The sequence below is a fragment of the Aristolochia californica genome, unplaced genomic scaffold (assembly GCF_029961685.1).
Source record: "Aristolochia californica isolate CCGP_79_NKW_82.1479 unplaced genomic scaffold, dmAriCali1.0.hap1 SCAF_9, whole genome shotgun sequence".
NCBI classification, from domain to species: Eukaryota; Viridiplantae; Streptophyta; class Magnoliopsida; order Piperales; family Aristolochiaceae; genus Aristolochia; species Aristolochia californica.
The window spans coordinates 22,757,949-22,902,127 of record NW_027182290.1 but is presented as its reverse complement, the minus strand read 5'-3'; the positions used below and the strand labels follow the sequence as shown (position 1 = coordinate 22,902,127).

At 37.7% G+C, this 144,179-nt stretch overlaps 6 protein-coding genes and 1 non-coding gene across 9 annotated transcripts; 3 read left to right on the top strand and 4 right to left on the bottom strand.

Moving 5' to 3' along the window:
• Positions 1 to 51,466: 51,466 nt before the first annotated feature.
• LOC137941053 (L-Ala-D/L-amino acid epimerase) lies at positions 51,467 to 55,838 on the bottom strand. 3 transcript variants are annotated; one of them, XM_068786288.1, is made up of 7 exons: positions 55,242 to 55,836; positions 53,236 to 53,346; positions 52,927 to 53,143; positions 52,293 to 52,626; positions 52,152 to 52,213; positions 51,956 to 52,028; positions 51,467 to 51,782 (listed from the first exon to the last, which is right to left on the bottom strand). In XM_068786288.1, coding segments are annotated over exons 1-7 (1,251 nt in total). In that variant the 5' UTR covers positions 55,695 to 55,836; the 3' UTR covers positions 51,467 to 51,781. The 3 variants fall into 3 exon arrangements, with proteins under 3 accessions (XP_068642389.1, XP_068642391.1, XP_068642390.1); XM_068786290.1 differs by lacking the exon at positions 53,236 to 53,346; XM_068786289.1 differs by lacking the exon at positions 51,467 to 51,782 and having other exon boundaries at positions 51,955 to 52,028; positions 55,242 to 55,838.
• An 8,602-nt stretch (positions 55,839 to 64,440) lies between these two features.
• LOC137942212 (reticulon-like protein B9) lies at positions 64,441 to 65,712 on the top strand. Its single transcript, XM_068787915.1, has 5 exons — positions 64,441 to 64,563; positions 64,689 to 64,869; positions 64,977 to 65,118; positions 65,206 to 65,275; positions 65,364 to 65,712. The coding sequence occupies exons 1-5, from the start codon at positions 64,458 to 64,460 to the stop codon at positions 65,531 to 65,533; spliced, it is 669 nt and encodes a 222-aa protein (XP_068644016.1). The 5' UTR covers positions 64,441 to 64,457; the 3' UTR covers positions 65,534 to 65,712.
• Positions 65,713 to 73,358: 7,646 nt separating this feature from the next.
• TRNAL-CAG (transfer RNA leucine (anticodon CAG)) lies at positions 73,359 to 73,439 on the bottom strand. Its single transcript has one exon. It is a non-coding gene; the product is annotated as a tRNA-Leu (tRNA).
• Positions 73,440 to 73,693: 254 nt separating this feature from the next.
• LOC137941152 (uncharacterized) lies at positions 73,694 to 90,188 on the top strand. Its single transcript, XM_068786442.1, has 11 exons — positions 73,694 to 73,788; positions 75,204 to 75,288; positions 77,500 to 77,569; positions 78,456 to 78,516; positions 78,587 to 78,640; positions 80,068 to 80,224; positions 80,315 to 80,411; positions 80,716 to 80,825; positions 89,134 to 89,240; positions 89,568 to 89,678; positions 89,751 to 90,188. Exons 1-11 carry the CDS (start codon positions 73,768 to 73,770, stop codon positions 89,865 to 89,867), a joined length of 990 nt encoding a protein of 329 aa, XP_068642543.1. The 5' UTR covers positions 73,694 to 73,767; the 3' UTR covers positions 89,868 to 90,188.
• A 5,930-nt stretch (positions 90,189 to 96,118) lies between these two features.
• LOC137941203 (uncharacterized) lies at positions 96,119 to 104,808 on the top strand. Its single transcript, XM_068786518.1, has 4 exons — positions 96,119 to 96,483; positions 96,570 to 96,965; positions 103,429 to 103,852; positions 104,255 to 104,808. Exons 1-4 carry the CDS (start codon positions 96,264 to 96,266, stop codon positions 104,442 to 104,444), a joined length of 1,230 nt encoding a protein of 409 aa, XP_068642619.1. The 5' UTR covers positions 96,119 to 96,263; the 3' UTR covers positions 104,445 to 104,808.
• A 13,778-nt stretch (positions 104,809 to 118,586) lies between these two features.
• LOC137941204 (receptor protein kinase-like protein ZAR1) lies at positions 118,587 to 122,094 on the bottom strand. The gene is made up of 2 exons (XM_068786519.1): positions 120,240 to 122,094; positions 118,587 to 119,687 (listed from the first exon to the last, which is right to left on the bottom strand). The coding sequence occupies exons 1-2, from the start codon at positions 121,744 to 121,746 to the stop codon at positions 119,038 to 119,040; spliced, it is 2,157 nt and encodes a 718-aa protein (XP_068642620.1). The 5' UTR covers positions 121,747 to 122,094; the 3' UTR covers positions 118,587 to 119,037.
• An 11,069-nt stretch (positions 122,095 to 133,163) lies between these two features.
• On the bottom strand, positions 133,164 to 136,189 carry LOC137941874 (protein PLASTID MOVEMENT IMPAIRED 2-like). The gene is made up of 3 exons (XM_068787483.1): positions 136,125 to 136,189; positions 135,379 to 135,544; positions 133,164 to 135,270 (listed from the first exon to the last, which is right to left on the bottom strand). Exons 2-3 carry the CDS (start codon positions 135,511 to 135,513, stop codon positions 133,477 to 133,479), a joined length of 1,929 nt encoding a protein of 642 aa, XP_068643584.1. The 5' UTR covers positions 135,514 to 135,544; positions 136,125 to 136,189; the 3' UTR covers positions 133,164 to 133,476.
• Between the last annotated feature and the right edge of the window lie 7,990 nt (positions 136,190 to 144,179).

The window sequence follows — 144,179 nt, the reverse complement described above, 5'->3', positions numbered from 1 at the left end:
GACCTAGCTAAGAGGAGGATACCTTGGGATATTTGCACAAACATCATTAAAGGAAGGTCTAGTAGATGAGGTTAATAGCTGAGTTTTTGGAACATCCAAATAGGATTGTAAATTGGGAAGGCATATGGTTGACAAAAAGTTTTCTCTTTGTTTTTCTTGAATGAAAAAATCAGATGAGTATGGTTGAGCTATTGTCCATTCTTGAAGCAAGCCTCATAATCTAGCAAAATATCCATGGAAATTGCTCTCATGTTTTGTGTTGCACATGTCTTGAAAAATGTCATAAACCTTTTGAAGACAATCAGAAGTTGAGTATAGTTGACAACAAGTGTACCAAATATCCTTGGCTGCGTTTAAGTAAATAAAGTTGTTTGCCACAACTTCTTCCATACTATTGGTCATCCAACTTATTATTACTGTATATTTCTTATGTCACTTGTGATAGGAGCCTAATCTTCATGCTTAGTTGCTGATTTGAAAGGCCAGCAAGGTCCCTAGTGATCAAGAATCCTTTGGCGGATTGTGACCAAGACACATAATTGCTCAAACCCTTGAGAGGAATTATAGTGATTTTCAAGGGATCATGTTTGCTAAAATCAGCATATGAATAAGAAGATGATGAATTACTTGAGTTGTGGAGCCTAATCAATGCCCCACGCTGAGTTGGTACACGGATCGACCTTCGCAGTAAGGTCACCGTAGGGGTGCCGCTATTAGGGTTTCACCATCACTGAGAAGGAGCTGGAGTTGTAGCCCGAGTGAGGTTAGAGAAAACACTTGTGAGTGTGCGTGATTTATCTTGTAAACTATTTCATCTTAATAGTAGATTAATGCAACGGCGAAAGATAGAATTTAGTCTCACCTTGAGGTGAACCTGTATAAATTTTGTTATTTTTTATGTTTGTTTTTGTCCTTTCTTTCGCAATTATTATTATTATTATTGTTCTTGTTAGTTTGGAATTAAGGCGTCTAATTCCTAACAGTTTAGACCAGATTTTAACACTTGAATTTTGGGCTTACACAGAGTGATAATTACTAAAATAATAATCATTACAAATTGATTCAAAATGACTATAATGACTCAATTAATGGCTGAACATATGAGAATCGAAAAATACATGAATAGGATGACTTCTCAATACTTGAATTCAATATTTTTCTAACCATGCATAACCATTGGGAGAAATCAGGCAAATAAGTTATTGAGACAAAGGATATTATTTAAGTATGAAAGACTCTAAATTAATGCCTTATGCAATAACCAGGCAACAATAGACATAACTATGCATAACCATGCATGGGCTTGCATGAGTAAACAAACATATGATAGCCAAAAAATCTTAGATTTTGAAACCTTCAATTCCAGTAATTAAAACACACACTTAATGCTGGAAAAAAAGATATTTTGGCCACGATCACACTGCATATTAAATCTTGAATAAAAAATAAATATGAAACAATAATCTCCTAAACATAGCCCTCAAACCCTAAGGGGTTTTAATGAGATGAAAGGCCAACACACTTCTCATCAAGAGGAGATTTTTAAGGGATTTTGAAGGACTTTTAGAAATCAATAATATGAATTTTTGGCATTAAATTTTTGGACAAACATATCAGCAATATATAACAACTTAATCAAAAAATCGTTTTCAGCCATGCATGAGCCAAAAAGAACTTCATTTCTCAAGGAAGATAACAAGGGATTCAAAACCAAATTTGGACAAACTAAGGGCGGGGGGGGGGGGGGGGGGGGGGGGGGGGTGGTTAGTCAACTTGTTGCAGGAGATGAACTTCACCCGCATTACTCAGTTCATCTCCTGAAGTCGTAAGTGGAGTGCCAGACTTCAAGTCTTCTCGATGACTAAGATGAATCGGAATATCATCTCCACGTTATAATTTATGGAATCTGGTTTCCGACCCTTTTTGCCAATCATCCAGATGAAGTAAACGTCGGGGTTCAAACCCTCAACGTGTTTTTTTCCTCTCTCTCTCCCCACACCCCCCTCTCTCGCTCTCTTCTCATTTTCATTTTTTTCTCCCTCTCTCCCGCACCCCCTCTCTCGTCTCCCTGTGACCTCAACGTCTCTGCTCCCTTTCTTCTCTCGGACTCGCTCTCCAACATCCGTCTCTCAGTCTTCTCCTCTTCATTTTGTTCGCCCTCTCTTCCGCACCCCCTCTCTCGTCTCTGTACCTCCCTCTCTTCTCTCGGACTCGCTCTCCGACCTCCGTCTCTCAATCTTCTCCTCTTCATTTTGTTCGCCCTCTCTTCCGCACCCCCTCTCTCGTCTCCGTGCCTCCCTCTCTTCTCTTAGACTCGCTCTCCGGTCTCCCTCTCTCTTATCCCTCTTGGCCTCCCTTTCTTCTCTCTCTCTTCTCCCTCTCTTCTCCCTTTTGGCCTCCCGCTCCCTTCTCTCTCTCGCTTTTCTCTTTTCCCCCAAAATACCTTCCGATTTAGTTCGATTGCCCCCATTACAATTTTGATTTTCTTCGCTTTTGACATTTGGGCATTGATTACTTAAGTTCCACTTCGATTAGGCATCGATTTCCCCATTCAACTTCGATTTCACCCTTCGGCTTCGGTTTTCCCCAAATTTCAGAAGGTATGACTAAACCTTAATTTTTTTCCATTAAATTAGTGTTTTATTTGATTTAATTTTAGTTTCAGTGCCTAATTTGGGGTTATTTGTGCATAATTGTGGGATTTAGTGTTACGGTTTAGGGTCTAAATTCTTGATTTGGGTTAGGTTTTACTTTTGGGGTTTGTTGCTCGGTATTTCAGGCACCTGGAATTAGGGTTTAGTGTTTATGGTTAAGGATTTAAGGTATTTTTAGGGATTAGGGTTTTTAAAGTTTAGGGTTTAGAGTTTAGTAGGTTTTGGGGGTTTTGCTTTTTAAGGTCTAGGATTTTTTGGGTTTAGGGTCTGAAATTAGGGTGTAGGGTTTAGGGTTAAGGGCTTTAAGGTTTACGGGGTCTAGGGTTTAGGGTATTAAGTTATGGAATTATTGTTTAGGGTTTAGAGTTTAGTAGGTGATAGGGTTTTGAGTTTAGGGTCTGGAATTAGGGTTTGATGGTTTAGGGTTAAGGTTTTATTAGGGATTTTTTAGTCCAATTCAAATAAGGCTGAGTCGCCTACACTAGCGTCCATTAGCCAACGAAACCCGACGTCCATCACTAATGAGGTATATTTCATAGTGATTGCAAAGTCATATGGGGCACCACCAGGGGTGTTCGGTGAAGTTGGACTTGATGTGTGTGTTTTTGCATTGTTTAGTGCATATCCAGTAATGAAAATAGTTTGATTAATTTTGAAATATTTTAGAATGTTGTTGAGAATTTTTGAAGTGCTATGGAATATTTTTGCCATGTGGTGAGGAGATTCAGTTGTTATACATATCCACCACATGGTATTCTCTTTTTTATGGTTTGTGTTTCTTTGACGGGTAAAGGTTGTCTGATAAAGTTTTTTCCATGATGACCATCTCGAATTTAGATTATAAAAGGATGTAAGAAAAAAACTAACTGCTCGACCATATGACATTTGGACCTTTGAAGATGACAGCAAAATGCTCGATCTCTTGGTCAAGCTGGTCAATATAGGGAACAAGTTGCCTAATGGGGTTTGGAAGCATGGCGTATATATGGATTGTGTTAATAAGTTCAATGAAGACGCTGTCAATAAAAAACTATTGAGCAGTTGAAGAATCAAACAAGATCATGGAAGAAAACATACTAAACAGTAACGAGCTGTATCAACACTAGTGGGTTCGGTTGGGATGCAACCACACAACAAGTTACTGCATGTAATTCTATATGGTTTGACTACATAAAGGTCAATAAATCATGATATACTAAAAAATATTTTTTATGTTTTTCGCGTTAGTATAACTCTAGTCCAAGACGTCTAAAGGATGTTTTATTCTTGTAGGAGCATAGAGATGCTGAGAAATAGCCAAGTAACAAGCTTTCGGGGGCAACGTGCATTAGAATCCACAAGAGCCACACAGTTTCGAGATGCCATAGCCACTTCCATGTGGAATGATAAATGATGGTTGTATCTTATTGCTTTTGAACATGTTTCGTTTATATGTACTAAATTTGTAACTTGATGATTTAAATATTAAAGGCATGTACTCGTTATTTGAATAATCTTTCTTTTAGTTTATTAATAAAGTTGTATATATATTTATTTAATATTTTTTAAAATTTGTATTACTATATTAAACTTGAGATTTAAGTGTGGCAAATAAAATATAGTTAAAGTATGCATTTGATTCATTAATTATTTTTAATTTTGTCAAAACTTATTATTAATTAATAAAATGTAAAAAATATATCTTATGTTATTCATATAATACTTTTTTATTTATTAATCATATTTATTTTTTATTTACTCTATTGTATTAGTGATTTAATAGTGGTAATTAAAATATTGTTAACTCAAACACTTGGTTTAATTAACTCATTTTTATAATTAATAAAATTAATGGTTTTGAAATTGAATACAAAAATATTATTAATTAATAATAGCAAAAAATATATAGTGTGTTAAAGTTAGCATTTGATATATTTTTCCTGTTTAAGCATGACTTTTTTATGTTAACAAATACCATATATTATCAATAAATTAATAACTAATTGTATTATATTCATTTAAGTTTTTTTAAAGTTATTTATTTATTTTTTATGATTAATAATGTGCACAGTTAATTGGCTCACATAATTACTGTATTAATGTACAATAAATAGTAATCATTAACTAATATAATATATAATTTGATTAATTAGTATATTAATTAATTTATTTATACATTAAATTAGTTATTCGTATAGTAATAATGTTTATTTTACCTAATTTAATGTTTAAGTATTATATTTTAATTAAATATACTATTTCAAGTTACTAATTCTCTTATTTTCCACATTTTTCTCATTTGGGGGCACTAACACTGGAAACTGTTTTCCAGTGGACATGAACTCGTCCACACTAACACCCATTTCGAAGATGAAGTTCATGTAGATGATTGAAATTAAGATGAAGATGAAGATGAACTTCAAATGTCATGTTTGCTGACTAACCCCCCCCCCCCCTAAAGATGATTCTAGATGAATTAGAACATGAATTAAATATCATAAACACTTTTATGAGATTTAAACCTTGCTGGAACTAAAAGAACAACACCTTTCCTCCTTCAAAAAATAACAGTTTGCATCTTCCATTAGTTAAAAAACATCTCTTTATACACTTTAAACACTCTTGAGAAGATTTTGATTGACAACCCTAGGATCCCTGCTTTGATACCATGTTAGATTCTAGGGTTGCATGCGTAGAAGGCTTAGGGTTTGAGAGAAGTGAGTGGAAGAAGAAGAAAAATGAAGATAAAGAGAGCAAGAGAGAGGAGAGCGCAAGTGAAACTCAAAGAGGGTTGAGAAAAGAGAGAAAGGAGCACAACCCATTGAGCCTTCCCCCTTGTTCCTTATTTATTGATGTGAGGGTGTAAACCCTAATACATGAAAGAAAAGGAGGACCATAGATTTTACACATAATTACACCACTATGCCACTCTCTCACTTAATTACATATATTGCCATTATTTCCTTCAACAAGGCGATTGTCATCATGCAAATAAGAGTTCATTTCCATAGGGATGTCTATAGGTTTTGCACCCCATAATCCATGTTCACACAACATATCACCACATATTTTCTATGAGATAAAATTATAACCCTTTTCCTTGTAGCCACTTATATTCTCAAAAAATATTCAAGTGTATTAAGCTCCTTAGTTTAATTTTTTTTTTTTTGTGAGATGATTTTCCACATCCTTGATACCTTCAACATCATTCCTGTAAACACAATATCATGAACATAAGCCACTAAATACTTGTTGGATTTAGGATCCCATGAAAAGGTTCTCGAACAAAGTGGTGAGAGAGGAGAGGAAGAAAGAAGTAAAGAGGAAAAACTAGAGAGAGATGAAGGTTGAGAGAGCTTGGAAGAAGGGAGAAAGGCTAGGAATGAATTTGAGAGAAGAGGGGAAGACTTAATGATCCACCCCTTACCTTAAACCTCTATTTATAGTTTATGAGAGAGTGTTACAATGACTACAATGCCCTTAGGGCTACAAACTTTCAAAAGGAAAAGAAATAAGTAGGCTTACATCATCTTACATAATTAAACCCTTGTGTCCTCCTTATGGGAAGAGCACTTAATTACCCTTTGTGCCACCTCCTCGACGTAGGCAAGGATATTACCTTGATGCCACTTGAGGTGTCTTCCAATACTCCCCCTCAAACTGGTGGGGAGAAAATATCGTAGATATCCCAACTTGCTACATATAGTGGTTAAGATCTTGAATATGACTGGTTTAGTAAGAATATTTTCTACCTACCCTTGTGATGAAACATGATTGAAAAATAAGAAGATACCAACTTGGAATTTCTCTTGCATAAAATGATAGTCTACCTCAATGTATTTTGTCCTCTCATGGAAGACAGGATTTGAAGCAATATGAAAGGCCGCTTGATTGTCACAATATAATTCCATAGGAGTATCCACAGCTCAACTCCCCATCATCCTTGTGTCCTCTAGTAGATCTAAGACTTACTTTCTTTGAGATAAAATAATCTCATCCTTGGACTGGAATACCTCAATTTCCATATAATATTTTAGAAGTCCAAGATCTTTTGTTTTAAATTCTTGGCATATCTTTTCTTTGACTTCTTTTATGTTGTCTGCATCACTACCAATTAAGGCGATATCATCCACATAAACTGTTAGTAATACTTTTTCCTTTAAGGTATTCTTGATAAAGATAGAATGATCTATTGAGCACTGGCTGAATCCAAATCGTCACATTGCTTGACTAAATTTGTCAAACCAAACCCGAGGAGACTGTTTAATCCCATATAGAGATTCTCTCAATTTGCTTATAGACTCACCCTCAACCACAAAACTAGATGATTGATGTATATATATCTCATCTTTTATGTCTTCATTAAAAAAAAACATTCTTGACATCCAATTAAAATATTGGCGAAGAGGAATTAGTAGCTAGTGATAATAAGATGTACCGAGTTTAATTTAGCCACTAGGGAAAATGTTTCCTCATAATCCACTCCATAATACTGAGTGTATCCTTTGGCAATGAACCGGGCTCTAAGGGGAGCAACAGAACCATTTGGAATGTGTTTGATAGTAAACACCCATTTATAGCCCATGAGTTTCTTGCTGGAAGGAAGATGAACAAGGGTCCAAGTCTAATTTTCATATAAGGCATGCATTTCTTCTTCCATGGCAACCTTCCATCCAGGATGTCTTAAAGCCTCCTGATAGGACTATGGAATAGAGATGGAAAAAATAGATGCAAGAAACTGAGAACTGTTAGACGGTTGATGAACCGTCACCACATGTGACCTGTCGTCGTTTGGTGTTTCCTCTTCCTAGGTGGTCGTCGGTTGTAATTGGCAATAGTTACAACCTTATAGTTTCCCATTGGTTTGGTGGTCTCCTTTAATGGAGAGGAGGCTATAAGAGGGGGTCTGGTCTAGCATAGGCATGCCTGGACGTTGCCATCGACGAGCCTCTGCAATAGACGAGTCAACACCATTCACTCTATTCACCACACAGCGTTGCCGAAAATTGTCACCATGTCAGGATGTCCATTCATGAGTTTCATTTATGTTTAAATTGAAAAATTCATGATATGAAGATCTTACATATGGTATCAGAGCTGCCTTCTCTGACATGGTTTCATTTTCGAGGAGAGCAACGGTCTGTGCGTACCCTGTGAGCGTCCATGTTGTGAAGCCAACCGGCGGCCAACGTCCGACAATGGAAGCCGATCCCCCCTCATCCCCCCGTGCGCATGGCTGGAGGTTGAAGACGACCTCCAACAAGCAGAAATAAAAAAATTGAAACTTAGGTTAAGTTATTTCATTTGAATAACGAATCGACTCAGATGGGTTGAGTCAACTCGGACCGGTTGAGCGGGCTCGAACTAGTTGAGACGATTTGGATGGGTTGAAGCGACTCGGACATTTAGGGTCGACTCGGACGTGTTGTCGGCTCGCCCGTTCCAATTCGCTGTGTCAAGTCGCCTGAGAGAGGACTAAGCCAACTCGGTTGTCAAAATCATTTTTTTTACCAACGGGGATTCGAACTTGCACGCTAGAAATGACTCTAGCGCCAATGACCATTAGGCCATCTACCATTAAGTGTTATCATTGGATACACATTTGATATATATTTAAATTACAATAATCTATTTTTATGCAATTTCAATAATTGTGGAAAATTTATTTAGGTTTTATACATACTTCAATTTTTATGCATATTTTATGTTGACCTAAATATAAGGATTATTAATTGACATTTTTTTAGTCAATTATTTTTATGTCATATTTTTGGTATACGTTTGAATAATTGAGTAATTGTCACAACATTCTTAATTATGCAAATGTCTAGTGACATTAAGTTTAGTCACATAAAGTTAATGACATAAAAAATTGTGATTAATCATGGAGATATAATTATTTAACCCCGTAGGGTAAATGTTATATTTAAGTGACTAATCAGGATGGGAAAGAAAAAAAAATCCAGTTGCCTATAGGCCTAGAATATTCCTTTACAAACAAATTTCTGGGTCCCATCATAAAGAGACATAAATCGCATGTGTTATAATCTAATCCTATTGGAAAGATTATTATAACACTTTGATTTATTTGTTTGGATTATTTACATGGGTAAATATTCAAAAAAATTAGCTTCATTACACGTTAAGTAAGCTTGTTATCTATTTTTTACAGCTCTTCAAAGTTTGTCTGTCCCAAACTTTGATTCCTCTATTTTTCCCTAAATGGTGAATATTATGGAAGGTATACTAAAAGAAGACAATTTTTTGGTCCTTTTGCAAGATTTATTGAGGAACAAGTTGTTGTGCCACAATACACAATGCATGGCTCACAGTCTCAAAATGTGTGGTTGAAAGAAGAAATCGAACATTAATGGACATGGTGAGGAGCATGTTTAGTAACTCCAATCTCCCATTGTCTTTGTATACTGAAGCTCTCAAAACTGCAGTCTATATACTCAATAGGGTTCCAACCAAGGCGGTTCATAAAACGCCATTCGAGTTATGGAAAGTGAGGAAACCTAGATTAAGTCATGTACATGTTTAGGTTGTCCAACTGAAGTTCGGATCTACAAACGACATGAGACAAAGTTAGACTCTAGAACAGTTTGTGGACATTTCATTTGCTATTGGAAAAGTCTAAGGGATACAGATTTTACTATCCATCTTGTTCGACAAGAATTGTTGAATCTAAGAATGCAAGGTTCCTTGAGAATGATGAGATTAGTGGGAGTAGACAACCTTGAAACTTAGTTTTGAGGAGCATATAAGTTTTCAACCTGCTCCTACATCTTTGTATAGATTGGTTGTTGTTCAAGATAATCATCAGGATTCAATTATTTAAGTACAACCAATAGTTGAAGAACCAGCTCATCATGAGGATACTCTTATAGATCGGTTTACTGAACATTCTCAACCTGAAAATGTTGAAGTACCATTAAGAAAATCTTCAAGAGTTAGAAAACCTGCAATCTGTTCAGAGTATGAAGTGTACCTTCAAGAGTCTGACATGGACATTTGTGCTAAAGAAGAACCTCTTACATTTTCACAGGCCATGAGTGGACATAAATCCAAATTATGGAATGATGCCATGAAGGAAGAGTTGGATTCAATGGCTAAAAACCAAGTCTGGGATCTTGTTGAATTGCCTAAAGGGGGGAAGGCCATTGGTTGTAAATGGGGTTTTAAAACCAAAAGAAACTCTTTAGGCAATATTGAACGATATAAGGAAAAACTTGTAGCCAAAGGATTTACTCACCAAGAAGGAATTGATTATCACGATACCTTCTCTCTTGTTTCAAAGAAGGATTCATTTCAAATAATCATGGCATTAGTAGCTCATTTTGATATGGAGTTACATCAAATGGATGTGAAAACGACTTTCCTCAATCAAGACCTAGAAGAAGAGGTTTACATGAAAGAACCTGACGGTTTCATTTCAGAGGGGAATGATCACTTGGTTTGTAGACTTAAGAAATCTATATATGGACTAAAACAAACCTCCAGTCAGTGGTATGTAAAATTTCATGATGTTATTTCTTCATTTGGTTTTACAAAAAATATCATGGATCAATGTATATACCATAAGGTTAGTGGGAGTAAAATAATTTTCTTAGTCCTATATGTAGATGATATTCTACTCGCTTCAAGTGATTTAGGATTACTTCAGGAGGTCAAACGATTTCTCTCGATGAAATTTGATATGAAGGATATGGGCGAAGCTAATTATGTCATAGGCATAAAGATTGACAGAAACAGATCCCAAGGGACATTAGAATTGTCTCAAGAAGCCTATATCAACAAAATTTTAGAGAGATATCGTATGAATAATTGCTTATCTAGTGTTGCATCTATTGTGAAAGGTGAAAAATTGAGTTTGGAACAAGGTCCACGAAATAATATAGAGAGGGAACAAATGAAGGACATTCCATATGCTTCCACAGTTGGCAGTTTAATGTATGCTCAGGTTTTCATAAGACCTGACATAGCATATACAGTGGGAATGTTGGGCAGATATCAATGTAATCCTGGTTTGGACCATTGGAAAGTAATAAAGAAAGTCATGTGATACCTTCAGGGGACTAAAGACTACAAGCTTACGTACGGACAATCTAATCATCTGGAAGTGATTGGATATTCAGACTTTAATTTTGCTGGCTTCCTTGATTCGAGAAAGTCGACATCAGGATACGTCTTCTTATTAGATGGAGGGGTCATTTCGTGGAGAAGTGCAAAGCAATCTTTGATTACTACTTCTACCACATAAGCAAAGTTTGTAGCATGTTTTGAAGCGTCATCACAGGCTATATGGTTGAGGAGTTCTATTTCAGGGCTTAGAAATTGTGTTTTATTTAGGGCTTAGAAATTGTGCCATTAAGGATTTATTATGACAATTCCGCAGCAATGTTTTTGGCCTAGAACAATAAGAGCGGAAGTCGTAGTGAGCATATTGACAAAAATTTTTAGCTATTCGAGAATATGTCAAAGCAAACAAAGTGGGTCTACCGCCCGTTTCTTATAAGGGACATGTTGAACATATGGGACTTAGTTCTATTATTTAATTTATGTATTTGATATTCCCTTTATATTTGTATCACAATTTGTCAATTGAAAAACTCCATTAAGTTCATTTGTGTCTTCTCTTATTTGGTTGTATACAGAAAGTTTAGAGAATGGCAATATAAGGTGATCTTGAATGAGCATTATGAATGTTCATTCATAAATAAATGTGCCACATAAGGTTCTCATTCAAAGTAGACGGTTGCATTGTAATACATGAAAGGTAATATTTGCTCTAAAAGGACTTATCGCCACTATTCATATAATTTAATCTTCTTTTTTTTAGTATAAGGATATTATATTTATGGGAAACATTCTTGAAGATGTATCAATAATCAATGATACATATTTAAGTATGCACATGGGTCAAGTGGGAGAATGTTAAACAGTTGACGAACCATCACCACATGTGACCCGTCACCGTTTGGAGTTTCCCCTTCATGGGGGGTTGGCAATTGTAATTGGCAACAGTTACAACCTTACAGTTTTTTGTCGATTTTGTTGTCTCCTTTGATGGAGAGGAGGCTATAAGAGGGGGTCTAGTCTAGCAAAGGCATGTTGGACATTGCCATCGATGAGCCTCTGCGATAAAAGAGACAATGTCGTTTACTCTGTTCACCGCACAGAGTTGCCAGAAATTGTCGCCAAGTCAGGAGATACGTTCATGAGTTTCATTTATGTTTAAATTGAAAAATTCATGATATGAAGATCTTACAAAGAAGACAATCAATGGTGAGAAACAAATTTTCAAATAGGGTAAGACGTGGAGGCCCTAGTGCAAATCCAAGGCTCCTTCTAGAGAGCTATGGGCCAATTATAAAATTGTGGGCCAAATACAATAGGGGAAGATAGACTTACCTCTGAGAGATTCATAAACCCCACAGGCGTGGTGTTGGTCAAATATTTAGGGGGTTTCAATACAACCATATCAAGTGGCACAACAGGCTTCAGAGTTGGCTGAACTAATGAAAGACCTGAGGGTGCATCTTTTGAGGAATAAAAAGATGTGCTCTAAAAAAAGGTGACATCCCTAGAGACAAATAACCTCTGAAGAGAAGGATTATAACAAACATAACCTTTTTGGTTATGATAGTAACCCAAAAAGACACACTTAAGTGATTTCGGCTCAAGTTTACTCTTCCGAGCATATGTGATATGAACAAAGCATGTTCAACCAAAAACTTTCAAAGAAATGGAGGAGTATGCATTCGAAAATAATAATGAGTATGAGGATTAGGACTGAAGGTAGCCTATTAAAAAGGTAGTAGGTTGTAAGAATGGCATGTGGCCAGTAAAAGTAGGGTACCTTCATAGAGTAGAGTAGGTCTCGGGCTACACGACCAAGGAAGGCCCACATATCTAGGATTATTATAATATGGGCCACATGACCAAGGAAGGCCCACAAGATGGGCCCAAGTCCATAAGAAGTAGGAGCCACAATGATTACCATGAGCTGGCATCCTTATCACATAAGTTGGAAGATCAAGAAGGACTCACAAAAGTATCTTATCTTGTGGTCACATCAAAGAAGAGTTTGAGTTTGAGATATGTTTGTCTTTTATCTATATTGAGTTATTTAATTATGTTAGGACTTATCTTTAAGTGTTAGAGTTTGGATGTAATTGGAACAATGGTAGTTTTATTGTAATTGGACTCTACTACCTTCCTCTATTATAAATAGAGGTTCATGAACTCTTATTACAACAAGTTATTGATGTCAATGAAGTATTTCACTTTTCCATAAATTCAACATGTTTAATGAATAATGCTATTATCATGAAAAAATGATTGAAATTCATTAGATAGGTAATCTTTGGCATTATCTTATAAAAATACTTGAACTTTTTTCCAAACTGCGTGGAAAAAAAGCATGAAAGGATTTAAATAAAAAAATAATTCAGACCGTTCTTTAAATAGAAATAGCCAAGTGACTCGAGTAAAGACATCAACAAAGGTTATGAAATATTTAACTTGAGATGTGTTCGAGACAGTTAAAGGTCCCCATACATCTGAATGAATTATAGAAAAATGAGCAACACCTTTAAGTTCGGTTCGAGGAGAATATGATGTCCTCTTGTGTTTGCTCAACTGATAGACTTCACAGTTGAAAGTTTGTAAAAAAAATTAGGGATGGAAGTAAGTGTTGAAGCAATGATGTGGATGGATGACCAAGCCAATTGTGCCACAACCTTGCCTCTATTTGAGAAGTGGCAACCACGGTGACCAGAGGTAGGTTCAAGTAATAAAGTCCCCCTTGTTCATGGCCGCAACCAAATCACCTACTTCATTGTGAGATCCTGGAAGACACAAAAAGAAGGTGAGAAGGTGATGTAGTAATTAAAATATTTGGTTAACTGTCAAATAGATAACAAATTTAAAGGAAACTGAGGGACAAATAAGACATCCATAAGTGGAAGTGATGGTGTAACAAGGGAGGATCTCTTCCCAAAAAGTTTGGTTTGGGATCCGTTGGCAATGGTAACCAACTTACTTGGTAGACATGGAGAAGAGGAGTGTTGGAAGATTGGCCCAAGCCCACACGACCAAGGAAAGCCCATATATTTAAGTGTGTTGGAAGATGGGCCCAAGCCCATAAGACCAAGGAAGGCCTACACATCCAAGAGATGTGGAAGATAGGTTCAAGGCTCATAGACCAAAGAGATGGCCCCATGCCCATAAAATGATGGCATGATGAGTCCTACACAATAAGAAGTCTTATAGAGCCAAAACTATTATGGAAGCAGGTTTCATAGAAGAGTTTTGGTTTAAAGATGTTTTAGTTATGTTAGTCTTCTACTTATATTGAGTTATATAATTATGCTAGGACTTATCTTTAAGAGTTAGAGTTTGGGTGTAATTGGGACAAAGGAAGTGTTGGAAGATGGGCTCAAGCCCATAAGATATGGACCCACCATGATCACACAAGCTGGGGGGACCCACCATGATCACGTGAGGGGGCAGGATGAGTCTTACACAATACGAAGTCTTACAAAGCCAAAATTATTATGGAAGTAGGTCTCATAGAAGAGTTTCAGTTTAAAGGTATTCTAACTATGTTAGTCTTCTATTTATATTGAGTTATTTAATTATGCTATGACTTATCTTTAAGTATTAATAGTTTGAATATAATTGGGCCAAAGGTAGTTTAATTGTAATTGGACTCTACTTTCCTCTATTAAAAATAGGGTTTCATGTACTCTGATTACAAAAAGTCAATAAAGTATTTCTCTTTTACATAAATTCAACATGGTATCAGAGCAGGTTTTGTCAGATGACTCGATCAACCCACAAAGATAATGTAATCCTTTTCTGATCTATTATCTCTAGCAGTCTAGGTTCGTATTAATCCTTTTTTCAGTCCCTGATGAGAAGGCAAAATGTCATATTTTTCTCCCTTAATGCTTAGAATTTATAATTATTTGGTGCCTAAATATACTCATTATTCTTATATTTTGATTTGGGATGCAAATGGAGACGTTAAGTGCAAAACGAAGTTAATTGGGCAATTCTAGACAATTTCAACATTGCTTCGCAATCTGAGCATAACTCTCTCATCCAAGCTCTGATTGAGATGATTCAAGATGATATGGAATGCCAAGAAATAGTTCTACAACTTTTATGTTTTGGATTTGGAGAGCTGCATCCAGGTCAAAATCAGGTTTGCAGTCACGGCACGTGCACTATAACTTTTTGGAACGGGAAAAAAAGGAGGGGGGGGAGGTGTGGAAACCTTAAATGTCTAAGAAAAGCAGCAGGCACAAGGAGAGTTCGGTCGACCCCCCTTCTTTTCCCTTCTCCAGCTTTTCCTCCTTTTTCTCTAAACTTTCAAACTTGGTCAAAGGAAACTGAAGCCATCGAAATCAATAAAAGTGTGAGATCTAATTTGTTTTCATCATTTAATTTATGTTTTGAGTATCAAATGTTCTTCTATAATTTTTTTTATTGTCTCCTTTAATCACTAGGAGCCCTACTAGTTTATTATTCGTTGCAATCTACTGCTAGGTTAGATGTCAAATTCATAATCGTTTGATCCCTCTAACTTTTGAAGCAGTTGAGATTTGATGATTTGTTGTGTCAGGAATTATTAGATCTTAAGAAGAATGTTGGACTAAATTAAATGCAACCGCTTGTGGTTGTGTTGTTTAGTTTCATCGATCTCTCTAATTCTTAAGGTTGCTACTAGGTTAAACCTTTAGCGCTTGTCTTAGGTTGTTTAGTAGTTAGGGTTAATTAGATCGCTTGTTTTCTAATTAACTACGACTAAGGAGAGATAGGAAGATAAGTTCCAACGATGAATACTCAAGTGCGAATTGATATATGCTTGCATCAATGATCAGTTGTGAAATTCCGATGGTGGATGTTGACTTAGACCAAGTTTTGTTCTTTTGATTGATTTCGATCCTTTAATTTGAATTATGTCTTAGTGGTTTTTCATTATACTCAACACCCTCATCCTTGTTCATGGAGCATAAAATTAGACTAATTACTCTTCATGGGAACGATCCTTACTCACACTTTTACATATATTTTTAGGAGTATGGGTTTTATTTTTGGTTGTCTGCGATAGCACACCAATCCCTATACCCGTGATTTACTTTACGTTTTTTACCTTTATACTGCTATTCTATTTCTAGGAGTTTCTGGTTCATGACCGCCGACCGTGACGATCCCTCTCAGTCTCTTCGTAGGCTCGTTTCCTTTTGTGGCTCGTCTCTTCTCAAGCGTTGGATCGGATCCACTCTGTTTAGAAACCAGCATCCAGAAAAATTTTGGTCCATGATCACTGGTTCATCGGATCTCTGTTGTCATGATCCCTTATTGTTGGACCATGCTGTTATGGTTATTATTTTCTATTGTTGTTGTATCTTGCTTGTTGGCATCTTCTTTCGTAAACCAGTCCGGTGATTCTGTTGTTGATTATGAGTATCATGTAGCTAGATTAATTCATGTAATTCAGGCTTCGGTACGTTGCTTCTACTGCTGCTCATGGTATATCTGTCATTATTGACCCAACCTGCTACCCACGTTAGCTGTTGTTTGGCCAACAATCAAGCATATCTGCAAAAACTATTCCGGGATCTTGCCGATATTGACTTGCTATAGTAGGATCGTTTTTTTTTTCTATTCTATTTCCAAGTTGCTGGTTCATCATTGTTTCCATCCCAAGAGCATTGGCGATGAACCAACAAGCACTCCACTTCAGAATATAAAGACCTATTGAATTAACGGGATTTTCTGCTATCTGGAAGATTATCCTGCTAGCATCTTCAGAAAAATAGCAACACCTAATAGAGCATGACGGACTTAGAAATGATTAGATTACGTTGTTGATTTATCATCTTCTCTGTTGATGTGTTGTCGTTTCTGGACGACGAATCAATCTTCTATTAATCCAAAAAATTGATCTGCCTTTGTTTCCATTTTTGGAGATCAAAGGCTCAGCTATTTGTTGCTATTCTATTTTCGGGAAGATAACAGTTCTATTCACTGTGCCAGCTGGGTTGGCACTTTGGAGGGTGAAGATGACTGATTTCCTGCTCTATTTGGCATCCCGGGGAAGAAGATGACACTATTGAAAATTTTAATGTTTCCTAACTTTGTAAACTGATTTTAATTGAGCGCTAGCCCAACCTGGACCAGACCTTGCCGAGTCAACGCAACGAACCGGGCTGCCCTTCTTGCTACTGGCGAGCAGCACCAGTCTCCTAAGTTAACTCAAGCCAACTCGGTCCGGGTCAACTCATGTATGGGTCAACTGACTCAATCGACTCATTTTTTGCATCGGATATACAAGTCTGAGTCCCAAGTTTTACATATATTTCTGCCACGACTCGACTATATTGGTCTACTATTTTACTCGATGCAACTCAATTCTTTTTTTCTGGCTGGTTATTATTTTGAGGTATTAGAAACATATTCCTTGGTCAATATATTATTTGGTGGCAATACTCGCATCAGATTATTTCATGGGTCCTTTACAAGGATTTTTATCATTTTGGTTCGTGTTATAAAGGCCCAGACCCATTTCAGCTGCAGCTATTGTGTCTCTTTGGATGAGACATTATTATTGAAGAAGTGGTGGCATCAGCATCTTATCTTCCTCTTTACCCATTACCCATTAATTATTTAACAACCTCTCTTCTACCATCCTTTATTTGACTCTCAAATACCCCTATGGGCCAACCTCTTGTGTGTTGCTTCGGTTGGTGTTTTAAGTCCATACATAAATACACATATATATGGGTGTTTTAAGTCCATTGAGACTATTTTACATGTATACCCGTGGGTCTTTTATCATCGTCTTGTGAATGACAGGCATTACCCACTTATCACCCATTTCTACCTTTAAGAGTTAGTGCCCCGGATTGGGACACCATGATGGAAGAGCTTATTACAACATCAAAATTACCCTACCCCCCCCCCCCCCCCCCCCCCCCCCCTCCCTTAATTGATATTTATTACTCCTACCACTTGAGAGTCGATGTCTAGGGTTTAGACACGAGGATGGAGTTTTATTGAACTTCTAAGCATTGCGTATAGACCCACTACCTACAGAAGATAGGAGTGTGCCCTACATCCAGCATGTGTTATGACTGGAGTATGGAGCAATGTCATACAACTTGGAGTGATTTTACTCTCACATATCTTATGCTAGTTGTGCCTCATGGAAGAGACCACCAATGTGAGGGGGAGTGTTGGAAGATATGGAGGAGTGCCATTTTATATGAGAAGATATTATACACCATTTGCAGCAAGCTGGGTGTAAAGCACCTAGCCAATACTACCCAAAAGATCGGCTTGTCAAGGAAGACATAGGTACTTAACCCAGGACCATAACATCACACCCACGCTCGCGAGAGGCAACGTTCACGGCGGCCCACTTGCGATGGCCTACTCGAGCGATGACTCACTCTAGCAATGGCCCATTGGTGCTGGAACACCCTCAAGTCGCCCCTTCCGCTTATAGCGGTGGCCCATAGGTGCGAAAACACACTCTGGTCGCCCCTCCTGCTAGGTCGCCCCCTCCGCAAGCACTCCCTCTGGGATTCGAACTCGCTACGTAGCGCTAGCTTTGACACCAAATGAAAAGCACTTAGCCAATACTACCCAAAAGACCGACCTGTTAGGAGCGGAAGACATAGGTAAACCCAGGACCATAGCGACGGCCCACTCTAGCAACACTGGCTGGACTAGGGTTAAGTTCCTACGGCCTACCAGTACTTTTAATCTGGCCTCTAGGTCGCCCCCTCCGCTTAGGTCGCCCCCTCCGGGATTCAAACTCGCAACGTGGGAGCCTGCTCTGATACCAAATGTTAAGCACCTAGCCAATACTACCCAAAAGACCGGCCTATTAGGAGTGGAAGACATAGGTACTTAACCAAGGACCATAACACTGGGAGTTCATGATGTTCTCTCATCCCCAGCTTGAGGGGAGTGTTGGAAGATGGGCCGAAGCCCACACGACCAAGAAAGGCCTACATATCCAAGTGTGTTGGAAGATGGGTTCAAGTCCATAAGACCTAGGAAGGCCTACACATCCAAGAGATGTGGAAGATGGGCTCAAGGCTTATAGACCAAGGAGAAGACCCTAGGCCCATACAATGATGGCATCATGAGTCCTACACAATAAAAAGTCTTACAAAGTGAAAATTATTATGGAAGCCAGCCTCACAAAAGAGTTTTAGTTTAAAGGCGTTTTAGTTATGTTAGTCTTATATTTATGTTGAGTTATTTAATTATGCTAGGACTTGTCTTTAATTGTTTAGAGCTTGGGTGTAATTGGGACAAGGGTAGTTTAATTGTAATTGGACTCTACTACTTTCCTCTACTATAAATAGGGGTTCATGTACTCTGATTACAACAAATCAATGCAGTATTTCTCTTTTCCATAAATTCAACAAAAAGGAAGTGGAAGAAAGCATACCGAAAGTAGCGATGGCAACAATAGTAGTGGAAGGTGCCGGAGAAGATGCAAGAGATACCATCATAGTTTTTTTCCTTTGGAAGAGATCATAATCATCACTAATGAGAGTATGCTTTCCTCGTTGTGACTCGGATTGGGCAACATTCTTCTCATTCCTAACCGATGCTTGGTTGGCAGTGATCCAGTCCGGTTTGCCATGAAGCTTCCAACAAGTATCCACTAGATAGTTCAGTCAACCATAGTGATTGTATACCCAATTGTCTGATCTTGAAGGACCAAAGTCATTCCTACCATCTCTTGCTTGGTGTCTATAATTTCTAATGCACACTTGAGGGGTAGAAGATGTACCCCTATTTTCTAAGTACATAGTTGATGATACTTCAGTATGGAAGGTGGAGGAAGGATCTGCTATTTGAAGTAAAGTTCTAATGATCTCATCGAATGATGGAAGTTTAGAGGAGCTACGTAGTTGGATTTTGGCTACTTCAAGCAATGGTTCAATATTGAACAAGCAAATAGTTGCTACTAAGGCCTTCCTTTGTTTTTATTGAAAAGATATATCAGTTGATAATGACTGAGCAAGTTTCCACTCCAGAATCATCCCTCTAAATCTAGCCAAGAACTCATGTAGGTTTTCTCCTTGTTTTGTAGTAAACATGTCTAAAAAACATCATATAATTTTTGTAAACTTTCGGTACTAGAATACAACTTGGAGCAAGTGTCCCATATCTGCCTTGTGGTCTCAAGATGGACAACATTGTTAGCTACATTTTCCTCCATGCTGTTAATAAGCCAACTAATGACAATTGTGTCATTCTTGAGCTATTTAATATAAGAACAATCATCTTCATCTATAGGTGGAGCTGGTGTAGTCAAATGTCTTAAGAGATCTATAGTGATAAGTGTTGGAAGATGGGCTCAAGCCCACACAACAAAGGAAAGTCCACATATTGGAAGATGGGCCCAAGCTCATAAGACCAAGGAAGGCCCACACATCCAAGAGATATGGAAGATGGGCTCAAGACCAATAGACCAAGGAGAAGTCCCTAGGCCTGTACAATGATGGCATGATGAGTCCTACACAATAAGAAGTCTTACAGAGCCAAAATTATTATGGAAGCAGGTCTCACAGAACAATTTCAGTTTAAAGGTGTTTCAGTTATGTTAGTCTTCTATTTATGTTGAGTTATTTAACTATGTTAAGACTTATCGTTAAGTATTAGAGTTTGGGTGTAATTGGGACAAGAATAGTTTAATAGTAATTGAACTCTACTACTTTTCTCTATTATAAATAGGGGTTTATGTACTCTAATTACAACAAGTCAATAAAGTATTTCTCTTTTCCATAAATTAAGGAATAAGAAATCTCTTAACCAACTGAGCCCAACTTAAGTAATTGGATAACCCTCTCAAGGGTATAGTAGTAATATTAATTGTAGAAGGTAAGACCAAGCCCACATGTGTGTGGAGAAGGCCCATAAGTCCTTGAGGTGTGCCATGAGGTGTCATTTCATAAGGATGTTAGATTCTCTCCATTGATTTTGTAATCTTCCCCTGATTGATGTAATTAGGGAGCCTAATTGATTGAGGAGCTTCCGTAAACATGTAATGGAAAAAGTATAAATCGGGGACTTGGTTGAATGGATTTCAATCAAGCTCTCCTCTTCTCACAATTCATGAAAGAGTCTCTCCCTTTCCTTCTTCTCTCTTCTCTACCTGAGCTCTCTCTTGGCACTCTTTTCTTTTCTTCTCTTCTCCTTCTCTTCTTCCTCTCTTATTTTACTCGAGGTTCTAAGAATGGTGTCCTAAATTAAACATGTTATTAGAGCATTAAATTTAGGATCCCCACATCAAAAGGATGTTCTAAGAAATTTATGATCAAAGCTTCTCATAGAAGGTTCTTCGTGAAGCAAGATTGAAGCTTGTTGAGATAAGTTTTTTTATTCTTATTTTTATGGCTTCATGCTTTCGTTTTTGTTACCTATGGAAGATGTTCCAGAGATTATTTCCTTACTCTCTTCATTATATGAAAGTATTGAGTTGTATATATCTCGGATTGAAATAATTTTGCCAAAGTTTTTTTGTCGGTTTGCAAGTTCGAGGCTGAAAATTGATTTATGTAGACATTTTTTGCATGAAAAGTTATAATTTCATGGGTACAAGATTTTATGTTGAAGATTAATTTTTTTGATCCTATAATGAGTATTTTTTATCCATTGGATTTAGAAAATCTTATGACTTGGCTACTATGCTAAGCTTCTCTATAAACCTAGTGGTTTGAAGTGATGGAACTCCACTTGGTTTTGTGCAAAGATTTTTTTCGAGGTCTCAACCTACATATGAGAATTACAGAAATAGTCTCATCTCTCTCTCTCTCTCTCTCTCTCTCTCTCTCTCTCTCTCTCTCTCTCTCTCTCTCTCTCTCTCTCTCTCTCTCTCTCTCTCTCTCTCTCTCTATATATATATATATATATATATATATAAAGGAGATGCAGAAAGAAGAAGGAAGATTTTTTGTGCAAAGGTTTTTTTTATAAAAAAAGGAGGCCTAACCTTCTTTTATTCAAAGCCACTAGTTGGCTTCTTTTTCTTGCCTCAATCATGACAACATATCAAGGTTATAATATTGTGTTTTACATAAAATGAATCAAGCACAAAAGAATTAAGGAAGTGGTCCTTTCGAAAGCCAAGTTGACACCAATCTATTTGAAGCAAGTAGCTGGCTGTTTTTTAGATCTTACATTCAATCAATATGTCCTTGATTTGGCCTGATTTGTTTAGTTTTCAATCATCATATTTTTCCTAACTCGTGAGGGATTGAGTCTAGACTGGTTTTATTCGAATCTGGTATCAAAAATATTTTTGGAAAGATCATACTCGTTGATTGATTTGATGATTCTTAATTAATATTTTCTCTTCTCTAATGAAAGGAAGACAAGAGAATTGATTACAGAAATATTTGGAAGAAATCCTTCTTGACTAAGTTGGTCCCTTCATTGCCTAAAAGTCCAATTAAGCTCGACTTCTCATTCCTCTTACCCGAGGTGGTATTTTGTCATTGGCTTCAATTGGTTTTTCAAGCCTCTTACGTAGGCTATCTCATATTTTTTTAGTACACTATTAACCTTGAATTAGCTCTCATGTCTTAAGAAAACATGGGTGCTAAGAATGATATTCTCAAAATTATCACCATACACTTGCGAGGGATATCCAATTATTTGAGCTTGTTTGAATCAGCTCAACGATTTCTTATTACAAAGGATCTACTCGTCACCTCACCAAACTTGGGCCACCCATTAATGAGGATGACATTGTTTATACTAAGTGGTTAAAGAAAGATATTTTGGTGATTAGTTGGCACAGCAACAATAACATAGAAGAGTTTGTCTTCAATAATGTTGTCCATCTAGACACAACTAAAACAATTTTGGAAACATGTGCTAAGTTGTACTATAGCACCAACAACCTGCAACGGCCATATGATATTGTCTAAAGTATGTTTAATACTAAACAAGGAGAAAATATCCATGAGTAATTGGCTAGATTCAGAGGCCTTCTTCAAGAATGGAAGCTAGTTCAGCCTAACTCCACCGATGTCTCTATCCAAGATAAGAAAAAGGGAAGCCTTAGAAGCGGCTATTTGTCTTGCGGATATTAAGCCGTATCTCAAAGTTGCTAAAACTCAACTCCTTAAGCTCCTTTGCTATTCCCTCCTTTGATGATGTATGTGCCACACTACTCCACATTTCAGACTCTTCTTCCCCTTCTCCTACTTAAGTATCATTAGTTATGTACTCTAGTAATAGGGGCACATCAACTGACTACGGTCGAGGCCATGAATGAAATTATAGAGGAGGTCAAGGAAGAGGTGGAAGGATTGGTTCCTCCAGAACAGAAGGCAAGGAATACACCCGCGATGGGAGATATAGTCACACCATCGATTAGTTCTGGAAAATACATGGCAAGGAAGAATGGGCTATGGTTAATCAACCTCAGCTAGTGGTACAAAAGAGAACAAGTTTGCCCAACCAATAGAAAAGAAGACCCTTACTGATGATGAGTATGACTTATTCCAAAAAATGAAAACTCTAATGGTCTCTTCTCCAAGTTCCTCCTCCACTACTGCTGCCACCACTGTTTCAGGTATACTCTCTGCCACTTCCTCCTGGATAATTGACTCAGAGGCTTCGAGCATCTAGGTAACAAAGGTCTACTCCTCTTGTTTCTCCTTATCTCTCGGATAAATTTGTTACCATAGTTGATGGATCCAAGACTAAAGTTTTTAGGAAAGGATCCACCTCTGTTACACCATCACTTCTGCTCACATATAGACATTAATTCCTACCTTTCCCTTGAACCTTTTATATGTTAGTCAGCTTATTCGACACTTTAATTGCTCCATCATATTCTCACCCACGTCTTGTGTATTTCAGGATCTTACTATGAAGCAAGTGATTGGTGGAGGTAGTGAACAAAGGGGGCTCTATTACCTGGACGTGCCTCAAATAAATGTCATCTCAACCAAGCACACTGAGGTGAGTCTATGGCACAATCAGTTGGGACATCTATCCACACAATCTCTTCATCTTCTTTTTCCTACATTCAAAAATAAGTCAAATTTAAATTGTGAAGTGTGTCAACTGAGCAAACATCAGAGGACCACATACTCTCCTCGGCCTAAACTTAAAGGCGTTACTCATTTTTTTTTATTCACACAGATACATGGGGACACTTGAGCTTCTCAAACATTTTCCAAATTAAGTACTTTATTACTTTCATTGATGATTTTACTCGTACCACATGGATAGTTCTTTTTAAAGAGAGATCTGAAATTTCATCAATCTTTAAATCCTTTCATGCTATAGTAGTCACTCAATTCGATCAAAAAATAAAAGTACTTCAGTCTGATGATGCCAAAGAATATATCTCTAGTGACCTTGACTCCTTTTGTCAAGCAAACTATTAGGAATTAAACGCCCTAATTCCAAATTAACGAGAGCAATAATAATAAATGTAGAAGAAAAAAACAAGCACGAAAACAAACAACAAGATTTATACAAGTGAGACTACATCATGTCTTCCACTGCTACAGTAATCCACTATGAAGATGAATTACTTTACAAGAGAAAACGTACACTTACAAATTTTTCTCTCTAACATCTCTAGCAGCAACTCGAGATGCTCCTCGGATTAAGATAATTAAACCCTAATAGCGGTGCCCCTCAACTATAAAGCAAAAATTAGAACAATAGCAATACAAGAGTAAAATTCCCAACTCAGCATAGGGCATTAATTAGGCTCCACAACATAACACAAATGACATTATCCATTAGACATCTTGTGTCTACACCCCACAACCAAAAGGTGTAGCAGAACGGAAGAATCATCATCTTCTACAGGTAGCTCGCGGCTTATTATATGCTAAAAAAATACCATACTTTTATTGGCCACATGCCATCCTTACTGCTTACTTTTGTATAAATAGGCTACGTTCTTTCATTCTCGGTCATAAATCCCCATATTCATTATTTTTTCCACATGGTGATCCTTTTTGGCTTCCATTGAAAGTCTTCTATTGTACATACTTTGTTCATGTTACCTCACCATGGCGTGAAATCTATCATGTATATCTTCTTAGGATACTCTCGTACACAGAAGGATTATGTTTGCTACAATCCTACTCTCCAAAGTAATTTGTACCTAGGGATGTGACTTTTTTAGAAGACTCTTCATACTACTCAGAGAATGTCTCTCTAGGTCTCTCCTCTGTACAGGCCTCTCCTCGCCTGGTTGTGCCCCATGCTGCGGATACTATTTAACCCCGTGAAGCATTAGCCAACACCAAACCTGCGGAGTTTGCAGATCCCATCAAGGTAAGTCCATCTTCTCTTGTTCCTTTTGGACCACAAAATGATAATTGGCCTATCTCCTTAAGGAAAGAACCCAAAAGTTGCACTAGGCCCGCTACTTCTCACCCCACATCTAATTTTGTGTCTCATCATCTTTTATCTTCTTCATGTTGTCAATTTCTTGCATCTATCTCCTCCATCTTTGTCCCTCAGTCCTATCTGGAGGTTCTGAGATATCTAGGGTGGAAGGCGGCAATGGAAGAAGAAATATAGGCACTCTATGAAAATCAGACATGGGTTATAGTTCCACTTCCTTCAGGCAAGAAACTTGTCAGTTGTAAGTGGGTCTATACACTTAAACACAATATGGATGGGTTAGTTGCTCGCCTTAATGTCTCCCTCGTTTCCTAAGGCTATACTCAATGTTATGGGATCAATTACGAGGAAACTTTTTCTCTGATGGCCAAATTGAACTTGGTACATATCTTATTATCCCTTGCTTCTATTTCTTCTTGGTCAGTCTATCAATTTGATCTTAAGAATGCTTTCCTCGATGAGAATTTAAAGGAAGAAATTTATATGCAACAACCACCTAGATTTTTGGTTGAGGGGGAGTCGGTATGTCGAGTGAAGAAATCACGCTATGGTTTGAAATAGACTCCTCGTGCATGGTTTGATAAATTTATCCAATCACTAATACGGACTGAATTTCACAGATGTTTTATAGATCACTCTGTGTATCTTAAAGACTCCCTTAAAGAGAAATTACCCTTAGCCATTTATGTTGATGATATTGGCATAACAAGCAGTGATGTCGTGGGCATTAAAAAAACCAAGGAAAAGATATGTGAAGAGTTCAAGACAAAAGATCATGGATTACTTAAAAACTTTCTGGGTATTGAAGTACTTCAATCCAAGCATCGGATTATACTATCTCAAAGGAATTATGTCTTCTATCTTCTGGAGGAGACAAGAATGATGGGGTGTAGACCAGCAGAAACTCCTATGGATTAAAATACAAAATTTATCTGTAGGCATTGGAGAAGATGCGGATATCAGAAAATATCAAGGACTTATAGGGAAACGTATTTATCTTTGTGTAACAAGGCCAGATATCTTATATTCAGTAAGTGTGGTGAGTCAATACAAGCACAAACCACAAATTACTAATTTGCAAGCACTGGAAAGAATATTGCGATACTTGAAATGAGATCTAGGAAGAGGCCTTCTCTATAAGAACCATGATCACTTCAACATAGAAGGTTTCTCAGATGCAGACTGAGTCGGATCCCCGGATGATAGAAAATCTATTTCAGGATACTTGGTTACATGGAGAAGCGAGAAGCAGAATGTAGTTGCAAGGTCCAGCATAGAAGCATAATACAGGGTCATGGCACACACAGTCAGTGAGCTTCTATGGAGTAGGTCCCTTCTCACTAAACTGGGATTCTATAAAAAAAGTCTTATGGATCTATATTTTGATAATCAAGCAATAATTCATATCGCCTCAAATCCGATCTTCCATGTGTTGATCTTAGGGACTCCATGGATTTAGCTCATAGAGAAAAAAAAAAAAAAAAAGACCCATTGGGAGAAAATAGCAGGAAGAAGAGGGTATGGATTATGTCCTAACCCTTCCCCTGAAGCTCAATTTTTAAATTAATAAAACTATAATAATACAATTATACCCCTAAAACTTAACCTAATTATTGTTAAGTTGTGGAGCCTAATCAATGCCCTACACTGAGTCAGTACACAGATCGACCTTTGTGGTAAGGTCGTCGTGGGGGTTGGAAGGGGGTAGGTACCCCTCCTCCTGGGGGTGAGGGGGTGAAACTCTCGCCAGGTGCACAATATATTAACTGATATTTCATTAAGGGTAGTTTGGGAATTTTACTCTTGTATCACGGTTGCCCTAGTTTCCTTTTTATATTTGGGGCGCCGCTATTAGGGTTTCACAATCCAAGGAGCATAATTAGTTGCAGTTGAGAGAGTTTCTAGAAAAACACCAGTATGTGTGTGCGATTTTTCTTGTAAACTATTTCATCTTTATAGTGGATTACTGCAGCGGCAAAAGACAGGACGTAGTCTCACCTTGAGGCAAACCTGTATAAATCTTGTTGTCTTTTTTTGTGCTTACTTTTCCTTCTTTCTGCAATTATTATTATTACTCTCATTAGTTTAGAATTCGGGTGTCTAATTCCTAACAAGTAGTATTAGAGTTTTGGTTCGTGATTGAGAGCAATGGCTGGCAAAGAAGGATCGGTACTAGGAATCAATAAGTTCCATGGTATGGATTTTGCGTTTTGGATGATGCAGATCAAAGATTAACTATGTAGTAAAAAGCTTCAGTCACCTCTTCTGGATATGAAACTAGAAGGTACGAAAGATGATGAGTGGAATCTCCTTGATAGACAAGTGTGGGAGTAGTCCAGTTAACATTGTCAAAGAAATTCGCTCACAACAAGGCGTCAGAGAAAATCACAATGGGGATGATGAAGATTTTGTCTGACACGTATGAGAAGCCTTTCGTAAATAATAAGGTACATCTCATGAAAAAATCTTCAATTTAAATATGACAGAAAATACATTAGTGGCAAAGCATTTGAATGATGAGGTTTGTGCTTTAATTCTTTTGGCGTCTTTGCCAAATTTTTGGGAGCCTATGAGGGTTGCGGTCAGCAACTCTATAGGCAACGGGAAGTTGATCTTTAATGAAATTTGGGATACCATTCATGTCGAGGAATTTTGTACAAAGGACTTCGGAGAATCATCGACATCTAATTCTGTCCTAAATGTCGATACTAGGGGCAAGAACTTTGAGAGGAATTCCAACAAGGGCAAAGGTAAAGGGAAGTCAAGGAATGGTAAAAACAAGTCCAAATTCAGAAGGAATGTTGAATGCAAGAATTATGGCAAGTTTGGTCTCATAAAGAAGAACTACAGAGCACCAAATAAGGATGAAAAGAAAAGTGATGCTGCAAATGTGGTGACTGAAGACGTGCAAGATGTTTTACTTTTATCCGTTGATAGCCCTATTGACTCTTAGATGTTAGATTCAGGAGCTTCTTTCTCACCACCGCACACCATGAGATCACAGAGAATTATGTTGCTAGAGATCACGGGAAGGTGTATCTTGCTGATGGAGAACCTTTGGATATTGTCGGTATTAGTAATGTCAGTTTGAGGATGTCAAACGGGTCAGTGTGGAAAATTCACAAGGTGAGACATGTACCAAAACTGATGCATAATCTAATCTCAGTAGGGCAGCTTAATGATGAAGGTCATAAGATGATTTTTAATAGTGATGCCTAGAAAGTCACTAACGGAGTCATGGTTGTTGCACGAGGAGTTAAAACTGGAACTCTTTATATCACTTCCTGTTGCTAAGACACGGTTATAGTTGTTGATGCTATTACTGATTCTAACTTGTGGCATTATACGATCAGTCACATGAGTGAGAAGGGAATGAAAGTGCTTTAGTTCAAAGGGAAGTTACTAGGGTTGAAAATTGTAAACGACAGTTTGTGTGAAGGTTGTATTTTCGGCAAGCAAAAAAGGGTTAGCTTTTCTAAGGTTGGAATGGAGCAAAAGACAACAAAATTGGAGTTTATTCACAGAGATGTGGGGGGGCCTTCAACGTTTACTTCCCTTGGTGGTTTTAACTACTAAATGATATTTATAGATGATGCAAGCAGAAAGGTATGGGTTTATTTTCTGAAAAATAAATTTGATGTCTTTGATACATTTAAGAGATGGAGAGCAATGGTTGAGAATGAGACATATTTGACGCTATAGTGCTTGTAGTCAAATAATAGGTTAGAATACATAGATGATGATTTCCAGCGGTATTGTGTTGATAATGGAATCAAGATGAAGAAGAACATTCCTAGAAAATCTCAACAGAATGGGTGGCAGAAAGGATGAATAGGACTTTGAACGAGCGTGCTAGGAGCGTGAGATTGCATGCAGGATTACCAAAGATGTTTTGGTCTGAGGCTATTACCACCAATGGCTATTTGATCAACAGAGGTCTCTCAACACCATTGGATGTAAAATACCAGAAGAGGTCTGGAGTAGCAAAGAGATAAACCTTTCTTTCTTGAAAGTAATTGGTTGTGTTTCTTATATTCACATTGATTCTACTATTAGGAGTAAACTTGATGTTAAATCTAACACAAGTTTCTTTATTGGCTATGGTGGTACCAAGTTTGGTTATCGCTTTTGCGATGACAAAAGTCGTAAGGTTATTAAGAGCAAGGATGTTATCTTCAATGAAGGTGCCATGTATAAAGACAGTTTGAGAACAGAATCTGAGAGCACAAATGATGGAAGGCAAGAAGTATGAAGTGATTCAGTTCAGATATCTTCTAGTTATTGAGATGAAGAATATAACTCAGGAAGACCAAGAAAACATACGCCCAGAAATAAATCAGAGCATTCCTATGACTGAACTCAGAAGATCTACTAGAATTAATAGACCACTACAGAGGTACTCCCCTTCACAGAAATATATTTTGTTAACTGATAAAGGTGAACTAGAAAGTTATGAGGAAGTCATGTAAGTTGATGAATCAACCAAGTCGGATTTGGCCATGAAGGATGAGATGGATTCACTGTTATCGAATCAGATATGGCAGTTGACTAAATTACCAAAAGAGAAGAAGTCCTTGCAGAATAAATGTGTGTACCGAATAAAAGACGAATATGATAGCAGCAAGCGGTACAAAGCAAGACTAGTGGTAAAGGGCTTTTAACAAAAAAAAGGCATTGACTATACTAAGATTTTCTCTCCAGTAATGAAATTGACTACTATTAGAATAGTGCTTGGACTAATGGCAAATGAAGACTTGCACTTAGAGTAGTTGAATGTAAAGACAGCCATTTTTATTGTGATTTGGAGGAAGAAATTTACATGAGACAGCCATAGAGTTTCAAAGCACAAAGAAAGGAGAAAATTGTGTGCAAACTTCAAAAGAGCTTGTACGGTCTTTTGGAAGATGGCCCCAAGCCCACACAACCAAGGAAGACCCACACATCCAACTGTGTTAGAAGATGGGTTCAAGCCCATAAGACCAAGGAAGATATGTGGAAGATGGGCTCAAGGCCAATAAACCAAGGAGAAGGCCCACAGGCTCATATAGTGATGGTAGGATAGTAAATAAAGAGTCATTTCATAAAGATGGTATTGATGTAATTAATTTAAGTTCCAGGGGTATTATTGTAATAGTGTAGTTTTATCAATCTATAAATTGATCATCAGGGGGAGGGTTAAGACATAAGTCCATAACCTCTTCTTCCTCCTAATTTCTCCCAATGAGTCCCTCTCTTTTCTCCATGACCTAAATTCATGGAATCCTGAAAATCAACATGGTATCAGACCATTAATTTTCAGGACTCGTAGTATGGTTTTCATGATTCTAGAAACCCATTATTTTTCTTTTCTCATATTGATGGTTCATTTTTTATAGTTGAAGGAACTTTGTTTTTTATTATTATTATATTTTGCTGATCGTTTTCTCCTGCTACATATAATGGCAAAAACTTTGTTGATCGAACACTCTCCTTCCATTTGAAATCTGCCATGGCAACGATCGGTGTATATTCTACCAATAGGATTTCCTGGGCCCGAAATCATTCTATGAAGGTTGGGGGAAGGAATAGATGCCACTTTATGATGACGGATTCGATGAACCTTAGGGAAAATTATAGTTCCATGATGGTGGATAGAGAGGCCTCTCCTCTTCCGAGAAATCTTTTGTAAGTTATCCTTTGAATATTTTGCCATCCGACCTTCTGTTCGCAGAAAAATTTCTCACATCACTGGAGAAGAACATGCTCTACCTCATCCAGCCGCCTCTTTTGCCTCTACCGATGGCCAGATCGATTTCTCATATCCCTCTGAGTCAGAAATTCGACAAAACGAAGCCTCAAAATCTTACTCCAAAGAAGTCGAAATCTTTTTCTTATTCTGCTAGTAATTATCAGAAAATTAAAGGTAAGGATCCGTCTCAATTCAAGACTACCGCATCGACTGATCCGCTTGGACAAGATTCGGTCAGAGAATCCAGCAACCATTTTTATCATATCGTCGTTTGGAGCTTCTATTATTGGCATCTTCGCTGGTGTATTTTTTCGAAGCACCTCTGCCGATTGATCCACTGTCATCTAGCTTGTTATGCGCTGACGGAACTTGTTGGTTCATTATTGATTCATCGCCAGCCTGTATCTTCTTCTAAAGATTATCTTGCTGGCTCTCATCCTCTTATTACGGTGGATTGATTTTTGGAAAGTTTCCTTCACGATGCGTATTTTTTGGAGCAGCTGATCTATCGCTCAGTGCTGTTATCTTTGTTTTTACAAAAAGTCTTGTGACCTTCCTCCGTGTTGCTATTTCTGGGCGACTACTCTACTAATTTCAGAATCTCCTTTCTGGTCCTCACTGTAACTTCTACTGTTTCTGTAACTTCTGAAGATAGAATCTCTTCGTTGGCCTTTCCTTAGGCAGCTTCGGCAACGACGACATTGTCCTGAGCTGTTCGGCGCCCCGGGAAGAAGAGATTTTGTTTCAAAATTAAATGGAGCGTGGGTTTTGATTGAGCAACCCGAACCGGTCTATTCTATTCCGCCGGGTTAACCTAGCAGGCATGCACCAGACTCATTCTATTCCACTCGGGTTAACCCAACTAGTCTGGGTCCACTCAACTGGATCAATTCGGTCCGGTCAACCCAACTCGACCCACTTGTTTTTTGCGCTTAGTTATACGTGTCCGGGTCCCCAAGTCCATACCTATTTCTTCCATGACTCGGCTATATTGGTCTAATATCTAACTCAGGTCAAGTCGATCCCTTTTTCTCCAGCTGGATTATTATTTTGAAGTATTGGTAGTTTATTCCTTAGTCAACATATTATTTCATGCACAGACTCAAAGCGGATTATCTTGTGGGTCCTTTTTTTAAGGATTTTCATTATTTGGTACATGTTATTGCGCCTGGGCTCATTTCAGCTACTACTATTGTTTCTCTTTGGCTGGGACATTATTATTGAAGGATTTCTCTGTTATTGACTATTGTCAGCATTGGTTATTCCGATGAAGAAAAAATTACATCCAAAATATTATCTTCTGAGTGATTACCCGTTACACCCCCCCCCCCCCCCCCCCCCCCCCCCCCCCCCTTAATTTGCATTTATTACTCCTACCATTTGAGAATCGGTGTCCTGTGGAGGGACACACGGTGATGGAGAAGTTTTATTACACTTTTGAGCAATGCCTATAGATCCACTACCTATAAAAGATAGGAATGTGGCCAACATCCAGCATGAGTTATTTGACTGGAGTATGGAGCAATGTCTTACGGCTAGGAGTAATTTTACTCTCACTTATATTATGCAAGTTGGACCTCTTGGAAGAGACCACCAGCTTGAGGGGGAGTGTTGGAAGATATGGTGGACTATCATTTTATATAGGAAGATCCTATACACCATTTGTAGCAAGCTAGTCATTCATGGTGTTCTCTCACCCCTAGCTTGAGGCGGATTGTTGGAAGATGGACCCAAGCCCACATGACCAAGGAAGGCACACACATCCAAGTGTGTTAATAAGACTAAGGAAGGCCTACATATCCAAGAGATGTGGAAGATGGGCTCAAGGCCCATAGGCCCACATAGTGATGTTTGGATAGTAAATAAAGAGTCATCTCATAGAGATGGTATTGATGTAAATAGTTTAAGTTCCACGGATATTATTGTAATAGTGTAGTTTCATCAATCTATAAATTGATCTTTAGGGGGAGGGTTAGGACATAAGTCCATAACCTCTTCTTCCTCCTGTTTTCTCCCAATGAGTCCCTCTTTCTTTTTCTCCATGAGCTAAATCCATGGAGTCTTGAAAATCAACATGGTCTTAAACAGGCTCCAAGACAATAGTATAAGAAGTTTGAAACTTTTATGAGTAGTAATGGTTTCTTGAGGTGCCAGGCGGATCATTATTGTTATGTGAAGAAGCTTGATGACTCCTACATCATTCTACTGCTATTTGTAGATGACATGTTGATAGAAAGTGCTTGCAAACAGGAAATAGATAAGTAGAAAAGGGAGTTGTCCAAAAAGTTTGCAATGAAGGATTTGGGTGTTGCAAAAAAATCCTTGGGATGAGGATTACTAGGGACACTGGATATGTATACACATTGGGTGGGACATGTTGGAAGATGAGCTCAAGTCCACAAGCTCAAGGCTAGAAAGGAGTAGCAAAATGGTTATTTATGTTATATTCCATAAGGATGGCATGAAGATGTAAATATGTTGTCTTATTATGTCTTTTAATCTATTGAGTTGTAGGGTTTTGTACCACTATAAATAAGAGCATTGGCTAAAAGGTAAGACATTGAAGCCTTCTCCTCTCTTTGAGAAATCGTTCAGCCACCCTCTCTTCTCCCTTGATGCATTTTCTTCTTCCCTTAATCCAAACTCTCCTCTCTCACGTCCTTCTCCTTTCTCCCTTTTCTCTCTCTTCTCTCCTTCTTCTTCCACATTAACCTAGAGTCCTTCTCATGGGGTCCTAACTTCTATAAGGTATCAGAGCATGGAGTTTAGGATCCCTATTCAAGTAGCTACGTCCTCCAGTCAAGAAGTTATTTATAGAAGTAGGAGTTCTGCATGAAGAGATAGGTAAAATCTGTTTTTTTTTTTTTTCATATTCTCTCTTTACGATTTCTAATTTTTTTTTCTCTTCTTGATTACTTGGGTCACGTCAAGTCAGATAATCTTCATAAACATTGTGAAGATCTATCTTTTATGATGAAAAAGATGTTACAGTCTTGATCAGCCTGTAGCAATTACATGATTGATCAAAGGTTGTTTATCCCTGTTTTATGATTTGAATTCATTTATCTTTATGTTACGTGAATCAAACATTGTTGATTTGGAATCCCAACATATGTTGGTGTCAATTCTATAATCTAACGGTACTCATGGGATTGGGTTATGTTGTTGGATGACCGTCATATGGTTAGAATTCCAGCATTTACTTATTCCTAGTGTTTCTTTATATTTTTGAACTTCAACAATTGAATTTTTTGTGTTGAAGTATTCCCATGAGTTGGAAATGTTTTTGCCAATAAATTTCTCTTTGTTTACCAAGAAAGGACGTGTCTACATTTGCTCTTGTTTTTGTCGTTGAGTTTGGATTAAGGATAAGAGTTGCATCTAATCTCTTCTCTTTGTTTTTTTTTATACATATAAGAGAATTTGAGTAGTGGCAGTTTTTTTTTATCGCTTGACAAAAGCACTAATGTTTTCATGCTTTGGTGCTTATTCTCGTGAAAATATTCTCTGCTCATTTTTTGTGGCTAATTTGGTCTACAGGTGCTTCAAATTACATTGTGTAATTGTTATTTGAACCTTTTGACAATTGCCCTCAACAGTTGATTTGCGTCAACATGGAGAGTCAACATTTGAGTAATAAGAGTAACATACTCCGAATTACTAAAATTTCACTAAGAGGTCTTTCCAATTACCTCAGCTTGTCACAATCGGTACGGAGGGTTCTCATTACTCGTGACCTTCTCAGTCATGTTCTCAAAATCCCTCCTTTGATTGATGAAGAAGATGAAGTCAACCGTAAATGGGTTAAAAACGATAATGTGGTTATTAGTTGGCTTATTAACAGCATTGAAAAGCATGCTCTTGACAATGTGGTCCACTTGGAAACTGCCAAGGATATTTGCGACACATGTACTAAGCTCTATTCAAGTACCACCTCCTTAGAAAGAGTCTATGATATTTTAAAAAGTATGTTGGCTACCAAATAAGGAGATAATGTTCATGAGTTTCTAGCCCGGTTTCGTGGCCTTCTCCGAGAATGAAAACTTGCACAACCATCCTCAACCAACATTGTTGTTCAAGAAAAATAGTGTGAGGCCCTAGCAGCAGCTATTTGCCTTACCAATATTAAACTTATCTAGAGGTGGCTAAGACTCAGCTTCTTAGTTCCTCTACCCTTCCTTCTTTTGATGACATAAGTGCCACATTGTTACGGATTCTTGATCCATCTCCTCCTTCTCTAATTTATGCTCCATCAGTTATGTTCTCTGGTAATCGGGGTACATCATCCCAATTTCGAGGACACGGCAGAAATACAAGAGGAGGCCGCAATAGAGGTGATTGAACGGGTCCGCCCCATTCCCACAGTGAGCCTCATGTATGCACTTACTATGGTGGTCCAAACCACCTTATGGATTCATGCTGGAAACTCCATGGCAAGCCTGATTGGGCGACAGCCAATCCTGCCTCAGTCACTGTTGAGAAAAAGGAGGATAGGATTGATTCTAATTCCAGGAATGTGACTATTTCTATGGAAGACTATGCTGCAATTCAAAAGCTGAAATCCTTATTGGATCAGTCCTCTACTCCACCAGGACCTACTATTGCCACTACCATTGCCTCAGGTAGGCTTTCTTCCTCTTCAAGCCCTTCCTCTTGGATCATTGACTTCGGGCTTCTAACCACTTGACATGTAACAAACACATGCTTCATTCATTGTCTCCATGTCTTCCTCATAAATTTGCCACTATTGTTAATGGTTCCCAAACCAAGGTGCTTGGCAAGGGTTCCTCCTCACTTACCACGTCTATTCCTTTTCAATATGTGTTGTTTGTTCCTCAATTTCCGTTAAATTTGCTCTTTGTTAGTCAATTAACCAAACAATTGAATTGTTTTGTCACCTTCTCACCATCTTCGTGAATATTTCAGGATTTAACTACGAAATAGGTGATTGGTGGCAGCCATGAAAAAGGGGGTTTACACTATTTTACTCTTCCACCAATAGCACTATTTCATCCACTACATCCGAGGCTCAACTTTGGCACAACCGGCTTGGTCATCCATTTACCTCATCACTTTGTTCTTTAGTTCCATCTCTTAAATCTTTGTCTAATTTTAATTGTGAGGTATGTCAATTAAGTAAGCATGTTAGGAGTGCATATTCTCCTCATCTTACAATTACCAGTACTGCTCTGTTTGCATTAAGACATTCTGATGTACCACCTTTAAAGGTATCTAACATTTCTCAAGTTCAATATTTTGTTACTTTTATGGACGATTTTACTCGAGTGACTTGGTTGTTTTTGTTTAAAGAATGTTCATAAATTTTTTCTATTTTTTAAAACTTTCATGCAATAGTTCTGACACAATTTTGGAAAAAAATTCAAATCCTTAGATCTGATAATGCTAAGGAATATTTTTCTAATGAGTTTAAATCATTTTGTGAGGGTAATGGGCTTCTTCATCAAACATCATATGCATATACCCCTCAACAAAATGGTGTTGTTGAAAGAAAAAAGTGTCACCTCCTTGAAGTTGATCGGGGCCTCCTCTACTCGATGAAAGTACCCTATTTTTATTGGCCTCATGCTATTCTTAAAGCATGTGCTCTCATCAATAGGTTACCTTCATCAGTACCTAGAAATCAAAGTTCATATTCTGTTTTGTTTCATGGAGAAGATCCGTTTTCGCTTCCTCATAAAGTATTTGGTTGCACATGTTTTATTCATGATACTTCACCACATAAAAGTAAACTTGATCATTGGTCTCTGAAGTGTATTTTTTTTGGGTATTCTCAAACTCAGAAATGATATATTTGTTATAATCCTACACTTTGAAGGTTGATGGTATCTCAGGAAGTGACTTTCTTTGAATACACTTCCTTCTACTCCTCAATTGAGGCTCCTCCAGGATTTACATTTCCTCCTACCACCCCATGTCTGCTTGTGCCGGTTAATGAAGATCTTACTCATCCCCCTAAAGCACCGGTCGTCCCATCACGTGTGGAGTTGTCAAATCCACCTGAGGTAAGTCTTTCTCCTCCTCTTATGTTTGGGCCTGAATTTGATACTCGGCCTATTGCGTTATGAAAGGTAACTCATTCGTGTACTACGTCTCATCCTCCAATTGCCAATTTTATTTCTTCTCATCGCTTATCCTCTAAGTGTGTTCAGTTTCTTGTTTCTCTTTCGTCTGTTTCCATACCACAATCCTATCAGGAGGCCCTGAAGCATCTAGGATCGAAGGCGGCTATGGATGAAGAAATGCATGCATTATATGAAAATCAAACCTGGACATTGGCATCACTCCCAAAAGGGAAAAGACTAGGTGGTTGTAGATGGGTTTTTTTGGTGAAACACAACCCCAATGGGTCGGTTACTCGACTTAAAGCACAACTAGTTTCAAAAGGTTATACTCAGTACTATAGGATAGATTACGAAGAGACTTTTTCTCTGGTTGTAAAACTAAACTCGGTATGTATCATCCTCTCTATTGCTGCTAACTCATCATGCCAGTATATCAGTTCGATGTAAAAAATATATTTTTAAATAGTGATATACGTGAAGAAATTTATATGGTCCAACCACTAGGATATGTGGTTGAGGGGGAGTATGTATGCATGTTAAAGAAATCTTTATATGGGCTTAAACAATCCCCTCAGGCTTGGTTTGATAAATTTAGTCAAGCACTTCTACGATTTGGCTTTCATAGGTGCTCGGTTGATCACTCAGTATATGTTAAAAATAATATCAAAGGGAATATTTTATTGGTCGTGTAAGTTGATGAGATTATCTTGACTAGGAATGATGCTCATAGTATACAATAAGTGAAGAATATGATATGTCAAGATTTCAAGACTAAAGATTTAGGTAAGCCAAAATATTTTCTAGGTATAGAAGTTCTTCAGTAAAAACATGGGATAGTACTGTCTCAAAGAAAATACGTCTTGGATCTTCGTGAAGAAACAGGAATGAAGGGTTGTAGACCAGTTGATACACCTATGTATGTGAATGAAAAATTGTGTGCTACTACTGAAGAAGATGTTGACACTGGAAAATATCAAAGACTCATGGGAAAATTGATCTATCTTACGGTAACCAGGCCAGATATATCATATGTTGTGAGCGTGATAAGTCAATTCAGGCACAAACCACAAATTACTCACTGGCAAGCTTTGGAGAGAATAGTGTGATACTTAAAAGGTGTTCCAGGAAGAGGATTGGTATATAAAAAACATGGGCACTTCAATATAGAAGGCTTCTTAGATGCAGATTGGGTTGGATCACCCAATGATAGAAAATCTACGTCTGGCTATTGTACCCTTGTTGGGGGGAACTTGGTCACATGGAAAAGCAAAAAGCAAAATGTGGTTGCAAGATCTAGTGTTGAGGCAAAATACCGATCTATGGCCCACACTATAAGTGAACTTTTATGGATAGAGACTCTTCTTACCGAATTGGAATGTTATAAAAGGAGACTCCATGGGCCTGCATTGTGATAATCAAGCAACTATTCACATTAAGTCAAATTCATTCTTCCGTGAAAGAACTAAACATATTGAAGTGGATTGTCATTTTATATGGGAAAAGTTTCAAGCAAGAATAATTTCCTTTAAATATGTTTCATCTCAAGCGCAAGTAGCAGATATACTCACCAAACCGGTTACATCCAAAATTCTATCTTTTATAGGTGGCAAGATGGGTATTTAATGTATTTTCTCCACCAGCTTGAGGGGGAGTGTTGGAAGATGGGTTCAAGCAACTCAAGGCTAGAAGCCCACATGTAAAAGGAGTGGCAAAGTGGTTATTATAGTATATTCCATAAGGATGGCATGAAAATGCGAATACGTTGTCTTATTATATCTTTTAATCTATTGAGTTGTAACCCTAAGGGTTTTGTAACACTATAAATAAGAGCATTGGCTAAGAGGCAAGGCATTCAAGCCTTCTCCTCTCTTTGAGAAATCATCCAGCCACCCTCTCTTCTCCCTTGATGCATTTTCTTCTTCCCTTAATTCAAACTCTCCTCTCTCATATCCTGCTCCTTTCTCCATCTTCTCTCTCTTCTCTCCTTCTTCTTTCACGTTACCCTAAAGTCCTTCTCATGGGGTCCTAACTCCTACAGTACAACAGTTAGTTGGGTCTCTCAGTTATAGAAGATAGTTGTTATTTCCACTACTGAGGTAGAATATGTCATCGTGATCGAAGCCAGCAAAGAGATGGTATGGCGGCAATATTTCTAGGAAGAATAAGGTCTCAAGCATCAAAAGAATGTGTTGTATTGTGACAGTCAAAGTTCTATTCATTTAGCAAAGAACCTTGTTTATCATGCCAGAACAAAGCACATACAGGTGTGTTATCACTTCATTAGATCGGCTCTTGAAGATGGAGTATTAGCACTTGAGAAAATTAAAGGGAGTCAAAATCCGATTGATATGTTGACAAAGACTATTACAATTGAGAAACTGAAGTTGTGTTCAATTTTAGTTGGACTTCTCTCTGAGGATTGAGAAGTTGTTGCCGCTGCAGAGGAGATATTGATGATGGATTAGTCTCCAAGTGAGATATTGTTAAGTTGTGGAGCCTAGTCAACGCCCTATGCTGAGTTGTACGCGGATTGACCTTTGCGGTAAAGTCGTCATGGGGGTTGTCTCCCGGGGGCATGGGGGGCGGAGCCCATGCCAAGTCCAAGATATATTAATTATTGTTTCATTAATACTAGTTTGGAAATTTTATTCTTGTATCGTGGTTGCCCTAGTTTCCTCTTTATATATGGGGCGCCACTATTAGGGTTTCACTATCCGAGGAACATCATTAGTTGTGGTCGAGAGAGATTAGAGAAAAATACCTATAAGTGTGTGCGATTTCTCTTGTAAACTATTACATTTTTATAGTGGATTACTATAGTGGCGAAAGACATGATATAGTCTCACCTTGAGGTGAACTTATATAAATCTTGTTGTCTTTTTTCTGTATTTACTTTTCCTTCTCTTTGCAATTATTATTATTGGTCTCGTTACTTTGGAATTAGGGCGCTAATTCCTAACAAATATATCAGTGTCAATTCTATGAGATGACTATTTATTTACCATCCTACCATCACTATGTTGACCTATGGGCTTTATCCTTGGTCTATGGGCCTTGAACCCATCTTCCACATCTCTTGGATGTGTGGGCCTTTCTTGGTCTTATGGGTTTGAGACCATCTTCTAACACACTTGGACGTGTGGGCTTGGGCCCATCTTCCAACACTCCCCCTCAAGTTGTGGGTGAGAAAATATCATGAACGCCCAGCTTGTTGCAAATAGTGTATAAGATCTTCCTATGTAAAATGGTAGTCCTCCATATCTTCCAATACTCCCCCTCAAGTTGGTGGTCTCTTCCAAAAGGCATGGCTGGCATAATATAAGTGAGAGTAAAATAACTCCTAGCCGTAAGACATCGCTTCACACTCCAGTTAAATAACCCATGCTAGATGTTGGGCACACTTCTTTCTTCTGTAGATAATGGGTCTATACGCAGTGCTCAAAAGTGTAATAAAACTCCTCCATCACCATGTCCCTCCACAGGACAACAACTCTCAAATTGTTGGAGTAGTAAATACCAAGTAAGGGAGATAACAGATAATCATCTAGAAGATAATATTTTGGGGCCACCATGTGCTTTCTTCTTCATCAAAATAACCAATGCTGACAACAATCTGCAATTGAGTAGTCATTCTTCAATAATAATGTATCAACTAAAGAGACATAATAGCAATAGCTGAAATGGGTTTGGGTCCATTAACGTACTAAATAATCATTTTAAAATTACCCAAAAAAAAATCCAAAGTGAGTCTGTATACCAAATAATATCTCGACCAAGGAATAAGTTACCAATACTTCAAAATAGTAATCCAGACGGAGAAAAAAGGAACCGAATCGAGCCGAGTCAGGTATCAAATCAATATAGCCGAGTTACAAAAGAAATAGATATAAAACTCGGGACCCGGACCCGTATAACAAAGGCAATAAGCAAGTGAGCTGGGCTAAGTGATGCTGACCTGGACCGAGTTGACACAGACCGGGTTGACAAGGTTCGAGTTGACTAGGTTGGAACATAACCAATTGATCCTCAGGTCGTTGGTTCTCTGGCTTGACTCGGGCAAGTCCAATTTGGGTCTTGGTAGGCGCTTGATTAAACCAAGTTCCTAACTTGGCAAATTTTAATTCAGCTACAGTGTATCTTCTTCTCACTTCCGAATAGCTAGATAGCAGCGAACCAGAGAGGCGAAGCCAGAGAAGGAAAAAACACCAATGAAGGATCAACTGTTCCAGCCGAACGATCCAGAAAAATGATCACTGCCATAATATTTTTGAAGATCGTAGAAAAATCCCGAAGAGGCAGCAATAGAATTAAGTTTCCGAAATGGCAGAAAATCATGATGATTCAGCAGGTTGTTGGCTGAGTTTCCTCGGAAGTCCAATAATGTTGATTCAGCAGTAAACAATTCGGGCAACTGCTCAGCCTCTTCTGGTGACTCCTCACAACGTTCCAACAGAGAGGCTAACAGGAGAAGGCCGATGAAGCATAGCAATAAATTTATGAAGATTGACACAAAGAGATTCCTCGGAGACTCGGACTGGATGACAATAGATCCAACTTCCAGAAATAAAAGAAATGCCAACGAGGTTAGTTCCAGCAATCGTGTGAAGTTTGGAATACGATTCTGGTTCCTTGAGCAATGTCGGTAATGTTGGCAACATTGAAGGTAAGATTCTGGAATATGTAATCCAACCACTTTGGAAGGTAACTTCAGTAGGCAACTTTCAGCGATGTCAGCGACTTTCAGTAGAAGGTAACTGCTTTAATCAGGCAAGTCACAGGAAATATGAAATCCATTAATAAAGTAAGGCGCTGGTCCATCGTCCTCCCTAAGCAGCAACCAGAAACTCCATTCAGCATACAGATGGCAAGGCAGCACAGAGATGTCAAGTTAACTCGGGATAGGATAGACAACCGGAAGTCGACTGAACAAATTTAGGAACTCAATACGACTCCCGATGGCAGAAATGGCAGCAACCAAGCCAGCTGAATAGAGTAAGTTACAGATCAATGAGGACGATGCTTTCAACACATCTTCAACGAGACCTGAGCTGGGAAACAAAATCAGACCTGAGGCCATGGGTGGATACTGCAGCGGATGCTGATCTCCTCACTCAAAATCTAAACATATTGTCCCGATGAGCCAAAGTTGTAAATAGAAGAGATCCAGAGTGACTAAGAAATGTTCAAGCAATAGCAGAGGAAGCTTCCCACATTCAGTCAGAAGCGCTTGAGCCTCAAAATCTTGTGTCTTTTCTACATCGCCCTTCCGAAGCTCTGAGTGGAAGCCATCAACACTGAAAGATTTACACCGTGTTTATGTCTTCTGGTAGGTGGCGTCCTGAGAGAGAACTCAGAGATGATCAAATGCATGTACAGCTAGCAGCGGATGTAAGTAGCAAACTGCCCCGATAGCTCTTACAATCAATGAAAATATTCTGAAGAGTTGAAGTTGATTTGGGCCGTTCCGGTAACAGGAGGCTGCCTGCTTGGATATGGTTGTAGGGGAACGAGCAAGAGAGAAAAAATAACAATAATATGACGAAATAAATAAGTAATAGTATGAGAAAAAAATTGTGGGTTTTTTTAATCCTGAAAAACCATATATGTGAGTCCTAAAAATCAATACTCTGATACCATGTTGATTTTCTGAACTCCATGGATTTAGCCCATGGAGGAAAAAAAAATACCCATTGGGATAAAATAAGAGGAAGAAAAGGTTATGGACTATGTCCTAACCCTTCCTCTGAAACTCAATTTATAGATTAATAGAACTATAATATTATAATTATACCCTCTCTATAAGATGACTCTTTATTTACCATCCTACCATCACTATGTGGGTCTATGGGCCTTCTTCTTGGTATATGGGCCTTGAACCCATCTTCCACATCTCTTGGATGTGTGGGCCTTTCTTGGTCTTATGGGCTAGAGCCCATCTTCTAACACACTTGGATGAGTGGGCCTTCCTTGGTCGCGTAAAATTAGGCCCATCTACCAACACCATGAAAGAACAAAACACATTGAGTTACACTGCCACTTTATACGAGAGAAATTCCAAGGGGGCATATTATCTCTCAAACATATCTCCTCACAAGGACAAGTTGTTGATGTCCTCACAAAACCAATCACTCATAAAATCTTGTCCACCATCTGTAGTAAGTTGAGCATCTATGATGTTTTTTTCACCCCCAGCTTCTAGGCGAGTGTTAGGAGGCGGGACCAAGACACCAATCCCACCTGTGTGTGGAGAAGGCCCACACGTCCTTGAGGTTTGGCATGAGGTGTAATGTCATAAGGATGCTATTTTTTCTCCATTTATTTTGTAATCTTCACTTGATTGATGTATTTAATCTTTTCTTGATTGATTTAATTAGGGAGCCTAATCGATTGAGGAGTTTCCCTAAACATGTAATGGAAAAAGTATAAATAAGTGTCTTGGTTGAAGAGATTTCAATCAAGCTTTCCTCTTCTCACAATTTGTGGAAGACTCTCTCCCTTTCCTTCTTCTCTCTTCTCTACCCAAACTGTCTCTTTGCTCTCCTCTTTTCTTCTCTTCTCTTCTCCTTCTCTTCTTCATCTCTTATTTTGCTCGATGTTCCAAGCATGGGGTCCTGAATTCAACACTTAAGTATATTACTTTTACCACTCATGTTCACATATTCTTCACCTATCACTAATACATATGCAATGCACTATATCAACCAACCAATAATAGAGGAGAGGAAACCAAGCAAGCCAAACCAAACCAAACCAAGTCAAACACTAAATCAAACCAAACCAAACATTAACCACAGGAGATTTTGACATGGCGTGGTAATCCAAATCATGTAAAATTGATTCCAAATATTTATTGATTAAAAAGAATCATAAAGGCAAGTGATATCTCAAGAGATCTTGGAAAACATAGAGGATCAAAGAAGGAAAAAAAAATTCTATGTCACTTGTGCCAACTAGCCAAATAATATCACAATCTTTGACTTGCTTCTTTTTAAAATAATTTAGGAACAAAATTCCATAGAATAATCCAATATAGGAAGCCTTGAAATAGAACAATCACAACAATATAATATCACAATCTTCAAATGTGCCAAGACTATGGAATAAGGAAACTTTCCTTCTATGTAAGTGAAGCAGATTTGTGATTGAAATCACAACTAGATCTTACTTTTTCTCCTTGATTTTTTTAGGTAAGTTAATATAGGGGATAACATATCCAATAGAAGGAAAAAATCATGCAAAAAAACTAGCACCTTTTAAGAAAAGAAATCCCCCTCTCAATAATATAAAAAAAAGCCTTCACTAAGCTCTATTAGAGAGTAATCATGCAAACATCAACATAAATCAGTCATGAACGAATTTCATCATGCTTTAATCATGATAATCTTCATATATAGCAAGAGGACAAGAAATTTTCATTCAACATATGTTTTTTTCTAAAAGACAAAATTGAAACATATGCTTAAAACAAACATATGCTCAAACCAAGCATTTAATATTCTCTTTCATGATTCCAAGTAAACCGAGCATAAAAGATCTTGCATGAGATGGAATGCTTATATTGTATAAGCCTCTTACTGAGATCAAAACACTGTCAAAATCATCTCATAAAAGGTAGAGAAAAAAACTTAACTTGCTTGCTTGTTAAGCCTTTGCTTCACCAATAAGAACACTTAAAGCTTGACAAAACTCATTGAATTACCACCTTAATGTTGGGATCCTAAACTCATTGGTCTGATACCATGTTGGACATAGGGTGCCATGAAAAGGTCTTCGACAAAAGTGGTGAGAGGGGAGAAGAAGAAAAGGAGAGAAGAAGGAGAAGAAGAAAGAAGAAAAGAGGAAAAAGAGAGAAGGCTAGAGAGAGATGGAGCTCAAGAGAGCTTGGGAGAAGGGAGAAGGGAGAAAGGAGAAAGGTTAGGGATGAATTTGAGAGAAGAGGGAAAAACTTAATGATATACCCATTCCTTTGAGCCTCTATTTATAGTTTATCAGAGAGTGTTACAATGACTACAATGCCCTAAGGGCTACAAGTGTTCAAAAGGAAAAGACATAAGTAAGCATATATCATCTTACATAATTACACATTTGTTCCATCCTTATGGAAAGTGCACTTAATTCTTTGTGCCACCTCCTTGACGTGGGCAAGGATATTACCTTGATGCCATTTGAGGTGTCTTTCAACAATACCAAACAGCCGGCCTAAAATAAATAGGGAGTGATCACAATGACTTATGATAACCCAAACAACATCACTACTTGCTAAATATCGTAAACCATGCTCGTGGTCTTTATTTCAAACCATATATAGTTTTTCGGAGCTTGTAAATTTTTTCTATTTTTCCATGAGCAACATACCTTGGAGATTTCTCCATATAAACCTCCTCCTACAACGTGGTTGGTTTCATAAAAATGACTGCCACCTGCCCTTGTGATGAAACATGTCTGAGAGATAAAATATCAACCTGAAATTTCTCCCTATAAAGTGGCAGTCTATTGCAATGTGTTTTGTCGTCTTGTAGAAGATATGATTTGAAGTGATATGAATAGCCACCTGATTGTCGCAATCAATAATAAGGGATCTAATACATAGAATCTCGCTGAATATGTGGGCCATAACTTTGTACTCTACTTCTATACTAGACCTCACAACAACATTCTACTTTTTGCTTCTCTATGTAACCAGGTTACCTCAAATGACGGTACAGTACTCTGAAGTGGACTTCCTGTCATGACCTAGCCCAATCTACATCTAAAAAACCTTTTATGTTGAAGTGACCATGATTCTTATAGAAAATTCATTTCCTCGGAGCTTCTTTTAAATATCTTAGTATCCTCTCCAAAGTTTACCAATGGGTAAGTTGTGGTTTGTGCATATACTAACTTACCAAACATACTGTATATGACATATTCGATCTGCTCACTGTGAGGTAAATAAATTTTCCCACAAACCTCTAATATTTACCTATATCAACATCTTCTCCTAAGCTTGCACATAACTTTGTATTGGCATCCATAGGAGTGTCTACTTGTCGATACCCCATCATTCATGTGTCCTGTAGTAGATCCAAAACATACTTCCTCTGATAATACAATCCCATGCTTTATCTGGAATGCCTTAATACCCAAAAATTTATTTTAGAAATCCAAGATCCTTCATTTTTAATTTTTTGCATATCTTCTCTTTGACTTCTTTTATGTTGTCTATATCACTGCTTGTTAAGACGATGTCATCCACATAAACTGCTAGTAATACTTTTCCCTTTAAGATATTTTTGACAAAGACAAAATGATCTATTGAGCACCAGCTGAATCCAAATCGCAATATTGTTTAGCTAAATTTTTCAAACCAAGCCTGAGGAGAATGTTTAAGCCCATATAAAAAATTTCTCAATTTGCATATTGACGCCCTCTCAACCACAAAACTAGGTGGTTGATGCATATATATCTCTTCTTTAATGTCCCCATTCAAAAAGGTATTTTTTACATCCAATTGATATATTAGCCAAGAGGAATTAGTGGCTAAAGATAATAAGATACGTACCGAGTTTAACTTAGACATTGGGGAGAATGTTTCCTCATAATACACTCCATAACATTGAGTGTGCCGCTTTCCAAAGAGTCAGAGTTTGAGGTGAGCAACAGAACCATTGAGATTGTGCTTGATAATGAAAACCCATTTATAGCCTATGAGTTTTTTTTTGGGAGGAAGAAGAACAAGGGCCCAAAGTCTGATTCTCATATAATGCATGCATTTTTTCTTCCATAGCCGCCTTCCATCTTGGATGTCTCAGAGTCTCCTGATGTGACTATAGAATTGAGATGGAAGAAATAGATGCAAGAAATTGACAACATGAAGAAGACAATCAATTGTGAGAAACAAAATTGGATATAGGATGAGAAGTGGAGAGCCTAGTGCAAGTCTGAGGCTCCTTCCATAGAGCTATGGGCAGAGTATCAGATTGTTGGCCAAATACAACATGGGAAGATGGGTTTACCTCGGAGGGATATGTAAAATCCACAGACGTGGTGTCGGTCGATGCTTCAGAGGGCTGAAGTACATCTACATCAATTGGCACAACAAGGTTTGGAGCTGCCTAAACTTATGAAAGACTTGGAGGAGAATATTTTGAAGAATAACAAGATGTATCCTCAAAAAGTGACATCCCTAGAAACAACTAACTTCCGAAGATAAGGATTATAACAGGCATAACCTTTTTGGGTACGACAGTAACCAAAAAAAAACACTTAAGAGACTTACGGTCAAGTTTACTCTTCTGAGGAGATTTGACATGAACAAAGCATGTGCAACCAAAAACCTTCAAAAGAAGGGAGAAGAAGTTTACTTCCAAAAATAGTAATGAGTACAGGGATTTATGTCTAAGTATTGAAGATGGTAACCTATTAATAAAAAAGTAGGTTGTAGGAATGGCATGATGCCAATAAAAGTAGGGCACCTTCATAGAGTAGATTAGGTCACGGGCTACCTCGAGGAAGTGTTAGTTTTTTCTTTTGGCGACACCATTTGGTTGAGGAGTATAGGCACATGATGTCTAATGGATAATGTCATTATCTTGACAAAATAATTAAAATTCACTAGATAGGTATTCTTTGGCATTATCTGACCAAAACACTTGTATTTTTTTCCAAACTAAGTAAACACCATAGCTTGAAAGGACTTAAATATGGAAAAAAATTCAGATCATTCTTTGAAGAAAAATAGCCATGTGATTTGAGTGAATTCATAAACAAAAGTAAAAAAAATAGTTAACTTGAAATATGTTTTGAGCCACTTAAGGGTCCCCATACACCTGAATGTATTAATCAATCAAGTTCAACAACTATATTTTTTTTTAAAATGGTTTATCGATCGATTGGTATGATTGACTAATATTTTACTATTGGACCTAACAAGTTAAGTTAATTGATCAATGTACACAAACTAATCGACCATGCATTGAAGTTATTGGTTGTGCAATACATGTATGATCAATCAATGTCTATGCTATAATCGCTCATGCATTGACCCTTATTGACATAGTTCTGCTTGATTGATCAGACTAACAAGGTGATTGATCATGTTTAAAATATTTTGTATGCCTGGATATGTATAATAAATCAATCCATATGGAATGATCGATCATGCATTATAACACAATCTGGAAAATCCTAGTTGATAAATCAATGTTTACATATTGATCGACCATGCTTTATATTTCTTTCCAGTACACATTCTAGTTGATCGATTGTTGGCAGATGATGATTGATCAATCAAAGCCAATTTGCTAGAATTGACTTCAAAGCTTAAGAAAATATTTATTCCTAAGTAGTTCTAACATGTTTAAAGATTGGGGATGCATCAATAAAACATGTTATAAATGCAAGTGTCCTAAAGCTCAAAAAATTTCAAATTGTACCTCAATTTTGAAGAGTTAGGGCTCCTCTCTTGACATGCATAAATTATTTGAGATATTTTGTCCTAATTAGACTTTAAACTTCGGTTCTTCATTTCTTCTTTTGCGGGTGCTTCTTAGAGATGACTTGACACTCTTTTGATGGTTGATGTCGTGAGATGCTTGTGTAGATGTTTTTTTATAGACCTTGATTTTTGTGTCTCTTGAAGGTTGGGCATCTGAAATGCTAACTTTACAATTATTAGATTGATTAAATTTGTTTATCATCAAGATATAGAAGAGAGTAAACACTCAGTCAACGGAACACTCCCAAGCTCTCTCATTTTTTTAAATCAATTTTTGAGATTTGGCTTAGAAGTTAGAAAAGTCAATCGATATAGAGCTAAGTGTTTTAAACTCATATTTTGATATCCTTATTAACATAGAATCTCATGTACTAGAATCTTTGCACTCATATTTTGAAATCATACGTACATTCTAGCATATTGATATGTTAAGGCACTTGAAAGTGTTTTTTAATAGAATTGAAAATTTTGGTGCTTCGTTACAATATCCAAATCTCAACGTGTTTGTTTTAATATAAATTTTGAATGAACTTGGTTGAGTTCATTGAACTTGAGCCGTTACACTTTGAACTTAAGTGTTAAGTTCAAACTACTACTTGTAGGCTTATACTTTGATATCGTTGTCTATATTGAGTTTCTTTTATGTGTTGTCTCCCTATTGCAAAACTAATCTGATTTTCACTTTGTTGAATTTATGGAAAAGAGAAAAACTTCATTGACTTAATGTAATATGAATACATGAACTCATATTTATAATATAAAAAAGTAGTAAAGTCCGATTACAATTAAATTACCCTTGTCCCAATTACACCCAAACTCTAACACTTAAAGATAAGTCCTAGCATAATTAAATAAATCAACATAAATAGAAGACTAACATAACTAAAATACATTTAATAAACTAAAACTCTTCTATGAGACCTGCTTCTATAATAATTTTGGCTCTGTAAGACTTTTTTTTGTGAGTGTCATATAAGACTTTTATATTTGCTCTTCAACACTCCCCCTCAAGCTGGAGTTTATAACTTCAGCTTGCAATGAAAAGGATTCTCGGTCTTCAATTTTCTTTTGCTGGAAAAAAATTCTTCACAAAATACAATTCTTCATAGATACAAAAACTTTGTCTTTTGTGCTCCCCCTTGCTTGAATATGATAGTCACATAACAATTACCACAATATATGGAATAAAATACCTCTTTCATGTACTTCTTCTTCTACTTCTCCCACTCAAACTAGGAGGTAATGGCAGTGATCTCATCTTGAAACAAATAATATAGATGTAGTAATAATCTCCTCCATCATAGTATCTCAAGGATAAGTACGAAACATGACACAAACTCTCAAAAGGTAGAAATGAGTGATAAAACATAAGGCGAAACCAACATCAAAGGATTTCGAACAAAAATAGTGACAATAATCACTCAAGTGGGTAGTACCTGTCATTCACAATATAGCAATAAAAACCCCAAGGGTAGAAATAAAAAGTTTCAATGGACTTAAAAACACCCATATATAATTTTACATATATAGGTAAACCAACCGAAGCAATACACTAGAGGTTGGCCCAAAGGGATGTGAGAGTCAAAAAAGGATGGTAGGAAAAAGGTAACCGACAAAGGAGTAAATGATATATTTTCTTGATATTTTTGATCAATAACAACAACTCAAAAAAAATTCTGCTTAAATTGGATTTTTCAATATAACAAGATACTAGCATGACCTTTGATTCTTCCAATGCAAATTTACCTTCATATAAAAAAACTCAAATCTAGAATTAGTTGAATAGGTAAAAAAATAGACTCACAGATCTTTCTTTTGATATATAATTCTCCATATAAAGTCTCGTTCTTAATAGCATAAAATGGCTCGAAAGTTGTAGTTTTCTGCTGTTGCTCGAACCTCACTTGTAATCTGACATTTGCTGCTTCAAATATTGATTTCTCTTTGTAGAAAAGTCCGATTGCCAAAATTTATTTTTCTTTGGAAAGTAGACTCAAATGTCTTTCTGTCAATATATAATGTGCAATACGAAAAACTCAGTATATAGGTGAAAACGTAAACAAAAATACTACGTGTATAAGGATGAAAAATAGAAAAAAATAAAATACAATAAACTACAAAGACGTTCACATGTAGAAGGAACCACAATTATAATGGCATTACTAGAAGCATAGGCAAATCAAACGGACAAGTAAACATAACCCATAACATATGAGGATATAGAGAAAGACCGGATTCATTACTTCCTTGATCGTTTCCCTTGCAGTTTCGATCTGTTTTTTTCATTGCCAAAGACTCGAACAGTTTTCTCCATGGATAGATCACCATACTGCACATGAGAAGAGATTTCTAGCCTATGAAAACATCATATGATAGATCTGGAACAGGGAAATGAGGTCCAACTTCCAATCTCACAAGCATAACTAATTCACGATTAAAAGCCTTTAAAACAAATGCCCAACAAGTTAAAACATTTCTCCAACTACAACATCCATGAATATTCCACGATGATGCATGACAATCAATTAAAGACTCCAGACATTCACGGTTGCATGAAATGTGCTTGAAAAAATCACAGACACAGTATTCATGTTCAGGAAACCAGTTTTAACTTGTACTTGCCCACTCGTACGATCTAACTGATATATCACATGACCTAATTTATCCAGTGAATTTCCCAATTGGCTTAATCAGGCAATGAACTCAAAGCAAACATCACATTAGAGCTTTAACTGTCTATCAAGAACCAGAAATGGCCATGGAAAACCACTTCTACAGATACTAATTCAGCAGATATAGCATCCTATCCAGGTAACACTTTGGAGACAATAGAAATCAAAGAAGGTTGACTATGCTATTAACTTCAACAATGACGTTATTATTAAATTTTTTATCCAATATATTACTAATATATAAGATTCTAAAAGAAATATTACTAAAATTTAAAATTTTAACTATTATAAAATCATTAATATAATAATATATCTATATTATTAAAAATAATTATTATTATATTCGTATTACAGAATCTTTATAAAGATAAAGAATGTATTATGTATTTAATATAATAAGAATACCAAATATTAATATTATCAAATATAAAAAGAATAATACATAAATATATACAGCCCTAAATAAATTATTCCATTCTATTGATTAGTGCTACCCCAAGGACTGAGCCAACCATACCATTGTTACCATCATTTTGGCGCCACATAGTGGAGAGATACGTTTAAATTTCCTCTGATTGACAATTAAGTCATCTTGAAAATATTTAATTTTGCAGACAAAAAGGGGACATCACCCAGTCCTCTCATCCCCTTCATATTCGATAACAAATTCTCTTATGGAGTGGAGTGCCTTCCACCATCATCTTGCTAAACAGGCAGCACCTGAAGACTCCTGTTTTTTGCAGTTGGAAGGAATGACTGCAAGTTCTGCAAGCAACATAAACAACTTTGAATAAGCTGTTCAACCCAAATTCTCTTACAAGCACAGTCTACAATTTGTCCAGCAATGACGTAATTACATCTCTTTCTGGAACCAAAAAAGCTGGGAAAAGATAAACTAGTTGGTGGAAGCGAGGTTAGAAAAAAGAGGTGTAACTCACTATGCAACAGAATCCCAATGAAGAAATCCACCGTGACCTCTAGAGTTACTGAACCTGTAAACTGCACCAGACACTACCCAGAAAACAGAAGGTTAATGATTTGAAGAATAATATCAGAGGAACAAATAAAATTAAAAAATATTTTTTTTTAAATTGATAAATGCTGAGCACTAGTATAAAAAGTATAGGATCATACCTTCATAACCACCAATGACTGGATCCTCAGCCAACAGCAAAGGTGTATCCAGATCTATATATCTGCATTACCAAATCCAAATTGCCTTATAAAAGCAATATGGGACAAGAACTGCAGAGAAGGAGAGAGAGAAAGATTTACTTGAAACAGCCAAGACCGGCTGCCAGGTGACCAGCAAAGCCCATAGCAAGTCTTGTCTCTACCATGCCACCAATCATCAGTTTAATGCCTGCCTCTCTTGCCACTTCAATAATTTCAAGAGCCCCAAGAACACCCACTTTTGCTACCTTTATGTTGATGACATCAGCAAGATTTCCATATATGATTTTCTTAACATCAAGCAAACTCCTGCAACTTTCATCTGCCGCAACAGATATCCCATACTTGTGTTTTGCCACCTTGTAAACGTGAGCAAGTCCTTCCCAATCATCCCGATGAACAGGTTGTTCAAAGAGAATTGGAGTCACTCCCATTTCTGTAAGGAATGTAGAAAATGAAAAAGTAAGTCATTATAATAGGATCATGGATCCTAACATACCAAAGACCACTTACAGAAAGATCATAAATAGCTGTGGTGTACCAACTAGGATATGTTTCTCCAGATAAATAAAATTTGAAAAAAAGAATCTCGGAGTGTTATCTCATCTTTAAAATCAGAAGATAGCTGGCTTCTTAAAGATTTTCTCAGGAAAGATGACAGAAACATAATGGTTAGCCTTCTATTTTTTTTTTTATTTTTTTTTTGGAGGAAGTATCGGTTAGCTTCTTGTGTTACCATGTAACTTATCGAGAACCTCAACAGCCTCCAAAGCAGTGTATCCTTCATTTGCATCCAATATGAACGAGCAATTAGGATGAGCCCCTCGTATAGCTCTAAGAACTTCAATATCTGCTTCCAAATTTTTTCCCACCTTAAGCTTCAAAGTGCTAAACCCTTGTTTGAAATATTTTGCAGCCAATTCAGCAGCTTCAGTAGGGGAAACAATTGGAATCTGCAAAATGAAAACAGTTATATACACATCCTAGACAAACTCCAAACCATAAAGACATTTTAAACATATATGGTGGAAGATAGGGACAGAACTGTAATATCAGTAGTAATGGAATTTAAGACACCACCAAATAACCTCCAAAGTGGTATTCTAATGCTACTAGCAGCAGCATCAATCAGGGCCATCTCAACTCCTGCTCTGACCTGGAACCACATATGCATATGTGTACAGGTCAGTGAAAACCAAGAAATATGTTGAGATAACTGGAAAAAGGAAAAGGAAAACAAGGTTGACAATGTAAAAAACTTTTCTACTTTATCAGTTACAGAAATTACATTATGAGACCAATCTAGGTGTCATGTGACAGAGAAAGACTCCAGTAATGAGTCTTAGTGTTTTGGACTGATTAATGCCATCAACCAGATGCATCTTTACCAGGGCAAGTATTAAACAAATGCTAGCCCAAAGAGATTATTCAAGTGGACACAACCACGGTTTCCTTGTTCTGAATTTTTTATGTTTGACTTCTAAATTAAAAAGAGTTCTCCATAATGTAGCACACAGAAACAAAAGAAATTGGTAAGACTCACAAGCAAACAAGTAAGAGTTCAAATTTCAGGACTAGTATCAATAAGGAAATCATGGAATTGAGAGAAAATGGAGGCAAATGTCCAGAGACCTTAATATTCTTCGGTTTTTGTTGACAACCAAAACTTTTTTATATTTATGGAGCATGCTCATAAAAGGGACACATAAGGAATGATTTTAGAAACATGACCCACAACACAATTGCCACTAAAATATAAACGAAGTAAGAAGAGAAAAAACAGATAAGCTCTTTAGGCTCAAGAATATGTTATGCACCTAGCCAATACTACCCAAAAGACCAGCGTGTTAGAAGCGGAAGGCATAGATACTTAGCCCAGGACCACAACAGTACATACATCGCCACGAGCCGATGCTCACGGCGGCTCAAGACTAAGCAACGATCGTCCGGGTGGTGTCTACGGCCCACGCCGTAAAGAGGGGATATCTGGCCGTAGCCAGCATGGCCTTTGTCCAAGGGGAATCGAACTCGCGACGTAGAGTCTGCTCTGATACCAAATGTTATGCACCTAGCCAATACTACCCAAAATACCGACCTGTTAGGAGCGTAAGGCATAGGTACTTAGCCTAGGACCACAACAGAATAACACCATGCTGAGCACAAAGAATAAATCAAACTATAGGGCAGAGAATATTAAAACATAAGTCATTATGATACAGAGTCTGGACTTGCACAAGAAGAGGCCAAAAAATTTTGGACCTATGCAACAAGATGCTTATCAATGAACTTAGTACAACTAAGATTACATCTAGAAAAAAGTTCCCTGCCCATAGGAAAGAAGAATATAGAGTTTAGGCTTGTAATATAGGAAGCCTGTGGCTATCAACGACCAGTGAACTACTACTTAGCATTAATCTAGGACTGTTTACTGGCAACTGAAGAGGCACTATAATTACTGGAGACAACACAGTTGCGCCATCTTCAGAACCAAAAATCATAAATTCATACACTCCACGGAACTTGAAACAATTATCTGGGGACCGCAATTCTATAGAGAATGGAGATGCAAGAATCCTCTTATAAATGTTGTTTGATGTATTGCCTAGTAGTATCTACAAAAGTATACATAGAACTCAGCTAATTACAGAACTTTGCAACCTCAACTGTCATAGTAACAAGATCCCAACCCTGCAAAGAAACAAAGAGGAAACCCTTTTGTCTATGAGATGACAGGAATCTTTGTAAAGAATAAAAAAGACGCTAGGGGAGAGTGGAGAGCCAGAAGCCAGGAGCCAGAACAAGTTTTCGTTCCTGTCATCCATCCGATTCAACTCCAACATTGTAAACTTCCAAATTCAGATTCCAGCATAAGTGCATAATCATAAGTAAAAGGTGACACCAATCCATGGTGATGGCTGAACACTTTGAGCAACTACAACACAAAAAGTTTGTCTAACAATGCCAAAATAAACTTTTCATAGTAGTGAAACTCCCGGTCCAACGTGTTGGTGAAACAAATCGACAACCAGTTCGTTCTTAGAACGCACTTACAGAAGCAAATTGATGGCCTGGAAGAAACGCCCCGATCTCAAGCAGTGCAGACTTCAACGTCATAGAGGGCGCGCGCACGAGCATCTCAGAGGCCTCATTGGCCTTCTCGATCGCGATCTTCTGATCCTCGGCTGTGACGAAAGGGAGCACCGGAGCCTCGCCCCACCCGACGCTCCCGTTTCGAAGTTCCAATCTGATCGCAACGTTTTCCACCTGGTCCAACCTCGAGGATGCGATCGTAAAGGGCGCCACTAGCGGCACATTTAAGGGCCTACCCTCCCCTCGCTGGACGTCGACGGTGAACGTCTCCGTCAGACTTTTAAACCCGAAGCTCATGGAAGTGGAAATCCCTGTTGAACGACCTCCACAACGGACGGTGACAGGGAGATTTGACTTACAGGTGAATTGCAGCAGAGTGGCAGAGGCTGGGAAGAGATTACCGAGTGAAACCATTCGGGAATCTCCAAAGTTGACCAACTTCTAATTGGAGTTGAGGGAAGACGATGAAACCCAATTGGAAGAGGTTTCGGCTCGCATTGTTTTTGTAGGATGCAGTAGGAGGTGACTGGCTTCTTGGGAGGAATCTTCTAGTTTGAATAAATGAAGGGTGAGTCTTACCTTTCTTTTTGTTTTTTTGTGTTTTTTTGGCTGCCTGCCAAAGAATTTTGATGAAACCTGTCGAAGATGATCACGGAGGCTGCTCGCGAGCGAGAGCTCGGCTTGATTCCGACTCGGCCTGAATCTCGAGCCGAGTTTGAGACTTGGGATCAGCTCGTTTAAATTAATGGGTCAAGCTTGACCGAATCAAGGTTCAGCTTAAAAACTTGTGAGTCGGCTTATTAATTTAATGAATCGATGCGGGATTCGGGGGAGTCGGGACCGGGGAGCGGTAGCGAAGGAGAAAAAATTCTTCCTCCCCTCGTCACCATCGAGCCTCTCTAGCCAGCGGCCGCCTCTGTCATCGTCGACAACTGCCTCATCGCCTGCCTTCTGCCTTTCCGTCGTCGCCAATTCTGTGGCCGCCGCTCGCGTTCTTCCCCCTCATTTTTCGTCGTTGTCTCTTTCGTCGACGCCGCCTTCGTTGCAACCGACGATAGTTCCTCGTCAGCGCCGCTGGTTCCCTCGGTGTCATTCCTCGTCTTGGCGAAAAACCAACTAGCAGAAGCAGAGATACTTACGTTATCCCCCCCCCCCCCCCCCCCATTTTAAAATATTTCTTGTAATTTTCTAATAAGTCACTAATAGTAATAGGATTTTATTTAAAGGTTTTTTTGGAAATATGTATCATAGGAAAAATTTCTAGTTTTTCCCAGAATATAAATTTTCAACTAGGGATACTAAGGAGGTCATAGTAAATTTATGGCCAGATTCAAAAATTATAAAATAAGTTAGACAACATTTGGAGTAAAAAAAATTAATATTGGTGTATTTTAATCCATTATTGAAATTCAATCCTGAACCTCACCTATTATTCTTTTTTTTAAATGTATGCATAATTTTATATATAATTTATTTGACATATATTTTATATAGAGTATTAAATGTAAGTTAAGTTCGAACTCAGCTAGAGCTCGAGCTCGAACTCAGTTAAAATTATTAGGCTCGAGTTCAATTACAATTTTAGATTCGAGGGGCTTGAACAAGGTTCAGACTCAGCTGGATTCGATGCCACCCTTATCCCAGATTTTAAGCAGAGGTCATTTCCAATTTTATGTAAAATGTATGTATAATTTTATATACAATTTATTTGACATATATTTTTTAAAATTTTTTAAATATATGTTTGATCACAAACTCGAGACTTGTATTTTTTGAAAAATTTTAAATAAATGTTGAAACTCGAGCTCGGCTCGAACTCAGTTAAAATTATTAGGTTCGAGCTCGATAACAATTTAGGCTCGACTTGAACATAGGCAGGTTAGGGCTCGGCTCGGCTTGATGCCACCCCTACTCACACCCGCTGAACAGGTGTTGTCGCCGTTGTTTTACTTTCTGAACCATTCAGGAGGGCTTGGTTCAGGCCCGATGGGTCGGGTGCGGGTTATTTCATCGGGCGTCTCCTGCCGATCTGCGACGGCTTCTTTGGCCTTACAATCTTTTGATATTTCTAAGTCTCTTTGAGAGACTCACTACGATAAAACCTAATACGTGTTTAAGCCTTAACTGATTCTTGTTTAATTGGCTCCTCGTGGTTTTGGAAGGGCACATAAGGAATAAAGGGAGGCACTCAAAGTTTTAAACTTTAGAACTAGAATTAAATACCTAAAAAAATGAAGTAGGGGTAATATTATATTGAGGTCACTTTGTGTTTCTAATAAATTTGTTTATGCCATATCCACTTGTTTGATTATAGTATGATAGAAAAGGTATAGAAGAGATTTTTTAGCTGGTCTAGAGAAATGGATTAAAAAACCGGTTCACCCATGTCTCATTTACTACATAAAATGAATGTGGGTAGTAAATAGTATTTTCTATATGACCACCCTCATAATTTTATCCCTAGATAAGATTATGTAATTAATTATATTTCCTTGGAACAAATATATTAGATGGTTTTAAATCCTAACATATTTTATTTAGCTTTAACCTTTTTTAGGTTTGTTGTTATCTTAATCTTATTTTATAACTAAGTGAAGACTATTGTTATGTGTTGATATATATACCTACTTCCTCCGATAACGATAGCATGCATTCAAAAATAAGATAAATGAGAAGAAGAGAAGGTCATGATCGACACAAGTGACAAGGTTTGCCATGCAATATTATGAGGTTTGGCTACATATGGGAATGCTTTATCTACATGAGCATTTTTCCAAGATAGAAGATCCAAGAGATCATATTTAAATTATCTTAAAACTAATAAAAAACCTTTATCAACGAAACAAATTTTCCTTGTTAATTCATATACTTAATGCAACAAAAGTTGTTCTTTTCCTTGTTAAAGAATGATGGAATTGAAGTTTTTATCAACTATATACTTCAAATTTTGATCACTAGATTTAAAGTTAAAACTCCCAATGACGGTTTGGATTGCGTGTATTAATCAATAATCAAGATGAAAGAAATTTGATTATTAGTTTATTAATGGTTAAAGGTGAAATTCTTTGAGGGTCAAAGCACAAAGATTTTGCTAATAGTCTGTCAATGGTCAAAGTCAAAGTTTTGGATTCATTATTGAAATCAAAGGTTAAGTAGTTGATTGCACGAGACCACTTCAAAATCAAATCCCATGAGAATTCCACCTAAGCAAAAAGGGTGGCATATAGTTGACATATGGCATTGTAGGAGGGTACCACCTAAACAAATGAGATGACAATATTTCAAATTTTAAATGGTGATAAGTAGGAAAGAGTTAAGTCATAGTGTCTACCTCACCTTACATGAAGAACTATTCAAAGGAGCAAATATTAGGGAAAAAAGGTAGTTAGTTAACCACTCCCTCCACCTTATAAATAGAACTCCTTTAGCCTTTTGAGAAAGGGGGATAAAAGTTTTATAGAAATGTCTCCAAAGTGTCAAAGAAATCTATTGGATCTCCCAAATCTCATAAAATACCAACAAAAATCTTGTCGTAACTTTGTCAAAATTCTCCTACAACCATCATAATCTTGTAAGCAAGCAAATAGTTTGTTGTAACTTGGTCATCCATATTAAGGCCTCAAACTTCAAGTTAGCCTAGAGTCACATCAGATTGTTGTAATAAAAATACCAACAAACAATCATCTTTGTTGCTACTATCTTTAGATCCACTACTATAATATGATGCCAATCTTTCCTGCCAAGCACCAAATTGAGGTTAGTTCTAAAACTAAAGCCAATCACAAAAGGTTGCAGTTTGCCCGTGAAGTCATTCAAGGTTCTGATCAGGTTCACGCACGAGGATCGAATTAGAGGAGCAAATTGAAGATAAGACATTCTACCATTTAAAATCTTGTAATATTTTTTTTTATTGTACTTACATTCACGCCCCTTAGCATATCGATTCCCCTTTGTGCATCGATACAAAATATAATCATTTTTATGTTGTTATATTGACTTTGCACTTTCTTGGATTACCGTAACATCCAAAGGAAGGGAGGGAGGGGGAGGGGGGAGAGGGGAGGGTGAGTCAAGTGGAATCAGGAGATGAACTTCAACTATATTACTCAGTTCATTTTATGACATCGTTAGTGGTGCACCCGTGCCTGAGTCATGTTGATGAATCAAATGAATCCAAAAATAACACCCCCGGTTTAATTTCTAGATTTCGGATTCTAAAGTGTTTTGTGAATCATCCAGATGAAGGGAGCGGGACGCGTCATCGTGGGAGGCCGAATTTTTTTTCTTTCTCTCTTGCTTGCTTCTCCCTCTCTCTTTTCCCTCTCAACCTCCCTCTCTTCTCCCTCTCGTTTTGTCCCGACGTCTCCGTCGCAGCACGCCGTCGTACTTTTTGGCCTGCCGACATCGAACATCATCTCCGTCACATACCACCTCCATAGCAGCCCTCGCAGCGCGCCCTTTCCCCTTTCGAAGCGCCTCCGTTGCAACGCCTGCAGCGAAGCGTCATCTCCATCGCAAGGCCGCCTCTATCGCAGCCCTCGCAGCGCCCCCCCAAGGCCACCTCCGTCGCAGAGCCCCCGTAGCAGCACCATAAGGAAGAAGACGCCGATTTAATTTTTCCTATGTTAGGAAAAATTAAACCACTGGTTCTGCCCGAGTCTCAGATCGGACCCATCCGAGTTCAGCCGAGTTAATCCAGGTCAACTCGGTTTAAAAAAAAATCTATGTTATTGTGGAAATATAATATTAATACTACATAAAAAATCCATCTTGTGTTATTAATAAAATATTATTTTTATTTATTCATTATATTTATTTATTTATCTATTTTTATAATTAATAAAACCAATGGTTTTAAATTTAACGGAAAAATATTATTAAGTAATAATACATAAAAATATATAGTGTGTTAAAGTTAGCATTTAATCAAGACTTTTTGTTTAATCATTTCTTTTTAAGTTAGAGTATATCATATGTTATTAATAAATTAATAACTTAATTTATTATATTCGTTGATGTTATTTTTAACTTTATTTTTTTATCTAATTAATCATGTGCACTGTTAATTGGCTCATTTAATTACTGTATTACTATACAATAAATTGCAATCATTAAATAATATAATATCTAATTTAATTAATTAGTATTTTAATATATTTTAATTATACATTAAATTACTTATTCGTGTAGTAATCATGTTTGTTTTACTTTGTTGGAAGATAGGGCCCAAGCCCACATGGCCAAGGAAGGCTCACATATCGAAGTGTGTTGGAAGATGGGCTCAAACCCATAAGACCAAGGAAGGCCCATACATCTAAGAGATATAGAAGACGGGCTCAAGGCCCACAGATCAAAGTGAAGGCACGTAGGCCCACACATGATGATGGCAGGATGGTAAATAAAGTGTAGAAATGGCATTGATGTAATTAGGTTAAAGACCTAAACCCTAAACCATAAGTTCAGAAGTATTATTATAATACAATAGTTTCATTAATCTATAAATATAGCTTCAGGGGGAGGGTTAGGCCATCCAGTTCATAACCTCTTCTTCCTCTGTTTTCTCCCACTGGATCTCTCTCCCTTTTTCTGTATGAGCTAAATCCATGGAGTCCTGAAAATCAACATGGTATCAGAGCTTTGATTTTCAGGATTCAAGAAATCCATTATTTTTCTTTTCTCATATTGATTCTTTCTTATAGTTGCTGGAATTCTTTTTATTTTTATTTTTGTTAGTCTTTTTCCGTCCTGCTTCAGTTGTTAGTATTTTTAGTTTTATAGTTGCATATTTGTCTTTGGCGTTGCTCTCTGGTATGGCTTCAAGGACTCTCGTTTATTGCTACTGCTCTAAATTTTTGAGACTCCGGTTGTCTCTCAGAAACCTTGTTGTCGTGTTTCATAATGGTTTTTTGTTGAAAGTATAGAATTCGTATCGTCGGAAGTATCTTGCTTTGGTGATCTCAGTTCATCAGTTCAGTGCACCATTGATGTCACCTACTAGTGGACGGAAACTCCCAAGCTTACTGCTGCAAACTCGGAGGTGTAATTAGCCAACTCAGAGCGTCGTCATTCCGAGTTGATCTTGTGATCTCATGAAATTCTGAGTTGCTCTATTTGCACTGCTGATTGATTAATGGCCGACCTTCTAATTCTGGAAGTTCGACGCTAAGAGGAAGAAGAAAGCATTGTTGCCTTCTCCACTGTTGTTGCTGATTAAATCTGTTGGATTGATTTTTATTTGGAAAGTTTACATTTCCGTATTCAAGATCTCTCTGCTAGCTCATGGAGGACGAAGGCACTAGCTAATTGATCTCGCTGTGTTGCTGTTTATGGACGGCGAACCGGCCACTCTACTATTCAGGGAAGAAGAATGCAGTTGCCAAATTATTTATTTTTGTTTCCTAAGTTAGGAAACCGAATCAAGCGTCGTTGTTGGGTTGGTTGTCATCCCTGTTCGAAAAGTTCCTCTGTTGATTCTCAGGGAGATATACTCTGTTGTAGTCAAAAAGTTTTCCTATGGTTTTTTGCTATGTTCGGTAGCGAGGAAGAAGATGACGATGTTGCCGATTTAAATTGTTTCCTCAGTTAGGAAACATGAATTAATCAAGCGTCGGTTCAGCACCTGCCGAGACCCAGACTCTCCCGAGTCAAGCCAGCGAACCGGACTGCCCTTCTAGCTGCTGTTGAGCAGCACCAGTCTACCGAGTCAACTCAGACTGAGTCAACTCGATCCAGATCAACTCGGGTCCGAATCAATTTGACTCGGGCCACTTATTTCTTGCCTCGGTATACATCTAGACCAAAGCTTATACATATTTCTACAGCGACTCGGATATATTGGTCTACTATTTGACTTGGCGCGACTCGGTAAATTTTTCTCTGGCTATATTATTATTTTGAAGAATTGACAGATTATTCTTTGGTCAGCATATTATTTGGTACGGATATGTGCATTAAATTATTTCATGGGTCATTTTGCAAGGATTATTTTGGTTCGTGTTATATGGGTCCAAGCCCATTTCAGCTGCTGTTATTGTGTCTATTTGGATAAGACATTATTATTGAAGAAGAGGTGGCCTCATACCATAATTTATTTGTCCCCGTAAAAAATATCAAAATGTTAACAATTGGGATTCCATGACGGAGGAACTTAATACCCCATAAAAAATATCAAATGTCAATGGTTGGGATTCCATGACGGAGGAACTTAATACCCTGTCAAAAATATCAAATGTCAATGGTTGAGATTCCATGATGGAGGAATTTAACACCCCCGTCAAAAATATCAAATGCCAATGGTTGGGATTCCATGACGGAGGCACTTAATACCCCCATCAAAAATATCAATTGTCAATGGTTGAGATTCCATGACGGAGGAGCTTAATACCCCCATCAAAAATATCAAATGCCAATGGTTGGGATTCCATGACGGAGGAAGTTAATATCCCCGTTAAAAATATCAAATGTTAATGGTTGGGATTCCGTGATGGAGGAATTTAATACCCCATATCAAAGGTTGGGATACCATGATGGAGGAACTTATTATTACATCTACGTAATACCCCCCTCCCCCAAAAAAAAAATAAAAAAATTGGCTAGTTGGGCCTCATGAATGAGAGCACCAACATGAAGGGGAGTATTGGAAGATATGGAGGACTCCCAATTTATACAAAAATATTTTATGCATCATTTGCGGCAAGCTAGGAGTTCATGATGTTCTCTCACCCCTAGCTTGATAGGGAGTGTTGGAAGATAGGGCCCAAACCCACACGACCAAGGAAGGCCCACATATCCAAGTGTGTTGGAAGATAGGCTTAAGCCCATAAGAACAAGGAAGGTCCATACATCCAAGAGATATAGAAGACAGGCTTAAGGCCCACAGATCAAAGAGAAGACACATATGCCAAACTACGATGATGGCAGGATGGTAAATAAAGTGTCATTTTATAGAGATGGCATTGATGTAATTAGGTTAAAGTTTAAGGGTTAAAACCCTAAACCCTAAATCCTAAGTTCATGGGTATTATTGTAATACAGTAGTTTCATTAATCTATAAATAGAGCTTCAGGGGGAGGGTTAGGACATCAAGTCCATAACCTCTTCTTCCTCTGTTTTCTCCCAATGGGTCTCTCTCCTTTTTTCTCTATGAGTTAAATCTATAGAGTCCTGAAAATGAACATACCTAATTTGGGGTTAAGGTCTTATGTTTTATTTAAGTATATTATTATAAGTTACGCATTCTCTTGTTTTTTATATTTTTCTCGTTTTGGGACACTAACATTGGAAACTGTTTTCTAGTGCACATGAATTCGTCCACACTAACACCAAATTTGAAGTTGAAGTTCATGTAGATGATTGAAATGAATTTGAATTTTGACGACTAACCCCCCCTCCTTAGAGCAAAAATAAAAAAAAAATAGTTGAATCCATTAAAAACATTTATCTCAATTATTTCATAATTCTAGTTAAACACACTAACAAGAAATCCATTTATTTTGCAATGTGAACAGTAAACTCTAGAAGTTTACATGTTATATATATTCTAATTACTCCACCGGTGACCTAATTCATCTATTCTTGTTCGCTTTATTATGCTTTTAATAGGTAAATTTGTTCACTTAACAAGAAAACTGCAAAAAATATCATTCTCCTTTTCCTGGTCTTGCGAACTCTCGGCAGGATCATTCTTCCTTACTGCGTTCAACACACCAATCGCCAAATATTAATATTCGACACTTTAAGAAAGCTTCTAGGAGTTATCTTAATCATGACCAAGTAGGCCGATCTAGTTGCTAATGTTAGACTTAAAAGGAAGCTTCTAAGTACGCCCACCCAGCGTACTTGTTACCTCGCAGGCCTAACTTGTTCGTCTTCTTCGATCCGTTGAAGCTACCGTTTGCCTCCCCTGAAACAAGTACCATTTTCAGGAGAACCCTTTCTCCCTTTCCGACCAAGAAAAGTAGTGAAGAAACAAAAGAATAGAACATGCAAAGTTGAATTTGTGGACAGAGGAATCTCAAGCCAAAGCCATTCCTTCCTTGACATCACTGTCTTGTCTTTCGTAGGCACTAAGCAGAGAACAACTGCCCTTATATATGATCTCGTTGACGCCATTCCTTTTCCCAATATACTTACTTGCTCGGCAAACCAAACTCCCGGAAACAACCAGTACCCAGAACTATGCCGACATTCTACACTTCTGATTCCGACGACGAGTCATCGCGAGTGCCGACCAAGCTCTTCGGTCGTCAGAGACATCTCCATGCCGTCTTTGGAGGAGGAAGAGGTATATAAGAAAATATGTACAACGGCCTGTTATGACTTGACTTTCTTCTTCTTCTTCCTTTAGTACTGGGTTTTTGTTATTTTGAGCATTGATGATGCTTGAAACTGTGTTGGGTGGGTTTACAGTTGCAGATGTGATCCTGTGGAGAAACAAGAACTTATCGGCCGCCATTTTGATCGGTTTTAGTTTGATGTGGTTTCTGTTCGAGGTGGTTGAATACCCTTTTTTAACTCTTATGTGCCACATCTCCATCACTGCTATGCTCTTGCTCTTCATTTGGTCCAATGGTGCTGCTCTCTTTGATAGGTAACATGTGCAATAGATTTATCTCAAGACGATCAACTCATGAAGTCTCTAACAGTTTGAAGTTTCATATATCTTCTGATCATTCGTTTGTTTTTCCTTCTCTTCAGATCTCCTCCCAAGATCCCCGAAATGATTTTATCTGAGTCGGCATTCCGGGAACTCTCTCTGGCTGTCCGTGCCGAGCTCAATCGGTTGTTATCGATCCTCAATGACATTGCAAGCGGAAAAGACTTATTTCTGTTCATTCTGGTACTCTGAAAAACTTGCTTCACTTTCCTTCTTTTCTCCCCTTTTCTACATCAATGGCAATTACTTGTTCTTTCTCCAAATCTTCAGTCAATCATCGTTCTGTGGATATTATCCGTGGTGGGAAGCTATTTCAGCTCTCTAAGCATCCTATACATGTGTAAGCATCATACTCTGTATTGATCGATTTCCTCTTCTCTTTCTGCTGCTTCGAGCAAGAAACATAATGTTTTGGCTGCGTTGAGCAGGCTACTTAAGCCTCCAAATACTACCGGCATTGTACGAGAGGTACGAGAAAGAAGTGGACCATCTCGCAAGCCAGGGAAGTCGGGACATGAGGAAGTTGTTCAAGAGATTTGATTCACAGGTCCTTAACAAGATACCAAGGGGACCAGTCAAGGAGAAGAAATACAAATAAGTAAACTCACCTACGTTCGTCTATAATATCATCCGAATTCAGACTGGTTGTCCATGGGATATTTTCTAAACTGTACATCCTTTGATATTTGATTTGATTCCACGAGAAAGTCGAATTCATTTGCTGCTAATTACTTTTTCTTGCAATGTAAAGTTATGGAAGGTCATTTAATTTGTTTCTTCCAATATCTTACGTGTTTGCATGGTCCATGTTCTAGTGGTAGGCGTGCCCTTGAACACTATGATAAAGTTAAATTTAAGAAATGAAGGCTTTTGGCCCCCTCAAAAAAAAAAAAAAAAAAACAAAGCCTCTTTAAGAGGATGCTTAATTTGGAACTACTTGAAGGAAGTATTCATATCCAAAAAGATTTATTGTGTATTTGGTCGTAATTATTGTGGGTGTACAAATGCATCGGTCCACAAAATAGTATGCCATTTACACCATGATAACACGAAAGAAAACTACTAGTAATTTTTGGTCCTATCTCTAGTTACCCTTGGATTTGATCCCCATTTAACAAATTTAGACCACTGCTGACTCAACTTTGATATTTTTAGTAATCCGAATTTGATGTTTGGATGAGAATTTTGGTCTCATGACATATTTGAGTTGCAACAAAATAATGATAGGAAAGATATGATTATTGTAACTCGAAGCAAAATTTTGGTAGAGTATTAGCGTTCGATATCTAGGATTTCTTCTCGAACTTAGAGACCCTTCAACTCTCCCTTTGTTCAGTTCCCCCCAAAGTGGCAAAGGAACTCACTATTTATAGAGGGGTGAGCGGTGGTTCAACTGCATCACCTTTATCTCCTTCATTCAATATCTTTACCAAGTCTTCAATTTGTGAGATTGCAATACTTGGTAGGATCAAGTCTTTACTCAATGAGATCATGACATATAGGGAAGTCAAGTCTCCATTACTTGAGATCATGACACAACGAGTAAAGTCTTCATTCTTTGAGATTGCAACATGTGGCAGAACTAAGTCCTCTACCATGTGACGGATGATATAGACCATATTATGCCATGTGGAGCTCCTACTGGTTTCACAAGTCACTTATATGCCAACTCTTCTACTTTTATGGTGCTTAAGTGGTATTTTCTTTTAATCTTGGTAGTGGCCTGATACAATTGACTTCATCTTGACCATCAAATGGGCTTGAATCTTGGTGGTCAATCCAGATTTTGGCCAAAGGTCTAATTTTAATAATTACCCAAATAACCAAGAAGAACCACCTATGGAGCCAAAAAACTATAGGTTAGTGGCTAATCATTTTGGCCCAGATGGCTTCTCTAGAGGGGGTTGAATTGAAATTTACGGTTCGTGGCTGAAGAACCACCCGTGGCAATACTAGAGGCAATTAGAATTTTATTAGCCTATACTAGTCACCTAAAATTCAAATTGTACTAAATGGATGCCAAAACTACATTCCTAAATGGGTACATTCAAGAGGAAGTATATGTTGAACTACCCGGAGGATTTAAAGACATGAGAAAGTTTTACCATGTATACAAATTGCATAAAACATTAAATGGGTTAAAGCAAAGTCCTAGAGCATGGTTTGAAAGATTAAGTGAATTCTTAAAGAAAAATGGGTATAAGAGAGGAAATGTAGATTAGACTCTATTTACTAAGAACCGTGATCAAATTTTGATTATCATTCAAATTTATGTAGATGATATCATATTTGGGTCTAAACCCCCCTCTCAATGACAAGAATTAGCTAGTGTAATGATGAATGAGTTTGAAATGAGTTTAATGGGTGAACTCACATTCTTCCTTGGACTTTAAGTAATGCAAACCAAAAAGGAAACTTTCATAAATTAGTCCAAATACACTAAAGAATTGCCTAAGAGATTCAATATTGGAAATCTTAAGCCAATTAGCATATCCATGAGTTCATCCTTGAAATTTGACTCGAACAACTTAGGAAGGGCCATAGATAAAAAAAAACTCTATAGAAGCATGATAGGCTTTACCCATTAGATAGTAGATCAGACATAATGTTTCAGTATGCCTATGTGCTAGATTTCAATTCAACCCTATAGAATCTCACTTAGTAGCTATAAAATTATTTTTTTTTGTTATCTACTTGGAATACCCAACTTAGGTCTTTGGTACTCAAAACTCATCAACCATTGATCTAGTAGGTTACTCTGATGCTGATTTTGTCGAATGCAAAATTGATTGAAAAATTACAAGTGGTAGCTGCCAACTATTTGAAAATATGTTTGTCTCTTGGTTTTCTAAGAAACAACATTCAGCTGCCTTATCTACTATCAAGGCTGAATACATGCCTTGTGGAATTTGTTATGTTCAACTTCTTTGGATGAAACAATAACTAGATGACTATGACTTAGAGCAAAGTGAAATTTCAATCTATTGTGACAATATGAGTGTCATAAGTCTAAGTTAGAACCTGGTTCACCACTCTTGATCAAAACAGATAGAAATCACACATCACTTCATAAAAGAGTTGGTTCAAGTCAAAGTGATTATAATTGAATTTGTTCCCATTGAAAATCAACTAGCGAATATTTTCATAAAGCCCTAAGTTGATCGGTTCTCTAAGCTTCGAGGAGAATTATGCATGAGTAACCCACCTTGATTCACTTAGGTTGATAAAATTGAGGTTAAAAGGCTCATCCCACAAATTTAGTGCCATAAGAATTAAATGAAAACCAAACGATTAAATTTTAGTCACTTTGCAAAGGGCATTGATTGAACTATGCGTACTGGTTGATCGATCAACTTAAGCGTTTGATCGATCATTCACAGCACCAAATGATGTTCTTGTTGAAGTTGCACATACACTATTGTTCATGAATGTCCCTCAGTTTTATTGGCCATATTCAGTTCTCACTTTTTGTTTTTAATAAATTGTATGCCTATTAGTGTATTACATGATAGTACCATTCTCCAAGTTATTTCATGATTCGTCTGTTTTTCCATTACCATCTTGAGTATTTGATTGTGTTTTGTTTGTTCATAACTTGGGTCTTCAACAAAACAAGTTTGGACCTAGGGCAATCGTGTGTATTTTCTTGGGATAATAAAAGAATCAGAAAGATTATGTGTATTATTCCCTTAGTCTCATAAAGACCTTGGTCTCTACTGATGTGATGTTTTAAATATCAACCATATTTTTTTGCTAGCTCTCCTCCAGGTTTTACACCTGTAATTGGGATGCCCAAGCTTGTTGTTACATTGGATCACCAAGTTCAACATAATGGGGAGTCATCTTCGACATCAGAGACTACTCTCTCTCCTCTGACCAACCAATCGCCTATGGAATCTTCTAATGCTTCTAAGGTAAATTTCCTTCATATTCTCCTTTTGTACTTGGCCCACTATATAACACCAGACAAATTGCCTTTCGTAAAGAACCTCAGACAACTACCTACCTCTCATCCCATTGGTAACTTTGTTTCCTCACATCGTCTATCTGAACCATGTGCTTCGTTCATGGTTGTAGTGTTATCCTTCTCCATTCCTCATAAGTATGATGATGCATTACTTGATCCAAGATGGAAGATTGCCATGGATGAGGAGGTCTAGGTCAATTATAATAACCGTACTTAGGATTTGACTTTCCTTCCATTAACTAAAAAGGCAGTAGGCTACAAATGGGAGTTTTACCCTCAAATATAGCCCTGATGATATCATGGCCAGGTATAAACTAGACTTGTTGCCAAAGGCTACACTTAGTCTTACGGTATTGATTATGATGAGACTTTTTCTCTAGTAGCCAAGATGGATTCAGTATGAGTTATTGTTTTTTTGGGGGCCAATACTAAATGGGTTATATTTTAGTTGGATGTCTATAAGAAGAGGTCTATATTAGTCAATCACCAAGTTATATGGTTAAGGGGGAGAAGGTATGTCGCCTAAATAAGGCCATTTATGGGTTCAAACAATCCCCTAGTGCTACTAGTTATTCACCTTCGATTCACACAATGTGAGACTGATCACTTCATATTTACAAAAAGATTGCAAAAGGTACAATTCTCATGGCTATATTTGTTGACAACATTAGTATTACTGGGAGTGACACTGAGCGTATTAAATAGACAAAAAAAGATTTAATAAAAACTTTCAAACCAAAGACCTATAACTAAAATATTTTATGGGTATAAAAGTTCTACAATCTAGTCATGGCATTATCTTGTCTCATGGAAGTATGTTCTCTATATATTAAAAGAAATTGGAATGTTTGGATGTAAGCCCATTGATACATCGATGGAACCCAATAGTAAATTGTATGCTGAATCTGGGGATACAATTGATGTGGGATAGTTCCAATGTTTGGTTGAAAAATTAATTAATCTCATAGTCATAAAGCCTGACATATCTTATTCTATGAGTGTCATCTATCAATTTATGCATAAACCCTGACAATATCATTGGATAGCATTGGAGAGAGTACAATGGTATCTAAAGAAAAATCTAGGTCATGGTTATTATATAAATGCTATGGACATACTAATATCAAGGGTTTCGTAGATGCACATTGGGTTGGTTTCTTGATGACAGAAAGTCAACATCCGGTTATTGTGCAAGTATGGAAGGTAATTTGGATAAGCAAAAAACAAAATGTTATAGCTAGATCAAGTGTCTCACTAGAATTCTTGATGATAGTGCTCCAATTTTAGAAGATGTAGCCTATGCAACTGCACTATGACAATCAAATAGCCATTCACATTGTAACCAACCCAATTTTTCATGAAAGAACCAATAAAATTGAAAATGACCATCATTTTGTTCGGGAGAAATTGCAAGCAAGTGTCATATCCATGTAATATGTTTCTTCCAAGAACCAGTTAGCGGATATTTTCACAAAAGCTATCCTTGCAAGTTCTCTCTCTACTACATGTACCAAGTTGGAAATATTTGATGTTTATGTACCAGCCTGAGGGTAATTTTTCATGAAAGAACCAATCAAATTGAAATTGACCGTCATTTTGTTTGGGAAAAATTGCAAGCAAGTGTCATATCCATGTAATATGTTTCTTCCAAGAACCAGTTAGCGGATATTTTCACAAAATCTATCCTTGCAAGTTCTCTCTCTACCACATGTACCAAGTTGAAAATATTTGATGTTTATGTACCAGCCTGAGGGGGAGTGTTGAATTAGTATGAATGCCATCTATAGTAATGAAGTGAGTGAGTGACATAAACTGTAATTATGGGAGACTTTAAGTTCAGTTTCTTTATTTATGTACTAGGATTTGTAACCTAAAATGATAAATAAGAAGTTGAGAGGGACGACATACATAACATGTGCCCTCAAGTCTCTTTTCTCCCTCTCTTGACTCATGTGCCCTAGTTTCTCCTTCCTAAACTCTCACTCTTCTTTTATCCTTCCTTCTTCTTCTCCTAAACCCTTGTTATTCTAAGCATGAAACCCTAGAATCTAACCGTTGAAAGTCACAAACAAGTTTAGGTGGTATTATTGTAAGTATCTTATGTTCTAATGTCTTTTCTTTACTTTCTTTAGGGTGAAGGGTATACTTATAATTTATGTGCTTTTGACATCTATGAAATAAAAGTTAAGAGGGAGGGTTTGGATATCTTTCATAACCCATATTATCCCCTCTTCTCTCTCTCTCTCTCTCTCTCTCTCTCTCTCTCTCTCTCTCTTCTATCCTTACCTCTCTCTTCCATCACTATACCTCTCTTCTCCTCTTCACTCCTATAGTCTAAGTAGAAGATCTTAATTGTATGAAATCTTGAAATCAACACTAACACAGTCTCGAACAGGGCATTTGTAGACATAGAAATTTGATCACTAAAATTAAAAACCTCAATCGACCCATCTAGATCATTGATCTTGATCCACAATCTAGATTCAAAGAACTTGGTCACCAGTTGATCGGTGGTCAAAATCGAAGCTCCCAATAGTCAAAACATGGAAAAATAGTCAAACTATTCATTAATTGTTAAAATGATCGATTATCAAGATCGAAGTATGATCGTCAATCAAGATGAAGTCAACTATACCCGGTCACCACCAAAATCAAATTACAAAAAAATGACACTTGGATGCCACTTAGGCACCACACAATCGAAAGAGTAGGAACATGAGTGAGACATTGCACCAATAGGAGTTCCATGTGGCATAAAATGGTCTACATCATCTGACACATGGCAAGAGACTTGATCTTGCCAAGTGTCGTGATTTTAAGGAAAGTAAATTTGGTCCTACCACGTGTCATGATATGGGGGGAAGACTTTGCTCTGTCACATATCATGATCTCAAGGAATAAAGACTTGGCCCTTCCACTTGTTAAAAGCTAATCAAATTAGGACATGATAGAAGGAAAATTGAGGGAGAGAAAGCACAGGTTAAACCACCACCATCCCTCTATAAGTAATGATCCCTTTGTCATTTGAGAGGGGGGGGGAGGTATGTGAACCGGAGCTAAACAAGAATCAGAGATAGGAAAGCCGAAAAAGGTCGAAAAAGAAATCCTAAAGGTTAGATCATTAGAGCACTGATGCTTTACCAAATTTTCACTTTGGAGTTACAACAAGCAAATTGTTCATGCCATTACTTTGTTGCAACTCAAAATAAAAAAATTCATATATAAGCACAAGACTAAAATTCTTTATCAAATATCAAACAGAGATTACCTAAAACATCAAATTCGAATCAATCTGCTTCCTTTGCAAATGTGGTCTCAAGTAAGAGGGTCATTAGATGAACGGGCCTTTTAGCGCATTGACTCCTTTTTATGTCCATAATATTATAATGTAAAAAAACTTATAATACTAATATAATAATTATTAATTTAAAATGATTACAAAATATTTTATTTTTATCATTATTTAATATTTTAAAAATAGGTAAAAATATTTAAATTTATTATGTTAATTTATTTTAATAATTAGTTAATAATTAAGATTAAAATTCATTTCACATTATTTACTTTTAAAATTTATTTAAATTTATATGCACAATAGTTAAATTTATTAGTTTTCATAGATATTTCACATAAGTGATTAATATGATTTATCATCAAATTAAATTTTTTAAAAGTAATAACTTCTTTGTAAGTCTAATTAATTATATTTTTACTATTATAAAATATTTAGTAATAGGATAAAATATTAATATGCTATCACAATATTAATAATTTATTATGTTTAAATAATATTTATATCATTTATTTTATAGACTCAATTAATTATAGCTTCTTTGTAAGACTAATTAATAATATTTTTTAACATTATAAAATATTTAGTTATAGTATCAAATATTAATATACTCTATAATCATAATAATAATAATAGTTTATAATGATTAACTAATGTTTATTTCAATTATTTTATAGACTCAATTATTTATGTAAATATTATAATTTTATTATTTATAAATATGTATAAAAATTTCAATTATGATTCTATCTTGTAGAAAAAATTATTTTAGAATGTCGTATTTTAATAGTATATTTCTAACAATTTTTTTTTATCATAATAATGTTAAATATACTAACACCCCTAAGGACTTGTTTGAAACCCTCAAAAATAGAAACGGAAAGGGAAGATAATATATTTCTTGTTGTTTGGTAATATAGAATCATTGAAAAAAAAGAAAATAAGAGAGAAAAATGATGAAATTTGGGGAGAAAAGAAAAAAATAGAAACTTGAGAAAAAAAATTAAAATATTACTAATTTTTTTTTATCATTATCTACGTATATTCAAACAAGAGCTCTCATTTTTCATGGGCATCGAATGTTCCAAAGACAGCCTTTGTGAGAGAAAAACTATGAAGTAAGAAAATAATTTTCTCTCACGAATGGTTTCAAACTAAAAACAATGTCAAGAATGGGATTCGAACCCATGCCCTTTCGGACCAGTACCTGAAACTGGCGCCTTAGACCAACTCGGCCATCTTGACTTTCTTACGTGCAACACATTAAAATTAAAAAGTACTTATAATAATGTCCGTCCCTTCCATTTTCACCAGAGAGAGAGGGATCATCAGCGAAACGATGGATGGCAGGATCCGGGCACTTGTGGAAGCCATTCACTCCACCCCTACTCAAGCTGTTCTCTACGTTTCTGGGGGAGCTTCTCAGGTCTCTATCCGTCTTCTTCTCTCTCTTCGTCTCTTTCTGCCTGAACAGACCTAACGACATTTTCTGTAGGCCCTCGGGTGGCTCCTCTCAGTCCCTGGCGCTTCGAGCACTGTCCTCGAAGCTGTGGTTCCCTACTCGAAGATTTCCATGGTTCAGTTACTTGGAAAAGTATTCTCTTTTTGCTCCTCGTTTCTCATTTACTTTGCCATCAGAGGTTGTTATATGCTAGTTCTAAGGTGATCGTTTCAGTGGGTCGGGCCTTCTCGTTAGACTGAATATAATATTTATATGTTGGAACTGACTTTACCAATCACAGAATCAATTATTTTCTCATTCGTTTAGTCGTATTGGGGGGGGGTCTAGTTGATTTCGAAATTTATATTTAATTTAATGGTTATCAACTAGCTGATTTTGAACAAGAATTTTACTTATTGCTCTACAGGCAGTATGTGTAGCAGTTGTTTCTCATAATGAGCATTTCACGGATACGACTAAATTGTTCACTTTGTTTATAATTCCTCAGTTGCCTAATAAGCTACCAGCTCTGCTTTCTTCTATGTTATCAATTCAACCAAAATAGAATAGTGCCAACATACTTGGTTAGTTATCTCCTGATGACGCCTTTGATTGATCAGTCTTTTTAGTTGTTCACAAAAGGATCGGCTTCAGATCATTCAAAGCTTTAGAGGTGAGACAATGAAATATGGAGCTTCATTGCAGTATGCCATTGAAAACTGCAGGGTCCGAAATTGTCTGCTGTGCTCACTTCAAAATTTTGGTTTCCTTCCATTATCATCAAATTTCTTCTTTTCCTATCTGCTTCACTTATTACCAGATAAACCGTAGATCTTGCTAGTAGCTTTCCCAAGTACATATGTTTCAAAAAGGTATTTGTCAGTCTCATGTTTAAGGAGGCTTCTCGCTATGAACTATTAGAATTAACTCTTGCGATTTTTTCTACCCCTACTGCAATAGGATGGCATAATATTGTGACTAATTTAACCATTTTGATGCTTTAGTGAGCGTGTTTTTGCACAAGTCTCTTGGCACTTCTGATTAATCGATACGAGTCAGTTGGTAAGCATGTTTTCACACAAGCGAGTCTCTTGGCACTTCTGATTAATCGATGCGAGTCAGTTGGTAAGCATGTTTTCACACAAGCAAGTCTCTTGGCACTTCTGATTAGTTGTTGCGAGTCAGTTAGTATGTTTTTGCACAAACAACTCTTGGCACTTCTGATTAATTGATGCGAGTGAGTTAGAAGAACTCAGGTCTTACTTTCCACGAGACAATAATCTGTTGGATGCAGATCTGAAAGACTGCTGGTTAGAATATCATGTAGGGTATAAAATGATGTTCCTTTTCAATACTCCCCAATTCAGAAGAGTAATATAAAAGAAACAGTTTATTTACCGTAAATGTGACCTTTTTTGGTGAGGTATGCATGGATTATATCGTTATTTCCCCTTAGATCCACACTTATTTTCTGTATCTTGAAGAAGTGAATTCTTCGTAAATTATGTCAATTTTTATATGCATTAATGTGTATTCCTGTGACAATCTTATTTGTATATTGTACACAGATTCCAACACAATTTACTAGTCAACAAACAGTAGAGGAAATGGCTCTATTAGCATACAATCGTGCCTTAAAGCTTGCTAGTCCAGGTTTTCATATTGCCTCCTTGAATTATCTTCTTACATGTTTATTGCTTCCTTGAATTCAGGTGGATAGCTTTCTATAGTTTTCTGGATTCAGATGACCATGTCTAAAAAGACATCCGTAATGAACCTTTTATATGCATGCGTATTATTTATTTGTTTTAATCACGATTTATTGTTAGTCAATTTTATGATGAATGGTCTTCTCCTTGCTCTATATTCATTTTAGTGGTCTATTACATGTGTAGGCTTCTTGCAAAAGAATATGAAGTAAACAACACCATGAAGCTGATAGATTTTTGTTGAATAAAACGAGAAAATCAACGGTTAGCTTCTTTTAAGAAGCAATATTAACAATTCCTAACTCCGTTGCTGAGTAGACACAAGAAGGATAGGTTTATGGAAGATAGGTCTAGGAGGCTTTTTTTCACCGTATACTGGTCTAGATTGTCACTTTCGAAATGCACCCTATCATGCAAACCCGACCCCAAAATTTGTCTCCACAAAAACCCATGACAGGGTTAGAAATCTAACCCAGCCCCTGTCCAGTCCCCAAACTCCCTGCCTCATCCTTGCATCCTGGCTCATCCCCTTGATGACCCATGGCCTATTCTTGTGACTTTTTCTTTTCAAAACTGCCCTCATTTATGAGAATTTATCTTTTTTCTTTATGTGATTTCAGCCATTTCAATTAAAGATGAAGATAAAATTGCTTTAACAGTTTTTGCCTATAATTTTGTTTCTTTAATACGTTCGTTACAGGGAAGAATATTTAAAAAAAACGAAATGTCTTTTCAATAATGTTGAGGATCTATTTACCATATGACTGTATGTGAACAGCTCTTCCACTTTTAAAAGCTTCTTCATTCGGTAAGTGCTTTATAAACCTAGCAACTAATAAAAAAACAAGGTAAATATTACAAAATAAATGGAGAAAAAAGACTGAGGTTAGAATCAGGTACAGGCTGGGATTTTTTTGTCTTTTGGGCTGTTTGCTGGCCTCTTTATATCCTTGTATATTCTTTTTGTGTGTGTGTGTGTGTGTGAAAAAAATCTTTTGCCCCTTTCAAAAGCTTCTTCATTGAGTAAAAGTTTATTTTATTGTAGGGAGGTAAAATAGAACTAACAATCAATCAATAATAAGGGAAATATTACCAAAATAAATGAGAAAAGGACTAAATTTGGAATTAGATAGGGGCTGGGCTGTGTTTGTATTTTGGGCTGTTTGCTGCTTCTTCATATCCTTGTTTATTCTTTGTCTTTATGTATTTCTTACTTTACTCAAAAAGAAAAAGAATAAAGTTGGAATTCTATTTCAACAATCCTCAAAAAGTTGTTAAAACATATATTCTTTTTAGCACTATAAATTTATTTAAATGCTTGAGTTCAAAGTATATATGCAAATAACATTTATGTAATAGCTAATCTTTCAGGGATCAGATGGATATGCCTATTTCTGACTTGCCGAATGCCGAAATATATTTATATATGGGGCATTAGTATCTTAATCAGTTTTGCTCCTATAACTATAATGATTTCTCATTTTGTGGAGTTTGTTTGCTTAAAAGGTTCTGATGACAAATAAATATATTTTAACAGCAATTGATGGTTTGTAATTTTTAATATTAAATTCTAAGTTTGTATTTTTTAATTTTTCTAAACCATGTTCTTACGATTTAAATTTCTTGAAACCAGATATCTATTATAATCTCTGTTTATATAATATAATGAATTGTATAAAAAACAGATATGTTTGACATTCACCTCTTTATCAAATTTGAAATCTAGATACTGGTGAGAGTTTTGGATGTTCTAGATACTATGTATGTGTCAATGAGGTAGCTCAGGCTCAAGTTTATTTTTCCTTTTAATGGCCTTATGTTACCCAGTGGATGTCCTTTGCAAGTCAATTTCAAGCCTAATCTTTTGTCTCATTTCATTAAGATGTCACGAACAAGCTGGGCTTGGCCTTTTTCCAGTTATGTCAAGGTTTGTTTAGAGCAGTTCACATCAACGATCATTATCAATTGAGCCTTCCTAGTGTCCACCTTCGTCTTGATGATGTTCAAATAAACCAAACTTAAGCACAAAATGTAGATGTGAAGTAAGCTGAAGCTCAGCCTTGAATTTTATTAGATTGGATATACATTTTCCTTTATTAATTGATTATGTGCTTTATTTTTGTTTGAATATGATATGTTTGCTTCTTTCAAACAGGATCACCTGTCTTAGGATTGGGGTTTACAGGCTCACTAGCTAGTAGTCAACCAAAACGTGGGGATCACAGGTGTCATTTCTATTACCTTCAAGATGATGTTGTTCACCACATCTTAAGTGCTTCTCATTCTGCTTCTCTTGCTAAATCTTCAATCCCTTTGTGGTATTAAATATCTTTTTAAAATTACTGATCAGGTTCATCATAGACTGATACTCCTGTAGGATCTTGTTAATTTAAAGTAATGACAGCCAAATCCACATACACAATCAGTGCTAGTATAGTGACTCAACGAAGAGCCTTTACTTCATTAGTTTTTTGATGAGTATGAATATTCCTAATTTTGTGTAAGGGGCCAACAAATCATATTTCACCATGGTTCCCATAGTTGAACTGATTTGTTGCTACAATGTGTTTAAGGTGGTTGCTCATGCTTGTTAACTTGATAGATTATTTGATATATCTTTTCTGCTATCTTGTCTGATTGAGTCCTTGTTAAACTATTTCAATTCTTAGCTAAACTGGGTTATCTTAAGTGGGAAAACAGGTGAAGTCAAAAAGAAAAGCGAAGTCATCTTTGCAACAATATGCTCTCTCTCTCTCTCTCTCTCTCTCCCCCCCTCTGTACAAAGCTGCAAAAGGGACTATTAATGTTCTTTCACTAGTTATCTGTAAGGTCAACACTATCTTTTATGACATATCATACGTTTAGATCTGCTTCATTTGGACAACATAGAAGTCAACCGTGTGGTTATTCCTGTCATGAATCAGAACCATTACATGTAAGTGGAGCCATGTCATCATGGAACATTCTTATCAGCTGATTGATTTGCAACTTTTCCTTTATGATTATGTAGTAAGGTTGTGAGTTTTCAAACGTGGACATAGGGTTGCTTCAATACATGCACTTTCCGTGCTGCATTTATGGCCTTCTAATTGCCATTTTGGTCTCTTATAGGTTTTACCTGTCAACTAGAACATCTAATCGACTTTGGGTATCTAATGTTTCCTTGTCAAAGGTATTTACTGGTGTTTAGGCTCTTAAACATCCTTGTTCTTGAGATCACAACTTAATACTGCATTTTTTAGGGTTTACGAACTCGTGAACAAGAAGATAGAATTTCAAGCCATATCTTGCTGGAGGTATGTAACCAATCTTCCTATATTTTGCATAAGTACCATTTTTTAGGTTAGTTATTCTTGCATGAGATTTTTTGTTCTCATTGACATCCTTGCAGGAGATGTAACATGATATTCCTTTCACTAGTTTGATTGTGTGCTATATCCATCTAAGTAGCCTTCATTCCTAAGGATATATTTTAAGTCTGTACTCTGTTGCATTGTCTACTCTTGTAATGCTACTAGATCCCATGAGACACCTTGGAATGGACCCACTTTGGATGGGATGGACCACTATTGTAGTAGAAATTACCAAGGGAATAACTGTTTCATCTTTCAAGAAAAAAATGTTAAATTGGGTCCAAGGCTCTATCCCAAAATGACTAGTCAACTTAGGAAACCTCTTTACCAACTAATAAACTCAAAATCTTTGTACTCACTAATCTATGTGAGACTATTCTTTAACACTCCCCCTCACATGTAGACCCTCGTTTTGTGGCTCTATAAGTGGATAATTTAGGAGTAGGCAGTTTAGGTGTAGGCCCTCTTTTGTGGCTCTACAAGTAGATAGATTAGGTGCAGACCCACATATGAGTACCCGCTTTGATACCATGTTAAGTTGGGTCCAAGGCCTATCCCAAAATGACTAGCCAACTTAGAAAATCTCTTTCCCAACTAATAAATTCAAGATCTTTGTACTCACTAATCCATGCGGGGCTATTCCTTAACAAAAAGGAATAACTGTTTTGTTACATTTGAAACTGCTGAAGTTTCATAGTCCAATCTAATCCCTCATGTTGCATGTGCTACATATAACTGTAGAAGTTGTTTGCCTATAATATTTATGCATTACTGATATGTATTTCAAAATTGATGATCACATGAATGCCATGGTTTCCTTTCCTTGATGTGCCATGTGTCGGGTGGTCAGTCACTACAGTTTTTTGGGGAAAAAAAAGGAAATTTGGAAGGTCATTAAAGGTAGCCGCTTGTGACGTTGGTGAGATGTCTTTAAAATTGAAATTATGTCCTGTATTGCTTATTTCCTTTCTGATCTTCTTTTGCAATATCTTTAAAAGAGTGGCTAGATAATGTTTAATCAGTATGTTGGCAACAATTTGAGCTTGAAATTTGTGAGCATGCACTTTTTCTTCTGGCTAATCATTTACTCTCTGATCCAATTAACTTCTCTGGCAAAGTTGTAATTTTCATCATATCCATTTTTAATGCACACTAGCTCTTTGGAACTGCCTAGTTTTCCTTTCCTTAGTATAACATTTTACCATGTATTTAGAAGGAGATGATATGCAGTTACACTCGTCAATCAACATCAATTGTGAACTCATTATGTTAGCATTTTCGAAATTGAATAAATTGTGGTGCTGCAAACTGTTAGACAATATGATCAGAGAAGCACCCACATATTAATATTTTGTGTGCATGTTGTTTAGGCTATGGCAGGTGCATGCAAAGTTTCAGCTACATATGTATCAGAGCTGACTGAATCTGAAGTGCCTGATGAACATGAAAGACTGTTTGATGAGGATGAAGAGCTGCAGGAACTTATAGATGGAAAAATATGCATGAAAGTTTACCCATTTTCAAGTGGTACTTTCTCCTCTAGAACTTGATTTCGACCTGCAGTTTGCATTTTGTTGAATTGGGTTGCAACTTATTGCTACTAGACTGAATTTGCAGAGGCATATTCTTCAAATTCTGAAAGAAAGATAATTTTGTCTGGTTCTTTTAATCCCTTGCATGATGGTCATATCAAGCTTTTGGAAGTTGCATCAAGGTATATGCATTTCATCTACTTTTTAAATTGAATTTTCTGTTGAAGATCTGTTCTGCTTCTTCATTAACATTATAACTGGTGACAATAGCACGACATGTTTGGATCCTTGTCTCCTTAACCAATTCCACCTTGGGAGTCATAATAGATATAAAAAAGATATGTCAATGTTATTTTTTTCTGAAATCCCGTGTCTTGGTTAAATGCATACTTGCCTAGTTGACAAGTGTTTCTGTCAGTCTTGTGTTGTATAATTATGAAAATGCATATTTTACATTTTTAACTGATTCCCTATTCTTTGATGTAGCATGTGTCATGATGGACTGCCATGCTTTGAGATTTCAGCAATCAATGCAGACAAACCTCCACTAACAATTGCACAGATCAAAGATCGAGTCAAACAATTTGAAAGAATTGGTAAGGTAACATTATTATAATATTCTGTCTGGAGTTTATGGTCTAGATATGATTGAGTTTGTTATCTTCTACTGTAATGCGCAGTTTATTAATTGAGCCATCTGTATTATGCTTAAAGTAATTGGCATTGTTTTTGTTAAGTTGGGTCCAAGGCCCATCCCAAAATGTCTAGCTTACTTAGGAAACCTCTTTACCAACAAATAAGTTCAAGATCTTTGTACTCACTAATCTATGTGGGACTATTCCTTAACACTCCCCCTCACATGTGTAGACCCTCTTTTGTGACTTTACAGGTGGATAATTTAAAAGTAGGTAGTTTAGGTGTAGGCCCTCTTTTGTGGCTCTACAAGTGGATAATTTAGGTGTAGGCCCTCTTTTGTGGCTCTACAAGTAGATAGTTTAGGTTCAGGTCCACATATGTGTACCCGCTCTGATATCATGTTAAGTTGGGCCCAAGGCCCATCCCAAAATGACTAGCCTACTTAGGAAACCTCTTTACCAACTAATAAACTCAAGATCTTTGTAGTCACTAATCTATGTGGGACTATTCCTTAACAGTTTTGCATGGATAATCTGGTAAATTGTCAGAGCCTGTCTTTTTTGTTCTACATGTACCAATTATTCTTATGCTGGCAAGATCACTGCATTTATTATGAGGTTTGATTGCAAGGTTTTCAATGACATACCTCCAATTCGATGAAGCTCTCTGATGGAACCCAACAAAGAGAAGAGAAGCTCACCTGCTAGACTTCAAGGGTCTTGTTCCTCCTAAGCCAGAATTCTGCCTGCCTTCCTCCCTTGTCCTCCTCTTCCTTATTCCCTTATTCCCATGTTGCTTCAAAGTCAGGGAGGGCTTGCCATAGGATCAACACCTCAGGTGGCTGCCCTCAAAGATGGTGAGTATCAAGTACCTTGACTGGGTGGACCGAAAAGGTGAAATCATCAGTGAGACAGGTAGGTAGCGGCTGAGATACATGTGGATGGGGGTTGGATTTCTTGAGCTGGCTGACATGGAAGACCGGATGGATTTTGGCATGGGTGGGGAGGTCTAATTTGTAGGCGACAGGACCTATCCTTTCCAGCACCTGGTAAGGCCCATAGTAACGTGGACTGAGCTTCTCTTTGGGTTTAGATGCCAAGGATTTGAGGTGGTACGCTGTAGTTTCAGGTAAATGAAATCATCTCTCGGCAGTGGCTGTCTGCATAAAATTTCATGCTGTTTTGGGCCCCGGTAAGGTTGTCTTTAAGTTCTCGTAGGATGACATCTCGTTCATACAGTTGTTGGTTGACTTCTTGGACTGGTGAGGAAGTGGATGAGAGCTTGAGGAGGGATGAGGTCATCCCATAGAGGGCCTTAAGAGGTCATCCCAGCCGCCTGATGGTATGTGGTGTTACACCAGAATTTTGCCCATGGGACCCATTTGGGCCAAGATTTCGGATGATCTCCCATGAAGCATCGAAGGTATGTTGCTAGGCATCGGTTGACAAGTTGGTTTGTCCATTCGTCTTGTGCATTACAGCAGACGAAGTGTTATTGGAGCTGCTCTATTGACCTTACCATGTGTTTTTTTCTGCCGCCATCTACTGCTGTCAAGGAGATGTATTTCTGCTGCTTTGTTTGCGGAAATCACAAAACTGTCCTCTGACCGTTGCTTTCCCGCTTTCTTTGTTGGCTTTCTTCGGAAACATTACGGCGGTCAATCAGGAAGCGTCTTTGATTGATTTTCCAAGCCATCTCTGCCGTCGCTGCGATCCGGTGCTGTTCGGGAGCCAGTGCTGCAGGTAAGATGATATTTCTGGAAGGTCTATTCTGGAGTGAAGTTTTTTTCCGAAAGTTCTTCTCTGATCGCAGCCAACGACGGGAAAGTTGCCTTCCGAGTTTCTGCTCTGCGCCGTGGGGAAGAAGGAAACATTTTCGTTACTATTGCTGCTGGTTTTTGGAAACTCCGAAATAGTTCGCTGGATTTTTCTTCGGCTGCTACAACGGGATCCTCGTTGTTGTTAGTCAGAAATTTTTTCTGTTTTCCGTCTCTTCGGCGCAGGGAAGAAGGCAATTTCCCGATTAAGAAGAAGGCAATTTCTTGATTAAAAGTTGTCCTAAGTTAGAAATTTTAATTGATCAACCGGGTCAGTGCCTATTCCAGCCCAACCAGGACCGGGGCAACTCGGGTCCTGGTCAATCTGACTCGGGCCACATAATTTCTGCCTCGGTAAACGTGCCCAAGATTTCGGCGTGAAGCGGTAATTTTTTTTTTTCTGGCTGGATTATTCCTTGGTCTGCATATTATTTGGGCTAATATGTGCATTGGATTATTTCATGGGTTATTTTATAAGGAGTATTTTGGGTCGTGTTAAGTGGGCCCAAGCCAAGCCCATTTAAGCTACTTTTATTGTGTCTCTTTTGATGAGACATTATTATTGAAGAAGAGGTAGCCTCATACCATTATTTATTGTCAACCCCATAAAAAATATCAAATTGTTTTTGGTTGGGAGTCCATGATGGAGGAACTTCATCCCCGTAAAAAATATCATATTTATTTGTGGTTGGGAGTTCATGAAGGTGGAACTTCATCCCCGTAAAAAATATCAAATTTATTTGTGGTTGGGAGTCCATGACAGAGGAACTTCATTCCTGTAAAAAATATCAAATTTATTTGTGGTTGGGGAGTCCATGACGGAGGAACTTCATCCCCGTCAAAAATATCAAATTTATTTGTGGTTGGGAGTCCATGACGGAGGAATTTCATCCCCGTAAAAAATATCAATTTTTTTGTGGTTGGAAGTCCATGACAAAGGAACTTCATCTCCGTAAAAAATATCATATTTTTGTGGTTGGAAGTCTATGCCGGAGGAAATTATTGTTATATTTATGTTACTTCACCCCATTAATATCATATATTACTCTACCACTTGAAAGTCATTGTCCTGTGGAGGGACACGGTGGTGGAGGTGGATACTTCAGAGCAATATCTTCTAGGCTAGGAGTGTTTTACTCTCACTGATATTATACCAGTTGGGTTTCATGAACGAGAGCACCAACGTGAGGGGGAGTGTTGGAAGATGAAGGCATATTATACAAAAAAAAATTTATACATCATTTGCAGCAAGCTGGGAATTCACATTGTTCTCTCACCCCTAACTTGAAGGGGAGTGTTGGAAGACAGGGCCCAAGCCCACATGACCAAGGAAGGCCCAAATATCAAAGTGTATTAGAAGATGGGCCCAAGCCCATAAGACTAAGGAAGACCCATGCATTCAAGAGAAATTGAAGGCGGGCTCAGGGCTCAAGGCCCATAGGCCCACATACATTGATGGTAGGATGGTAAATAAAGGGTCATCTCATAGAGATGACATTGATGTAATTATGTTAAAGTTCCAGGGTTAAAACCCTAAACCTAAACCCTAAGTTCAGGGGTATTATTGTAATATTGTAGTTTCATAAATCTATAAATAGAGCTTCAGGGGGAGGGTTAGGAAGAATCAATTCCATAACCCTTCTTCCTCCAGTTTTCTCCTAATAAGTTTCTTTCCTTTTTTCTCCATGAGCTAAATTCGTGGAGTCCTGAAAATCAACACTTGGTGAAGAGGGCAACAACTTGTTTGGCGGTATAGGGCTGACTGAGGGGAAGGAAGTGGCTGCACTTCGTGAATCTGTCCACCACCACCAAAATAGTGTCGTAGCCTCGGACTCTCGGAAGTCCTCCTAAGAAATCAAGGGAGATTTCTTCCCATACTTGGAGGGGGATCGGTAGTGGTTGCAGTAACCCTGCTAGGGAGAGCTTGTTGTATTTGTTTCTGTGTCAAACTTCACAAGAATCCACATATTGTTGTACATCTTTTTTAAGACGGCTAATTTCTTATATGTGCAGAGGTACCTAGAATGGTCACCCGAGGGAGAGGAATGAAACTCCTTGAGTAAGCGTGGAATGCATGCTGCTGAAGGAGGAAGAACTAGACAATTTTTTAACATTAAGCAGCCAATGACAAGTGTGTAGTGAGGGTGACTCTTGGGGTTGACCAAAATGTCTTGTTGGATTCACCAGAGGTGATCATCTTATTGAATTTCATGCGCTAAGTTCTCAAGTACGGTGAAACATGCAAATGAGATGGCTGATAAGGTGAAGGATTCATTCTTCTTGGACAAGACATCAACGACTCTGTTGTCTCGGCTCAGTTTATATTGAATCTCAAAGTCGAAACCATGAGTTTGGTGACCCACATTTGTTGTTCTTCGATCATCACTCGCTGGTCCCATAAGAAACGGAGTCTGCTTTGATCAGTCCGGATTATAAAATGTCGTCCCATGAGGTAGGGCCGCCTCTTCTGGACAACCAAAACCATAACAATGAGTTCTCTTTCATATACAGATTTCAACTGTGCTTTCTCTAAGAGGGCTTGGCTGAAGTAGGCGATGTGCCACCCTTCTTGCATGAGAACTACTCCAACTCCTTTACCTAAGGCGTCGGTCTCGAGGACGAATGTCTTGGAGAAATTTGGCCTGGCAAGCACAGGGACCGTGGTCATTGCAGTTTTTAATTGTTCAAAAGCAATTTGTGCTTGTTGTCACATGAGGAGTCCTTGAGTAGGTGAGTGAAGGTTGCTGCAATTTTACCGTAGTCCTTCACAAATCTTTGGTAATACCCTGTGAAACCGAGAAATCCCTACAAACTCTTCACATCCTGAGGTACTTCCCATTGGAGCATCTCCTCAACCTTGGAAGGGTCACCCGACACTCCGTTGCCAGAAATCTGATGTCCTAAATAATCTAGTTGTGGCTTGCTGAAGGAGTACTTCTTGTGGTTGAGTACCAAGTGATTGTCCCCTAATACTTAGGAGAGTCTTCCTCAAATAGACCAGGTGATCAATAGGATCCATACTAGACAAGAATATCATCGAAGAAGACGAGGATGAACATACGGAGATACGGCTGAAGATTCGATTCATCAGAGCTTGGAAGGTTGAAGGAGCATTGGTAAGACCAAACGACATAACTAGGAATTCATAATGTCCTTCATGTGTTTGAAACACCGGTTTGGGGATATCCTCCGCCCGCACCACCCTGATTTGATGGTATCCCGACTTCCAAGTCCAATTTGGTAAATACCTTGGCTCCTCTCAACTCATCCAATAGTTCTTCATTGGTAGGAATGGGGAACTTGTCGGGAATAGTGATTTTGTTGAGAGCTCGATAGTCAATACAAAAACGCCATCCCCTGTCTTTTTTTTGAACCAGTAAAACTATGCCGGAGAAGGGCTGGTACTTGGCTGTATGATACCGGTTGCAAGCATTTCTTTCACGATCCACTATATTTCAATTTTTTGATAGAATGGATACCAGTAGGGTTGGATGCATGGGGGCTGGCTATTAGCTTGCAAAGTAATGGGGTGGTCACTCGGTCGAGCCAGTGGTAGCACCATGAATGGTTGGAAGACATGGGGAAACTCTGTGAGGAGGTCCGAGAGTGCTGCTAGAGTGTTGGTGGCCGGACTCGCATCTAGCTGAGGTTTGCCTTTGTATTCCAACAAACAACATTGCCCTTTTTGGGCTCTGATTTTGGTCATCACCTTTAGAGAGACTTTGACCGTGGAAAAGGATGTCTCCCCTTGGAATTTTACCTTAATGCTATTAACCTCGAACTTCATTGAGAGGTTTCATCAATTTAAACAAACATCTCCCAACAGCTGGAGCTAGGCCATGCCTAAGATGACCTTGGCACTTTCCAGGGCGAATAGGTAGAAATGTTGTTTAATTCGCACAACTTGGATGTTCAGCTCGAGGTCGGGACAAATGCCATCGCCACTAATACTGTAGCCATCTGCCACTATCACCGCAAAGATGCGACCCTAGATCACCGACAACCCCAACTCTTGAACCAAGGCAGTACTGACTAAGTTGTGGTAGGTGCCACTGTCAATTTGTACAACCACTTGTCTGTTGCCGATCAGTTCGCACAACTTTAGTATGCTAGTGGTGGTAGCACCGCCCCGGAGGGCGTGAAAGGACATGGTGACAAGCTGCTGATTGGGTTGGTCCTCTTTGGCCTCGGTTAGCCCCTCCGGTTTATCTAACGTGCCATCGCCGTTGTTCTCTTCGGCGACCAACATCAAGTTTAGTTGGCGCAACCGGCATTGATGGCCAGGGTGGAATTTCTCGTCACACTTAAAGCAGAGGCCACGATCGTACCTCTCTAGCGCTTTGCCTTTGAGAGTCGGCGAAGGGTTGGTGTTAGGAATTAGACGCCCTAATTCCAAACTAGCGAGAGCAATAATAATAATCGCGGAAGAAAAGAAAAGCAAACACGAAAATACAACAAGATTTATATAGGTTCGCCTCAAATTAAGACTACATCCCGTCTTCCGCCGCTACAGTAACCCACTATGAAGATGAAATAGTTTAACAAAGAGAAATCGCACACTCACAAGTGTTTTTCTCTAACCTCTCTGGGGCTGCAACTCAAAGTCCTTCTCCGTGATGATGATGAAATCCTAATAGCGGCGCCCCCTCAATTATAAAGAGGAAACTAGGGCAACCACTTTACAAGAATAAAATTCCCAAATTGCCCTTAAGATATAGTCAATATATCGTGGACCTTTAAGGGGCTCCCCTTCCCTTTCCAACCCCAACGATGACATTACCGCGAAGGTCGATTTGTGTACCGACCCAGCATTAGGCATTGATTAGGCTCCACAACTGAACAAAGGGACGTTGCGGTGGAGCAGGCGAGATGGGGGCTGGCAGCTGCACCAGCTGCAGGGGTGCTGTTATGACGACAGGAGCTGGGGAAGCCCTTCCCTGTCGCCCGCAAGGCTGATCCAGGATGAAGATGGGCTGATCGTCTAGGCACCGCATCCCGACCCCACCCACCTGGGCCCACTCCACTTAAATTCTCTCGTCTGAGCCAGAGCTAGGTTGTGCTTGTCAATCCTTACACCAGCTCCATGAGTTCAATGAGCGAACTCAGCTCAAACCTCCGTTTTTAATTCCGTGATGAATGCCCCCATCAACACCTTGTTGGAGGCTTCGACCAGTGGTGCTGAGAGCAGCTTCAAGCGTTCCTGGAGTTTCGACACCATTCTGTCTTGCCAGAGCTCCAAAAGGGTCTCATACAATGTCCTGGTCTCAGCTCAAACCTCCGTTTTTAATTCCGTGATGAATGCCCCCATCAACACCTTGTTGGAGGCTTCGACCAGTGGTGCTGAGAGCAGCTTGAAGCATTCCTGGAGTTTCGACACCATTCTGTCTTGCCAGAGCTCCAAAAGGGTCTCATACAATGTCCTGGTCTGCGACGGTTTGAATCGGTGGAGGACAGCTGCCTTGAACTACTCCCCGCTCGACATTGGAGCTCTGTGTTCCATCATTTGGAACCAATTTAGGGCTCGGCCCTCCAAACAGACGATTGCTACCTGAATCCGCTCATCCTCTTCGACACTGTTGATAGAAAATTACCTCTCTGCCCGAAGTAGCCAGGCGTATGGGTCGTTTCCTATAAACACCGGTAAGTCAAGCTTTTTGAATCTTCTTTCGGGATTTTCCGACCCTGGGGCGTCATTCCACGCGTCAGCGGCGGCTCGGTTGGCTGACAAGTCCCCTATTGGTGACTTCCCCTTCTCATTCCCTAACGTCCCTGTTTGAAACTCTAACAGTGGCTCCCATATGGCTCCGTTTCTGATACTTCTTTCTCCACTGATTCCATTCTCCCGTCATTTTTGACTTCACCATGCCCGGGTTCGACCAGCTCTAATACCAGATGATGGAACCCAACAGAGAGATGAGAAGCTCACCTGCTAGACTTCAAGGGTCTAGGTGTCCTCCTAAGCTAGAATTCTGTCTGCCTACCTCCCTCGTCCTCCTCTTCCTTATTACCTTTTTTTACTCGATGCTCAACTAACTGTCCTTGGAAGGACAGTGGTGTTGGTGCACGGTGGTCCCTCATCCATGGGACCCAATGCCTTTCCCATGCTCCCATTAGGCCCTTCAATTCCCATCCTGCCCTTTCTCGCGTAGACCTGAGTTTATCACTCTCCTGTTTTCTGTCATTATAGGAGGTGACCACTCTCTTTCACCCAAAAATAGAGGAAGATTTTGCATTTTATAACTATTTATAATTCATTCTTTGAATTCCTTTGCCACTTGTGCAGGCTCTTTAATTATTTTAATCTCATCTTGTTTGCTTATTTGTGTTTTTCCTTTGCTGTCTTGTGGTACATGGCAACCTATACATCCAATCAATATCTACAATATTCAAATAGAGCATGTCACTTCCGTATGACCCATCTCTTAAGAGTGTTTGCTACTTGTCAATGGCAGGGATGACAGTGATTGTATCCACCCAACCATTTTTTTATAAGAAAGCAGAACTTTTTCCAGGAAGTGCCTTTGTTATTGGTTCGGATACTGCTGCAAGGCTCATTAATGTAAGAATCATGAGATTTTACGAGAAGTAAATGTTATTAACCAAAGTACTCATGGGTATGTGATTTGTAGGATTGTGCTCATGAAATATATCAGCAACGATCTCTTATGATAACCAATTTTATGATTGTAGTCTAATTTCTGTTTTACCTCTCAATTGCACAAACAAATGTCTTGGAGAATTGGATTTGTTTCAAGAGTATAAATGTATGATGCTCAGCTTGTGAAACAATGCTGTGTAGGTCTTTATTTCTTCAACAGACAACATTTGTTTTAAGAACACATATATTATATTCCTTACTGCAACATATACCTCTTTCCTATGTCAGCCAAAGTATTATGGAGGGGATCGTACTAAGATGATGGAGATACTGGTTAACTGCAAAAGAACTGGTTGCACTTTTCTTGTGGGTGGTCGAAATGTTGATGGTGTTTTCAAGGTATATTTATTTCAGAAGCATCAATCCACCTCTCTTTGCAAACTTTAATTCTTTGCCTGAAACTTTCTACAGGTGCTGGAAGATTTTGACATTCCAGAAGAGCTACGGGACATGTTTATCTCAATACCACAGGATAGATTTCGCATGGATATATCCTCAACAGAAATTAGAAAGAAGTGGAGTTCATGAAAGCCTCTTGAGTAGTGAAAGAAAACTGGCTGAAGAGATGCTACTAGTTTTACCCATTGGAGGTGTGCAAAGGTCAAACACTATTTGAAGCACTAATTGGTGTCTATTCAAGTCCGGAAGGAGTATTGAAGAATGCAAGTAAAAACAATATTGAATTCGTCATATTTTATTTGTATCATTTCCCAAAAGATGTCCACTCTAGTTGGATATGACAATGAGATGCCGTGAGAAAGGAGGCTTTTTGCTGTATCTCATTTACTGGGTATCCTCATTTACGAAACTGTATGGATATGAACTGCATTAGTTTTTACATTTGCATTTCTCTTGCCTCGTTACATCATTTGTTAAAATAACAATATTTGGTCGAGAGGAGACACAATATTAATTAGCTAACTTGAAGCAAGTTATTATGCTTGAAACAAAAAAAAAAAAAAAAAAGTGTACAAACTGGGAATTCTTCATATTATCGTTCCAACAAAGATATAATCTTTGAATTTTGATTCTGCGTTGTCGGCAGATGATTTTCAGGCACCACAAGCAGCACCGCAGCCAGCTCCACAGCCAGCGCCGCAGCCAGTTCCGTAAGCGGTCGTATCAGGAGCAGAAGTCTTGCCTTTGGGCACCCCATCGGCGCAAGAGAAGATAACCGTAGTGATGAGACAGAGAACGGCTAACGCCACCCAGAAGAGAAGTCCAACGCCAACGCCTCCACTTTCAACTCCTATCACGAAAACCTTCTCTCTTCCCACTCTGACCATTCTACCCGCACTCTTCGTCTCCCTTCTTTCGCTTCCGAGTTCCGGCCTATTGACTTTCACCAGAAAACTTCTTCCCGTCTTTTTTCCTTTGTGAGCGTATTTTGATATGAATAGGCAGGCAGGCAGGCAGGTTTTCCAAGTCAAAAAGTTGATATCGTAATTCGGATTCTCCCTTCCTCCTCCTCAGTCCAAATCATCAATCACTCAAACGACATGGATGGTTCCCACTACTGCCAAGCACGGAGGACCACAACTCGTGGATCTCGCCTGCGACAGTCGACACGGCCTATCTTCTGGGTTGTCGTCTCGCATGAAGTTTTTGAGCTGGAGCGGCTTTCTACCCCCCGGCTTTTATACCGTTATTCTCTCGCATCGCAACGAAAAGCTTTGATGGTTGACGCTCTCGTCAAAGCTTAAAATTAAAAAGCTCGTGTAAATCGAATACACAGAGCCGTCTTCTTGGACTCTTCTGCAGCTGCATACGAGGAACTTTGAATTTTGACTACAATGAAGATTCAAACTGTATTTTTCATCCCTCTTTCCCTCAATTAGCTCAGACCCCAGCTTGCCAACTGGTAAACAAAAACCACACAATCACATGCTCCAACCACCTTACTCAATCTGTACAGTAATAGAAAAAAAGAAAAAAAGGCGTTAGTGACCCTTTTAATGACTTTAAAGAGAATGAATGAGCTCATGGCTTTCCTCGTCTTGTTGGAAGAAACTACCGTTAATGTTACTACTTCAACGAGAACCTAACGGAAATATATATGTTTTTGCTCATTAGGACCATTTAGCACTAGAACCAAGCGAATGAATGCTTGCATGAATGTCTTTATTTCTTTGTAGGACTATTCGAAATGATATCTATTGATATCTCCCTTTAATTTCTTTTTAAAACTAACGTGTAAATTGGGAATCTATGGTTTTCCATAAATGCATTTATTATTGATGATGGATGCAAGAGATACCTTTCATAGCTACTTGTTTTTATTCTAAAATTTGTGGCAGTAAAACCCTTCGTTTGAGGATTAGTTTCTTCTTATTCTACAGGAACCCCATCGTGAAAGGATAGAATAAACCCGCTTTGGTAAAAAAATTATGTATTTGAAAGAAATGATGTTTTGAGTGCCTATTTATCCTGAGCAATAAGAATTCTGAATCATAGATATGATGTTTTGAGTGCCTATTTATCCTGAGCAATAAGAATTTTGAATCACAGATATGATGTTTTGAGTGCTTTCTTAGAGAGAACTAATCAATTAAGTATATTTCGAATTTACTGGTTGAGTCTCCACCACCACCAAATGTGTGCAGTTCCTGACTTTTAACCCAGTCTTTGAAGAATCTCTCTCCTGGTTCATCCATCACTCGGCTGCTTATTCGGACCCACGAGATTGACGATTGCTATAATCTGATTACTATAGAAATTAAATGGTCGCAGCAGCTGAGGGTGTTAGTCAACTTGACTTAGGAGATGAACTTCAGCCGCATTATTCAGTTCATCTATTGAGGTCGTTAGTGGAGAGCTCGGGGTTCAAACCCTCGACGGTTTTATTTTTTTCCCCCCTTTCTCTCCCACACACCCTCTCACGCTCTCTTCTCATTTCGTTTTTTTTTTCGCCCTATCTCCCGCACCCCCTCTCTTGTCTCCCTAAACCCCGAGCTCTCTGCTCCCTCTCTCGTCTTCACCGTCTCTCTCCGGTCTCCCTCTCTACGACCTCCATCTCTCACTGCTAACGTCCTTTCGGCGTCCTTCTCTCCATCTCGGACTTGCTCTCTCTCTGAACCTCCTGCATGCTTCTCCCTCTCTTCTCCTTTTCGGCTTTTCACTCCTTTCTCCCTCTCACTATTCTCTTTTCCCCCAAAATACCCTCTGATTTCGTTCCATTTCCCCTATTTCGGTTTCGATTTTCTTCGATTTTGACATTTGGGCTTCAATTTCTTAATTTCTACTTCGATTCGGCATAGATTTCCCAATTCGGCTTTGATTTCACTCTTCGGCTTCGGTTTTCTCCAAATTTCAGAAGGTATGACTAAACCCTAATATTTTTTTATAAAATTAGTGTTGTATTTGATTTAATTTTAGTTTCAGTGCCTAATTTTGGGTTATTTGTGTATAATTGTGGGATTTAGGATTACGATTTAGGGTCTAAATTCTTGATTAGGGTTAGGGTTTAGTGTTTTTAGGGTTTGGTGCTCTGTATTTAAGGGTTAATGATTTATCGTTATGACTGACCCAAGTAAGCAATTGTATCCATATCAATCTTGCTTGATAACCTATTTTTAGGACGTAACTAAGAATTGATTGCATTTTTTGCAGGTTATGGCAACTGCATCTATCCTTATCTCTAACATTGTTGATGTATTGATGCCCTTTGCATATAAGTGGTTCTTGCATGGTTTTGCCTTTGGAATCAGGTTGTTCCCATCAATTAGAGAAGGAATTTGTTTTAGATTGATTCATATAGATGATATTCTGACTTCCCAATAAATGAAATTAGGTCTATTATGCCTCTTTTCTTTCTCTGTTACTTGAAATATTTGCAAAGATTCCAAATGCTCTCTCCTGATTAGAAAGAGCTACGTACTGGTAGTATGAAATTCACTATCATCACAAGTGCATGTTCCACCTTGTCCAACAACAAGACCAACAAACATTTGGTGGTTCCCAACACAAAGCATATAATTGGACAACAATAATTTATGTTGATGTTCAAAAATCTCTTCAAGCAACCATAAAACAAGTATAGCTCCAAACTTGAATTGCTTCAAACACATCCGATTTGGTTGTTTGCCACTTAACCTTTCAATAACATCTCATTATCTTAGTTTACTTATTGCAGAATCGATGAGCCGATTTTATTTATGTCTTTATTGAGAAGTTAGTTTCCTAGGAAGCAGTTTCCTCGAGGCTAGAAAGGGCAAAATCCACTACAGCTAAAAGAGCAAGAGAAGAGAAGACATCAGGAAGAAGATGAGGACATTGAAAACAAGGAAGCAGTAGAGATGTACTTGGATAGTGAAAGTGAATAAACTGTGGTGATATGCTACAACCCTATTCAATTTTGGATGCATATCTTGACTAGTTTTTTTAGGTCTTGTGGGTGAATTGTCTTGCTCATTGAACCATGGAGAGTATGTAAAAGATATATTTTACATGTAAGCATCAAGGGAGCTTCCATTTCAATGAAAATGTCACATGGATGCCATTTCTGAGTCAACCTTCTTTCCCTATTGCAATATAAACATCTAGGAACAAATATGATGAGTTGTGGAAAAGTTGAATTATTTGTAATTACTTCAAGAAGCATATGTAATTACAATACCCCTTAAGAGAAAGAAAGAACTCCAATAATCTACTATTTCCTGTTCATATTATACAACTAGAGGGCAATTAGGCAGATCTCATAAAGACCTAGGAGACTGAATTGAGATTCTACAAATGCATCCAAAGAGACTTTTTTACTGTTGCTCTAGACATGTGCAGCTGAACTTTGGATTCCCTTGTATAGGTAGCAATGCATCTCACTACAACTTTGAATGTTGTCTCCATGGACAACTACCTTCAAATGCATGTTCCTACACATCTTCTGTTCTCTTTGCAAGGAGTATCCGTTATAAAAGGAGTATCCATTCAAGTAAATTGTAGTTGTGAGAAAGTTTGGATGATACAAATTTAAATAAGAATCCGATGAGTTGCTAGTATTTGAAAATTCAAATAAAGAATGCTAAACTCTAACCTTATAATATTCGGTAACCATGGTGATATCTAATTTAATTAATTAGTTCATTAATATATTTTAATTATATATTAAATTTCTTATTCGTATAGTAATAATACATGTTTTACCTAATTTGGATTTTAAGGATAATGTTATAATTAAGTATACTGTAAGGGTTTTGGAATTCTCTTGTTTTTTATATTTTTTTCATGTTGGGACATTAACACTGAAAACTGTTTCCAGTGCTCATGAAGTTGCAAAGATGAAGTTCATGTAAATGATTAGCATAAGGGGTTAGTGCACATGACTCAGGACATGATCTTCATGCGCATTACGCAGGTCATGTCCTGATGTCGTTAGGGAGCGCCCAAATTCATGTCATGTACATGAATATACATGAATATACATGAATCAAGAGTTCATGTCTCAAGAGTAACGGGCGGAAAGTGCTTTCCGCCCGATTTTGAGAATCATCTACATGACTCTCGCGCGGGGCTGTCTCTCGGGGCTCTCACTGCCGCACACCCTCTCTGCCATTGCATTCCCGCAGCCCTCTCTCTTTCTCTGCTCCCTCTCTCGTCTCCTTTCCCGCAACCCTCTCTCATTCCCGTAGCCCTCTCTCGTCTCCGTTCCCGCAACCCTCTCTCATTCCCGCAGCCCTCTCTCGTCTCCGTTCCCGCAGTCCTCTCTCGTCTCCGCAACCCTCTCTTGTCTCCGTTCCCGCAGCCCTTTCTCATTCTCTGCTCCCTCTCTCATTTCCGCAGCCCTCTCTCATTCCCGCAGAGCACGGGAGGTCGAGCATTTGCAGAGCTTCTCGGCCTCCCTCTCTTCTCCCTCTCGGCGTACCGTCGGAGCCCCGCCTCTGTCGGCATTGCCCGCCGCCGTCGCCGGCCGTTGCCTTTGCCTAGCCGTCCCCGTCGCCATCGCCCCGCTGGCTCGCTGTAGAGGAAGACGAAGATGTTTAATTTTTCCTAAGTTAGGAAAAATTAAACTATCTTCATAAAAATTATTAATTTATAATTTTTATTTATAAAATAATTATTTTTATTTTACAATTACTATATTAAAATAGTGATTTAATAGTTATAATTAAAATATTGTTAAAATAAATATTTGATAAATTATTTTGGCATAATTATCCGATTTTTATAGTTAATTAAACCAATGGTTTTAAATTTTGTGATAATATATTATTAATTAATAATATATAAAATATAATATGTACAAATATATAGTGTGTTAAAGTTATGATTAGATCAATTTTTTCTCTTAAATTATTCAGTTTTAGGTTAAAATATATCATATGTTATTAATAAATTAATAACTTAATGTATTACTTTTGTTTTTTTATTTATAATGTTATTTATTTATTATTTGTAATTAATCATATACATATTTCATTGGCTCATGTAATTACCATATTAATGTACAATAAAATATCTAATTCAATTAATAAATATATTAGTATATTTAATTATACATTCAATAACTTATTCGTGTAGTAATAATGGTTGTTTTACCTAATTTGGGGTTTAAGGATTATGTTGTAATTAAGTGCACTGTAAAAGTTTAGAAATTCTCTTGTTTTTTATGTTTTTTTCATATTGGGGCACTAACACTGGAAACTGTTTTCCAGTGCACATGAGGTCATCAACACTAACACAAATTCTTACCTGATCTTCATGTATATGACATGACATGATCTTCATGTTGGATATGACTTGATCTTAAAGAATCCACTTTGGGGCACTAACGCCCCCAAAGTTGATATTGGAGACGAAGATCAACTTCAAATTTCCGTTTTGTTGTCCTCTTTTCCGATTACTTTTACCGGAAACAATGGACGAAAAACACTAATAACCTCAGCGCCAGCTTCACTGAGCTCTTGTAAAACCCTAAACCCTAGAACCGCCATGAGACGGTCCATCCTCAGAAACGCCTCCCTCTTCTCTTGCCATTTCCTCCGTCATACTCCTTCCTCCGCTTGGCCTTCAACAGTTCGGTTTTTCTCCGAGTCTGATTCAAACCCTCCTCTTCCTCCCCAAAGCGGCGGCAACCCTCTTTCTGGACCTCCCGAAACGTCCGTAGCTCAAGTAAGTGCTTCCCCTGACGTCCCAGATGTGTCCACCAAAGGTAACTCTCTCTCTCTCTCTCTCTCTCTTTCTTTCCTCTTCTACTGGCTAAATGATGGATCTCGGTCCTCTCTCTCGGGGTCTCAGACTTAACCGACATGATCAACAAGTATCTGAAAGGGGAGGAGGAAGTCCTTCCGTCAATCATGGAATCAATCCTTCGTCGCCGGATGTCGGGAAAACACGAAGACACAGATGACGAGTTGATGGAGAAACTTCGCTTGACGCCGCTTGAGGACGTTAATGATAAAGAATTCGACTCCGATTTCGATGAAGCATATGAGACGGACCAGGAAATTGAGAATCTGTACGATGCTAGGTCAATCGTGATAAATAGGATGCGTAAGGACGAGTATTTTAATATGGATGACAAGAAATGGGATGAGATGATCAAAGAGGCGACAGAGAAGGGTTATTTGAAGGATCTGGGAGAGTGTGAGCGGATTTTAGAAGACATGTTGCATTGGGATAAGCTTCTTCCAGGTGTGTGATTTTTGGAATCTTATTATCTTAATTTTAAACATTTTTTTATCTTTCTTTCATCTTGCCGAGCTTTCCCTTGTAGAGGATTCGGTTGGCGTGTGTTGCCCTTTTCTTTCCATTGAGATTATTTAAGTGGTCGATCCTAGAAATGGAATTTCCGCTGTCGCAATTTGGGATTACTCCCGGAATGCGGATCAGAGGCCTGGTGTTACAAGTCTTACTAAAACTTCTCCGCCACACAAATGCCTCCGTACCAATACTGGTTCTGTGTCTCTGTTTCTCATCAGTGAGTAGCCTCTTCTAGGAGATCACACTGATATTGTAAACTATCCATCCATTCTCCCATTTGGTTTGCTTTGGTCTCTAATATAGTTATGATGGCGAGCATTGTGTAGTTGATTTGTAGGCCGTCCTCGTATAGGTGAGACTTTATCTTTGGCCGTCCCCGTATAAGTGGGATTGTGCATTTGCATTTGTACACGGGTGTTCCCCGTGTGGGGGAGTGTTGGAATGACTTGTCTTTAATATGCATGTTGCGCCTTCGCTAACAAACCGGTCTTTGGCGCAATGGTTAGTAACATGATTCGCCTTCCTCAGTTGGGCAAGTTAATACTTTCGGCTTGTCTTGCGCATGTTCCATGGTGCATTTGGCTCGAGCGAAATAACCGGAGATTTAACTCCAAAGTTTGCACCCCGGACATCACTGCTTCACATGTCGTTGGCCTTATCTTGAGCTGGCTTCATACAAGGAAGAAAATTTCTGCTCTATCGGGTGTTTCCTATTGGGAAAATTGGAATTTAATCGCTCATATGACTGGCCCCTGTAGGACTCCGATTATAGCCATCTGGGATCCTCCATCAAACTCAATTTCGATGGTAGTGCTATTGGCTGTCCTGGGCCAGCTGGAGCAGGTGGTGTTTGCATAGGTCACAATGGAGACCTTATTCTTTCTTATGCTGGGCCAGTGGGCATTGTTGATTCTAATACTACTGAAGTTAAATCATTGAAGGAGACTCGAAGACTGTCATCAGTTGGTGTTTCAAATATAGTTCTCTCCCATGGCTCCACTGTCCTATCACAGATTGTATTGCTGACATTGTATCATCTATCCATTGTAATTGGAATCTCATTCCTAGATTAGCCAACTCTTTGACTAATAAATTGGTAAAATTCAGAACTTCCCAGCAATCTCTCATTGTTTGGAAAGGCTTCCCTCCTTTGTAATTTGCTCTTTTGAGCTTTTGTCTTAATAAAAATCAGCATCATTTAAAAAAAAATGACCACCTTGGAGTCACATTCGATGATGAGGGGCCCATCAAGATGGTCACGAAAAATCCTGAGGACTTGAAGCAGCCCAGTAAGTTCTGCAGTAGTAGATCAGAAATTCCTAAAGGGCCGGTAAAGGTGTAGAGGAAACAACTATCTTCATCATGGATTACCCCTCCAAACCCAGTAGGACCAGGACAGCCAAAGGCATTGCCATTGAAGTTCATCTTGAAGTGGCTAGGGGGGGGGGGACTGTCATAATTGGTGTGTGCAAAGGCTCAGTCATGTCGGCAATTAGATGCCAATTTCTCCTGAAATCAGTGCCGCTTAGATGAATGAATTCTTTCTTTGTAAGAAGCCAGACACAAACCTATCCTGCAATGTTATCCACAATTATCTCAATTGGAGTTGATTTAAATCGGAATTTCTAGTTGCCCCTCTCTTTCCAGAGAGTCTAGGGGATGTGACCCATACAACTAGAAATGAGCATTTTACCAAGCTTTGGTAGATGATTGTTGTGATGGGTTGGAGCATGGATTGTAGGTTGTGGGTGACACAAAATTGTATTCCTATGCGGTTGAGGAGATTGGTCCAGATTGCATGGGCGAATTGGCAATGCAAGGAAACATGTGTGGTGGTTTTGGGGGAGTTGCAGAAGGAGGCAGGAAGGATCCTGTACAGGGGTCCTGTATTTTAAAGTTAAGTTTCATTTGAGTTGAAATTAGCATATTCCAAAATTTTAATCAATATAATTTTATGGGCTTCAAGTTTAGTGACCTTTTGAGGCATTAGTTTATTCATGTCACTCTCCACAATTTCTTTAGTGACATCAGAGGGCTTTGATTGGAGGTTATTTTTGCCATTCTTCCTCTTTGAAATTACCCAGCCCCTTGCTCATACGTTCATGATAGAGCTGCTTCTTTGATTTATCAATTCTCTAAATTGTCTCTTTTCCCAAACAACTTTATGAGGTAGATATGCAAATCTTTGAGAAACAATGTTCTTCTTCTTCTTCTTTCAACAATAAGGTCTTCCAAACACTATGTGGACATAGTGCATAAGGTTTGAAAGTATTTTGTAGCACTCATGCCTTGTGTTGAGCTTTTTGTTTCTCATTTATGCATTATTCACCTCTAGCAATGTTTCTAAATTTGAGTAAGGTAAAACACTCTCTCTTAAATTACTACCGTATCTGGAGTTGTGAAAAGTTGAAGGACATGTTTTGTAGATTTATTTGTTCATTGAACACTTTGGCTGTACAGGTCTTTCATTTTTGCTCCCCTTTTCAGTGTTTGTTAGAGGAGCATATTGAGAAGTTGTTGACTATCTTCTCATAAAACCTTGAACATATTTTACTATTTCTTGAAGAAGCTTCACACATTTTATTGAAGCTCCTTGTGTGATTGCAAGGATATTCCAGTGATGGGTTTTTCTCCTTTAAGGAAGTGACTGCATTTGAGCAGTAACAATGCATTAGTTTAGATTTGATACCAGTTGATGCAAACCAATGCTTTCAAGTGTGAAAGAGAAGAGAAAACAATCAAACCCAGGAGACAAATAAGATTGTAATCTGAAACACAAAGTATGAATTCGAGCAAGTGGATACTTTGGTTGTATCAAATGAGCTACAGAAGCTGGATGGAGCAAGGGTATGAACCAAATATAGGAGATCCTTAGATCAAAACAGAAATCCATGGGGATGATTTGGTTTTTCTTAGGAAGTAAGCTTGGTAAAGTTTGTGATCTTGGAGATTAGAATTTTTTTTATGAAACTTGGATAATAGAATTGCCAACTCACCACTGAACTTCATTAAGGAAAAGATAGATCTTTTAAAAACTTCATTTCTCAACTCAAGACAAGTAGTCTAGAATCTATTACTTGTGTCCTACATGTTTCTTTTAGAGTTACATGTCAAAAGATTTCAAGTTCAATTTCAGTTAGGATTTGTCCAACACAAAGTAGAGTAACTCATCATGCAGGAAAGTAAAAATTTCCTGTAAGTTGATCTATTCCTTTCACCACTTGAATCAATGAGTTGTTAACATGCATCCACGTATTTTTGTTCAAAATTAAGTAAGCTAACTATGAATACAAGTTTCACTTGTTTTGAACCTTCTAGTAATCAAGATAGGCCCTTAATTTTGAGTGTAATTGTCTAAACTAGGATACTACCACTTAATTAAGTTATATTTGGCGCTGGAAACTAGCCTAATTATAATTTTTCCAACTTCATAGGTTAGTCCTAAGTAGGTTTCTTAATCCCTGTGATAAGCTAGGGATAATACAAAGATAATTTTGGAAGAAGATGTGGCAAATAACAAAGATCTAGTCCCATATTGTTTATCTGCTTTCTAGACGCCTGTTAATTTTACTTGCATCAGATGAACTTAAAATTAGAAACTTTTAGTCATATCAGTTGGGCATCTTCAGAGCAATTTTTGGGGTTCTTGAATTTTCTCGTTGAGTTCTGATACTTTGTGATTAGAAATTGTGATCTTTGACCTGAAACAAGCTTGTCAATCTTCTAAAAATCTAATTAACATGGTTCTTTTGGCATGAAGTTTCACTAACCTTTTTGTTAGCACTGTGGGTGCATTGGCTACAGATCGCTTTCCTGAATTTCTTTAGAGACATTGAAGGGCATTGGTTGAGGATTTTCATCATTTGATATCCCTCTTTTGTCCCTAAATTAAGTCAGCTGATACAACAAAATCTTCCATACAATGTTAATATTGGAACTCAAGCTTCCATTGCAGTCTTGGTTAATTTTATTGCTGTGAGCTTATATACCTTTTTTTTTGTGATTTGTGTTCAATGCTAGCATTTTAATAAATTTCCTTCCATGATTTTGTCTTAGTCTATATGTTATCTACAAATGGTTTCATATGACTTGACATCATGAAGGCAATAAGTCTTGCAGCTTTTATCCTCTCTTTCTGGTTGAATTCACCCTTCTTGAGTGTTGAGATGGAAGTCATAAAATATTATTTGAAATTTCATACTTTGGTTGTTTTATAACATTTTCTTTTGAATATTGAATTCTTAATGTCATTGCTTACTTATCAAGCAAGGATTATCTTCTACTTGATAATTTGGTCTTATCATTTTTTTGTTGTGTGGCCTTGCTTGGAACACTTTATTATATTGATTTTATTAAATATTTTATGATGCATTTATATGATTTCATGGATTAAATGTCTTTAACGGTGGCCATTTAGACTGGGTGCCATAATGACATTGTTTCCTCGAGTCTTGTGCTCTATATTTCATTTGGTCAATGATAGTGAAATTTGGGATACTATTGACGTGGGACAAATGCATGAATTTTAATTGACGTGTGCAAATTTCAAATAGTTGCTGGATTAGAAGGGAAAAGGAAGAGAAAATAGAGAACAAAGAAGAAAATTGGGAAGAAGAAGATAGAAGAAGAAGGGAGAAGAAGAGAAAACCAAGAGAGAAGTTTGTTAATTCATCTTCAAAGCTACCTTCAACATGTAGTTACAGCCTATTAATAACTAAAATTTAATTTAATTTTTAAAACATATAAGATCAATATCTGATTAAATCCAGTAAAATCAAGAAAAATAAACTAAATTAAATTGAATTTAAAAGTCAAAATTGATAAGGTCATTATTTGATTAAATCCAGTAAAATCAGGAAGATAAACTAAAAATAAAATAAAATAAAAGGATTATAAAACTAATTTCAACCATAATTGGAGGGTCCATTGGAGCCTGATGGGCATACTGGTGTCCCCACCAATTCTCTCATTGTCGGAGAACTTGACCCTGTCGAGTATAGTTTTGGGGGTTTGTTAGTGAAGAATGAGATTTTCTGGGGATTGACGATTGCTTTCACTTTATTGGGATCGACAATAAGGATGAGTAAACATAAAACCCAAGAACACTTTGTCAGTTAGGGAGCATTTCTGTAGATTGTCATAATGATTTTCCTTCTGTAGTGTTGTGTGTATAATACACTGGATGATGATCACTTGATTAGGTAATTGGGCTTAAAACTATGAAGCTGATTGCCTTCTTATTGTACTTCGATTGATCTTAGTATTGACTTGACTTTTATGTTACATAAAGTTTGCAAGCTCGAACGGTTTGCGAATCGGTTTGGCTTGGTGCCACCCCTATATCTGGCTCTCTTGGAGTACATAAAATTTTAGAAATAAATCGTTTGAGGCATCTAGCCACACTTGTATAAGGAGAGTTTTTAAATTTGGAGAATTCTTATTTTCTTAGTGTTGGGCAATTTTATTTTGAAAATTCCTCCTTTCTCAAGATAATTGGGAACTCTGAGAAAAATCAATAAATCCATGAAATTTTTACTTTACTCAAAACTGGGGATATTTTAATTCTCATAAATGTTTTTATAAATAATATTTCACTATTTCTTTTATGAAATATTATTTTTCTATATTGATTTTTTATTTAGAACTTTATGGGATTCAATTGATTCATGTTTGGGATTAAATTCTTGTTGATAGGGGAATACCTCATTTAAAGAAGAGGGATCCTGGTTGGTTTCTACTCATGCTTTTTCAACTTGGAGGGATGACTCATCTTTTGAGGCTGCCGAGTCAGGTCTGGGGGGGCAAGGGTGTTTGGAATTGCCCTTTTAATTTGGACAATTGCCTTGGACTTGGGTGACCTGAGAGAGAGAGAGAGAGAGAGAGAGAGAGAGAGAGACTTGTAGTTGAAATTTATCCAAAGAAGTAAGTTTATTCATTTATTTCATCTTGTAAATCTTTAAATTCTGTAAAGTTTGTGAAAATTCGGAATTATTTTTATTTTTGTAACCACTTAGGAACTAAATGAAAGAGGCTTTATAGTCGTGTGTCAAAGTTTGTTCTCTTCCTTGAAAGATTCTAGAGATAGATAGAATTTGAGAGTAGTGGCTTCTGTGCTGATATACTTGGGAAAGATGGGTCAGGATTAAAATGCTGCCAGTATTGACTGCAATAGGTGACTTCGTTTTTTAGCTCATACAGAAAGCACGGAGCTGCGCTATGAAGTGAAACTTTTCTATGGACTGATTTTGTCCATCTGCAGCATTATTCAATGCACTTGTTCATTTCGTGGCTGTTTTTCTCTCACATTTCTCTTGGAAACTTACTGTTTCAATTTTTGGAAATTGTTTTTGATGTGTAATTTGCTGATGTTTGTACATTTTCATGCATTTTTCAGATGAGATTAAAAAAAAAGTAGAAGCGAAGTTCAATGAGCTTGGAGACATGTGTGAAAGGGGGGAGATTGAACCTGAAAGGGCTTATGAGCTTTTCAAGGAGTATGAGGATCAGATGGTTCTTCAATGTGCCGAGATGATGAAAGCAGAGCAACCTCCTGAAGATGATGATAGCTCCAGCCCTGCTGTGATAGACAAGAAAAAGGAGTTGGATGACCCACCTGGTGAGGGTCCAATTTTAAGGTGGACTACACGGGTAGTCTTTGCTCCTGGTGGAGATGCATGGCACCCTACAAACCGGAAAGTGAAACTTGCAGTAACAGTGAAAGAGCTTGAACTTTCAAAGCATGCTTTTCGTAGACTCAGGGAAGTGGTTGGGAAGCGGTACCATCCTGGCAGGGATGAGCTTACAATCACCAGTGAGAGGTAAGATGATAGATAATTAATCTAATTAATCCATGCTAACCTGTCTTAGACTGGGATAACTAACAACAGTAATGGACTAGGCACTGTGAGTGATGTGGTGAGAAGCATTGAACTATTCATTCACTGGTCCCTGTTAGCCGAAGTGCTTAGTTAACAAAATTTGAGTGAAGAAGTTAAAATACAATTTATATGTAAAGTTAACTTTAGAAGTATACGACAATGAAATTGTGCGTTTACTTCCATGGTAGTAGGCTAATGGGGTAAATATATAGGATGAATGAGCCTATCATATCTTTAACTTACTGTGCATGCATATTTCTTGATTATTTTAACTGAAGTAACTCTGGCTACTGGAGACAATGATGATGCAGCGAGTCTGAAAGTGTGGTTGCTTTTTTCCAGGTTTGAGCATCGAGAAGAGAATAGGAAGGACTGTTTGAGGACGCTGTATGCCTTAATAGAGGATGCAATGAAAGCAGACAAGCTTGTGCAGGAGACTCGAGTTTCTTATGTGAAAGATAGACTTAGGGCTAATCCCGCTTTCATGGACAGATTACAAGCCAAGACTGCGAGGATGCAAGGGCCTCTTTAAGAATGAGGTCGTCGGTCGAGTTGAGGCAGATGGTTGTATCCTGATAGCCATGCTGCGGTCCATATGCAACACATCTTCAGAGCACCTAAACAAGAAAGTACTGCTGTAATAATATTGTTTCCAGATTGTATTGTAGACATCATCTGTCTATCAAAGGTGTCTACAATGAGGATGGGACCTTGAAGATGTCAAGATTCTTGGATCTGTGTGTTGGTTTTTTATTTTTTTCTCACAAATGCTTTATTTTTTTATATCCTCCTCAAGCTTTTAATGTAAGGCAATTATCTGGATGAAAAAATTAAATTAAAAGTGAAGCTCAGAGCCTTGGATTATCAGAGACTTTGGAAATTAGCTACTTTCCTAATTAACATTTTATTGTTTCATAATTTTTAAACAGAAAGTTAAGTACAATTAGGGTTATTTTATTATCTTGCTAGTGGGTAATATTGCTTGTGTGATTTAAAGACATACATTTGCCCTGTGTTAAATATCTATTAGATGGAAAGCCGACCTTGTATGCACCACTCAAAAGTATTGTCAAAATTACAAGTTTAGGAGTATTTTGGTTATTTTGCATATTTTTCATATTATATTTTTCTCTTAGATAAATAATGATTTATGTTATATCTAGTTAAATTTTTATTTAATTTACATTTATGAAATATAATTTTGAGTATTGAGGATCATTTTTTGTTCTTTTATAAATTATCACATCAACCTTGATTATAAAGTTGGAGGGCCTTTTTGGTTCGAATTCTAAATCATCAAAGTTGCTCTTCTTCTATTTTCTCCCATAATCACATATTTTTAATGGTCTTAGGTAGGTTTCATTCGATTTTGTAGACCTTCTCTCTATTTTTTTCCCCAGATTTTTTAATTGATGGGGAAATTTTTTCAATTTTTTTTTTCCTTTTGCCTATTTTAGTCTATTATCTAGTGCTTATTGATTCTATTTGATTGATTATTGGGATTTAAAAGTGTTTGATGATTACTATTTGAGGAAATTTCTCAAATCTATTCGCGTTATAAACCTAATGCTTACATCAGCATCCATATAGCTTGCATCATCCTAGTTTCTTATAATTAGGTCATTCTTTCATCAATTTATGGTCTTAATTGTTGAAATTGATCACTATTGATTTGAATTTAAGTGAATTGGATGCTGAATTGCCCTAATTGAATTCGGTGTGGGGCCCACTTGACTGCACAAGCATAAAAATTTGGGAAAAGTATTTCCCTTTGGTTAATTGACGCTCTAGTGTACTGAATTGTGGTGTTTGGTGATATTTAATGGTTGATTATAGAACACAGGTTGTCCAGAGGACCGTTGAGAGCTGAAATTCTGTAAGTTTATTCAAATAACTACGATCTGATTGAATTGATCAAATTATGTAAACTAGTCCAGATTAATTTTGATATATTTGAAGACCGGGAGAATGACAATATATATAACCGATGATCCCCTGGTGCCTGTTACTGAGGATTAGGTGGCAGAAGATAATTTAGTAATGACTTGGTTGGTCAACAGTATGAAATCCAGATTTAGTGACCAAATTTTGAGTTGCAGTACTACTAAGGCAATGTGGACTACTTTGGCATCTATTTTGTCTCAAGAAATTAATTTGTCAAGGATCTATGAATTATATGTGAAATTCTTTAATATGAAGTGTGGAGGTAGATCAGTGACATATTATTTCACTGAAATGAGGGTATTACTACAAGAGATTAGTATATTCCATCATTTTACTACGAATGTTGAAAACATTCGTAAGAAAGAAAATAAGATTTGAAGTAGCCCAGTTTTTGGATGGTCTAGGGCTTGAGTATGATACTATTAGAGCCCAATTATTGGTCAATGAGGATGTGACCACCCTTGAGCAAGACTTTAATAGAGTTCTTCGAGCTAAAGGTCCAATCGTAAATAAGAATGAGTCAAGTGGAACTCTCTTAGAAGTAGTTGCTTTTAACCTTCAGTCTTCTACTGGTAAGCCTGATGGTCAGTTTCATGGTGGTAATAAGAGAGATAGATGTCGCTTTTACTCTACCAGTGGTCGTGGTCGAAATGATTGGGGGGATTGAAAATATGTTCATTGTGGTAGAACTAATCATATTTCTGATAAATGTTGGAAAATTTTTGTAAGCCTACCTGGGCAATTCTATAGTCACAAATAAGGATACCTCCTCATACACTGGATCCTATGAGGAAATTCAACAGTTATTACAATGTCTGGGTCAAGTGACTGCTTCATCTATTGCTTCTCAGACTACCGAGACTCCTCCTTCCTCAGTGAGTGTCACAATGGCTAGTACATGTATGAATGCACTGAATGTTTTTCATTCCCCCTCATGGATCATTGATTCAAGAACCTTTACACATATGTCAGGTATGCCCTCCTTATTTCAATCCATTAGGTCATCTCGTTCATATCGTCAAGTTACTTTAACTGATGGATCCACCTCTCCCATTCAGGGAGATGGTATAGTTTACACTACTCTACAAATATCCTTAGATTTTGTTTTATTTGTACCAAAGTTTTCAGTTAATCTCTTGTCTGTGAGTCTCATAACTAAATCCTTAAACTGTTCAATAACTTTTTATCCTACTTGTGTTTTCCAGGACTTCCAGACAAAGAGGACGATTGGTTCAGGACATGAGAAAGGAGGACTCTAAATGTTGGATAATGTATTCGTTTATCGAGTTGTAGCTATCACTACTACAAATTCTTCTTACTTGTGGCATCTGCGTTGGGACATCCCTAACTAGCTAAGTTATGTCAGTGTTTTCTTTCTTTGCCATCCGATATTTCATTTGATTGTGAATCCTGTCAACTGGAAAAGCTTTGTCACTCTAGTTTCCGAGTTAGTTTTAGTCAAAGCCCCAAGTTGTTTGAATTAATCCACTATGATGTATAGGGTCCATGTCGGGTTCCTAGTCCATTTGGTTTTAAGTATTTTGTGTTGTTCATTGATGATTTCAATAGAGTCACTTGGGCGTATCTCCTATTGGAGAAGTCCAAAGTATTTGATGTATTCCTTATTTTTTTCAATGAAATAAAAAATCAATTTGGTGTTTGTGTTCATGTGCTTCATACTAACAATGATTTGGAATATCTTAACCATAAATTTTCAATATTTTGTGTTTCTCATGGTATAACCTATAAAATGTCCTGCCCTTATACACCACAACAAAATGGGGTGGCTGAAAGAAAAAATAGATATCTCCTTGAAGTTACATAGGCACTAATACTGCATATGAATGTTCCTAAATCTTTTAGGGGAGATGCAGTTTTAACTTTGTGCTACTTGGTTAATCGTATGCCCTCATCTATTTTGAGTGGTAAAGTTCTTCTTCAGGTTTTAAAGCCCAATTGTAAATTTTTTATGTCTCCTCGTATTTTAGGATGTATTTGTTTTGTTTGTATGTTTGGAACTTTGGTTGATAAGTTGTCACCTTGGTCTGTCAAATGTGTTTTTTCTAGGATATTCTCATTGATAAAAAGAGTACAAATGTTATGATCCTATTCGACGGAAGATATATGTGTTAGTCAATCACACTCCGTATTTTTCATCATTTACTGAGTTTCTTATATAACATGAATCTCATTTAGATAGTCATGTTCTTGTTGTAGTTTTGGATGTACTAGCTTCATCGAATTCTTCATTGCCTCTCCACTTTTACAGTTGTCGCTCTCATGCTCCTTTAGTATCTCTAGTAGTTACCTCTACAAAGTTCCCTTATCATGATCCACCAACTTCCTCATTGCCCGCAGATCCTATTGTCTTTGATTTTGACCTGCTTATTAGTCTACGAATAGGTAAACAATCTTGTACTTCTCATTCGATATCCAAATATGTCTCTTTATTTTTTATTCTCATCCTTCAAGTCTTTTGCTATGTCATTGTTTACTTCTCATATACCTCATTCAGTGCAGGAAGCCTTATGCTTTCCAAAATGGAAACCAGCTATGGATGATGAAATGAGTGCTTTGGTGTCTTTGGGAACATAACGTCTATGTGATCCACCTGCCGGAACAACTATTGTCGGGTGTCGTTGGGTTCATAATACCAAATATAATGTTAATGTCTCTATTAAATAGTATAAAGCTTGACTGGTAGCGAAGGGGTATATACAAACTTTTGGAGTTGATGTTTTTGAGACATTTTCTCCTGTGACCCGACTTCTTCGATACGTATCTTAATATTTGTGGCTATTAATAAGTGTTGGCCTATCTTTCAGCTTGATGGGAACCTTTCTATATGGTGATCTATATGAGGAAGTATATACATAGCAAGTTCCAGGGTATGTTGCTTAGGGGGAGAAAAGAAAGGTGTGTAAGCTACAAAAGGATATTTATGGACTTAAATAGAGTCCACGGGCCTGGTTTGAAAAGTTTAGTGATGATGTACTACAGTTTAGGAGCTATTATGATCATTCTATGTTCCTACTTAAAAGGAAGACTGGTATGGTGGTTTTGGTTGTCTATGTAGATGACATTGTATTATCTGGTGATGATCTTGATATTATTGCAGAAGTTAAACAATATTTGGCCTCACATTTATGACAAAGGATTTGGGCTCTCTCAAATACTTCCTTGGCATTAAAGTCGCTCGTAGCAAGCGAGGTATTGTTCTTTCTCAAAGAAAATATATATTGGATATGTTACATGAGTATGGTTTATTAGGTGCTAAACCTATAAACACCCCCATGGAAGTTAATCATAATTTACATGACACCCTTGGTCCTACACTCAAGGATAAAACCAATATTGACGGTTAGTAGGTAAATTGATCTATGCTACAGTTACCAGGGCGGATATTTGTGGGAGTTGTGAGCCAGTTCATGGAAAATCCTTAGAAAGTTTATTTAGAAGATTCTCAAAGGATCTTGAAGTACTTGAAGGGTGCACCTAGAAAAGGTCTTCTGTATACTCAGAATGAGCAAGTTGATGTACTTGGGTATTTTGATGCTGATTATGTTGGGTGTAAAATGGATAGACGTTCTACGTCAGGTTACTAATGTTTTGTTGGAGGCAACGTGGTAAGCTGGAAAAGTAAGAAATAGAAGGTTGTGGCTAGTTTCAGTGCAGAGGCCAAGAATCGAGCAATGACTTATATGGTTAGTGAGTTTATGTGGATTAAGTCAGTGCTTCTTTACGTTACCTGACCCTATGGTTATGAATTGTGATAACCAGGTAGCCATTTTTATTGCAAGCAACCTTGTATTACATGAGAGAATGAAACACTTTATTAGATATGCAATTATGCATGAGAAGGAGGTAACTCTTACGTAAAGTCTTCAAACCAGTTAGTAGATATGTTTACAAAACCTTTGGGAAGACATGAATATGTATCCATTAGTGACAAGCTGAGATTCTTTTATATATCTACTCTCCAACTTGAGGGGGGAGTGTTAAAATACAAGTCTAGGGGTATTTTTTTCATTTTGTATATTTTTCACATTACATTTTTCTCTTATAGTATGGTTATTAGATAGATAATGTTTTATTTTATCTCTAGTTAATTTTTTATTCAATTTAGACATGTATTTTAGGAGATGTAATTTTGAGTATTGAGGAGCATTTTTATCCTTTTGTAAATTTTTACTCAAAGCCTGATTATAAATAGGTTGGAGGGCCTTTTTGGCTTAGACTCCAAGGCAGCAAAACTGCTCCTCTTCCGGTTTTCCTCCTCTATTTTCTCCTTAAATCATATATTTTTCAAGTACAAAAGGAAAAAAGTATTGTTACCACTTCCTAGTGTGCCACTAATTCGAATAAGAAACTAACCCATTGTATGGACATCTTTGCAGGCAGGTGGCAGAACCTCTTTTGGCTGAACATGGGGCATCTTTGCTCATCTGATCATGGACATGTAGTCTTCCATGCCAATTGTGGTGGAAGATAAATGACTCACATGATTGATGATGGGTGTTCAGTATTCAGTCTATTCACTTATCCATCCTTTTGTCCCGAAGTTCCTAAAGTTGTTTGTTTTTGCAGTTAGGTTATCATGCAGCTCCCAAGTGCAAGGTTTGATGGATTTTAACACCATAGTTTCAGAGTCCATTTGTCAGCAAAGAAAAGTGGAAAGATTTGATTTGGTTCTGCGTCTTTGTGGTTCTCTGCAACTTGAAGCACACTCATCTGGACACTGTATGCATTCAATTCAGACTATATCTTTCTTCAACTTTATTTGTTCTTGCAGTGATTCGACTGGAGAGTCCAGACAGAGAACCCCTCCTAGTATTATTCGTCTTGATAATCCCAGTTCTCTCTTTACTAGTGTTCTTAAGCTCTTGGGACCATTGATGTCATTTGGATGTTCTCACTTCTATTGGAGGGCTGATAATTGTAGCACAGTTGAGGTCTCCTTAAAAAACAGAAGACTTACAGATGCAGTTAAAAGTAGCTATAACTCAAGAGTAGATTGTGCAAGATGGGTTGGCTATTTATAACTCTCTTTTGGTCTAACAGTTCTAGAGCCAAGTTAATATGGGTATATTATACATCGCACAGGGTTGAACCTGCATAGCTCCAGAATCAGTCATACCCAATCCTCTCAGATGAATATGATGAAACTCAAGAAATACAGAGCAGAGAAAGGTGGTCATATGTGAAGGTGAACATGGATGGAATTTGTTTCAGACTTGCAGTGTTAAATGGCGGATTGACACGAGGACTTTTCTTTATCTTCTTCTCTTAATTTAGTTTAATATGGTTTTTGTTTCTTCCGTCTTTCAGGCAGGTACTTCAAACCAAATTTGCAGTTGTTTGGTGAGGTGTCTGCGTTTTCCCTATCATACGGAGACAGCAATGGAAGTTGGAAGAGTGTTGGTGACTTACCTTGGCAGTAAGTTCAATATTTAGATTTATGGTTTTAAGTATTCGAATCCAATGCACCCATTTGCAATTAAACGTTGAAATCTAATGTCTCCATTAGCAGCGCCAGAAGTCCGGCCTATCAGTTCATCCTCTGGAACGTTACCATGAAACTGGGTTTTACTCGGCTTCAAGGCCCCTCTTTGTAAGAAAGGGGAAGGGAGGTAGGATGGCAGTGACGGATCATTCTGACCAGCAAGAAAAAGAAGGAGAATGATGGGCAAGTAATAAAGCACATTACTGGTAGTAAATTTTAGCTGTTCCAGCAAAGGTTTTCAAAGTAAAGGCAACAGGCTATTTATTATAGAAAAGTTCTCGCAGGAAGGGGTGACATCGAACCCAGCCGGTTCGCGAACTGCTTGAACTCGGCTTGGTTCGATTCGATTTATCCAGATTTCGAACCGAGTTCGAGATCCGGATAAGACTCGTTTAAGTTAACGAGTCGAGTTCGATCGACCCATGGTTCGGTTCAAAAACTCACGAAACGGCTCCTTAACTTAACTAGCGGCCCGGGATTTGGGGAGGGAGTCAGGTGGGTGGGACTTCGGGAAATCAGGGATTCGGGAGCTTTGTCTGAGCAAGAGCTCCGAGCGGGAGGTCATCTTCTGCTTTCATTCTCTCGGTGTGAATCAGGGAATAGAGATCGCCCTTCGTCACTCGTCAGACAGCGATTCAACGAAAATGGGGGGTTTCTTCTTCTTATTCCTCATTTTCCCTCATCGATTCTTTACTCTCAATCTCAATCTCTGTCTCTCATTTTTTCCTTTGTGATTTCTTCCTCTCTGATCTTCTTCCTCTTCGAGTTTTTTCTCCGAACTTCTTCCTTGCCAATGGAAGTGACGGAAAGAGGTAGGTAAGTTGTTTTATTCTTAATCTTCTAGGTTTTTTTTTTCATTTTTATCTTCTATATTCCATTATTTATCTTTGATCAGACGAATGCCTCATGCTGATGCTATTTTACGAGATCCTTCCTACTTATTTTTTAAAGGCAATCTCATTCTCCCCGACTGTTGATTTTTATGTTTTTAGTTCTTACCGTTCTATTGTGTTTTGCGTTTTAATTATTTTGTATTAATGTTTTAACTCACCAACTCGTGTTTCCTTCACCTTTTTAAGGGGGGATCTCTGGTGAACGAGCAAACCACATCATTGAGAGCCTCGGGGCTAACAGAAACGGGGGCGATAGTGCTCTATATCTGTTTTGATAAGGAGGTACATAGAAGTTCCTACTTGAGCAGTAAAGAGATTAAAGCTGCGTATAGGAGATTAGCTCGCCAGGTTATTTACTTGCTGATGTTATGTTTATACTATTAACAAAACAACATGACAATATAGAAAACAACAACAATTATTGAGATATGATACAATGTATACAAAATAACTTAGGAGCAAGCTTGAAACTCTTTGAGAAGCTTGAAACTGTTTTAACCTTTGAATTGAATTAATCATCAATAGAAATCACTCTCTTAATAACTGTCAGTCCAAGTGCAAGTGATAAAGACCAACATGAAGCCAAATATTTGGCAAATGAGGGTGTTCATTAACCTATACTTTGGACTCTACCTTCTCTGAAAGTTTCTCAAGTCAGTATCAAACCCATGAACTTTTTACATTATCCCCATGAAATCCTATTACTCTTTCTGAGAAGAGAATACTAAGAGAAAAAGTGAGATTGAGAAGAAAGAAGAGGGAAAGGAGAAGTGTGTGTGTGTGTGAAAGAGAATGAGAGCGAGAGAGAGATGAGCTGTGAGAGAGAGATCAGAAAGGTGGATTGAGCATAATGAGATCTCTTTCCCTAATTCAATATAAAAATGTAGTAACTACAATGAACTAAAATACCTTAGACTTACTCGCTTAAAGGTAAAAATAGTCATTGAAAAATAAATCATCTAGAAATAACAGAAAATGGTGAGATAAAATCTCATTGTAAATCTAGAAAAAGCAAATAGCAACATTTTATATTTCTTTGAACCTCAAACTCCAAACACTAAGACCTTGTACAAAGGTTTCAAAGAAAAAACTAGTTCTTAAATCACTGCTCAAAAGAAACAAACTCAGAGAGAGAGAGAGAGAGAGAGAGAGAGAGAGAGAGAGAGAGAGAGAGATTGGTCCAAATAATTATTATGTGAGTCACTAATATGCAAAACATTTTTATAGCAAAATCAAGTGGAATATGAAGTTTCAAACACAAATGCAAAATATTGAGTTCTAGACACTTCTCCATAATGGATAAACTTTGCAATCAGAAATGCATATAATGACTACCTAATATGATTTTTTTTAGAGATATAAGAAAGTTAAAGGTCAAGTATTTGGGTAATTTCATTTTAGGATATTGTGTTATGAAGTTATCGTTAATGTAGAAACCTCCCTAAGGAGGTACATACAAGTTCCTACTTGAGGATTTTTTATAATCTTGCTTTGTCTTTTTCTATCAATGTCATTAAAGTGTTCCCTCTAGAACTGTTAATCTTCGTAGGCATTGTTCTCGTTATTGCTGATAAGTATTTTAGATTATGTGTAGGATCTTTGTTGTTTGGATTTTTTTTTTCTTTTTGTTTTTAATTTGTAATTTTTTTTATAGAAGTAAGAATGTCAACACGTCCTCCTCAATTGACATAAATAATTAACACTAGTTCTAGTGTGGCCATAGATAGTGATTCAACTCCACCAAAGTCCCTACCCTCTAGAACTATTAATGTAACAGAAGTGGGACCAGATGAAGGTACCAGGATGAAGGTGACTCTACCCATACTTCAAAAAGACAAAAAATGTCTCATGTGGGATTGAAATTCAAAGAAGTCTCACTTAATGGTACAAAAAAGGCTCAATATGTTCATTGTAAAACCAATTTGAGTATTATTAGTAGGGGATTCACCACACATATGAGTCGACATTTGAAATGCTGTCCTGGTAGAAAAATGGAAATGAGAAAATCGAAAAACCATAAACTTTCAACCAGTGGGGTCTAATGTTGATTAGAGTCCATTTGGACTTCTTTTTATGGATTTTGGAGGCAAATATGATCAAGCTAAAATGAGAGTACTCATTAGTCATTGGATTCTTATGCATGAACATCCATTAATGATAGTAGAAGAGGAGGGATTGAATTTTGTAATGAAGATGGCAAATGTGAATTATGAGCAATTGAAAATTTTATTAAAAAAGATTAGCAAGATTAGTATTACTACAGATCTTTGGAAGTCTCAGAATCAAAAGATTGAATATATGGTTATTACTGGGCATTTTATTGACAGTAATTGGAAGCTACAAAAATGAGTCTTGAGAGTTTTGTGCATGTTCATCCTCCTCCTCGTGGTGTTGACATAGCCGATGCTATTTACAAGTGTTTGAAAGATTGGGAAATTGAAAATAAAGTATTTAGTATCTTAGTTGATAACGTTGCATATGATGTTTGTCTGAGAATTTTGAAAGAAGATTTTTCAAGAAAAAAGAAATTGGTTTATAGAGGGAAGTTATTTCATGTGCGTTGTTGTGCTCATATTCTAAACTTATTAGTCCAAGATGGTCTTGTTCAGATTAAGGATATCATTGAGAATGTGTGTGTGAGTGTCAAATACATAAATTTGTTTGAGGCTAGACTTCACACTGTTTTTTAAAATTGTACAACAAATAAAACTAGGTGAAAAAAGGTTGGTTATTGATTGCCCAACTCGTTGGAACTCTACTTATGACATGTTGTCTTTTATATTAAAATTCAAAGATGAATTCCCTAAATTTCAAGTTAGAGAACTAACTTATGATTGTTGCAAAGTCTTGATGAATGGGAAAAGGTTGAAATGGTATGTGAGATTCTAAAAGTTTTTAATGTAGTTACTAATATAATTTCTGGGAGTGACTACCCTACTTTTAATTTGTACCTTATTGAGATATATAGGGTAAAAGAAGTTCTAATTTTTTTTATACAAATAAAAATATTTTTTTTATACAAATAAAAATATTTTCATTAGGACAATGGTTAGCAGAATGAAAGAGAAATTTGAGAAGTATTGGGGTGAATGCAATTTATTGATGGTTGTTGCTTCATTTTTGGATCCAAGGATCAAATTAGGGTTGACCGAAATGTGTTTCTAGAGATATATTATGAGGAAGCAACGATGAATATAAACTTAGTTTGTCGTACCTTATATGAGATTTACGATGAATATGTATCCTTATATAATGTGGATATTATAAATGAAGGGATTGCTTCAAGTACTAGCTCTATGGGCGTTTCCACAAGTCGTAGGTCATATTCTTCATCAACTTCAAGTTGGTCAAAGTTAATGACTTATGTGAAACAAGTGGAAGTAGTTAATTTACCAAGGTCAGAATTGGAAAATTATCTTGAAGAAGTGTGTATATTTTTTAGAAAACTTCACAATATAATTTTGATGTTTTAGAATGGGAGAAAGTGAATCATATGAAATTTCGGGTATTATCTAAGATGGCAACAGACATCCTTATAATTCCCATATCCACATTAGCTCTAGAGTCTACCTTTAGTGTTGGGTCAAAGTTAAAGACTTATGTGAAACAAGTGGAAGTAGTTAATTCACAAAGGTCAAATTGGAAAATTATCTTGAAGAAAGTGTGTATATTTGTGAGAAAACTTCACAATATGATTTTGATGTTTTAGAATTGGGGAACGTGAATCCTATGAAATTTTGAGTATTATCTAAGATGGCAGCAGACATCCTTATAATTCCCATATCCATAGTAGCTTCAGAGTCTACCTTTAGTGTTGGTGGTAGAGTAATAGACTCATATCGTTCTTCCTTGGCTCCAAATACAATTCAAGCTTTGATTTGTGGTAGTGATTGCGTTTGGGCTGTACATGGTGTCAAGAAAAATCAAAAGGTAAATTTATTTTAAAATATTATTTATTTTGATATTTTTTAGTTTTATTTATTAAATATTTTTTTTTATGGTTACAACCTAAGAAGAAGATTGCAGAGATAATGCTACCCGTTACATGATTTTTCATGTTTTTCTTATCATAGTAATTTTAATATTTTTAACTACATTAAGTAACTAGTAGTGGAAGAGTATTTTTTTATCTGACAATAATATGTTTTATTTTTTTGTTTTTGTCATAGGTGGAGATTTTGCTCATGCGGGGACTTAGTATATTGTTTTCTAGCATGAAGAAAAAGAGCTATAGTTTATAAATTTATACTGGATTTATAGTTTTTATTTAGGTGATTGTAAATTGATATTGATATTTCATTTAATTTTTTTGTGTTTGATTATTGTATAGAGTTTATTCCTAATATTATGCAGTGTTTATGGAGTGTATAAACAAATTTATGCAGGTATTAAGTACATAGGTCATGCCTATTCTTAAGTAGAGGCTATGCCCAATTTTAAATAAAGGTTATGCGCAATTTTAAGTAGAGGTTATGCCCAATTTTATGTAAAATGTATCCCCAATTTTATTTAAAATGTATACATAATTTTATATACAATTTATTTGACATGTATTTTTTGACAAATTTTAAATATATATTGAAGCTCGAACTCAACTTGACCTCGAGCTCAAACTCGGTAAAAATTATTGGGCTCAAGCTCGATAACAATTTTAAGCTCGAGGCTGGTTTTGGTTCGAACTTAGGAAGATTCGAGCTAGATTCATACTAGCCCTATTCGCATGTGCTTCGTTACCGTGCTCTGCTTAACGGAAGTAACGTTAGACAATTTATTCGTAACATTAAACCGGGTAGATATCGATAAAAACACAAAAACAAAAACTGGTTGGATCATCATCATCTTATCAGTTTGACACACAGTTCTGTCTGTATCTCTATCTGGTTCGAATTAAATCCAGACATTTTTTCATCAATACATACGAACACATATTTTTCAATGGTCATTTCATCCCAAATCAATCTTTCTCAATGAACAGGGACTCGGTGGATCGCGTCAGGAGGTTGCGAATCTCTCCAGATAATAAATGCTTTCGCTGTCGGCTTTCTTAAATTTCTTCTCAAATTCACTTGTTAGTTTGCTGTTGAGTTGTCATTATACGGCTCTCTCGATTTCTACCAGTTTCTCTGTTCATGGAGTTTTTAACTGTGGTGGATGTTCAACCACTACTATAATATATATCCATTTCCACTACTGAAAAGGCACTTTGCTTGCTGGTGAGTTTTCTCCATTAGCTATCATTCATTTAATCTCATCGTTGGTGAACGCTCTACACCTAATTGCATGGTTGACGATCTCATCCACTTCATGCTCTTTCTTCTTCTCGCCCGCATTTGATCACCTTCACCCCCGTCTTTTCATCTTCTGAATCGTGCCTGGTAAACAATTCGTACAGAGAAAACTTTTTCATAGACGCAGTCAAGCAATTCGATTTGCTTTACATATCAGAGGCTCCAATGGGATATAAAAGCTGTTAAAAGTTCTAGTTTCCACCAAGCACGAAGGTCTGTCCGTACTTCCTCTTCAAGCCTCTGCAGAGCTCAAACGTGGAGAAGGTAAAGATGCAGCTTTTTGTCCCTAGAAAGGACAAGTCGGATGATCTGTAGCGAAAGCGACCATGACAGGTCTCCTACAGAAAGATGGAAGGAAGAGTTTGCACAGTGGCCAGACACGAATCCACATTTGACCGAAAGTAAAATGCAAGTATTTTCCGAGGATGAAATCAAGTAACCAAATGGGTCATCAGGATCCAGAAAAGCCGCTGCTGCTGCCGCGGCCAGCCGGTCAGTATCTCCGTCAAGGAAGTGGTTGAGGATTGAACCTGCTTGCGCACCAACCAATGTGAATTCACCCGTGACGATCAGAGATGGTCCCTAAGGGATGATAGGCTTCTGGGGTCCACGATCATAGAAGAGAAGTATGCAACCAACGGAAACACAAATTGGCTCTCGGAATGGACTGTAATGGTCACCTTCTGCCATAAGTGACGAGAATCCAAGCCACTCCACTGAGATGGGGCCGTAACTGAAAGATTCAACAGCAACAGTCTTAAGCAACACCTGTACCCTCTGGTGGTCGAACGTTAGAAGCCAAACCATGAACCAAAATCTGTTCGTCTCTGTTAGACTGTCCGGGGGGTTTGGAAAGAATTTCTAGGCCAAGAAGAAATTTAATCTTTCATTTCTCTCAAAGGAAATAAAAGTCACAACGAAGGGGGGGTTCATCCTGAAGGAGCTGGGACACCCCGTGACATAGCAGTAAAGGAGAAAACTAAAAAAAGTTTACTCACCACTGCTCTAACAAGCAAAACAAGAGTAGGCCTACCCTTTTCTAGTGATGAATGGTAAGAAAGAAATAATTTTTATTTGCCCCAATAGTCCGGACTTGGCTGGAAACAGCATAAAGCATAAAGGCATACTTACAGGCCACAAGCTTATCTCAAAAGCTGAGAAAAGACAAATGGGTAATGCAGCAAATTACCTGTACCGTTTTACATTTACCACAACCAACTATGACAGAAGTTACAAGAAAGACAACAAATATGCAAGAAAAGAAAGGGAAAAAAAAAAGAGTAAACTGCACATGTCAACAAGGTAATTTATTGCAGAGAAATCTGGGGCATGACCTCTTTTATAAAAAGTGCACCTCACTACCAGCCGTTGCTCTTGAGGGAATTTTTTTGTCCTGCTTAGAGAATTAGATTGGAGAAAGAGATGAACTCAGTTGTTTCAAGCAGGAAAGGTGGTTGTGGGAATTCACAAATGACGAATTGAAGGTCATTGAGAGTCCTAACCACTGGCACTTAACTTCTCCAATGCATCAGATACATGTCTCATAGAAGACCTTCTGTCTGGATTGGAATGAACACAGGCTATGGCAATTTTAAGCACTGCAACAATCTCCTCTTCGTACTGGGGTTCCCTGGCTAAAGATGGGTCTAATAAATCGGAAAGTGGTTTCTTTTCTTTAATACACAATTGGACCCATCTCACCATGTCCATTTCAGAGGTAGCAATCAGAACCATCGGCGATCTTCCAGAAATCATTTCAAGTAATATCACTCCATAAGAGTAGACATCCCATTTTTGTGATGGTTTCAGAAGCTTCAATGCTTCAGGGGCTTGATAATACAATCCAGAGTTTGCAAGAAGATTGCTTGAGATTTCAGACAGTTGATTTTGTTGTTTCTCAATGACATCTCGATCTGATTGTAGTGCAGGAGATGCTCCAGCAATATTTACCAGGCGCCCAAGACCAAAATCAGAAATATAAGGCTCCATTTTCTGCCCCAACAGTATATTATTGGGTTTAACATCTCCATGAACATACTTCTTTGGACTAAAATCATGCAAATAAGCTAAACCTTTTGCTATTCCCTTCATGATTTTGATCCGAACAAGCCAGGGCATTGGAGAAAAAGCTGCCACTCCAGGCTTCCCTGAAAATAAGAATAGCAAGGGGTATTAAAAATCGACTTCAGAATACCAGAGTACAACCATAAAAGTAAAATAAAACCCAATAAATCTACAAATCCTAAAGAACAACATCAGTGACATCCACAAGAACCAATTTTTTGTTTTAATTCACCAAATATTTAGATCCAATGGACTCCAAACTACGCAATACAGATCTCATATTTCAAAATGACACCAAATCCTTACATTAAAAAGTTGCAGTGTAAATGCAATTACTTATTGGTAGCATTATCATATTTCCTAATTGCTCATTCCCGGGAGAGCTACAAGAAATCCACAGCTTCCGGAATCAAAATGCCTGAAGTATCTCAACCCTATAGCTCAACCTATAGGGGAAGAAGGGTATAAGCCTTTATATCCTCGATATAATAATAAAAATTCAACTGAGATCTTCATAGACATTTAGACATTCATAATGGTTTCAGGAAAGCATGTCTTAGGAAAAGAAAATAAAAGCAAACCATGAGACCTAGGGGGATAAAAAAAAAAAGAAGGAAAGAAGGGTTTGTAGTTACCATGAAGAGCAGTGGTTAGACTCCCATTTGGGATATACTCGTAGATAAGAAGCTTCTCATCAACTGACCAGTAATATGCTCTAAGAGTAACAATATTTGAATGTCTGAGCTTTCCAATAGCTTCTACCTCTGTTTGAAACTCTTTAAACCTCTGTAAACCTCCTTCCCCCAATCTCCTCACAGCCAGTGTGAGCCCGTCTTCGAGCACAACCTTGTAAACAATACCAATGCCGCTCTTACCCAGAACAAAAGCCGAAGCCTTCAAAAGTTCGTCTAAATCAAAGTTGACCTCTGAATCTAACGGCACGAGATCGAACTGCTCAATATTTTCTGATAGAGTCTCCGATTCATCTTTTCTAAAACAACAACATTCTTTCCTTCCGTTTTGCCCCTTCCCCGAGTGACCTCCCTGGCCTCTACCCCTGCAGGACACAACCCTCCAATAACAAAAAAGGAACAGTAGTCCAATAAACCCTATTCCAACAATATCGCTGGCCACAATAGCGATCACAGCACCTTTACTCAAACCTCGCCTTTTATTACTGCCACCTGAATTATTATCATTCGAGACTGCAGGCGGAGAGTTACTTGGAAAGAACGGTATTGAGCTAGGAACGCTCGCCGGACTATCCGAGGAGCATTGGTTCTTCAAGGGAGGACCACACAGTCCAGGGTTACCGATAAATGCTGTAGGGCCCCTGTTAACCAGAGCCCCGTTTTGTGCTATTGGCCCACTGAGCTTATTGTATGACAGATCAATGTAGACCTTCTCTGGGAGATTTCCAAGGGTTGCAGGAATGGAGCCGGAGAATAGATTGTGGGATAAATCAACTGTTCCTTGTAGGTTAGAAAGGTTACCGATATCTCTAGGAATAGAACCACTAAATCCATTATAAGAAAGATCAAGTTGCTCCAATTGTAACAAATTAGTACCAAATCCATCAGGAAGAGAACCTGTGAAGTTGTTGTGACTAAAATCAAGGGTCTTCAACTTCTTGCATTGAAGTAGGGAAATGGGTACGGAACCATTCAGCGCGTTGTTCGACACGTCCAACGTTTGGAGGTATTTCAGATTCCCTATCTCAGGCGGAAGAGACCCAGACAGAGAATTCCCGTAAAGCACCAAACTTTGGAGGCCTTGTACGTCAAAGAGCCGAACAGGCAAGCTTCCGTAAAGCTTATTGCTTCGTAAATTGATATGTCTAAGAGAAGAGAGTTCTCCCAGGGATGGATGGAGAAAACCCATGAGCTTTTTCTTAGGTATGCTTAAAGAAACAACTCTCATGTCCTTGCATGTGACCCCATTCCACGAACATGGATTTGCATCAGAAGAGTTCCAGTTATTCGTAGACCCATCCGGGTCTTCTTCCATTGATTTTTTGAACGAGAGAAGAGCAGCTCCTTCCTCATTCAAGCAACCCACAGGAGCAAACAAGCTACAGAAGAGAAACAGTACCCAAACCAGAGATGGCCCTCCGAGTAAGGTTTTGCAGAACTCCATGACCATTGTAAAGAACCAACCCGAGAAAAATCGGTCTTCTTAGGGGATTCTTTGCTTACCTTGCCGCTGAAATTTCCTTTTCTGAAATGTATGTGACCGTTTGAAGAGGAGCGACGAGAGTGATGGGAGTGGGACTGGGAGCTCTGGCTCATAGAAGACAGCAAAGAAGTGGGGATGCCGGTTACGCTGTCTTGGGAGGATAGATTTCGTTCATTAAACAAGAAGCCAAAACACAAAAACTGTTGAATAATACCGTCGTCTATCGTTTCACCGAAGACAAAATCATACCAAGGGAGCGCTTTCAAGTCTCAATACATATTCCACCACCACTCACGCCTATGTTTTTCTGTTTCTGATGATTTTTTGATAAGCTGGACCTCCGTGCCTCTCTGCTTCTTAGCCGTTAGATGATGCTTCTCAGCTTTCGAAGGGATATGAGAAGAAACGGCCGATAAATTGACATGTACCCTTCGATGTTGCCGTTTGTCAGATTAAAGTGAAACGCTGTCCTGAAAAGATGAAAAGAAAAGAAAAAAGCCTTCTCAGTCGGACCTCTTTTAATATCTCTGCTCATTTTTATTTTATGCGATTCTGGTTTCAGCATGCCTATTCTAGTATTCTAGTATTATAGTATTCTAGTATTCTTTTCTCTGGTTAGTACGTGACATGGTCATTCCCTTTGGCTCTTCCCACCGCAATAAAAAAAAAGTAGGAAAAAGCATACAGCACATCCCCTTTACAGCTTCCATTTCCCAAATTGCCTCCTCAACTTCAAAACCCATTTCCCAAATTGCCTCCTCAACTTCAAAACCCATTTCCCAGTGTCTCTTTGGTTTTGTTCGTTTGCATGAAAGCAGCAAAACAGCTCTTTGATTATGTTCCCTTTTTCTCTCACTCTGGAAGGGATGAACAATGATGAACTGACAACGAGGTTCTCCCACATTTCTTCAATCTAATGCTGACAGCCCTCCTATACTCCAATAGACGTTACGAAACAATTTATTTTTAAAAATATCTTTTTCTCCTTTGGAGTTTGCTCTGAAAAAATTCCGAAGCCTTTAACAATTATTAGTTAACGAATCTTACAGCCTTTGAGCAATACGGAGGCTGATCATTGATAAAGACACCCACTTTCTTCAATGGTCAAATCTACCGTATACTGCTCTTAGCTTATTTACTTCTTTCAAGTTTCAAGGGATAATCCAATCTTTCTAAACAAAAAATTTCCTCCGAAAGAAAAGCCAATTGAGAGAGTGGGGGCATTCAAAGTGGCATCTCGCCGCGATTTGCGGCAAGACATGGACGATAAAGGTAGGGCCCGTGGGAATTTCAGTCTCAGTAGTTTTGGTGGCGACGTCGATTACTTTGCACAATAGGGTTCCGGTCTCAAAATTATAACTTCCAATTGATAGAGATTAAGATGATTAGGTTAAGAGAAGTTGAGATTAACTCTATATTCATGTAAATCCTTGATCATCCTGTAACTATAAATATATGTATCAATCAAAGTAATATAATCGAAAAATATTCTTTTTATCTTTGTTCTATTTGGTATTAGAGCTTACGATCTGATATTTTTTTCTTCTCACTGTCGCCCTTGCTATCGCCAGCCACTCTGCCGAGCCCCTCCACTCTGTCCCGAAAGATCTCTGTAGAGCCCACCTGAGTCGTTGCTGCACACTACCGCTGCCGCAACCGCCGACGACTTTGTCGTCGTCGCCGTCGCCACAAGCCGCCACACGCCGTCGTACGTCGCCGCGGCAAGCTAGAGTTCCAACACTTTGTTTTGCTCATTCGCCCGTTGACGGTCCTGCATCATCGCCACGTCACTGTCGAAAACCGTTGCCGACTAAACCTTCCGTCTCCGCCGAACCTTTTGTTGTCGTTGAAAGTTTCACTGCTAAGCCCAAACAGGCAGCCTCACGCCATTGCAAGCCGTTGTCGCTCGTCGTTGCTGCTCGTCGTCGCTCGTCGCCGCACGCAACCTCACGTCCTCGCTTCTTGCCGCCGCGACGACCCAGGTTCTTCCCGATTTTTATTTTCCTACGACCTGTGGTTTAAACTGAGGTCAGTTTAATTTTCGGGAAGAAGATGTTATGCACGTGCGAATTTCACACATGCGAAGTTTACACGTGTGATTTCCACACGAAAAAAAAAATTACTCATGGCTTTTGAAGAATCTTGTATTACTATTCCCAATGCTCATGACCCAAACACACCACTGACGGTACTCCACATCCACAACTCGGTCAAACTCACCTCCGCAAATTATCTTAGCTAGAAAGCTCAGATAGAGGTTATTCTTTTTTGTTATGATCTTCTCGAGTTCGTTGATGGTTCTTATTCTCTGTCGCCTGCCACAAAGGTGATCAATAATCATGCAGTTCCAAATCCTGAACACACTACCTGGCTTCGTTAGGATAAGCTTATTTTTGGTGCTCTTATTGGTACTCTCATGCCATCTATTATTCCATTTATCACTCACTCAAGTACCTCTCATAAAGCCTAGACTATTTTGGCCACTAGATTTGTTTGGCCCTCGCGAGGTCATATCAAACAGATCAAGGAGCAGCTTAAATATACCACTAAGGGATCTCAATTGATTTATGAGTATATGCAGTATATTAAAACGCGAGCTGATGAACTTGCGGTCCTAGGCAAACCCATGGATCAAGAGGATCTCACTGAGACAATTCTGGATGGGCACGATGATGAGTACAAACCACTTATTGATAATATCAATGATCGTGACACACCCATCTCTTTTAATGAGCTGCATAAAAAACTCATCAACAAAGAAGTCTCGCTACGTGTTCAACAAACTCACTCCTCTCCGTTTCCTGCTTCTACAAATCCTACCAATGCTTTGTCCAATTCTGGTAGGACTGGTAATCGCAATCACAGACACCAAGGGGCACCCTCATCACTCTCACAACCATGTACTACCTCCGGTCTCCACAATATAGTCAATTCGGATGGTCGATCTCAACCCCGCCCTTATCTCGGCCGTTGCTAGTGGTGTCGGGAAAAAGAACACAATGTTCCATAGTGTCCTATCTTTCGCCAGATGCAATAGTCTCTGCCACCTCCCCAGGCTCCTCGCACCACCTCTCATTGGCAACATCATCTTGCAACATTATGGCAACCACGTGCTCATCTTGTAACCACCACCGCTTCTACTGGTTCTCCTTGACTTCTAGATAGTGGAGCATCGCACCATGTCACCACCGACTTGAGTAATCTCTCTCTTCATACTCCTTATGACGGTACTGATGACATTATGATAGGTGATGGCACGGGTCTTCCTATTAGTCACATTGGTTACAAATCTCTCTCTACACCCTCACGTACATTTTTATTAAATAATGTTCTTTGTTTTCCCACCATGCAAAAGAATCTTATTTCTATTTCTCAATTTTGCCAAACTAATTATACTTCCATTGAATTCTTACCCACTTCTTTTCATGTGAAGGATGTTTGTACGGGGGTAACACTTTTGCAGGGTCGAACTAAGGATGGTGTGTACGAATGACTATCATCCCCAGTCCAGTCTCCACCAATAATTGCTTTCTCTAGTGTCAAAACCACTTGATCTGCTTGGCATCATCGTCTAGGTCATCCATCGTCTCTGATTCTACGGCATATCAATGCACTTTTAAGTTAGACTTGTCTCATCCTCTAAATTTTAATTTTACTTGCAATTCTTGTCAAGAGTCACAAATTACCTTTTTCCCACTCTACACTTGTCTCTTCTTCTCCTCTTGATATTATATTTTTGAATGTCTGGACCTCTCCAATTTATTCTATTGATAATTTCAAGTATTATGTCATTTTTGTGGATCATTTTACAAAGTATATCTGGTTTTATCCTCTCAAACATAAATCACATGTACTTGATACCTTTATCCGATTTAAATCTATAGTTGAAAATTTCTTTGGTAAACGGATTAAGACACTCTACTCTAATAATAGGGGGGGGGGGGGGGACGTCCAATGGTATCTCTCATCTTACATCTCCTCCTCATACACCTAAACACAATGGGTATATTGAACGAAGACATCGTCATATTGTAGAAACAGGTTTGTCACTTCTTTCGCATGCCACTATACCTCTTTCTTATTGGTCATATGTTTTCTCCACTTTTGTCTTTATCATCAACCGGCTTCCCACACCCACATTAAGTCTTCTTTCACCTTATGCCAAACTTTATGGCAATCCTCCTAACTATTCTAAACTACATAGTTTTGGTCTTTGTTATCCATGGCTTCGGCCATACTCTTCTCACAAACTCACTCCTCGTTCCTCTCTGTGTGTTTTCTTAGGGTATTCTACTACTCAAAGTGCATATATATGTCTTGATCCCACTACATCTCATCTTTATGTGTCGCTTCATGTTAAATTCGTTGAGTCTATTTTTCCCTTCACTTCACTTCATTCTCATCTTGACCGCTCCCTCATCTGACACACTCTCACTGGTGTTCCTCTGTGTCCCTCCCGACTACTGGCACATCATCTGCAACTTTGATCCCTGCGCCCCCGGTTCACGATCCCCCTCCTCAGCCCTCTCCATCACCACTCCCCCCTCCAACCCATAGTCCCACTTCGATTAACCGGCACCCATCATCCCTATCTACTTCATTCCATCCCTCCCCCCCTTCTCTTGTTGTCAAAGGGTTTCACCAGTGCCCTGGAGTTGATTATCATGAAACATTTAGTCTAGTTATCAAGCCTACCACTATTCACATTGTTCTTAGCCTTGCAGTAAGTCGTGGTTGGTCACTTCGCCAACTTGATGTTAATAATGCGTTTCTCCAAGGCACTCTATCTGATGATGTATTTATGACACAACCACCGGGTTTCATTGATCGTGATAATCCGAATCATGTCTGCAAACTTCGCAAGGCTATCTACGGTCATAGGCAGGCACCTCGTGTTTGGTATCATGAGTTGCTCCAGTTCCTCATTATCTCGGGCTTCTCCAACTCTCATGTAGACCCATCTCTATTTATCTCACATACAAGTTCAGATGTGGTGTATATTCTGGTGTATGTTGATGATATTATTATTACAGGAAATAATGATCAAGCTATGACGACATTCATTCACCTAGTTGCTCAAAGATTCTCACTCAAGGATCTTGGCCCCTTGGCTTATTTTCTCGGTATTGAAGTTGTTCCTCATTCTCAAGGCCTTCTTCTCTCTCAATGTCGGTATATCTGTGATCTCCTTGCTCGCACACACATGACCAATGCAAAGCTTGTCGCTACACAACTTGCCATATCGTCTACTCTCACACTTCAGTCTGGCATAACACTATCTGATACATCTAAATATCGAATGGTTGTTGGAAGTCTGCGATATTTGTCTCTCACTCACCCTGACATTGCTTATGTGGTTAATAAGTTATCTCAGTTTATGCATTGCCCCACCACTGATTATTGGGATGTTATCAAACGTTTGTTACGATATTTCTGTGGGACTTTGGATCATGGTATTGTCTTACATAGACAATCTTCTTTGTCCCTTCATGCGTTCTCTGATGTTGATTGGGCAAGTAACAAAGATGATTTTACTTCAACCGATGCCTATATTGTTTACCTCGGTCGCAATCTTATCTCTTGGAGTTCTAAGAAGCAACAAATTGTAGCTAGATCTTCTACCGAGGCGGAATATTGATCTGTTGCAACCGCTGTAGTTGAGATTCATTGGATTTGCTCTCTTCTCACTAACCTTGGTGTTTTTCTTCCACAACAACCGATCCTTTACTGTGACAACATAGGTGCTATCAATTTATGCTCCAATCCAATTTTTCACTCGTGAATGAAACATGTAGCTTTGGATTATCCTTCATTCGAAAACACGTTCAGAGTGGTGCTCATTGGATGACTCATGTATCATCTGTTGATCAATTAGCCGATGCTCTTACTAAACCACTTCCTAGAACATGCTTTCTCTTCTTGAAGACCAAGATTAGAATCTCCTCTCGGAGCTTCATCTTGCGGGGATGATAGAGATCAAGATGATCAGGTTAAGAGAAGTTGAGATTGTCTCAACTTCTAACTCTACAGTCATGTACATGTGTAACTTTACATTCATGTAAATCCTTGATCATCCTATAACTATAAATACATGTATCAATCAAAGTAATATCATCGGGAAATATTATTTTTATCTTTGTTCTATACCAAATTTCCAGACCGGACCGGAGCAAATTTTCTAGACCGGATGAAGTTGTGGTTGGGACTATTGCGGGTCAACCCAATGTCAAAAATTGATGGCTACCACTACAGGCGCGTCAACCAAACTTATCCCAGCAAACACCGCAGATTATTGTCCACCAAGACAATTCTACTTTTTCAACTGGAATCATCCTCGATGAGACCAATTACTCATTATGGTCTCAGCTCATGGAGATGCGTATTGGCAGTCGCAACAAAACTAGATATCTCACCGAAGAAACGTGAAAACCAAAATCTGGAGATCCCACCTTGGCGCATGGATTACTGAAAATTAAAGAGTGAAAAGTTGGCTTATTGAGTTAATGAGTCCTTTGCTATGCAACGATTTATTCTCCTCTCCACTGCCAAGGAGATATGGTTAACCGTATAAAAAAAGCTCTATGGTGGATCAGACGAAACTTGTATATTTGAGTTGAACCAGAGATCTTTTTTCTACCAAACAAAATGGTAGACCATTATCAACGTACTACAATGAACTGGTTGATATTTTCTAGAAGAATAATCATAGAACTACATCTCAAGAAGGAACAGTTGAAGGGCTAATCTAGTTGTACTCTGCAATGGCTAGGCTTCGAGTTCATATTTTTCGTAGCAGGCTTGACTCTGAGTTTGATTAGGTTCGTGGAAAAATCTTGCGAAAATACCCAAAACTTGATTTGGAAAACACATATGCATATGTCTAAAAAGAATATCAACAGAGAGACAATGGGGAGCTACCGTCCAATCTCAGAGAACTCGGCTATGCTAGTCAACCAAATTCGATAAGGATCATCAAGCAGTCGAAACACTCAATCCTATGGAAAAGTTAACAACCAGGTATGCACTCACTGCGGGGAAAAAGGAAATTCACAACAACGTTGTTACGAGATTATTGGCTATCCTAAGTGGTTGGACTTCTCAAAAAAACCTCTTAAAAAGATTGTTGGGAAAGTTATGGTGACATCTACCGAAGAACAGTTGTTGCCTACGACAAATGTTGCCCATCCATGTATTATCCGTAAAGCATCAATATTCTCTGTAAATTCTAAGAATAGAACTTGGATTATTGATACAGGTACATCTAGTCACATGACGAGGGATTCTAGTGAGTTAAAATTGTCTTACCTTTTCCTCAATCCATTATTTCCACCGCCAATGGTAGTACCTCTCCTATTATTGGGAAATGATCTGTTATCTTGTCTAATAATCTTACATTAGATATTGTCCTTGTTGTTCCATCTCTTGAATACAATATGTTATCTGTTAGCCAAATTACTTTAACTCTTGCTTGTATTGTAACTTTCTGGCCCTCATTTTGTCTTTCAGGATATTCTAATCTGGAAGATTCTTGGTTATGGTGTTAGACGGGGCAAACTCTACTATTTGGAGTTGACGGAGAATGGGGGATCGAAGATTAGTCAAGCCAATCAAACTAGAAGTAAAAACACTGCTCAAGCAACTATATAGTTATGGCACCGAAGATTCGACCCTCTTTCCTTTGGTTATCTCAAGAAATTGCAACCAAAACTTTTTTCAGGTTTGAATGAATTGGATTTTCATTTTGACACTTGTGAACTGGCTAGGAGCCACCGTATCTCTTATTTACCGAGTTTGAATAAAAGTTCTGAACCGTTTGAGGTTATTCATTATGATGTTTGGGGTCCTACAAAGGTTCCCTCTATTTCTAGAGTTCATTACTTTGTGACATTTATTGATGAATGCACTAGAATGACTTGAGTATCCTTACTTATAAAAAAGAGTGATGTGTGTTTAGCATTTCAGAATTTTCCTCAAATGATACACACTTAGTACCAAAAGTAGATTCGTGTTTTGCAATCTGACAATAGTACGAAGTTTGTTGATGCTTCTCTCTGAAAGGATTGGCAGAGAGGAAGAGTAGAAAACTTTTGAAAGTAGTGCATGTGTCCCTCTTCGGCATGAACATGCCTCAGTTTTATTGGGGCGAAATTGTCAAATCTGTTGCCTACCTCATTAATTGAACACCTTCTCAAGTAATAGACTTTCAAACTCCTCCGCACAAACTGCAATCCCTAATTTTCATTCCACATCTCCCAAATCTTGAACCCCGAATTTTCATTAATTGACCCTAGATGCCTCTTTTCATGAATTAGATCCTTACCACTCAGGGGGAGTTGTCTATCGGAATTCTCTTCAGAGGGAGAGCTCAAGTGAAGAGAATGTTCAACTAGAGAATAATAGCGGAGGTGCTAAGTTTATTGAGTTAGAAGCGGTAAATGAATTTTTTAAACAACCAGTTGTGCAACAAGACTATGATCACAACCATGAAGCCGAAAGTGAACCATTAATTTTTCCTGAAGAACCTTCAGAGTTGCCTTCGTTCGCACCATCAACTGAATAATTAATCCAGAATGTTCCTCCTCAGGTAAATACGAACCTTGTGTTTAATGAGTCGAATGAAATGCATGTTCCTATAGAAAATATAATTCCTAGATATCCACAAAAATTGAATAAGGGAGTTCCAAAAAAATAGTATGAACCTGATCCTGAAGCCAAGACCAAATACTCCATGCATAGGTTGACTAATTCATATGCATTTTCTGTTGATCAATTATCCAGGGTTTCTATTTCTAGTAACGTGCAAGATGCATTAGCTGATCCAAAATGGAGAAAGACAATGAACGAAGAGATGGAGGCTCTACAAAAAAATGTCATTTGGGAATTTGTTCCACAACCTAAAGGAGTGAAGACAGTTGGATGTCGATGGGTGTTCACGGTGAAACTCAGATCGGATAGAAGCATTGAAAGATATAAAGTTCGACTAGTTGTGAAGGGATATATGCAAAGGTATGGGGTAGACTACCAAGATACTTTTGCACCAGTAGCTAAGATCAATACAATTCGCATTCTTATATCTATTGAAGCAAATCGAGACTGGCCTTTGCAACAATTTGACGTTAAAAATATTTTTCTCAATGGAGACTTAGAAGAAAAAGTCTACATGGAGCTATTACCTAGAGTTAAAAGTAGTTCTTTGTGTCAAGGTGAAATCTGTAAATTGAAACAATCATTGTAGGGGTTGAAATAGATACCTTGAGCGTGGTTTGGGATATTCTCGAATACAATGAAGGAGTTTGGCTATAAGCAAAGTAACTCAGATCATACTTTGTTTATAAAACACAAAAAAAGTAAAGTAACAACTTTAATTGTGTCTGTTGATGATATGGTCTTGACAGGAGGACCCAGGTGAAATGCAAACTTTAAAGAAGTATTTAGCCACTATATTTGAAATGAAGGATCTCAGACAAGTTAAATATTTTTTGGGAATTGAGGTAGCAAAATCTAAACATAGAGTTTTCCTTTCACAATGAAAATATGTGTTAGATCTTCTAGCCGAAACCAGAATGCTTGATTGTAAACCAGTAGAGACGCCCATAGAAATGAATCATAAGCTCAGAATTCTTCCATATCAAACCCCAGCAGACAAGGCATGTTATCAGTGGTTTTTTGGAAGATTAATCTACCTATCACACACAAAGCCAGATGTATCATATGCAGTGAGCGTTGTGAGGCAGTTCATGCATGCACCAAGTGAAGAACATATGGAAGCGGTCTATCGGATCTTGAGATACTTAAAGAGTGCTCCAGGAAAAGGTTTGTTATTCGCAAAACAAGGTATCTCTAACATTGAAGGATACACATATTTTGATTGGACAGGTGATCAGACAACCAGAAGATCCATGTCTGGTTACTTTACTTTTGTGGAAGGTAATCTTGTCACGTGGAAAAACAAAAAACAAAAGGTAGTATCAAGATCAAGTGTTGAAGTTGAATTTTGAGGCAGAGCTCATGGTGTATGCGAATTGTTATGGATAAGAAATATACTGAGGGACTTAGGGATTGGATATGCTGAACATATGAATCTCCACTGTGATAATAAGGCAGTCATCGAAATTTTATAAAATCCTGTTCAACATGATCGTACTAAACATGTTGAAGTTGATCGTCATTTCATCAAGGAAAACCTCGATGCAAAGATTATACAATTTCTTTTTATTCCATCTAAGAGTCAGCTGGCTGATATGCTCACGAATGGAGTATCAGGGAAGGTATCTCATGGTATAATTGACAAGTTGGGCATGATCGACATCTATGCACCAACTTGAGGGGGAGTGTTGAAATGAGATGTAAATACCATAATTTTAGGATCTAAACGATTTGTTCCTTGATTTTATGATTTGATTTGGATCTATCTTTAAGGTGTAATTGTATCATTAAATACTTTTGTTTGGGAGAAGAATACATATCGAAAAATTATTCTTTGAAACCTCTGTTGCATATTATATCTTAAAAAATAAAATGATTGGCAACTTCTTATCCTCTCTCGTCCTAGACATGGGAAGAGATGAGGCTAGAACACCTCATTTGATACTGAAGAGGGTAGGTGGGGCCTTCCTCCTCCCTCCATGGTCAATCAATGTTATTTATGTTTCCTCCGATTTGTAATAAAATATTTTTATTATCTTATTTTAATTCTATACACAATTTTAATTATATATTTGTTATACTGATTACTGCACTATTATTTTGAATTATAGAGTCTATTTAGTGTACTATGTTCATTATTTTGTATTTTTATAATATTTTCATAAGGTTTTTGAGTTAATTTTTTTTATATTTATACATAATTTTTTAATATAAAAAATATTTTATAACTATTTATAATAACACAAATGTATTATTATGCTAATATTTATTTAATAATTTAAATTTAAAATAAATATAAGGACATTATTAGATGCATTAATTTAAATAAATTAATCTAAAATTAAGGTTAAAATTTATATCATTCTATTAAATTTACACATTCATTTAAATTTATATAAATAATAATATATTATTTAATTTTAAATTTAATTATTTTCTTAAATATTTCACACAAATGATTAATATTATTTATTATTAAATTTTAATATTGTTTAAAATAATAATTCCTTTGCAGTTTTCCATCCAATCCAACTGGTGTTTTCTTACACATATGGACCTAAAGTCCATATATAAACTTTGCTTTAATGTACTTCAATGGTGATTTAAACCATTTATTTCGAACATTAGCTAGAGCTGGGACTGAAAATATGTACCTTAAGGCTGCAACTTCTAATGGTTTTGTTTGGGCTATTGAACTCTTTTTGTTAGTTTAATGCAAGCATATTATTGAAGACCATTAAAAGACAGAGCCAGTACAAAGGCAAAGCATAGCTATTGGATGGGTTGCTCAAGTAAGAGTTTGGCTTCTCATATACCACTGTGGAATGAATGTAAGTCTCAGAATAATATTTTCAACCAGGCACGGCCTCGTTTGTGGTCTTTCCAAAGCACACTCAAATGTTCAATTTCGACCAACATTAAGATAAGACCTTCGCCTCTTGTGTATAAAAACCTCTTCATTTGAGCCTCCTCTCTGAGCAGCATACTCAGTGAGATAGCTTAAAACCGATGAACTGAGTTCTAAACACAAAAGAACCACGATGGAAGAAGTCAAGCCTGTTTTCCAGCCTTGTCACCAATGAAAAACCTGGCTAAATTCGGCACCACCCTCCTCTTCTTCCTTAGAGTTATTGAGGATGTTCGTCCCACCTGCCTTAGTCCAGGGGAGGCCGGTCTTCTCATCCTAGATCTTCTCGGGGTCATCGGGCTTCCATTTTCGTTTTTAGGTGTTCTTTTCGAAGCTACCTCAGGCTGCAAATTTGCCTCAGTTTGTTTTTCTTGTTGTCTCCAATTGTTTAACTCACTTTGAACCACTTTCTTTGCTTTTAGTGCATTCTCCATCTTGTACAACTCGTGTTCCTCCACCTCTCTTACCTGTCTAATCTCCTTTTGAACTATCTTAGTCTTCAATGAGATCTCCTTTTCACTGGCCTTTAGTGCTTCAATCCAAGCCTGAGCAGCTGCCACCTTTTTATCTGCAATCTCTTCAGCACCCTCTGCTCGGCGAGTTAAATACTCGTACTCAAAATTCGATATTGTTATTGTGGAGTTCATCAGATAGGAAGATGTGCGGGCTTGGACGGCTCTCTCACTAAGAACCCTCAAGCTCTGAAGAGCTCTTGCTTCTGATCTTTTCACCGCTTCAAGCTCTTCCATTGCAGCTCTTAGTCTCTCCTCTTCTAATTCAATTTCAGACTCTGTCTTTTGAATCTCTTGGCTAATACTTGAAGTTTCTTGGCTTATGAGCTCCTTTTCTTTCTTGGATGCCTCTTTTTCAGTTTCTAACTGCTGGAGTGTGGCTGTAAGATTTGAAACTACTGATCTAGCCTTTTCTTCAGCAGATGTGGCACTTTCCAATCTTGACTTTACCCTGAGGAGTTTAGAATTGAGGTTTTGGACCTTAGAATCCGACTTCTCCTCCAGTTTTTTATACTTTGCTGTTTCTGCAGCAACTTGTTTCAGCTCTCCTCTTATGACATCCATGGAAGTCATGAATTGGAAACTTTCTTGCTTAATACTGTTCAATTCCTTTTTTGCTCCTTTTAATTCAGTTATAACAGATTCCAACATTGCAGCACTCGCAGATTCTTCCTCTTTTCTTTTCTTAATCTCCTCCTCCAAAGAGTTGATCTGATTCAAAGAATCTTCGGAGGAAGGCCCATTATTTTGAATCATCACCTTTACTGATTTCAGTTCATTCTCTAACACTTGAATGTCTGAATTCATAATGTCCAGGTTCCTTTCCAGCTCCTTCGAATGGTTAATTTCTTGAACCAGATTATTAATTTTTGAGCGCGCTTGCTCCATACTTTCAGAAAATTGAGCTGCCTCAGCTTCTCTTTGGGCTTCAATAGAACTAAGTTCTCGGACAGCCTCCATTCTAGCAAGCTCAACGACCACTTCCTCTTCATTGGTATCTTCTATATCTTTCTTCAATGCTTCTATAGAGTTTGAATAAGACCTCATCCTAGAAACCGAGGAGGAGGTCTGCTTTTCGTATTGCTGCTTTGATTCTAAAACGGAGGCCATATCCAGTTTCAGCTGACTTAACTCTTGTTTCACTAATTCAAGCTCCCTCATCACTTGGTGGTACTTGGGACTGTCTGGCTCGCCAGATACCAGTGCCCATTCTCCTTCACGTCTTTCTGTTTTCTTTAGTCCCCGAATCTCCCTCCTCTCTGCTTTTGTGTTGGCATTGGATTGTTCAATTTGTAGTGAGAGTCCTTTAATTTTTTTTCTAGCATTGAAGAGTTCAGCTTCAGCCTGTGCTTTTACTCTTTGGGCTGAGTTTCTGCTACTAGCAAACCGGTCAATATCTCTTCTTGCCAGATGTAGCTCTCTTGCCTTCGTCAAGATAAATTTTGATAAACAGACCAACAATGGACAGAATAAGAAGAATAAGAGAACTGGAAAATCTCAATTGACCAATTGTTTTGGTAGAAAAGGAAATACCTTAGGAAATTCCACATGTGCTTTACTCGTTTCTGCTGTTCCTCTGAGAAACTTTTCTCCATACGTGTTTACAGCTGCCTTAACTGATCCAGTCTGTGCTCTACTACTGGGCTCAGCTTCACTCACGGCAGCCATTTCCCCCCACCACTGACTGGCTTCCGGTTTCCTACCGGGAGAGAAACACACATCACCAAAGGGGTTAATTCCAATAATTCAGTATACACTATACAGAAGGCAGATAGGGTAATTTCTTATCATAAGAAAACGACGGACAACTGACAGACTAGTCTGTTCTTTTTCTTCTTTAAAGTTAAAAGCAGGAGATAGAAGCAGAAGCTTCCTCATCCAATGCCGCAGACACCATTCCTATAAAATAAAATAAAATAAAACATTCCAGCAATTTCATCGCGTTTTTCAACTCCAGGTTCAAGTTGAAATCCATCAGCCATTTCGAGTCACCTTAAACAACAATTTTATCATAAATTTTTTAGACTCAGCAGCAACAAGAGTAGAAAAACCATCTAAACACATGTCTGGAACAAGAACATCAAATTCCACACAATGGCCCTCGTTTTACCATCACGTTACAGAAATCGATTAGAATTCAGTAACAATAAAAGTAGTTTAAGAAAACTAGAAACAAGGAACTGAAGCTCCCACATGAAATAACGTGCCGGTACTTTAAACGAAATAGGAAGCTTCGAACGCAGATGAGCAAGAATGATGAACAGACTCGAAACACGTACCTGAAGACCTCAACGACGGGCTTGGCCTTCCGAAATCAGTTGGTCATGTGGAGATGAAGCCCAGGGGGATAGAACGGTAAGAGAAATAGAGGGAGAGGTTGGAAACAACGAAGTACAAATTAAGGGAGGATATTTAAATGGAGGGAAAGAGAACCGAAATGTCCATTACATCTGAATAACCGTCAGTGTCTTTGGTTCTACGTGCCTATCAGCTTTTGGACCAAACCAACTAAAGCCACACATTTGTCTGCAATCTATATGGGATCAAAATTCTCTCCCCAAGCCTTTTTTACTTCTCCTTTGGTGTTTGGGAAACACATAAAAGGTGTCTCCTCATCCCCCACCCTGTGTTTTTCATTATTATTATTATTATTATTATTATTATTATTATTATTATTATTATTATTTTATTAGCTTTTATTTTCTGACTTTCTAAGAAAATAGTCTTTCTATTTATGTTTAATTACTGAAATTTAAAGAATTCGATTTAAAATAATTTTTAATTTTAATTTTTATATTCTTATAATAAATTATAGTTTTTTATATCTTTATTACTATTTTATCTATGGCCTTTGAAATCTAAAAATTACCCATATGCCAAGTTATTAGTATAAAAGGGTAAATAATACCCTTTTAACTCAAAGGTATGATACGCGACAATATGAATGACAACTAGAATAAGCCTTACTCAATTCAACTCAAATCGAAGTAAATTTCATCTGTTGAGTCTAAATTAACAAGAAACTAGACATGTCGTCTATTGACTTAACTTGACATGCAAAACTATCCCACATTCATTTATCAATATTAAAATAACAAAAAATATTAATATCTTCTTATCCAAATAACTTAGTTATTAGTTAACTAGCTAAAATTGAGACCCCATAGTTAACATGTTCCGAATAACTATATTGCACCCATAATTTTATGTTTCAAAAAGATACTTTCTTGAGTATGTGATTGGGATTTCATGATTTTTTACTCTTTTTTTTATTTTATCAAAAGAATGACTTATGTGTGTATTAAAACCTATTATAGTTACTATAAATTAATTTTTGGTTAAAAGACCAAAAATCAAAGACAATTTTTCTAATTGTTTTTGTTATAATCACTTGTTCAAAGAGAGTTTCTACTTCTAGCAAAAAAATGTTTTTATGAAAATTTGGTTAAAAATAAAATAATTTTTATTTTTATTTTCTTTGTTGATGCAAACTATCCCAAAGTCATATAAACTATGTACTCAACTAAAAAAATATCAAATAAATTTAAAATTTCATGTTATAATCATTTTAAAACTGAAGAGGAAGGAGATTTGATCCCATTCCTACATGTATGTTATATGTTTTCCTTTAATTCTCATTGGAGCACGGTCTCAAAATCCTTTTAAGTGCCCTAACTTTGATGATAACCAACCACGATAATTAACCATGACATACAAGTGTATTTTTTATTGAAAAGAAGACAATTATGTAATCTAGACCAAAAGAGTCTCTCACTACTAGAGTTAACCCCCTAGGAGGGATGAAGAATTGAAGACAGAAGGAGTCAACCACAAAAACTAGTGAGTTGTTTAAAAAGGAGTCAAACCCTTTAGTAGAAAAGTTGAGCTCTTAAAGTCCAAAAGAATCAACCACATTAACATTAGTCAACCCCTTTGAATGCTCCAAGACATGATAGATCTTAAGTGGACTTGAAAGGGATTTTTCTTGTGCCTATTATGAGTGTTTTTTTACCCATTGGATTTCAGAAATTTAATTACTTAGCTTCTATACTAAGCTTCTCCACTAACCTAGTTGTTTGAAGAACTCTACTCGATTTTGTGATATTTTGAGAGCCACGAGTTGGCTATTTGTTCTTGAAAAATCAAGAATGGAATATTGTGTTTTACATAAAAGGAAGCGAGCACAAAATAAGTAAGGAAATGGTCCTTTGGAAAGTCTAGTTGGTGCCAATCTATTTGAAGAGAGATTGTTGTTTTTTTGAGATCTCACATTCAATCAATATCTTCTTGATTAGGCCTGATTTGTTTGATTTTCAGTCAATCATATCTTGCCTAATTCATGAGGAATTGAATCTAGACTGGTTTATTTCAGGCTGAAGTCAAATATATTTTTGGAATGATCTTAGAAAGATCTAATTCAGAATTGCCATCTCACCTTACTTGATCTCATGCTTATTGATTAATTTTTGCTATTTTCTACAAGGAAGACTAGAGAATTGATTATAGAAATTTTTGGCTAGTAAGTTTACTGGCCTAAGAGGGTTCCCTCCTTACCTAAAGGCTTGATAAACTTGGGTTCTCCTCCCATCTACTCGAGCAAATCTTGGCTGCACTTGAATCTCCAAGCCACTTACTTAGACCACTTCAAATTTGAGTATATTATTACCCTTGAATTGCCTCTTATGGCTGAAAGAATACATGGGTAGCAAGAATGATATTCTCAAGATTACTACCATATCCTTACGAGGGATATCAAATTTCTTGAGCTGGTCCACATCAGTTCGACGGTTCCTTATAACAAGGGACGTACTTGGTCACCTCACTAAACTTGGGCCACCCATTGATGAAGAAGATATTGCTTATGCTAAGTGGTTAAAAAATGACACTTTGGTAATTAGTTGGCTCATCAACAACATGGAAGAATCTGTCTACAACAATGTCGTTCATCTTGACATCGCCAAGCAAATATGGGAGACATGTGCTAAGTTGTACTCTTGCTCCGACAACTTACACATGCCATATGATATTCTCCAAAGAATTTTCAACACTAAACAAAGAGAAAATGTCCATGAATATTTGGCTTATTTTAGAGGCCTTCTTCAAGAATAGAAGCTAGTTCAGTCTACTTCCACCAATGTCTTTGTCCAAGACAAACAAAAGGAAGCCTTAGCCATTGCCATTTGCCTAACAAATATTAAGCCATATATCGAGGTTGCTAAAAGTTAACTCCTTTGCATCTTTGTTATTCCCACCTTTGATGATGTATGTGTCACATTATCCTGTATTCCAGATTCTTCTTCCCCTTCTCCTACTGAAGTGTCATCCGCTATGTACTCCAGGCATAGGGGAACATCAACTGATTGAGGCCTTGGCCGTGGAAGAAATTATTGAGGAGGACAAGAAAGAGGTGGAAGGAATGGTTTCTTTAGAACATAGGCATGGACTGCATCCATTGTGTGAAATATGACCACACAATAGATCAGTGTTGGAAAATTCATGGCATGCCGGAATAGGTTAAGGCTAATCAAGCCTTAATAAGTGATACAATGGAGGACCAGTCTACCCCACCAACAGAAAAGAAAACCCTTATTGATGATGAGTATGACTTATTCCATAAAATAAAAACTCTGATGGTCTCTCCTCCAAGTTCCTCCTCAACTACTGCTGCCACCACCGCTTCAAGTATGCTCTCTGTCACTTCCTCCTCTTCATTCCTGATAATTGACTCAAGGGCCTCCGAGAATCTCACAGGTAACAAAAATCTACTCCACTCAGTTTCTCCTTGTCTCTCGAATAAATTTGTTACCATAATTGACGGCTCCCAAACTAAAGTTCGCGGGAAAGGATCCACCTTTATTACACCATCACTTCCACTCACGGATATTCTTTTTGTTCCTACCTTTCCCTTGAATCTTTTATCTGTTAGTTAGCTAACACAACATTTCAATTGCTCAATTACCTTCTCACCTACTTCTTGTGTGTTTCAGGATCTTACAACGAAGCAAGTGATTGGTAGAGGTCGTGAATAAGGGGGGCTATACTACCTGGACGTGACTCAAATAAATGCTATCTCAACCAAGGACACTGTGACAAGTCTATGGCACAATCAGTTGGGACATCCAACCGCACAATCTCTTTATCTTCTTTTTCATACCTTTACGGATAGGTCAAATTTAAATTGTGAAGTGTGAAAACCTAGCAAACACTAGAGGACAACATATTCACCTCGTTTAGAATTCAAAAGTGTCTCTCTTTTTCATTGATTCACACAGATGTATGAAGACCCTTGAGCGTCTCAAACATTTCCTGAGTCAAGTACTTTAATACCTTTATTAATGATTTTACTCATACCACATGACTATTTCTCTTTAAAGAGCAATCTGAAATACCATCCATTTTTAAATCCTTTCATACTATGGTTGACACTCAATTTGGTTAGAAAATCAAAGTACTTAGGTATGATAATTCCAAAAAATATACTTCCAATGATCTTGACTATTTTTGTCAAGAGAATGACATTATCCATCAAACATCTTGTGCCTACACCCCCCCAACAGAATGGTGTAGCAGAATGGAAGAATCGTCACCTTCTTGAGGTAACTCACACCTTATTATATACCATAAAAATACCATACTTTTATTGGCCGCATGTCATCCTCACTTCATGCTTTCTTATAAATAGGCTACCCTCTTCTGTTCTCGATCATAAATCCTCATATTCCTTATTGTTTCCACACGATGATCCTTTTTTACTTCTCTTAAAAGTGTTTGGTTGTACATGCTTTGTTCATATTACCTCTCCACACATAGTAAACTTAATCCAAAATCTGTCAAGTGTACCTTCTTAGGATACTCTCATACGTAAAATGGCTATATTTGTTACAATCTCACTCTCCAAAGGTTATTTGTTTCCAAGGATGTAACTTTTTTTATGACTTTTTATACTACTTTGACAATGCCCCTCCAGGTCTCTCTTCTGTACCAGCCTCTCCTCGACCGGTTGTGCTTCGAGCTATAGAAATTGTTCAACCCGCTAAAGCATTGGATGATAGCACACCTGTGGAGTTTGTGGATCCCATTGAGGTAAGTTCATCTTCTCCTGTTCCTTTAGGACCACAATATGATACTCGACCCATTGCCTTAGGAAAAGAAATGAGAACTTGCACTAGGCCCTCTACTTTTCTCCCCATATCCAATTTTGTGTCTCACCATCGGTTATCCTCTTCATGTTGTCAATTTCTTGCATCTATCTCCTCCATCTTTGTACCACAGTCCTATCAGGAGGCTCTGAAACATCCAGGGTGGAAGATGGCAATGGAAGAAGAAATGCAGGCACTCAATGAGAATCAGACATGGGCTGTAGTTCCTCTTCCATTAGGAAAAAAACCTATCGGCTGTAAGTGAATCAATACAGTTAAATACAATCCGGATGGGTCAGTTGCTCGCCTTAAGGACCGCCTCATTGCCAATGGCTGTACGCAGTGTTATGGGATCGATTATGAGGAAACATCCTATCTGGTGGCCAAAATGAACTTGGTACATATTTTATTATCTCTTGCTACTAATTCTTCCTAGCCAGTCTATTAGCTTGATGTGAAAAATGCTTTCCTCAATGTGGATATAAAGGATGAAATTGATATGCGACAACCACCTAGATTTGTGGTTGAGGGAGAGTCGATATGTTGATTGAAGAAATCCCTTTATGGTCTGAAACAGTCTCCTCGTGCATGGTTTGATAAATTTAGCCAAGCACTAATACAAGCCGAATTTCACAGATGTTTCGTAGATCACTTCGTGTTTCTTAAAGACACACCTAAATGAAAAGTGATTTTGGTCGTATATATTGATGATATTGTCTTAACCGGCAGTGATTTCGAGGACATTCAGGAAACCAAGGAAAAGATACGGGAAAAATGCAAGACAAAAGATCTTGGACTACTTAAATATTTTTTGGGTATTAAAGTACTATAGTCCAAACATTGGATTATACTATCTCAAAGGAAATATGTCCTTGATCTACTGGAGGGGACTTGAATGATCGATTGTATACCAGTAGAAACTCCTATGGATTAAAATACAAAATTATTTGTAGGCATTGGAGAAGATGTGGATATAAAAAATATCAAAGACTTGTCGGAAAACTCATTTATCTCTGTGTAACGAGGACACATATATCATATGCAGTAAGTGTGGTGAGTCAATACATGCACAAACCACAACTTACTCATTGGAAAACCCTAGAAAGAATATTGAAATATTTGAAAGGAGCTCCAGGAAGAGGGCTTCTCTATAAGAACCATGATCACTTCAACATAAAAGGGTTCTCAGATGCAGATTGGGCCGGATCCCCGAATGACAAAAAATCTTTTTCTGGATATTGTACAATGGTTGGAGGGAACTTGGTTACATGGATAAGCAAGAAACAGAATGTAATTGCAAGGTCCAGTGTGGAAGTAGAATATTGGGCCATGGCACACACAATTATTGAGCTTCTATCGATCAGATCCATTCTCACTGAACTGGGATTTGATAAAGAAACTCCTATGGATCTACATTGCGATAATCAGGCGGCGATACATATCACCTCAAATCTTGTTTTCTATGCGAGAGCAAAACACATTGAGGTAGATTTCCATTTTATACGAAAGAAATTCCAAGCTGGCATATTAACTTTCAAACATATGTCCTCACAAGGGCAAGTTACAGACATTCTCACCAAACTAGTCACTCATAAAATCTTGTCTACCATTTGCAACAAGCTGGGCATTTACGATGTTTTTTCACCTCCAGCTTGAGGAGGATTGTTACACGTTGGGACCAAACCCACCATGACCACACGTGCTGATATGATGAGCCACCACATGAGGTGGCATGATGAGTTATCACACAAGGTGGAATTCCCTCATCACATGAGTTGAAAATCTTCTTTGATTAATTTAATTGATTTATCTTCCCTTGATTTATATAATTTAGTTAATCATGATTGATGTAAATAGGGATATTAGGGATCCTAATCGATTGAGGAGTTTCCCTAAATATGTAATGGAAATAGTATAAATAGGGGTCTTGGTTGAAGGATTCAATCAAGCTCTCCTCTTCTCAATTCGTGGAAGAATCTCTCTCTAGCCTAAAGTCTCTTTTTCTCTTCTCTCCCTTCTCTTCTCCCTCTCTCACCTTGCTCAAGGTTTCAAGCATGGGGTCCTAAATTCAACAATTGTAAAGTTGGTGGAGAATGCAAGGGAAAACAAATATATGGTAGGACCCAGTCACCCTCGATGTTCCTTAACTATTTTGGGTCAACTTGGACTAGAGTGGATAATCTAAAGAGAAAAAAAACTGAGAATCCAAAAAACATAAGGAGACGACGCATAGGCACTTGTGGAATATAAAAAAATTTGGAATTCTAAAAACCATGGCTAAGAATCTTGAAAATCAAGGCTCTAATACCATGTTGATTTTTAGGAATCCATGGATTTAGCTAATGGAGAAAAAGAGTGAAAATATGTTGGGAGAAAATAGGAGGAAGAAACAAGTTATGGACTTGTGTCCTAACCCTCCCTTTGAGGCTCAATTTATAGATGAATAAGATTACAATATTATAATAATACCCATAAAACTTAAAATAATTGCATTAATGTCATCTTTTGAGATGACTTTTTATTTACTATCGTGCCATTACTTGTGGGCCTATGGGCATTCTCTTTGGTTTGTGGGCTTGAGCACATCTTCTAACATACTTGGACATGTGGGCATTCCTTAGTCATGTGGCCTTGAACCCATCTTCCATCAAAAGATACAATAAATCTTTCATATTCCATAACGCATGACCTCTAATACTATCTTCACAAATGGATTTATGGGCCCCATGACACAATAGATCCTAGTAATTGCAATTTGGCCAAAATGCTCAAGTGATTTCAACCAATGATCAATGAAATACGTGTCAATTATGTCCTGATCACCTTTCAAGTTCTGCGCTACTCCATAAAGATGGGCATAGAATCGTCCACCAACTCAAATCATAGATCCCGAAACGGTACATTACCTCATACCTCACAAGAAGGTACTCAAGGCTCTACAAGGAATTCTTTTACCTTAATGTGTTGACTCAACCAAGTAGACGTCAAGTCTCTTCCTGAAAGCATTCTTACTGGCACATACTTCACATGGAAAGAACAATTTGGGGTTCTATCCAGCCTGTGCCAACAGACATCACAATGACTCTATCTAACCATCCAGCAAGTCCCAACAGATAGCGCAATGGCTTTTATCCAGAAAACACCATGCTGGATTGAAGAATTAGAAAGGATTGATGCTAAAGAACTCCTGGAAGG

Bases quoted from the DNA above. Each gene is read 5' to 3' on its own strand.
- LOC137941053 (XM_068786289.1), bottom strand. From the start codon at position 55,694: ATGGTTTCACTCGGTAATCTCTTCCCAGCCTCTGCCACTCTGCTGCAA. The intron at 53,347-55,241 runs GTAAGTGCGTTC...ATGTGGTTCCAG, and splicing joins CAGGCCATCAATTTGCTTCT to GTCAGAGCAGGAGTTGAGAT. The intron at 52,029-52,151 runs GTATGATCCTAT...TTTTCTGGGTAG, and splicing joins AGTCATTGGTGGTTATGAAG to TGTCTGGTGCAGTTTACAGG.
- LOC137942212 (XM_068787915.1), top strand. From the start codon at position 64,458: ATGCCGACATTCTACACTTCTGATTCCGACGACGAGTCATCGCGAGTG. The intron at 65,119-65,205 runs GTACTCTGAAAA...CCAAATCTTCAG, and splicing joins ACTTATTTCTGTTCATTCTG to TCAATCATCGTTCTGTGGAT. The intron at 65,276-65,363 runs GTAAGCATCATA...TGCGTTGAGCAG, and splicing joins TCTAAGCATCCTATACATGT to GCTACTTAAGCCTCCAAATA.
- LOC137941152 (XM_068786442.1), top strand. From the start codon at position 73,768: ATGGTTCAGTTACTTGGAAAA. The intron at 78,517-78,586 runs GTATTTACTGGT...TGCATTTTTTAG, and splicing joins CTAATGTTTCCTTGTCAAAG to GGTTTACGAACTCGTGAACA. The intron at 78,641-80,067 runs GTATGTAACCAA...CATGTTGTTTAG, and splicing joins CAAGCCATATCTTGCTGGAG to GCTATGGCAGGTGCATGCAA.
- LOC137941203 (XM_068786518.1), top strand. From the start codon at position 96,264: ATGAGACGGTCCATCCTCAGAAACGCCTCCCTCTTCTCTTGCCATTTC. The intron at 96,484-96,569 runs GTAACTCTCTCT...TCGGGGTCTCAG, and splicing joins CCCAGATGTGTCCACCAAAG to ACTTAACCGACATGATCAAC. The intron at 103,853-104,254 runs GTAAGATGATAG...GCTTTTTTCCAG, and splicing joins CTTACAATCACCAGTGAGAG to GTTTGAGCATCGAGAAGAGA.
- LOC137941204 (XM_068786519.1), bottom strand. From the start codon at position 121,746: ATGGTCATGGAGTTCTGCAAAACCTTACTCGGAGGGCCATCTCTGGTT. The intron at 119,688-120,239 runs GTAACTACAAAC...TCTTATTTTCAG, and splicing joins TCTAACCACTGCTCTTCATG to GGAAGCCTGGAGTGGCAGCT.
- LOC137941874 (XM_068787483.1), bottom strand. From the start codon at position 135,513: ATGGCTGCCGTGAGTGAAGCTGAGCCCAGTAGTAGAGCACAGACTGGA. The intron at 135,271-135,378 runs GTATTTCCTTTT...ATCTTGACGAAG, and splicing joins CACATGTGGAATTTCCTAAG to GCAAGAGAGCTACATCTGGC.